The sequence below is a fragment of the Oncorhynchus clarkii genome, unplaced genomic scaffold (genome assembly GCF_045791955.1).
Source record: "Oncorhynchus clarkii lewisi isolate Uvic-CL-2024 unplaced genomic scaffold, UVic_Ocla_1.0 unplaced_contig_2987_pilon_pilon, whole genome shotgun sequence".
Taxonomy (NCBI): Eukaryota; Metazoa; Chordata; class Actinopteri; order Salmoniformes; family Salmonidae; genus Oncorhynchus; species Oncorhynchus clarkii.
Window position 1 is genome coordinate 1 of NW_027260830.1, and position 144179 is coordinate 144179.

Consider the following 144179-nt stretch of genomic DNA (forward strand, 5'->3'; position numbering starts at 1 on the left):
GTTGAGAGAACACCAAGAGTGTGCAAACCAGTCATCAAGGCAAAGGGTGGATACTTTGAAAAATCAAAAAAATATTTTAATTAGTTTGACACTTTGTTTTGGTTACTACGTGATTCCATATGTGTTATTTCATAGTTGTGTTGTAGAATGGAGAAAAAAATAATAATAATAAAAACCCTTGAATGAATAGGTGTGTCCAAACTTTTGACTAGTACTTAAGACATGATGTTCATGTGACGTAAACAATACTACAATATCAAAAATGGAACCGCTAAGAGTGTCAAGAGAGACTACACCATGCCAGCTAGCTGTTATCCCCTTGGCTTACCCCCAGTCAGGCCTGTATGTGTCGGGGGCACGGGGGCTCTTCAGGACCAGCAGCAGAAACTCGTGCATCTCCAGCAGGAACGAGTCAGCGCTGCTCTTGGTGAAGAACGTAGTGAGTAGCCTCCGGTCTTCATCTCCCAGGGGATTCCTGTATTCCTCTGAGACCCCCACAAACGGGTCCTGAGGATGGGGAGGGTTAGAGAAGCTTTAATATACACTAGGGTGTAACATGACATTATGATCATTTTCTATTTATCACATTATGTAAGTTAGTGTAACTAAGGTTAGTTTCAATTAATGTTGTAAGTTAGTACAACTTAAGTCACAATGTTATAACTTATGTTGTAAGTAATACAAGCACATCTCACCCATACAAACAGTAATCCAGACAAAACTTCATAACCAGTATAAAAAAACATGACCCTAACAAAGTCATGTGAAGACTTGTCTGGGTGAATGTGTGGTGTCTCGTCGTCTTACCCTCTTGAGGCGCAGCATGTTCTCCGACTTGAGTGAGGTGAGGAGCTGCCACAGGGCCACACAGTGTTTCAGACTACACCTGCTCAGGGCCTGCATGAGGACAACAGGACAACACAGTGTTTCAGGCTACACCTGCTCAGGGCTTGCATGAGGACAACAGGACAACACAGTGACTCAGACTACACCTGCTCAGGGCCTGCATGAGGACAACAGGACAACACAGTGATTCAGACTACACCTGCTCAGGGCCTGCATGAGGACAACAGGACAACACAGTGACTCAGACTACACCTGCTCAGGGCCTGCATGAGGACAACAGGACAACACAGTGATTCAGACTACACCTGCTCAGGGCCTGCATGAGGACAACAGGACAACACAGTGACTCAGACTACACCTGCTCAGGGCAACATTGCACTGGATTTGTGCTAAAAAGGTTAGCATTTGAAACAGTGGCCAGGTAAACAAAACCAAATAATGCATTCCTGTCTTACCTTGTCAATAGACTGCGTTATAATAGACAGGGTCAGGAAACCAACATGTCCTTTTGTAATTTGGGTGAACTATACCTTAGTTTAATATAACCTCTAATCACATCAGAAAACATGAAATCACTGCTAATGGATTCTCTTGAAAGAGCTCACCTTACCGAGGGATGTGTTGTATTAACTTTCGGCTACAATTAATACCAAATTAGGCAAGACTGACTGATAATATGCTAGCTACAGTTGAAGTCGGAAGGTTACATACACATAGGTTGGAGTCATTAAATCTCGTTTTTCAACCACTCCACAAATGTCTTGTTAACAAACTATAGTTTTGGCAAGTTGGTTAGGACATCTACTTTGTGCATGACACAAGTCATTTTACCAACAATTGTTTCCTGACAGATTATTTCACTTATAATTCACTGTATCACAATTCCAGTGGGTCAGAAGTTTACATACACTAAGTTGACTGTGCCTTGAAACAGCTTGGACAATTCCAGAAAATTATGTCATGGCTTTAGAAGCTTCTGATAGCCGACTTGACATCATTTGAGTCAATTAGAGGTGTACCTATGGATGTATTTCAAGGCCTACCTTCAAACTCAATGCCAAGACCTGGAGAAAAAAATTGTGGACCTCCACAAGTCTAGTTCATCCTTGGGAGACATTTCCAAATGCCTGAAGGTACCACGTTCATCTGTACAAACAATAGTACGCAAGTGTAAACACCATGGAACCATGCAGCCGTCATACCGCTCAGGAAGGAGACTCATTCTGTCTGCTAGAGATGAGCGTACTTTGGTGCGAAAAGTGCAAATCAATCCCAGAACAGCAGCAAAGGACCTTGTGAAGATGCTGGAGGAAACAGGTACAGAAGTATCTATATCCACAGTAAAACGAGTCCTATATCGACATAACCGGAAGGGCTGCTCAGCAAGGAAGAAGCCACTGCTCCAAAACCGCCATAAAAAAGCCAGACTACGGTTTGAAACTGCACATGGAAACAAATATCTTAAATTTTGGAGAAATGTCCTCTGGTCTGATGAAACAAAAATAGTACTGTTTGGCCATAATGACCAACTTTATGTTTGGAGGAAAAAGGGGGAGGCATGCAAGCCAAAGAACACCATCCCAATGGTGAAGCACGGTTTTGTGCACTTCACAAAATAAATGGCATGATGAGATAGGAAAATTATATGGATATATTGAAGCAACATCTCAAGACATCAGTCAACAAGTTAAAGCTTGGTCGCAAATGGGTCTTCCAAATGGACAATGACCTCAAGCATACTTCCAAAGGACAACAAAGTCAGTGTATTGGAGTGGCCATCACACAACCCTGACCTCAATCCCATAGAAAATTTGTGGGCAGAACTGAAAAAAGCGTGTGCGAGCAAAGAGGCCTACAAACCTGACTCGGTTACACCAGCTCTGTCAGGAGGAATGGGCAAAAATGCACCCAACTTACTGTGGGAAGCTTGTGGAAAGCTACCCGAAACGTTTGACCCAAGTTAAACTATTTAAAGGCAATGCTACGAAATACTAATTGAGTGTATGTAAACTTCTGACCCACTGGCAATGTGATGAATTAAATAAAAGCTGAAATAAATCATTCTCTACTATTATTCTGACATTTCACATCCTTAAAATAAAGTGGTGATCCTAACTGACCTAAAACAGGGAATTTTTACTGTGACTAAATGTCAGGAATTGTGAAAAACGGAGTTTAAATGTATTTGGCTAAGGTGTATGTAAACTTCCGACTTCAACTATACAACAAAATGCTGACGACAACAAGACATCAAATTAAGTCACTATGTTTCTCTTAAGGGTATCCATCTGTTTACTGGTTCCTGTAAGGAAGCCAATGAGGAGCCAGCTAGATGGAGAGAGCAGTGAAACAATCAGGCTTTAGGCTCTCAGCTAGCTGAGGTATGTTACTGCTGCACCCGGACAGTCTGTGGGCTCCTGACGGAGGAAGGGGACTGACCTTTAGGATGTGTGGGCCAGTCTGGTCTCCCATCTGCAGAACCTCCTCCAGGTAGCGCTCCAACTGCAGCTGGGGCTCGCCTCCCGTCATGGCCAGGAAGCCCAGAGCCACCTCCACGGTGGAGAGCGCCTCACACACCTCGCTGTATGACTGCAGCTCCCCGGCCAGCGCCGACAGGGTCAGGATGGGCAGGGGCTCCTGGGGACACAAAGGGAAATGACAGAGACGTGGACAAGGCATAGAACAGGGTCAACTCAACCTCATGCCAGGGTTGTGTTCCAAAATTGGATGTAGTGTATCAATACCAGATTTCCCCGTTCATATCATACTGTACCATGTGACAACATGTCACCAGAGTTATTGTGACTTACCTGTTGAACCTTTCCTTTCACATCCTTGAGGATGTTTTCATAATTGCGGTCGTGTCTGTTCACCAGGGTTGGGATTCCCTGTATGAGGTGGTAAGCAACACATCAAAACCTGTCTAATACACAGTCATATAGTAACTCTTGTCTTTACCTCAATTTGGCTGCATTTTACTCTAATTCGTCTTTTGACCAATCACATGAGATCTTTTTCAGAGCTGATATGACTGGTCAAAAGAACAATTAGTGAAAAAAAGATCAGAATGTGAAAACGCAGCTTGTGACAGTGTTTCTGTAAAAAGGGAAATCTAGACAGTTCTGGTCTAACCTCTACCCCACACTAACTTCAGTAAAACATATGTTTATACGTGAACGTAGTTGCACCATTTAAGAGAATATTTCAAAAATGTATTTCATTGCATTTGTTATTGTTAGACGATTGCTAATGAACTTGGCGTTACCCTACGAGAGAGTTTGTCACATTAACAATGTACCCTGTGTGAATTTAAGTATACTCCTTCTAATTCTCTCTCTCGGAGGAGGACCTGAGCCCTAGGACCATGCCTCAGGACTACCTGGGCTGATGACTCCTTGCGTGTCCCTAGTCCACCTGGTCATGCTGCTGCTCCAGTTTTAACTGTTCTGCCTGCGGCTATGGAACCCTGACACTGGACGTGTTACCTTGTCCAGGACCTGCTGTTTTGGACTCTCTCTCTCTCTACCGCACCTGTTGTCTCTAACTGAATGATCGGCTATGAAAAGCCAACAGATATTTACTCAGAGGTGCTGACCTGTTGCACCCTCTACAACCACTGTGATTATTATTATTTGACCCTGCTGGTCATTTATGAACGTTTGAACATTTTGGCCATGTTCTGTTATAATCTCCACCCGATAAAACCAGAAGAGGACTGGCCACCCCTCATAGCCTGGTTCCTCTCTAGGTTTCTTCCTAGGTTCCGGCCTTTCTAGGGAGTTTTTCCTAGCCACAGTGCTTCTACATCTGCATTGCTTGCTGTTTGGGGTTTTAGGCTGGGTTTCTGTATAGCACTTTGACATCGGCTGATGTAAAAAGTGCTTTATAAATACATTTGAATGATTGATTGACCTTGCTGCAGCACAGGCATTTAGTAACTTTGTCGATGCCGAGAACTGTACATTTGACTGACCGAGTGCTGACAGACAGACTCACGTTGAGAGTGATGAGAGGCTTTCCCTGCAGGAAGCGGGCCAGGATCTGCTGCTGGATCTTGGGCAGGTCGTACTCGTGCAGGGCCTCCTGGCCACGCTCCACACTGTACTGGCAGTTGGACAGAACCAAGGGTAGCAGATCCCTCTCCGGCTCGTAGCGGATCACGTGCAGGTCGCTCAGGTCCGCCGGGCTCACCGTGTAGCTGGGGGAGAGAAAGGGGAGGAGTGAACTAATCTGATGATATCAACCATGTCTGCTTCTGCTTTCTATCAGTTCAGCAGGGGTTCAGGGGTTCCCCAACCAGGGGTACTTGGGAAGACTCAAGAGAAAATGCACGAGGGGGTACTCTGGGCAGAGTAAAATTCAGTTGGTGGTATAGTAACCGAAAAAGGTTGGGAACCACTGGCCTTGCAGTTAAAAATGTCGCTGGTTTGAATCCCCGAGCCGGCAAGGTGGAAAAATCTGCAGTTTTGCCCTTGAGCAAGGCAGTTAACCCCTAACAACAACTGCTCCCCGGGCGCCGATGACTTGGACGTTGATTAAGGCAGCCCCCCACACATCTCTCGGTTAAATGCAGAAGATACGTTTCAGTTGAATGCATTAAGTTGTACAACTGACTAGGTATCCCTTCTCAGACCTACAATGCATACAGCATTTTTTCTAACAAGCCTAATGAGACCAGGGGCCATATGTATCAGAGTAGGAGCGCTGGTCCCGGATCAGCCCCCCTCCCATCCACGTGATCTTATTGTGATCCTAAAGGAAAAATGATCCTGAATCAGCACTCCTACTCTGAGATAGGACAACAGCACCCTCACCTGGTCTCCTCTCCAGTGTGCTTGTCCACGCAGTAGACCAGTTCGTTGTGCAGGGCGATGAGGTAGCTGACCAGCGCCGTGGAACACAGGCCGGGACCCTGTCGCCGTGGCAACAGAACCAGGAAGTCACTGGTCAGGTCCAGGTCCTCCAGGCAGAACTCGCCAGGGATTTTAATCTCACCTGGAGCAGAGCCAAAACACACAGATTATAAATCACAAAAGAGCAGATTAAGAAATCATGCATGAATGCCCCTCCAAAGAGCATATTTAAAAAATATTGTATATATTTCTATTATTCATTTATTAATAGAGCCCTAGAGTTGTGCTACGATCATCTGTGCTCATACCGTTGGTTGCCAGGGAGACCCGGAGCTGATTCCATGTTGTCAGGAAGATTTTGACCCGTTTCTCGTACCAGGCTGTGAGGGAGGCTGTGACAACAAACATAATAATCCACATGGAAGCCTATATTGTAAACCAACTGGAATATCCTTTTGACACTAGTGTTCTGGCCTGAACTGTACTGAGCCGACTCTTCTATTTTATTTTCCAGCCTGTATGGTGGAAACATCACCAGGCCACTACACTACAGTACACTACAGCTTAGCTCGGCTGGCCTCAGTAGAGTGAAACTAATGATATATCTGCTCGCTGTACCATGCCAATAACACAAACAATACCACTGATTGTTTTCAGTTGGACATACAGTACTGCGACTAACCCAGAAGTATAGTTTAAACTAGTACCTGCTTTCTGGCTGTGAAGGAAGTCAGCGATGGTATGGCAGGTGAGGTCAGTCACGTTCTGGAACCTCTTCACCAAATCTCTCTGCAGTGCCAGGATGTCAGGAAGGAACTTCACCAACCGCAGCTCTGCCTCCTGTCACCAGACCAATCAGAGGGGTGGGTGATGTTACCGCGACCAATCACAGGGTACGGTAAAACAAACAAACTGCCAATCACACCACATAGAACGAAGGTCTGACCAACATTGTGACTGTCAATGAGACTGTAAACATGTTTATTATTAACATTATAATGATTATTTTGGTTGTGTTTCAGATTATTCTGTTCCCAATAGAAATCAAATGGTAAATAATGTATTGTGTCATTTTGGAGTCACTTTTATTATAAATAAGAATAGAATATGTTTCTAAACATTTTTACATTAATGTGGATGCTACCATGATTACCGGAAACAAGGAGAGACTACAAGAACCTGTCAAATAAGAATCGCTCGCTTCCATCGCAAAATATTTTGCTACGCTGTGCACTAATGAATAAGACCAAGGTTTCCGTTCAGCGATGCCTCAGCTCATACCCTCTGCAGGAACCGCCAGAGCATGGGCAGGGTGTCCCTGCCGTTGTGCTGCTCCACGATGTGGGTGAGGCTGAGTAGAGACACCCGCTCCCTGCAGCTCCACACAGCCGAACTGTGGATCAGAGACTCCCGGGGCAGAGAGGCAAGGAAGAGGCGCGGGTCCCCGAACACCAGCCTCATCACAGGGTTGGAGGAGACCCGCAAGTCGGCCCGGACAAAGGCGTTCACTTCCTTCAGCCGCCTGTCCAGGTGCTGGAGACGGGATGGGACGAGGGGAGAGAGAGACAGAGGGGAAGAAAGGGTATCATTCAGATCATGTTTCTGTTGTTCAGGGCGGTGTTCATTAAACACTAAACAGAAGAAAACAAATTCAAAAGAGAGAGGGACTACCTAGACTTGTCCAATAAGAAAACGCAAAATGTTTTTATTTTCCATTGCAAACATTTTAAAACGTTTTCCATTGGGTGCTCTAATGAACACGACAGTTATAGATGGACTACCGAACAAATACAAATGTTGTTGACTGTATTAAAAAAGGTACTAAAGTCATTTATTCATCTAGAGATGATGAACTGAGTCAAATGGTGACTGATGTAATCAGTTGGTACCTTCAGCTGAGGTGTGATGATGTCATTGCTGACGGTGGTCTCCCAGCCGTTTCGGGCCTCCTTGGTGGAGAGCAGGTTGTCATAGGGAACAGGCCCTGGAGAGAGAAGCAGACAAGAGTCAAGGAAACGTTCAGTGTCTGATATCATTCACAGACAATGATTCAATAACAATAATGGTAAAGAATGTACATATGATTCTAAAACTTCAATAAGGAATGGCTAATTTAATAGCACCATTAGCATGCTTAGTTGGCTTGTAATCAGACAACATTAGTGGCCTAAGGTGATGCTTGTTTTTAGTGATTGAAAACCTATTGAGGACATGGAGGTGTTTCTGGTCCCTTACACTGGCCAGGCTGGTGGGGCCCCAGAAGGCTGCTGATGACCAGGTGGACGGTGTTGACCGTGTCGTCAGACCCCTTCCCCAGCGACCTGGTCACCTGCTCCATGTCCTTCAACAGATGGGCCCACAGGAACGCACCGGGGTCGGGCACTGGGGGCTTGATGATGGCACCGATGACCTACAGAGAAAGAAAGAGGGGGAGGGTAGAGGGAGTGAGAAAGGGAGGTAGTGGGGGTGAAAGAGAGCGAGAGTGAGCAGAGAGAGAGACGGAGACAGAGAGAGAAAGAGGGGGAGGGTAGAGGGAGTGAGAAAGGGAGGTAGTGGGGGTGAAAGAGAGCGAGAGTGAGCAGAGAGAGAGACGGAGACAGAGAGAGAAAGAGGGGGAGGGTAGAGGGAGTGGGGGTGAAAGAGAGCGAGAGTGAGCAGAGAGAGAGCCGGAGACAGAGAGAAAGAGGGGGAGGGTAGAGGGAGTGGGGGTGAAAGAGAGCGAGAGTGAGCAGAGAGAGAGCCAGAGACAGAGAGAAAGAGGGGGAGGGTAGAGGGAGTGGGGGTGAAAGAGAGCGAGAGTGAGCAGAGAGAGAGAGACGGAGACAGAGAGAAAGAGGGGGAGGGTAGAGGGAGTGGGGGTGAAAGAGAGCGAGAGTGAGCAGAGAGAGAGACGGAGACAGAGAGAAAGAGGGGGAGGGTAGAGGGAGTGGGGTGAAAGAGAGCGAGAGTGAGCAGAGAGAGAGACGGAGACAGAGAGAAAGAGGGGGAGGGTAGAGGGAGTGGGGTGAAAGAGAGCGAGAGTGAGCAGAGAGAGAGACGGAGACAGAGAGAAAGAGGGGGAGGGTAGAGGGAGTGGGGGTGAAAGAGAGCGAGAGTGAGCAGAGAGAGAGACGGACAGAGAGAAAAAGAGGGAGATCAAGAGACTCCGTTGAGGCAAGTGTCCTTCAAGAGATGTAACGGTCACCACTGGACAACAGTCAAACCAATAACCCCATCCATCCATGTACAGCAGGTACCTCTAGTGCAGTGCTTTTCAACCTCCTCAGACATTTCACACTTTAGTTGTTGTGGCCCTGAACTAATTCTAATTCACCTTATCAAAAAAAGTAAAAGTAAGTAAAACATTTAACCTTTATTTAACTAGGCAAGTCAGTTAAGAACAAATTGTTATTTACAATGACGGCCTACCCCAGACAAACCCACGCCGCTGGGCCAATTGTGCGCACGGTTAGATGTGATACAGCCTGGATTCGAACCAGGGACGGTAGTGATGCCTCTTGCACTGAGATGCAGTGCCTTAGAACGCTGTGCCACTCGAGAGCCCTAAATGCTTGATGATTCGTTGATCAGTTGAATCAGGTGTGTTAACTCTGGAATAGTTCCAACACATAGAACAGCTGTGTGATCACGAGGAGATGTTTGAAAACCTTTGCTCTAGTGTACTTACCTGGGGGTGACTGCTAGCCCCTAGCAGCATGGCCATGTGTGTGATCACGAGGAGATGTTTGAAAACCCCTGCTCTAGTGTACTTACCTGGGGGTGACTGCTGGCCCCTAGCAGCATGGCCATGTGTGTGACCAGGCGCAGCAGGTTAAAGGGCACTGGGGACATGTTCTTGGTGTCCTGCATGTCCAGGTTGTCTCTCCGTCTGGGCTCTCCCAGGATGTGGCCGGTCTGGGTACGGTCACCCCTGTGAAGAAGGGAAAAACAACATGTGTTTTTTTCTCCATTCTCCGGTGCCGACATGATACCAGACCTGGGTTCAAATAGTATGAGCCTGCTTGGATGGCCAGATGGCCAGGGTTTGTACTTTGGGGGCTATTCCATTGGTTCCATTGTGCCAGGTCAGCTCAATCAAGCACAGCTAAACAATTTGAAATCAAATAAAATTTGGTTTGAACCGAAGTCTGCACAGTGCAGCACCTGCTCAAGTCATTATCAACGGTCTTAGAAATTCCATAAAAATCCCACTCACTGAATCTGAACGGCTTGGAAGCCAGGGACAGCTATGTGGTTGTCCCCTCCAATCTCAAGGCCACAGTCCAGGCAGCGACTCCTCTCCATGGGCTGGCCACACTGTGGTTAGAGGGGTCAGACAGAGGGGTAGGAGAGTGAGAGATTCTGAGAAACAGTACTTAACTGAAAGTTAGGGCCAAAGATAAGATTATTCAGAATAAACTCAAACGTTACGTACCTCACCGATGGTGCACGGGTGATTGTTGGGACAAACTGTGTAAGAGCAGAAGAAAAGCTTGGATGACTTCACATTTTAGACAGTTAAATCTGCTAAATCTTTCAAAATTCACACATCCTTTTGTTGTGGCTGTTACTATACTTACAGTACCACTGCAGCTGCCCCATAGCTTTGTGAGCCACTGCTAGCATGTCCTCTGGCATGGTGGGGAGGAAGGCTCTCTATAGATGCACAAGAACAAACATCAACGTTAGCTGGACTATACATGAACAGAACGGGATACTAGGACCACCCTGGAGATAAGTCACTGGCTTTAATGTGTTGAACGCTGTTGTTTTCCATGGACTGTACTGACTGATACTTCACTGATGTGGTGGATATGCCTTTTCAAGTATTTCAATAATGAATCAACCAACCATTTTCAGACTACAGGGCAGAGCCAAACCATACTGCACTGGCATTGATATTTATTTTCACAGGTTACCTTTTCAGCATTCTATTAAATGTTGAATGCATACCAGGCCAGCCCAGTACAGCTTGGCTCGGCTTTGTTGTGTGAAAAGGGTTTAGCCTGGATTCCTTCCAGACCAGGGGTGTCAAACTAAATTCCTGGAGGGCCGTGTGGAAGATGGTTTTTGTGATTTCCTTTCTATTCATGTCAAATGAAGACCTAGGTAACCAGGTGAGGGGAGTTCTTAACTAGTCCTTACCCTATGGGCCATGGTCAAAACTAAAGTAGTGCACTACGTAGGAAACAGTGTGCCATTGGGCACGCAGCTACATTGTTCCCACCTGCATGTTGGCAGGCAGTAGGGCCAGCTGCTGGAGGGGCGTCAGTACACCCTGGTTCCCACAGAGCAGCACTGCAGCCAGGTGGATGCTCAGCTCCACCACCACACACTGGGCCCCAGAGGCCCCGGGACGGACTTCCAGGGGCCCCAGCCGGTTGGCCACCAGGGCCTGGGCGAAGGCCCTCACCTCTGGGCTGACCAACACCTTGGAGGCCTGGATGAACGCCAACAGGGCCTGGCATTGCTGGGGGGATACAGTGTTAGCTTTAGGTGTAAAGACACTGTTAAAGAGACAGGTGAAGTATGGAAGCTGAGGAGACAGTTGATACAGTGTTAGCTTTAGGTGTAAAGACAGGTGAAGTATGGAAGCTGAGGAGACAGTTGATACAGTGTTAGCTTTAGGTGTAAAGACAGGTGAAGTATGGAAGCTGAGGAGACAGTTGATACAGTGTTAGCTTTAGGTGTAAAGACACTGTTAAAGAGACAGGTGAAGTATGGAAGCTGAGGAGACAGTTGATACACAGTGTTAGCTTTAGGTGTAAAGACAGGTGAAGTATGGAAGCTGAGGAGACAGTTGATACACAGTCTTAGCTTTAGGTGTAAAGACAGGTGAAGTATGGAAGCTGAGGAGACAGTTGATACACAGTGTTAGCTTTAGGTGTAAAGACAGGCGAAGTATGGAAGCTGAGGAGACAGTTGATACAGTGTTAGCTTTAGGTGCAAAGACAGGCGAAGTATGGAAGCTGAGGAGACAGTTGATACAGTGTTAGCTTTAGGTGTAAAGACAGGTGAAGTATGGAAGCTGAGGAGACAGTTGATACAGTGTTAGCTTTAGGTGTAAAGACAGGTGAAGTATGGAAGCTGAGGAGACAGTTGATACAGTGTTAGCTTTAGGTGTAAAGACAGGTGAAGTATGGAAGCTGAGGAGACAGTTGATACACAGTCTTAGCTTTAGGTGTAAAGACAGGTGAAGTATGGAAGCTGAGGAGACAGTTGATACACAGTGTTAACTTTAGGTGTAAAGACAGGTGAAGTATGGAAGCTGAGGAGACAGTTGATACACAGTGTTAGCTTTAGGTGTAAAGACAGGTGAAGTATGGAAGCTGAGGAGACAGTTGATACACAGTGTTAGCTTTAGGTGTAAAGACAGGTGAAGTATGGAAGCTGAGGAGACAGTTGATACACAGTGTTAGCTTTAGGTGTAAAGACAGGTGAAGTATGGAAGCTGAGGAGACTGACAATAATATTCCTTTCTCTTGACATTTGCACTCATTCACTACTAAAAGCATTTGATTGGTGGTGACATGGACTAGTAGGAGTTTCCACCATATGTCTTATGTCAGTAATTTTCTTTCAAATCAGTGAAGGGTAGGAAGGAGAGAATTGGGACTACATCACAGTATCTTGTCTTTGTATAAGGACTCTTACCACAGGTTTAGGATGGAAGCTGTCATTGGCTGATCTGTAGAGAGAGGTGACTTCTCTGAACAGGGCCAGGAGCAGGTAGACTGCTTTCTTCTGTGGAGGACATTTACAGCCCTGCACACACACACACACACACACACACACCCAATGGAGTGTTTTTCCCCCAATATCGAAATCATTTATTGGTAATAATTAAGTACCTTACTATGATTGTTTTAAAAAGAAACAATAGCTTCTTAACAAAGAGCAATTTCTCAAGAAAGAGTTTTGCTAGGACTGTCTGGGAGTGGACTGTCTGGGAGTGGACTGTCTGGGAGTGGACTGTGTGGGAGTGGACTGTGTGGGAGTGGACTGTCTGGGAGTGGACTGTCTGGGAGTGGACTGTGTGGGGATGGAAAAACTGAAAACGTGCTGTTATTGGCAGAGATTTGGAACTCTTTCTTATTGGTCTATTAACTAATTTACTGCATGGTGATGTCACCATGGAAGGCCAAAACTCCATCCCACCAAAACAGGATGAAAAACAGCTCTCACACTAATAGGGCCTTATCATCACTTTCACAGTATTGTTCCAACCTCAGTGTGGAAATATACATACAACACAGGAAAAATCATGTTTTGACTGCACTGGGCCTTTAACACTTTAAAAACAGAATATCTGATAGAAAGAACATACACATGAACAAGCAAAATCAAATCACAAGCTTATGCAAAATGTTCTGCAGGTGTTTCAGTTATGAAGTAAAGTAGAACTACAACAATACCTCACAAGCGTTGTCCAATCCCTCGATTTTGCCTTCCATCATTGCCTTGGCAACAGCATCTCGGATTGTCTTGTAATCCTCTCCACACACAAGATATTGGTCTATCTGGCTGCCATCTTCATTCTGAAGGACAACAGAAGAGAGAAAGAGTGGTTAAAATGGTATGAAATATGGTTTATATCATCACATCAATACAGGAATACTTAGTAAAAATAAAAAAAAATCGCTACATCCTCCAAAAATGCTAGCCATGAGATTCTAGATATTAAATACCCATTTAACAAATACAAACTTAAAAACATTTTGTATGAAATAAGAACACCCGAAGCTAAAAGATTGACTATCCCTGTCCCATTTCCAGCTTGGTACGGACATCGTATTGCTCCCTACATTACTCTCCCATAAAGAAAGACAAAATGGCCACAATACCTGCTGCAGAACTTCAGCAGGGAACAACCACCGGATGTCAGCCACCTTCAGGAGTTTCTGAACAAACTCCACGCCGCGCTGGCTGCAGATCTTACGGATGAGGTAGACCCGGTACCAGTCGTTCCCGCTGCGTCTACACAGTTCTACCACGCTGGTCAGGAAGGCCGCAACGCCGTTAGGAGACTCCTCCTGCGATCCTATTGGACCATAATGGGAGAGGGAAGCGTCACATGAACACATACGATTGATTGAGAGGAGGACTAGGATAATTAGGCAAACGTATACTATTTTTTTTATTTTTAAATAGATAGGTTTTATAGTCACATACACCGGGTAGGTGAAGTTAGATATGTTGTTTTACAGAGTCAGCCATAGTAGTATGGTGCCCATTGAGCAAATGAAGGTTAAGTGCCTTGCTCAAGAGCACATCGACAGATTTTCCACCTTGTCGGCTCGGGTATTCAAACCAGCAAACTTTCAGTTACTGACCCAATAATCTAACCGCTAGGCTACCTGCCGTCCTACTGTATTAATTAAATCATTGAATAGTCTATCAAATCAATCATATATATTATACGACAGTTGACCTACACCCACAAGTATCATTTTGAAACACAAGGGTCGTGTTCAACAGGCACAAAATGGAAGAAAAAAACGTTATTAAATGGAGTGATACAGGCAGACTACTTGAAATGACCCAATGCTAGTTGTACCCAACTGAACAGGATCCAGGATGACGTACGTACCTGTGGCAGCAGCAGACAGCATGTGGACCAGCAGGTCTGCAGCCCTGTCCAGCCCCATGCGCACCCTGGCCACCTGCTGCAGGTACTCTACGGTGGCTGCGTGGCCGGCATCCAACTGCAGGAAGTCCCCCAGGAAGACCCTCTCATCCTGCATGCAGGCCTGCTGCTCCGCCACCGTGTGGCACTGCATCCGCTCAAACATGGAATCCTGGGATGGAGAGGAGGGTGTGACAATGATGTCACTGAAAAAGCATGTCACTGAAAGATGTTAAATGTAGAATGTGTCACCCATGTAGAAGCTTGGTGAACTGCAACTACACTTAGGCTCAATATAAACAATTCCCTCCCCTCCCCTGCATGCCATTTCCCCGCAACACGGTGGAGAGGTTAGTGCCATCTGTCTTCCCAAGGATCCTTGATAGCAAGACTATTTTACTTTCAGTTACGTCCATCAACTTCAAAACAGCCGTAAAAACAATATTTTTGGTCATTGAAAACCTATTTCACAGTGATTTAGATGCTACAATGATTCCCTACACTATTCAGTGCTTGTTTTCTCACACATACTGAAATTGAGCATGGAATTTCAGTAACCAGGAAATGACAAAGCGATTTCTACATTGGCCGCTTGTCTCAGTCTGCCATTGTCCGTTGTGCACGATGAGGAGATGACCACGCCTTTTAGTGACGTCGATGTAAGAGGGAGGGTGCAGTTTTCCCATCTGGCTTTCATTGTCAAATAGCAAGTCTGCATTTTAGAATGCTATTTTGTATTGGCCCAAAATAAATAAATATGTGTAAAACACTATCATTCCACTATTACTGCAGATAGATTATTATGGACATTTTCTGAAATTACAATGCAAACACTCTACATGTAGTTGCTTGAAATAGCATTATTCACTGAAATCGCACGAGTCACTGAAATAGCATTATTCACTGAAATCGCACGCGTCACTGAAATCGCACGCGTCACTGAAATAGCACGCGTCACTGAAATAGCACACTTCACTGAAATAGCACACTTCACTGAAATAGCACACTTCACTGAAATAGCACACTTCACTGAAATAGCACACTTCACTGAAATAGCACGTGTCACTGAAACAGCATTATTCACTGAAATAGCACATGCAGCCATTGACATAACTAAATCCACAGCAGTAAAGACTGAGTTTCAAGCATGACACTATGTATTACTTTTAAGGCTAGGATTTTGCATCAACTCCAAACAGTCAAATCAATGTACTTAGCCGATATCTCTTCACACCAACAATTACTGATGCATAACTCTTTATATACACCAACCACATAAATGCTACTGTAGATTTAAATGGGTCATACATACACCTACCTCCGTTCAATGGGCCATATGTACACCTACCTCCATTCAATGGGCCATATGTACACCTACCTCCAGACAGATGATTCAATGGGCCATATGTACACCTACCTCCAGACAGATGATTCAATGGGCCATATGTACACCTACCTCCAGACAGATGATTCAATGGGCCATATGTACATCTACCTCCATTCAATGGGCCATATGTACACCTACCTCCAGACAGTTGATATACAGAGAATACAGTTCATTCTTGTCTGATTCCTCCAAGATGTTGCTCTGTTCAACTGCTGTCAGGTGCTGCTGCAGGTAGTCTTTCACGTCATCAAAGCTTCAAAAACAAACATGAATTTAATCAAACAGTGAGGGGCATTTGAAAAATGTTGATATATTTAAAATCATGAATGAAAGAGTAGTCTAGCAGTACTAGTCACATAATCACCTGTATTTGAGCAGGAGTTTGAGAACAACCGACCGAACTACTGGGTTTTTGTCAACAGAATCGTCAAAGGGAGAGAGGGCCTTGGTCAGAATCTGACGATGAGCTAGCAAAGAGGAAGAGGATTGTGAGGACAACAACACACAACAAGACAAACACAGTGGCCCACACCCCCATCTCCACCCACTCACCACCTCTGATGATGGGCACAGAGTGGACCTCCACCATGAGGAAGGAGAGCAGGTGGAGGATGATGGCCCTGCAGGGGGGAGAGTTGTCCTTGAAGCACACTGTTGAGACCAGGTCTATGAAGAAGGCGTTGCACTGCTTCCTGAAGCGGGCGCTCTGGTTGATGAGAACTCTGTATAATAATATGATTGACACAATCGTGACCAACAATTAAATTCCGTTACAGTATTGATGGGTTCTGACTCTAAACTTGAAATGGTGTGAATTATCAGGTATCCTATTGAAATATTGAGTGCCATAGTCTGGTTTCTACACCAGAAGTTAATGGGTATATGTAGGAGGAATGTATATGGTGGAGGCAATTCAGTTTGGAATGTATTGAGTAAATGGAAGGCAATCACATGTTTGCATGACGGTGGAGAGATGTGGTTTAGTGAGGAAGGGGGTCGAGGTCAGGTCAGGTCACATTTAGGGAGAAGGAACAGTTTATGGCCCGCATAACCTAACTTCCTGCCTAGCAATAAAGAGAAAGAGGAGACTTCACCCAAACTGGGGTATATATACTACCACTGGTGGAAATATGTCTGTATTATGCAGCTGTAAACTTGGTTTGAGCTTTACTAATCTTCCATGAGTGTTTACAAGGTTCATTTAGAACCTAACAGTATGAAAGCACTTAAAACTGGTGAGCCTAAAATGCATTTCACAAAAACGGTATTAGGTAATTAATGAATGGCAGTGAAACTAATGAATGGCAGGGAAATGAATGAATGAATTGAAGCTTAAACAACAATAAAACATTCAAATAAGATTAAATCACAATAAAGTCAGAGTTATTTCCATGAGGTTATCTTCTTCAGATAACAGAGCCATCAGTATGTCTAATAACCTTAGTCATGTACTAATCAATATGAGAGGGTCCGCCCTCACCTTATGTCTTCAGAGGGCCTGAGAGCGAAGTCGTCTGGCACAGCCTGCATGCAGAGAGGACAGAACATCTGACCTGGGACCAGCCACTGTCTGATGCAGGCCAGGCAGTAGATATGGTCACACGGCAGGCTCAGGGGGTCATGGGGGTCGCTCATACACACAGGGCACGGCTGGAGGCCAAACCTGGACACGGACAAGATATCGGTATGCAAGTAAAGCATACAGCATGCAGGGCGTTAAGTTAGTTAAAATTATAGAGCTAGACACTAGTTATACACTATAATGAAGGCCCTGAGTTTTTCTTTGTTATGTGAATGTGACCAGGAAAAACTCCAGGTCCTTGTATATACCCACTATAAGTAAGGCCCTGAGGTTTTAGTGGTCAGAGTCTAATCATGATCCAGCCATATGCTTCCTTTGTGGTATAATACCAGCCAATCTCTGCTTTGCTGGATCAGGATTCTAATAGAAACATACTTCCAGACAGATGCGGAAGGAAAGGGAATCCGTACCTGAAAATGCGCTCCATTGCTCCGTCTTTGCAGGCTTTCAGTATACCGATCACCGCCTCAAACGGCTTCTTCATTTTCAGGTCAGAGTCCTTCTCCAGGATCTTGATAGAACAAAGACAACAAATGCCATTTTGAAAGGAAAGGAAAAATGACACTGAGCAAAAAGATAAACTCAACATGTAAAGTGTTGGTCCCATGTTTCATGAACTCAAATAAAAGATTGCAGACATATCCCATATGCACAAAAAGCGTATGTCTCTCAAATTTTGGGCACAAATTTGTTTGCATCCCTGTTAGTGAGCATTTATCCTTTACCAAGATAATCCATCCACCTGACAGATGTGGCATATCAAGAAGCTGATTAAACAGCATGATCATTACACAGGTACACCTTGTGCTGGGGACAATAAACCTGCACATTTTAGAGCGGCCTTTTGTCATACAACACAATGGCACATATGTCTACAATTTTGAGGGAGCGTGCAATTGGCATGCTGATTGCAGGAATGTCCACCAGAGCTGTTGCCAGAAAATGTCATGTTCATTTCTCTACCACAAGCCTCCTCCAAACTTGTTTTAGAGAATTTGGCAGTACATTCAAAAATCGGCCTCACAACTGCAGACCACATGTATGGTATCGTGTGGGTGAGCGGTTTACTGATGTCAACGTTGTGAATAGTGCTCAATTCGTTTGTGAAGCATCATAGCACAGTTGAAAAATATATGGCAAATAGAAATCCAAAAAGGATGACGTTGAGAGATAGATGGGAGAGGTTGAATGTTCAGGTTGAATTTTTTTATTTCACCTTTATTTCACCAGGTAGGCTAGTTAAGAACAAGTTCTCATTTACAACTGCGACCTGGCCAAGATAAAGCATAGCAGTGTTAACAGACAACAACACAAAGTTACACATGGAGTAAACAATAAACAAGTCAATAACACAGTAGGAAAAAAAAAAGAGTCTATATACATTGTGTGCAAAAGGCATGAGGAGGTAGGCGAATAATTACAATTTTGCAGATTAACACTGGAGTGATAAATGATCAAATGGTCATGTGCAGGTAGAGATACTGGTGTGCAAAAGAGCCGAATAGTAAATAAATGAAAACAGTATGGGGATGAGGTAGGTAAATTGGGTGGGCTATTTAACGATGGACTATGTACAGCTGCAGCAATCGGTTAGCTGCTCAGATAGCAGATGTTTGAAGTTGGTGAGGGAGATAAAAGTCTCCAACTTCAGCGAATTTTGCAATTCGTTCCAGTCACAGGCAGCAGAGAACTGGAAGGAAAGGCGGCCAAATTAGGTGTTGGCTTTAGGGATGGCTTTACTTAAAAATCAAACAATGTGATTTTCTGGATTTTTGTTTTAGATTCCGTCTGTCACAGTTGAAGTGTACCTATGAAAAAATTACAGACCTCTACATGCTTTGTAAGTTGGAAAACCTGCAAAATCGGCAGCGTATCAAATACTTGTTCTCCCCACTGTATATATTTACCCCAAAGATATATATATGGGGGATTGGAAATGATGCAGACAATTACATTGATGGAACCAATATTCTTTCCTCAATATTAAGCAGATCCACCCCTTTAAAAAGGCATAAGCTACGGACAATGTACACAATTGCATTTTATCAATGTACAGAGATACCGTGACGAGATCCTGAGGCACATTGTCATGCCATTCATCCGCCGCCTTCGCCTCATGTGTCAGCATGATAATGTATGGCCCCATGTCATAAGGATCTGCACACAATTCCTGGAAGCTGAAAATGTCCCATTTATTCCATGGCCTGCATAATCACCAGACATGTCACCCATTAAGCATGTTTGGGATGCCCTGGATCAATGGGTACGACAGCGTGTTCAAGTTCCCGCCAATATCCAGCAACTTCACACAGTCATTGAAGAGGACTGGGACAACATTCCACAATCAACAGCCTGATCAACTCTATGCAAATAAGTCTCGCCGCATGAGGCAAATGGTGGTCACACCAGATACTGACTGGTTTTCTGATCCCCACATTTTTTTACGGTGTCTGTGATCAAGAGATTCATATCTGTATTCCCAGTCATGTGAAATCCATAGATGAAATGAATTGAATTTCAATAGACAGATTTCCTTATGTGAACTGAAACTCAGTCAAATCTTTGAAATTGTTGCATATTGCGTTTATATTTTAGTTCAGTATATTATTCTGATATTAGCCCAGGCAAATCAGAGGACTGGTGTGGTTACCTGTTACACTGACTAAAATAGACCACTGAAGGGCACCATTTTATTTAACTAGGCAAGTCAGTTAAGAACAAATTCTTATTTACAATGACGGCCTACACTGGTCAAACCTGGGCCAATTGTGCGCCGCCCTATGGGACTTCCAATCACGGCTGGTTGTGATACAGCCTGGATTCGAACCAGGGTGTGTGAAGTGAAGCCTCTAGCACGGAGATGCAGTGCCTTTGACCGCTGTGCCACTATACAGTACAGACACAGATTAAGCCCAATCCTGGATTTAAATCATTTTTGATGGAGATTGTCAATTGACATCATTATTCCTATAGATATGACCCCAGACCACACTGACCTGGCACAACCCTCTGGTGTGCTCCAAGACCAGAGGGTTCAGCTTCTTCTCCACCGCCTCGATGCCCAGTAACATGTGCTCCACAAACAGAGACAGGGTGACGACGCGGTTCCACCCAGTCCTACAGAAACCACAGAAAAAACAAGTCACAAAAAAAATACAACTGGCATTCTGTTGTTCTAAAGTTTTAGCAGCTACCAAATAATACAAAACTGCCCTTCAGATGACTGGACAGCTTTACACTTCTTTTAAATCAAAATTAAATAAAGGGACAATGCAACAAACAGAAAATAACAGTTGATAAATAGAGTCAGTTTATATACTGGCCATGTCAATGTCACTGTGTCAACCTTGCCATTCAAGTTCCAGGTCATTGAGATTGAATCCCTGTTAACTCACTGAACTCTGTGGACCATGGCCACGCTCCTGTCCTTATAGTGTCTCAGATTCTCCTCGGAGCAGACCAGCTCGATGGGAACCTGGAGCCTCTTGACCTGTCTGAGCCAGACCAGCCGCTGGCCGTCCGTGTCCAGAGTCTGGGGCTCCAGGTACTCTACACAGGCCACGGCCGCATACACGTCCAGCACCTGGGGAGGTAACGCATGCTTTGAGGGGTAACGCAGTCTCATGTAGCTAGACATAGCATTATCACATTGGCTCTGCATCCTGGCAGAGGAGAACATAGATGCCAGGCACACAAGGCTATGGTCAATGCAAAATGACACAATGCAGAGGAATCTACTTAAGATATCCTTGTTCCTGAAAATGTTTTATATGAACACAAGTATTCGTGCCAATACAACACAAGCCACACCGCATAAAGGAGTGATATTACAGCAAGCATCTCCCCTACGCTTGAGCTAAAACACAAATATTTACCCTCCATTTCATCTCTACCAGCATTCAAAAGACTGGAAGAAAACAAATGTATCATTGCTTGAAATAAAATGAAGAATCCCTTTAACGCTGAACTGGCCTGCTATACTAGACTTCGGTGGAGGCTGCTGAGTGGAGGACGGCTCATTATAATGTGTGCTGCTCCTGGTTTTAATTTCAAGATCTTCACACCTAGAAGCCTCGCGCTCTGCTTGCGCTGGCCCACAGTTAGGACTCCAGTGCAGCTGGTATAGAACATAGTGTTTTCCCAACGCCCCAGTGGAGCTTCCCAGTAATACTGACCAGTTCATCCCCCTCTCTGGCATGTGTGTTCCCCCGGAGGACCTGGGCCAACTGGGGCTCCATGCTGATCATCCTGGACAGGTTCTGCAGGCGGTTCTTAAACTCATGGTAGGCAGCGTGGACCCAGGGCAGCGAGGTCACTTCCTTCCCCATGACGTCATCGTGACGCAGCCGCAGCTCGTTCACACAACAGGTCAAGGCACCGCAAAGGAGCTGGATGGTTGGTTAGGATGTATGGATGCGTACACACACACAAACTAATAATTAACACCTTGAAATAACAATTCAATTAATCTTTATTTAGGCAGGACTCTCCAGTCAGAAACAGACATCCATGTTTTCCAATGATTGCTGGGATCCATAAAAACAGACTAATGACATAATTTTATAAATGTTGAAAGTAAAATAATGAAACTCATTACCTGCAGATCCTCTTGACAGGTCACATTCATGGTCATGGAGATGAAATCCTGCAGGTACCTGTGGAAGAACTCAGCCTGCATCTCCGGGTCTGCCTCTGAGATGTAGCGGCCCAGTGGGGTCTTCCTAAAGAACTCCTCAAACTGGCCCTGAGTGTGACCTGAACATCCCAGAAACACCATAACTAGGTTAAATGAAGAGAAAATAACATCATTCCTAGATAGAGACCTAGTACTGAAGAATTATTGAACACAACACATAGACTACAACCAGGGATGTAGCAGTAAAACGATGCTGAACGTTGGTCAAAACGTAATGCCCTATTCACTAAATAAATTAACGATCCTCCAATACAACCCCTGGTTACAACATAACAGGGTTCCCAAACTAGCAGTAAAACAATGCTGAACGTTGGTCAAAACGTAATGCCCTATTCACTAAATAAATTAACGATCCTCCAATACAACCCCTGGTTACAACATAACAGGGTTCCCAAACTAGCAGTAAAACAATGCTGAACGTTGGTCAAAACGTAATGCCCTATTCACTAAATAAATTAACGATCCTCCAATACAACCCCTGGTTACAACATAACAGGGTTCCCAAACTAGCAGTAAAACAATGCTGAACGTTGGTCAAAACGTAATGCCCTATTCATTAAATAAATTAACGATCCTCCAATATCACCCCTGGTTACAACATAACAGGGTTCCCAAACTAGCAGTAAAACAATGCTGAACGTTGGTCAAAACGTAATGCCCTATTCATTAAATAAATTAACGATCCTCCAATATCACCCCTGGTTACAACATAACAGGGTTCCCAAACTAGCAGTAAAACAATGCTGAACGTTGGTCAAAACGTAATGCCCTATTCACTAAATAAATTAACGATCCTCCAATATCACCCCTGGTTACAACATTACAGGGTTCCCAAACTAGCAGTAAAACAATGCTGAACGTTGGTCAAAACGTAATGCCCTATTCATTAAATAAATTAACGATCCTCCAATACAACCCCTGGTTACAACATAACAGGGTTCCCAAACTGGAGGCCTTAAGATTTTCTGATAAAAAAATAGAATACTTTTTTATTTTCGTTGTTGGACATAAGACTGTAAAAACACCAGGAAATCAGCTCCAAGTGATTTAAATGTAAGAAATCTGTTCCAAAGTATTCCCACGCATAACAGAGAGAGACGTGATTGTATACCAATGTAAGCAAGGTTTGAAATGATTATGTTTTAGTTAAACATATCTGTTTGGGCTTCTTGCAGTCTACAAATAACTTGAAATTATGTTCCGGCCCCCCAACAAAAAAATAAAATGGGCCCTCGGCTGAATCTGATGATCCCTGACATATAAGTTAGACATATGAGGTATTGTCATAACCCACTACCTTCATGCTGGAGAGCATGGACCCAGAGTTCATCCAAGTAGTCCCTGATCCTCCAGCTGAAGGGCATGATACAGCCGATGTTCTTGTCCAGCCCAATGTAGTTCTGGACCAGGATGGTCTTTGACTCTGAACTGGGACAGGAAGGGAGGGGTTAATATAGAGATAGGGAGTTGTTGATTCACTGACATTCTAGAATCAGAGCTGACAGAAGACAGCATCTCTAGTCTTGAACACAGAAATATAATTACTAGAAGGGACAAAGCCCCTCAGACCATGGTAATTTGACTGTAATACTCAATATGGCCGCCGGTCCACCCATTGTAGAACAACAACTTGATTAGAAATGGCTGTTCTTGTCATTTTATTTCTATGCTCTCTAGTCCAACAACATAACCATTGCTGTGACAGTACAGTACTTACTTGCGGTCCAGTTTTGTGTAGGGAACCTCGAGTAGTTTGTCGTTCCCAAAGATGTCCAACCAGAGTTTCTTAACCGCCTCTCCAGAGTTGGAGTCCAGCAGAATGTCCAGGTTGCGGTCGCGGTCGATGACAGAGACCAGCTGGGCCAAGAAGGGAATAACCACAGCCTGCACCCTTTTCCATAGGGTGTGTCTGGTACAAAAAAGTAGAAAATCAGTTTAGCAGAGCCGTTTATGGGCAATATGGTACAAGGCAAAATGTATGGTTATTTGGCCAATCAAAAATATCTTATGTCCCTTTTAAAAAGTTAGTTAAAAAAAAGTTATCTTTAAAGTCCCTTTGAATTTACAATGAGAATTTGTACTGGCATAAGAGGTTTTGAAATCATAGTGGTCACTCACCTGAATGTCCCTCCTTCCTGCAGTGCGTCAATGTTGGACGCCTCCTTGATGACCCAGTTATTTGAGGACAGTTTGAGCGTGTTGTCATCATGGGTCGACAGCAACGAGTGAAGACGTCTCTTCACGGTCCTCAGAAATTCAGCTGTTCAAGAACATTCATAGTCTGAGTATTATCATTGAGAATGGAATGCATGTCAATGATGACCCAGTGTTGTGCTGTATCCATGCAAGCTTGGATATGGTAATGCCAGAGAAGTATGGAGGTCGCTTGTAGAGTCTCTCAGTTTTCAAACTTCTCCGGCGCTAGCACGCACTACTGCTTAGATTTAGCACGCCAATGGGTAAACAGTTATTAAGAATTGGCCTAAACAGCAATAATAACACATTTATTTTATATAGCACTTATTACTACAAGAAGAATCTCCAAGTCGCTTTAAAAATCTAAAAATAAACAATTAGTACTATAGTAGTTATCCTACCTCTTATTTGTTGGTTGTCAGTCAGGAGTGTGAGCAGGATCTCCACTCTCCTGGTACTACGGACTCCGCCCTCCAGCTGGTCTCTGAGCATGCCCACTGCGCTCTGCACACAGCTACGTACCAGCGCCGTGGTGTCCACAACACTCCCCCAGCTCTGCAGTAGGAACATGGTCAAGACACATGAAACACGAGGAAGGTGTTCCAAAACAACATGGGTTATGTACAGTAAAACAACATGGTTTATGTACAGTAAAACAACATGGGTTATGTACAGTAAAACAACATGGGTTATGTACAGTAAAACAACATGGGTTATGTACAGTAAAACAACATGGGTTATGTACAGTAAAACAACATGGGTTATGTACAGTTAAACAACATGGGTTATGTACAGTAAAACAACATGGGTTATGTACAGTAAAACAACATGGGTTATGTACAGTAAAACAACATGGGTTATGTACAGTAAAACAACATGGGTTATGTACAGTTAAACAACATGGGTTATGTACAGTAAAACAACATGGGTTATGTACAGTAAAACAACATGGTTTATGTACAGTAAAACAACATGGGTTATGTACAGTAAAACAACATGGTTTATGTACAGTAAAACAACATGGGTTATGTACACATGATATTTAAATGGTGCTACAAACAGGATTGTTTGAATTTTTGCAGTATTACTGTAATTTTTACAAGAGGAAGTTCATCATACAGAATGCCAAAACAATATTGTAGCAAATAATAACACCTAAATATTAAAATGTTAAAGTCTAACATCCAAAAGTGCATCCTCTTTTAAAGCATTAGATTGTATCTCAGTTTATAATGCTAAATAGTGTAGACGTGTCATATAGGACCTTTCAACCAAAACTCTGATGATTTCTACACTGTTTGTGCAATTTCAGTGCCTGTTTTGTCACAAACTGAAATTGAGTGTGGAATTTTAGCAACCAGGAAATTACATTTGCACTAAATAACACAGCCACGAAGTCAGAACGGCAATCCCATTTTGACAACGGATGCCCCTCTGGCGAAGAGAAATCAATAGACAAATATCACAGCCAATCACAACACTGGCGGGTAAGTAATGGTGTAAAACTCACTGTTTGGTCTTCATGTTCCAATTCCTGTTGCTCTGTCTCAGTGTACATGTCATCTACCTCCATCGCTGTGCATAAACATACAAGGCTCTTTTAACGATTTCAACAGGTCATTTTTTCTGAAGAAGTGTATCAGTACGAAGACATTTTGTCATGATCATCAATACGAGTCTTAAAGGTCATTCACCTTCAGGCTCATCCTTTTTCTCCTCAAACAGTTGACTGATGGTAAGGTTTCTCAAGGCTTTGATATCTGACACAATATCTTTCGATCTTCTGAGGTCATCAATATGAACCGACCTCCAGGGGTCTATATTGGATTTCGAAAAAAGAATAACTTCATAAATTGTTTTTTTACAAAAGTTTTCAATCTCAGATTATCTTTTGAGCACGTATCCCATTTCAACATATTCTAAAGTTGTAAAATGTTTGAACCAATGATAACTTCACCTCCATGAAATCCGACATAGGATGTCCCTCCTTCCATTCTTGGCAATTTAGTAATGAAGTAGACAAAGACCTTGCCTCCCATCTCCACTTGTCTTGATTTGTTGATTTCATTGATGGCAGAATATCTGAAATGAATTAGATAAATTAGATAAATCATAATCAGATTTCGTTTTTTAAAATGTATTTATTTAATGACATGTATTCCAGACTTCACTTACTTGGCGGAGGCAATGAGATTTGCACTGTGCGACGCTTCATCAAAATCTGACTGAATGATCAGGATTTTGTTGCCAGATGTATTCTCTCTCCCATTTCCAGATGTGAGGAAATGACTAAGAAGAGAGCAATGTTTTTAACCTGACCAAAAGGTTTCAACTCAACGGCTAATGGACAATCAGTTAATCATGATGAGGATGAACTAAAAGGTGTCAAACCTGATCTTCTTGAGGAAGGAGTGCTCAGTGTCAAACTGCTGAAGAGAGAGAAGCTCGACATTGTTCACGACCTCTTCCAGTGGCCCAACATCTGATGCTGTTAAAAGTCTGGAAAAGGTAGTCACCTTGGAAAGTAAAAAAAAAAAAAAAATAGGACTATATAAACAAACGTTTAATAAGAGTTATATAATGTCATGTCCTAAAGTTGCCAGAGTTTTCAGATATCCTGGTTGGAGAATTCCCTCCTGATAACAGGAATCCCCCAATCAAGATTTCTGAAAAAACTAAGAATTATTGGAATATTGAAAGCCTACATTTGATTGTGGTAATTTAAAAAAAAATATATATAACAAATTGTTACCTCTGTGAAGGAGGAATGGCACTGCTCGTCCTGTTGAGTGTGAGAGAAGATGAAGTCGGCCAAAGAGGTGTGCTTCTGGTCCTCAAAGTAGATCCTGGCCAGATGTTCACTCTCCACCCTGGGGAGAACAGTGCAGTCCAGCCGAACCACCGAGTCTGGAGTGGCACAGTTCAGAAGGATCAGTTTGGCCTCGTCCAGGACTCTTCTTTGGGGGTCGGAAATGTCTGTCTCTCCCCTTTGCTTCTCTGTCATTTGGAGGACCACCGAAGCACACGTGTCGGAATGGTAGCCAATGAAAACGTCAGGAGGTAGGTACTTGTATGTCTGGGGGGCCATGGTGTGTTGGTTATTGAGGGCCACAAACTGCCCAACCCATTTCTCCAACTCCACAACAACTTCTCTTTGTTCCTCCTTGAGAACTGTATGGATGTCCAGATAGTGCTTCTCAAGCCTGTTGATGAGAGGGATTGGAAACTGTTTGTAGACCACCTCTTTCTCCTCAATGACAATGAGCCTGAAGTCTTTGTGTACTCTGCATTTCACACGATGTGTCCCCAGTCCCAGGTCAACGTACTTCTGTCCTCCCAAGCAGACGTAGTACTGGTTTAGAGCATCGTAGAGACTTTCGTAGAGGTTCTGCAAGTTCAGGAGCACGACGGTTCGACCGGTTTCCATGCAGATCTTGACTCGGTTGATGTTGCGGCAGATCTGGGTGTACTCTTGGTCCTTGGGGAAGCTAGACCCGAAGATAATCTCTGGCTGGCAGCTCTCGGAGAAGAAAGTCTGCTGCAGGATCTGTAGTGCTGCATAGTTCTTGGTCAGAACTAGCAAGTAGCGGCACTCATCCTCCTGGCCAATCGCAGAAATGTTTTGTCTGACAAGATCGATGGTGCTGATGCTCTCCAGGTTCAGGTTGATCTGTATCTTCTGGAGCCTTTGGGTGAAGACTGTGACTGCATCCACGTCGTCCCTGCCACTGAAGTTCCTGAGGACCGCCTTCACAATCTTCTCTGCACTAGGCCTCTGTTCGGAAGCCTTGGTCACTGCGAAAACCATCTTGATCAAGCTGTAGTAGTCACGCAAACCAAAGAAACCTTTCCCTTGTTTACGGCAGATGTTTAGGTAGGCCCTGGCAAAGGGTTGGAAGAAATCCCTGACCTTCTCCAAAATCATTGTGTCAGACGAGCATATGCCTTTAGCGCTCTCAATCAGCTCTTTCTCGTCGGGGTCACAACGTGAGACGAAAATGCCTCTATTCATCTTCGCAGGATCCAAAGCCCAGTTGGAGATGCCGATGAATCCAACCTTTTTGTGCGGTAGCGGCTCATCATCGATGCATCCCTCTTCTAGCAGAGGATGGAGGGTTTTCAGGGGCATTTTGGGAGAATCCTCAGCCAAGCCAATCTCATCCAGCACCACCACAGATATATACTCGTTCAGGTTCTTCCCCTCCTGGAAGCGACCACATTGCTTGAATGTGTTGATGATACCCTCCGGTGTGGAGTGAGGGCTGCACTGGAAGGACACCAGGTGAATCTGCTTAAGCCTTTTGTAGAGGTCAGAGTGTGCGGCTTGGCCCTGCATGGCGTCTGCCACCAAGGTTTTAGACAGAGATTTTGAACTCCCAGGTTTCCCCACCAAGAAGAGGGGGATTCTCAGCTCTATACAGACCACCATCATGAAGACATTCTCTTTCAACGCGTTGTTTCGTGCAATAGTTTCGCCCAAGGGCACTCCGCTCAGAAGGAGATCCTGCATGAGGGAGATCTCTTGCATCACTTTGAATGGGGTGTAGGTTTCAGTGAGGTATTTGCAGATTCTCTGTCTGTACTTGTCCTTGTTTTCCAAACAGGCATGGTAGCATATTCCCAGAGCCATCACTACAGACCACAAGACTGGGTCTCTTGCTTCTGGCTCCCTCTGGTTCCTCTCACTCCTCTCTGCGTTTTGATTTCTCTGATACTGATTTAGCTCAGCAAGCAGCATCGCATGGTTTTTGTAGAACCACACAAAGGCTTGCATGCAACGTTCTACATCCCTCAGACTTACGAAGCTACATTCGTCTTTCCTTGTCCGCATGTACCTCTGCGAAGCAGACAGGACATCCGCGATCAACCTGGTGTATACTATATCAATTGTGTTGGTCTCAACCACCCTCTGGACAATCTGCTGGATGTACATTTTTTCAGTGTGATCATTGAGCTGGCCAAAGTCCCACACCAGAGGTATCATGCTGGGGGGCAAGGCCTGGACTCTGTACACCAACTGGCGGAGAGGGATGGAGCCCAGCTTCTCATCAGTCTCTTCAGCTCGGACTCGATATCCCAGTCCAGCAGATTCCAACCTCTGAATCATCTCATCAGTGTGTTTTCTGTAAGGGTTGCATGCGGCGATGATCTGCAAGCCGCAATGGGGCACCAAACACTCTCCCTCCACTGTATTATCACAGAGGACTTCCTTGATACTGCTGATGGCTTCCGTGGTGTTGGCTTCGTCAAAGAAGAGGACAGAGTCAAAGCTGTAGTCTTGTTTGTTGGTGAACGCAATGGCTTCTGCTTCCCGGATTTTGGTGTAGATCATGTCTGAGCTGGTCCCACCATGAACTTTGACTAGCTTCATGTTCTCCGTGGCCACTCCGCTCCTCCTAAGCTCACATAGGAATTTAATGAGCCTTGTCTTCCCACAGCCTGTCTCCCCCATGATGATGACTGGGATGCCACACCTGAAACGCATGTGGATGGCCAGCATCTTCAGTATATTGTCAGTGGTGAGCTCATATGTTTCATCAGGATCAAGAGGCCACTGGATTCCCAAAACATTGCAAAGGCGTTCAATCTTCTCCCCTCTGGGCAGTTGGTCAAAGTCGATATTGAAAGGGACTCTCTGTAGCTTTAGACCCTCATACAGCTCTCTGGTCATGATGTCTCTTTTGATCACCCTTCTTGTGGATGGATCGATGGCGTCAACAGAGTTCTGTTCGTTGGGCTGAAGATGGAAGCCAATGAAGGTCATGGACACATGGTCATCGTTGAAGAAGATGTATGGATGTGGTTCTGACTCCCATCTCTTCCTGATCCGGAAGGGTGCCAAGTCTTCATCGCTGACCCCAGTCAGGTCCATTTGCTGCCTCCCGGGGCTCTGGTCAGAGATGCTGAGGGACGGTGTGGCAAAGTCCTTGGCCATCAGTATCATGAAGTCCACCACAAAGTTCTTGAATCCCTGGAGGGTGTCCCCGGTGAAAGAGGCATCACAAAAGACTGACGTCTCACAGTCTCGTAGTTGAAGGTTTAGGAACCATGCGAAATTCCTTAACTCGGCCCACGATGGGTCCATTATGCCACAGAACATAAAGAGCATCTGTAGACATTCTACATAAGTGCCTTCCACCCCATTGTACATGAAGGTGTCCAGGTCGATTTGATTATGGAAACGGGTCAGATACTGGTAGGGTCGTTGGTATGCTTCACTCCTGAACTCTTTGTCATCCATGAATGGGTCTTCAAGCTTTACAAAGGAGGGGTCCTCCCGCATCCTCATTTCCAGATCTAGAACCTCTTTTGGTGGGCGGCAGAAGACATTTGGGAACACATCCAGGAATGTGGAGTTGGCACGTGCATTCTGTATATAAATAAAGTGTGAGGAACGAAAGTGTGAGTGTTCTTTTTCTCTTATCACAATGAAAATGTATGGGATTTAACACCAAGAGACTAAATATTTACCGTTCTTGGGCCATTTCTGGGCAAGTTTACTGTTGACTGTAGGATCTCAATGACATAAAGCTGTTTGTTGCTGCATTTCCACATCCTTCCCTCAGAATCCATCAAATATCCCAAGACCAACAGTTTAAAGAGAAACTCATAGAGGCCTTTCCGCACCTGTTGATAAAACATGTTTAAAAAATAATTTAATCAAAATATCACTAAATTAATCTAATTGGTAAACATTCTATCAAAAAATAGTTAAACTATCACTACACATATTATAATGACCAATAGGCTACAGTATATTTACCGAAGATGTGACATCGAAGTGGAAGATGATGAGCTCTTTCGACTTGGGGGTATTCAGCAGAGACTGAAGAATAACATTCTCATCAACCCTTGGCTCGATCAAGCGGATGCATTTCAGCAGTGACGGCTTCTTGGTGGAGTGTTTCAGTTTTTCATACAGCCTCTTGATGTAAAGGGACTTACCTGAAAGTGTGAAGATCATGTCATTATTTTAAGCATAAATCCAGCGGATAAGTAGGATATATCAAACCACCAATTCAATGATCAACACAGGAGTTTACATAAACTGAAGGCCAAATATACTCACCAACTCCAGCTCTACTGGACGACACAACTCCAACAAACATCCTGTCCTTGAACACAGCAGCAGCACTGCTCTGATCTGACGGGACCGTGTAGTGTTTGTTGAGGTACCTCTGGATGCTGCTCAGGGGTTCCTGGGGCACCATGTGTAACCTGTACTGGCTGAAGGCTGAGGGAAGGTAGGCATGCTCTCTGTCCGAGCTGCAGATGATCACGAGCCTGTAGTCCTTCCTGCTCTGCATTTTAATTCGCTGGAAAAAGCGCTCCACCTTGGAGCTGACTTCGTAGCTAAGCTGATCGCCGTAGAGCATGGTGTAAATCTTCTCTCCTCTGTAGCCGGCAGTGAGGCAGCGTCTGAGGAACAGCTCCACCTGCTCGTAAGGCGTGGAGGAGTTGCACAGTAGGACCTCATCGCATGTGGGCAGCGGCTCGTGTTTGCTGCTCATGTAAATGGAGATGCAAGACGTCAGGATCTCGTCGTGTGGGGAAACTATGAGGTTTGGACTTCCGATAGCCAGGCCCTTGGGCATCAATCTTTCAATGCTTTTGTATTTCTTCTCATCAGTCATGTCTCCTTCATTCTCATCACCTATGTTGGCCAGAATTTCTAGCAGTTTTCCTAAGCTTCGGACGTCGAGAGTGTCTGGGAGGAAAGAATTCATGTCTCTCATGTAGGCGTTCCACATCAAGTCCAACTTTCCTGAGCCGCTAATGTGCTCCACAAGACTTGGAAGATTGTCTGAAGAGAGATTCAACTCTCCAATGAAATCCAGACCTCCCTGTACACCGCTCGGCACCTCAACAAAAGTCTGGAAGTCAATGTCCTCATTTTGCACAGGTGGGTTAGTGAGGATCTCGTATTGCAGTGTGTGCCAGGTTTGCCTAAGATCAGAAGCTGTGCAGTTGGGTTTGACAAAGGAGAGCATCATGAGAACTTGGTCCTCCAAATTCGACACATTCTGCTGAGTCAGCTTACTGCACAGGTACACAATCTGCTCGGCGGTGTAGTAGTTCAGGTAGTAATTGTGGGATCTCTGTTTGTCCATGAAGTCGTTCCAGTACTTCAGACACTTCTCCATCTTCCTGCACAGCTCAGGAAGCTGCTCCACGATGCTGCCCTCCACCATAATCACACTGACAACGCTGCCAAGGTTGAAGTCCATGATGATGCCGGTGTCTTGGCTGAGGGAACTACAGTTGATGTTGGCCTCCCAGTGTCTGAACAGGGGGTTCCCTGCCGTGAACAGGGCAATGAATGCCACAGCTAGCCTCTGGACACTGGCGAAAACCTGAGGAAAAGAACACAAAGTGAATCCTTGTTTAGAACATCCCATACCAAATGCTCCTCTCTTCTATAACTATATGACTACCAAGCTCACCCTGAAGAAGAGGCTTCAACCTTAACTGACATGCATGGTTAAATAAAAGTTTAAATTAAAGAAAGAAAAAGACTACAGTACCTCTGCAAACTGGTCCACCTCACACTGGCCCTGGTCCCCTTTCCCAGACATGAGCATGAGTTTGTTCTGCAGTTCCCTCAGGTCCTCCAGGGAGTAACGGCGCATCTCATGGCCCTCGTCGTGCTCCTCTGGGATCTGCAGTTTCAGGGCCGTGTCCAGGCTCAACTGGAAGGACAAAAAGACAAAAATGATGCTGAAGCATGGCACTGTAGAACAAATATTCTACTCCACTGAAGTATCATTCTACACACTGGAGTGGTAAACGTTTTAACCGAACTTCAAAGTGTCGGTAAGCAGTTGGAACAAAGTTCTGGCTACAATGAACATGAGTAACAGATGATAATTCTAAAGATGGTTGAAAATAACAACTGTATATTCTATGGATTGATGTTCAGGCCTACCTTCTTTTGGTTCTGGGCACTGATGATGTAGATTCCTTTACTGTTGATGGCTGATGCTAAGGAGAGAGAGGATAGTTCCACAGATCCATGGCTGTCCTTCACAGTCTTCAACCACTCCAGGTGGCGTGCTGTGTCACGCTGCAATAAGGACATTCACAGTCAGGTAGTTTTCCACGTTTAAAGGGATAGTTATCTTTTTGAACTTTTGGCTTATTTAAGGTAGGTTGAAAGTAAGTTAAATATCCTAAAACGTCCTCACCAGCTTCTTTGGGAGGTTGTTGTCATTGTCCAATGCCCTCCACAGCTTCTTCAGCACCTCCTTGAAGGCCTGGAAACCGGAGTCTGGCTTCAATTCGTACAGCATCGGAGAGTAACCCAGGACAGCATCATGGAAGCAGGCCACACGGTCCACGTCGAGGTCATTCTCTCCAGCAGAGATGGAAGCCAGGTCAACAAACACTTTAAGCTCGTTGATATCTGGAATAGAGCACAACATACTGATTAATCCAATAGCACTACATTTATCCCACAATGGGTAATTGTGCAGACAAGCAGTTCAGATACAGTATAACAAATAACATGAGACCTCATGATAATCACATGAAATATAACTACACAAAACATGACTGTCTATTTTCAATAGATATAGTTAGTGACTGATTACTGACAGGTTACTCTCTTGAAGGTAAAGATGATCACCCCGTGTACCTTCAAGAGCCTCTTTAACCCAGATGACAAAGTTTTTCCTGAGGCCGAGCTCCTGGAGACACAGTCTGCGGGGCTCTGTGATGTCCACCAGAACCAGCTTTGTCTGCATCAGGTCATTGTCAATACGATCCAGGTGCTCCCTCTTAAAGTCCTCATGCGTCTGACAACAGAGATATACAGAATTTGTTTGAGTATTGTTTGACCTACCAGTACTTGGCTGAATACTTGTTTCTGATTGGCTGAAAGGTTTAATACACAGTTTAGTTCCATGCAGAAAAACGCCACGGGTGTCAGCTCAAATGTAAATTACCTTTTTAAATTCAAGTGTAGCGCGACATCCGCGCGATGCAGTTTGTTAGCTAGCTCGCATTCATTTGTAAAACCAACTTTTAACGAGCACTGTCATTTTCAGCAGTGGTGGCCAGGACAGTGGTGGCTAGAAAGCTGATACAATGTTGCCTAGTGGCAAAAGCAAACTTGCTAACATTTTCTATGTTTGAGCGGTAGCTTAGGACAGTTGGTTGGCTAGAATAAGTTTATTACCAAGGTAACTAGCTAGCTAGCAACGTCAGTGAATGTGCACAAAACAGGATGACATTTGTTTTAAACCTGTGATAAATAAATGAAATGGCAATTCACACCAACTCACAACTTCTAGCAGTGTCTGCAGGACTTGGAAGTTGCCTTGAAGGTTGAGCGTCTGCTTGACCAACATGATGACCTGAGCAGATTCCACAGCCAGGTGAAGCTCGTGGTACTGCTCAATCTGGTGCACCCTTCTCTGGATCCACTGTTTGTTATCCGACTTGTCGTTTCTGCACATGATATCCAAGTCCTGCGCCAGCTCTTCGTACTTGCCCCTGTAGGCCTTGAAGAGAGTATCGACCTCTTCGAGCCGAAGGCTGCCGTTCTTCAGGCATTTGTAGATCTTATCGTACTTCGCGTAGCAAGGAAGAAAAATATCGCTGTGTATCTCGACTGGTCCTACAAAGTAGTCAACCGATTCCTCAGGGTCATAGTCTTCATCATATGCATCTCTTCTGGCAAGGTCTCGGGCCTGTTTCTCCCAGCACAACTTGAAGATGTAGCTGTCTTTAAATATGTGCAGAACCTCTGCCATCTCTCTCACGTCGTCCTCAAGTTCGAAGAAGGTGACTACACCGGCCGTTGGAGAAGAGAGTTGGTCAAATGGATGGACCTCCATGAATTGGTCAAGGGTCATTGCTTCGATGTTGGTCTGTAGTCTTGCTTCCAAGCCTTCAAATTGAACTGCAACAGAGGGATAAAGCATGAAAACGATTAGGACCACTTATCAGACTGGCCAAACGCAACCTTCCCTGGAAAGATTTTACTTTCATTCACCCATTTGACTTCTCTGGGCCTTTGACTGAATACACACACACACAAACACACCTACCTACGACATGTTCCTGTAGTTTGCGGCTCATGGTAAGCAGGACTTCCACCAGCTCCTTCTCATGGTAGACAGCTTTCACCTCCTCCTGCCTACACATTAGCAGCCTTTTCATGGGGGCGCTGTCCTTGTAGCGCTCATTCTCCGAAAGACAGTCTGCATTTAGATCAAAAACACACATTTCATAAGCAAACAGCACTAAGACTAATAAAAGAAGACAGCCTTTATCAACATTATGAAATCCTTTCATATGAACAAAGAACTTGGGTTGCAAAATTATGGAAATGTTCCAAAAGTTTATTTTTTATTTATTTTTTAATCCCGGTTGAGGAATTCTCAGAGGAAAGAATCTTCCAACCAGGATTTCTGAAAAAGATGGACATGTAATGGACATTTTCCACCCTAAAAAAAACACAACCTTTCATTACCTATTTTCAGCAGCTCTGTGAAAGTATCCCTCTTCTCCAAGACGGAGTTGAGCAGTTTGATCCGGATGTTTCCGTGGACCAGCTGGTTGGAGATGGCAGTGAAGGATGAGATAGCTATGGCCATCCTGTCCCTGGCTTCTTCAGAGAGCTGCTCAATCAGCTTTTCATCTGCACCTAAAACCACATATGATTTACATTACAATACGGGGTAAAAGCAGCTGGATACTGAAACAAGATGGGTTAAATGCTTGAGACAGTTACAGGACTCTCAATGTGAAACCAGAAAAGTCTCATTGAGATCACAAAAACTATTAAACACCACATACAATTGAACTCCAAAAACATCACCAGAGTTGGAACACAGTGATGGCCAAAGACGGCCAGAAGAGAGTCTTTCAGGACCATACGGCAGCCAAAATCATCAAGAAATCAGACCATACACTAAAACAGGTAAATAGGCTGATTAAAGAACAGTAAATAGACAGATTAAAGAACAGTAAATAGACTGATGGAAGAACAGTAAATAGACTGATTAAAGAACAGTAAATAGACTGATGGAAGAACAGTAAATAGACTGATTAAAGAACAGTAAATAGACTGATGGAAGAACAGTAAATAGACTGATTAAAGAACAGTAAATAGACTGATGGAAGTACAGTAAATAGACTGATGGAAGAACAGTAAATAGACTGATGGAAGAACAGTAAATAGACTGATGGAAGTACAGTAAATAGACTGATGGAAGAACAGTAAATAGACTGATGGAAGAACAGTAAATAGACTGATGGAAGAACAGTAAATAGACTGATGGAAGAACAGTAAATAGACTGATTAAAGAACAGTAAATAGACTGATGGAAGAACAGTAAATAGACTGATGGAAGTACAGTAAATAGACTGATTAAAGAACAGTAAATAGACTGATTAAAGAACAGTAAATAGACAGATGGAAGAACAGTAAATAGACTGATGGAAGAACAGTAAATAGACTGATGGAAGAACAGTAAATAGACTGATGGAAGAACAGTAAATAGACTGATGGAAGAACAGTAAATAGACTGATGGAAGAACAGTAAATAGACTGATGGAAGAACAGTAAATAGACTGATAGAAGAACAGTAAATAGACTGATGGAAGAACAGTAAATAGACAGATTAAAGAACAGTAAATAGACAGATTAAAGAACAGTAAATAGACTGATGGAAGAACAGTAAATAGACTGATGGAAGAACAGTAAATAGACTGATTAAAGAACAGTAAATAGACTGATGGAAGAACAGTAAATAGACTGATTAAAGAACAGTAAATAGACTGATGGAAGAACAGTAAATAGACTGATGGAAGTACAGTAAATAGACTGATGGAAGTACAGTAAATAGACTGATTAAAGAACAGTAAATAGACTGATTAAAGAACAGTAAATAGACTGATGGAAGAACAGTAAATAGACTGATGGAAGAACAGTAAATAGACAGATTAAAGAACAGTAAATAGACTGATGGAAGAACAGTAAATAGACAGATTAAAGAACAGTAAATAGACTGATGGAAGAACAGTAAATAGACTGATTAAAGAACAGTAAATAGACTGATTAAAGAACAGTAAATAGACTGATGGAAGTACAGTAAATAGACTGATGGAAGAACAGTAAATAGACTGATGGAAGAACAGTAAATAGACAGATTAAAGAACAGTAAATAGACTGATGGAAGAACAGTAAATAGACTGATGGAAGTACAGTAAATAGACTGATGGAAGAACAGTAAATAGACTGATGGAAGAACAGTAAATAGACTGATGGAAGAACAGTAAATAGACAGATTAAAGAACAGTAAATAGACTGATGGAAGAACAGTAAATAGACTGATTAAAGAACAGTAAATAGACTGATTAAAGAACAGTAAATAGACTGATGGAAGAACAGTAAATAGACTGATGGAAGAACAGTAAATAGACTGATGGAAGAACAGTAAATAGACTGATGGAAGAACAGTAAATAGACTGATGGAAGAACAGTAAATAGACAGATTAAAGAACAGTAAATAGACTGATGGAAGAACAGTAAATAGACTGATGGAAGAACAGTAAATAGACTGATGGAAGAACAGTAAATAGACTGATGGAAGAACAGTAAATAGACTGATGGAAGAACAGTAAATAGACTGATTAAAGAACAGTAAATAGACTGATGGAAGAACAGTAAATAGACTGATGGAAGAACAGTAAATAGACTGATGGAAGAACAGTAAATAGACAGATTAAAGAACAGTAAATAGACTGATTAAAGAACAGTAAATAGACTGATGGAAGAACAGTAAATAGACTGATGGAAGCACAGTAAATAGACTGATGGAAGAACAGTAAATAGACTGATGGAAGTACAGTAAATAGACTGATGGAAGAACAGTAAATAGACTGATGGAAGAACAGTAAATAGACTGATGGAAGAACAGTAAATAGACTGATGGAAACACAGTAAATAGACTGATGGAAGAACAGTAAATAGACTGATTAAAGAACAGTAAATAGACTGATGGAAGAACAGTAAATAGACTGATTAAAGAACAGTAAATAGACTGATTAAAGAACAGTAAATAGACTGATTAAAGAACAGTAAATAGACTGATAGAAGAACAGTAAATAGACTGATAGAAGAACAGTAAATAGACTGATTAAAGAACAGTAAATAGACTGATGGAAGAACAGTAAATAGACTGATGGAAGAACAGTAAATAGACTGATGGAAGAACAGTAAATAGACTGATTAAAGAACAGTAAATAGACTGATGGAAGTACCGTGTAGCTGGAAGATGTTCTTGGCGGCTGTCCAGGAGAGCAGGTGTTGAAAGACCACGTCGTCGTCTTCGTGGTAATCACCACGCTCATCTCTCGGCCAGGACTTCTGGATGATGGTTGAGATGAGTTTGCCAAACTTATAGTTGATCTTCAACCGGTCAAAGAGTTTACCCTCGGACTTGCTCTGTGTGAGAAGAAAAAAAACATTGAAGAGATTGAGATTTGTACAGGATATGAATTACTAAAATAAGAGATTAGGTTTATGTCTTAGCCAACTTCTTCATCAAGGTTTATTTTCCATTTAATTCAGAAGCGGATGAGTTTAATATGGGCTCATACCTGCTTATAAAAGATAAAAAGTTTGGACACACCTACTCATTCATTTTTCTTACATTGTAAAATAATAGTGAAGACATCAAAACTATGAAATAACATATAGAATCATGTAGTAACCAAAAAAAGTGTTAAACAAATCAAAATATATTTTAAAGTAGAGATTCTTCAAAGTAGCCACCCTTTGCCTTGATGACAGCTTTGCACACTCTTGACATTCTCTCAACCAGCTTTTGAAACCAGCAGTTGAAAAACAAATGATCGCTGCAGAATGCTGTGGTAGCCATGCTGGTTAAGTGTGCCTTGAATTCTAAATAAATCACAGACATTGTCACCAGCAAAGCACCCCCACACCTCCACCTCCATGCTCATGGTGGTAACCACACATGCGGAGATCAAACATTCACCTACTCTGCGTCTCAAAAAGACACGGCGGTTGGAACCAAAAATCTCAAATTTGGACTCATCAGACCGAAGGACAGATTTCCACCAGTCTAATGTCCATTGCTCGTGTTTCTTGGACCAAGCAAGTCTGTTCTTCTTACTGGTGTCCTTTAGTAGTGGTTTCTTTGCAACAATTCTATCATGAAGGCCTGATTCCCGCAGTCTCCTCTGAACAGTTGGTGTTGAGATGTGTCTGTTACTGGAACTATGTGAAGCATTTATTTGGGTTGCAATCGGAGGTGCAGTTAACTGTAATGAACTTGTCCTCTGCAGCAGAGGTAACTCTGGGTCTTCCTTTCCTGTGGCGGTCCTCATGAGAGCCAGTTTCATCATAGCGCTTGATGGTTTTCCGGATTGACTGACCTTCGTGTCTTAAAGTAATGATGGACTGTCATTTCTCTTTGCTTATTTGAGCAGTTCTTGTCAAATATGGACTTGGAATTTGACCAAATAGGGCTATCTTCTATATACCCCCCTACCTTGTCACAACACAACTGATTGGCTTAAACGCATTAAGGAAAGAAATTCCACAAATGAACTTTTATCAAGGCACACCTGTTAATTGAAATGCATTCCAGGTGACTACCTCATGAAGCTGGTTGAGAGAATGCCAAGAGTGTGCAAAGCTGTCATCAAGGCAAAGGGTTGCTACTTTGAAGAATCCCCAAAATATTTTGATTTGTTTGACACGTTTATGGTTAATACATGATTCCATGTGTTATTTCATAGTTTTGATGTCTTCACTATTATTCTACACTGTAGAAAATATTGCAAATAAAGAAAGACCCTGGAATGAGTAGTTTTGTCCAAACTTGACTGGTACTGTATATTGAATCTGTATTTAAGTCAAGTGTAACCAGTCTACTTACCTGGCACAGTGAGGTGACAGCTTCTAGAGCACATTTCTCGATAGTCTTGGCTACGTGAGGGTGAGATTCATTCAGGACCTCAATCTTGGAACAGTAGATCTCTATCTGATCCAGAGGAGACTCCTAGAAGTGCAGAAAAGGTATTTCAGTCATTTCACCAATGGATATTTCAGTCTGGTCTCAATTCTACTGTATGTGTGGAAGTTTCATACCTGTTTCAGTTTGCCCTCCAAGTCCCTAGTGAACGTTTGTCTCCATTCTTTTGTGAAATCGTCATTGGCGAACTTGAGAGAGATTATGTTGTTCCACATCTGGCAAATAAAAAAAGAGCAGTCAGTAAAAAAACAAAACAATATAGAACTACACATGAAAAAATAAAAATCAAGGTCACGATTTGCACAACAAAAATGAATATTTTCTCACCTCTATCTCTGTGGTGACATTTACACTGAGGTACAAGGTGGTCACACTCCTGGCTAGCAACCGGTCTCTGAAGGTTGTGCCGATCCAGGATCTGACAATCACCATCGCCTCGGATAGCAGATCCAGCTCCTTGGCATGCATATGCTCTCTTTCCACATCCTTAGTTGCCTTGAAAGGAATGATAAGTTATTTCCATCCTTTTTCGGAAATGTCTCAACCATAGAAATACAACTACTAGAATGGACAAAGACCCTCAAACCACAGCAATTTGTCTGGACCACTCATGGGTACACTCAATATGGCCACCGGTCCACCCATGACAGAAAATTGACTTAAATGGGAATGTCCGTTCTAGTAAATATTTTTCTATGGTCTGAACTAGTCAGCTGTACCTGCACCAAAACTCTGGTATTTCTCCTTTTAGAGCTTGTTCTCCATCTTCTTTTTAAATAGTGAACCAACATGTTTTGAAACTATTATTTCCCCGACTTGATCAAAAGTCGTTTTTCTCATGCTCTCTCTTATCGCTCTGCAGCAGACATATAGTGAGCAATATGTTTGTAACATAGAATCGCAATAAAGAATCATGATACATATAGAATTCCAATACATATCGTATCGGCACCTATGTATTATGATAATATAGTATTGTGACATCCCTGAAAATTCCCTGAAATACAAGATAGTGGTCAGATTCAAATACGTCTTTCTTAATGTATTTTCTGTTTAATAAATAACCTTGTTATCTAGAGAGTCAGTACATACATACTGTTGGCCAACCGCTTATCTTGGGCAAAGTCTAAATGAGTCATCAGACACTTTCTACTTGAACTCCACATACCTGTGACTCGAAGGCCCGGGCAAACTCAGATATTGAGACAACCATGTTCATGCATGCCACAGGGATGTCTGTGAAGTTCTGCGTGTAGGTTGAAGTGGATCGGACTCCTTTGCAGATCTTCTCAAAAAGCTTCACTGCCGTTGCCAAGCACTCTCTGCCATACGCCTCACTAAAACAACTGCAACCACAAAAAACAGTGGACGTTGTACAATAACTATCATCAAAGATCAAATGGAAACGAGTGAACCAAATGAGTTACAGTAAGTCAATCACCTGTATTTCTCCTCGATGAGATTGCTTTGAATATGTGAGAGAGTGTCCGACACATACTGCAGGGCAGAAAAAAAACACATTGTTAAAAAACAAGTTGATTTGAAACTTTCAATGCTCTATAATATTTTTAAAACCATTCTGGGTTTATTGGATAGAGATAGAGGAGAGAGTATGCTGAAAAAGCTGTGGGCCGGATTCAAACCCATGCTGCAGGAGTATATGATATGTACTCCTATATATACACTCCTCTGTTCTGGAGGCAGCGGCTAAGACCGCTAAACTACCATAGCCCACTCCTACAGGGTATTACTTCTTCAACTAGTTATAAAAACAACTGATTGGATTTAGCTATATAGCACACTTACCAGTAGCTCAATGCGCTTTACATACTGTGCCTTAAGAAAGTATTCACACCTGACTTGACTTTTTCCACGTTTTGTTGTGTTAAAGCCTGAATTTAAATTATGATTACATTCAGATTGTCACTGGCCTAAACAGAATACCCCATAATATCAAAGTGAAATTATGTTTTTCAAATGTTTCACTAATTAATTAAAAATACAAAGCTGAAATATCTAGTCAATAAGTACAACCTTTTTGTTAAGGCAAGCCTAAAGTAATAATTTGCTTAACAAGACACATAACCAATCAGTTGAAATAATCCGCTGAAATGGAATGGAGGTAAGCATCCTAGATTACAAACTTGTTCAGTCTACTTTCCACCAGACACTGGTAGATTAAATCACCTTTCAGCAGGACAACAACCTAAAACACAAGGCCAAATCTACACTGGAGTTGCTTACCAAGAAGACAGTGAATGTTCCGGAGTGGCCAAGTTACAGTTTTGACTTAAATCTACTTTAAAATCAATGGCAAGACCAGCAAATGGTCGTCTAGCAATGATCAACAACACATTTGACAGAGCTTGAAGAGATTTGAAAATAATAAATGGGCAAATGTTGCACAATCCAGGTGTGAAAAACTCCCAGAAAGACTCACAGTTGTAATTGCTGCCAACATGTATTGACTCTTGGGGTTTAATACTTTAATATATTTTTTTATACAAAATGTTAGAATATTTTGTGTAGATCGTTAACAAGTAAAGTAAATCCATTTTAATCCCACTTCGCAACACAACAAAATGTGGAGTAAATCAAGGGGTGTGAATACTTTCTGTAGGCACTGTAGTCAGGGGGGAAACTAGTGTCCAGCTCACCTGCTTGTTGCTATAGGTGACATCTTGAGGGGCCTTCAGAGTGAAGACTTGGAGCAGGTCCAGCAGTTCCACGTTGATGAGTACGCTGCATTCCACCAAGTCCTCTATGGTCAGCAGACACATCCAGGACCGAGACACTAGTCTGTCCATCTCAACCAGATGGCCATTGTTTTTCATGAGATTCAACATCGCTCTAAAAAAAAAGGAGGGAAAAAAGATGGGATATCATCAATAAAAAATCTAAATGATACACAGTGTCTTCAGAAAGTATTCAGACCCTTTCACTAGTTCCACATTCTGTTACATTACAGCTTTATTCAAAAATTAAAACTACTCAGCAGTCAACACACAATAACCCATAATGACAAAGCGAAAACAGGTTTAGATTCTTTTTACAAATGTATTAAAAATAAAAAACAGAAATACCTTATTTATATAAGTATTCAGACCCTTTGCTATGAGACCAGAAAATTGAGCTCAGGTGCATCCTGTTTCTGTTGATCATCCTTGAGATGTTTCTACAACTTGATTGGAGTCCACATGTGGTAAATTAAATTGATTGGACATGATTTGGAAAGGCACACACTTGTCTATACAAGGTCCCACAGTTGACAGTGCATGTCAGAGCAAAAACCAAGCCATGAGTTTTTTTTAAATCCTCAGCAATCTACACACAATACCCCATAATGACAAAGCGAAAACATGTTTTTAGAATTTTTGCAAATGTACAACTAAAAAACACACTACTGTTCAAAAGTTTGGGGTCACTTAGAAATGTCCTTGTTTTTGAAAGAAAAGCACCATTTTTGTCCATTAAAATAACATCAAATTGATCAGAAATACAGTGTAGACATTGTTAATGTTGTAAATGACTATTGTAGCTGGAAACCGCAGATTTTTAATAGAATACCTACATACAGACGGACATTATCAGCAACCATCACTCCTGTGTTCTAATCCAAGTTTATCATTTTAAAAGGCTAATTGATCATTAGGAAACCATTTTGCAATTATGTTAGCACAGATGAAAATTAAATAGTACCTGACAAAAAAAAGTGTTTTTCTTTCAAAAACAAGGAAATGTCTAAGTGTCCCCAAACTTTTGAACAGTAGTGTGTTTTTTTGTTGTACATTTGCAAAATTCAAAAAGGCACTGGCACATCTGAGCAATCTAATTTGCAGGTGCATGGCAACAGTTGAACAACAGGAAGGAAAAGGGAAACACACTGCTCTTGATAGGATCACTGATATTTAATAAACGTACGTATCGGCCTCACGAGCTTTTGTAAAAAAATAAAAAATGTGCACCCTTATGTAGACCTGGCCCCACCCACATCCGTTCCACACATCGAATGGGGTTGGAGGCAAAGGAAAAACAAATAAGTGCTACCAAATATACCAATATGCATTTGTACATTTGCAAAAATTCTAAAAACCTGTTTTCGCTTTGCCATTATGGGGTATTGTGTGTAGATTTCTGAGGATTTTTAAAAACATTTTATCAATTTTAGAGTAAGGCTGTAACATAACAAAATGTGGAAAAAGTGAAGGGGTCTGAATACTTACCCGACGGCAATATGTATAATATATATATATAATTTTGGGGAATTTCTACAGGGTATTTAATTTCTTTGTTTGTTTACCAAAAAAGGAACAGGACATAGTTACGAAAGGCCAAACCTTTAGCGTAATCTAGTGAGACAATAAGAATGATTTTCTAATACCACCGGGAGAATAGAAGGACTGTACCTCCTGTCCTGGCTGTTGTGTGTCATGTAGTCTGCTTTGAGGCCTTGGAGGCCCGCCCAGGACTGCTCGTACTTGGGGGTGACTGTGGTAGATATGGGTGTGAACGGTTTGGAGGATCCCTTGAGGAGGTGGAGCAGGGGGAGCACCAAAATCCACCGGGGCCCTTCAGTCTTCACACTGTTGATCAGAGCCACCAACATGTCTGGCAGGCTAGTGCAGAGAAAAATACAACAGGTTGATTTCCACACAAAAAGAAATGCATCAGCATTAACTCATCCGTCAACTCATCCACTAACTCATCCATCAACTCATCCACTAACTCAGCATCAACTCATCCACTAACTCAGCATCAACTCATCCACTAACTCAGCATCAACTCATCCACTAACTCAGCATCAACTCATCCACTAACTCATCCATCAACTCATCCACTAACTCAGCATCAACTCATCCACTAACAAGCACTTTGTTAGAAACTGTTTTGAGAAGATGTGTATAAAATATATTACTCAGTTTGACTAATACAAATGATTACATCTTGTATAAAAATAAACAATAATCATAATGTCTGCAATAGGCACAAAATAATCAGAAATCCTGACGCCAAAACCCACTTTTTGAGACCGGAGACGGCTTGGGCGAAGTCGGTCCAGTACTGCAGAAACGAGTCTTTGGGCAGCTTGGGCAAGCACAGGGCGCTGCAGAGCCGGGTGGACTCTCCGTGGTCCAGCTTGAGGCCGAACTGCTTCCACACGTACAGCATGACCACAGCTGCCCTCATGGGGTCCTGGATGAAGCAGCTCTTCCCCTCACCCTCCTTCTGCAGCTGAGGAACAACGTTATCCAGCATGAACTGCTTCAGCAGCTTCCTGACCTTGGGGAGGCAGAACAAACAGTGAATGTTAACAGATTTGTTTTGGGGACGGTTGCACACTGCAACTCAACACTCATCCATTTGCTTTTCCTTTCCACATACAAAAGAAACGTACAATAAGACAACCAAATGAAAAATACGTGTGAAAAAACAACATCAATCATTATAGAAATGATCATTCCCACACACAATATTACCTCTATACATTTACAGCATTGTGCAGCGTCCGCACGTTTATTGGGCAGAGTTAAAATCATATGAGTGGTTGTCATCTTTTCTACAAGTCAAGCAAATAGACACAGTGAAATGCTTGCTCTCATTTCACTTCTAACAGCAACAAAATAACTGGGATAAATCAGAAGAGGGGAGGCAGGGCAGGAGACAGCAAAACAAGCAAAAGCCAAACAGCTAGGGGGCGGGGGGTAACATCAGTGCATGCATTAGCATTCAGGTAGGTGGGGGTGGGGGTACATCTAGGCCAGGGTGAAGCAGTGGGTCTTTAGGCAGCACTGGAAGATGGAGAGGGATTCGGAGTTTCGGATAGGTGGAAGGAGAGAGCTCCAGAGCCGGTGTGACATTAACAATTTCACTTACATCTTTTTCATCGTAGTCTAAGGAGTACCATTTCTTATGTGTCTCCTCATAGACAAACGGGTTCCCGTAGATCTGGTAAAACTGATTCAGCTGATTGAGGAAACTCTTGAAGTTAATGTCAGTCCAGCTCCTGAGGAGGTCAAATATACTCTCCAGCATAACTTTCCCTGCAATTTCTCGGCCTTCGATGACACTTTTCCTTTGTTCCGGCCATAAAGCGTCTTTTAGCCGCTTGAGCACGTTCTTGGATGGCTCCACACAGATGATGTCATCATACTGATGCCAGTCCCCTGAAACCAAACAAAATCATTGCTTAATATATTTGCGTACATTTTAAACAATTTCCTCACATGTAAGACAGTGTGAGCATAAATAGACGAGCAATACCAAATAGATGTATGATAAAAACCAACAAGGTTTTGAACTTCCATGAAGAAAATGGAACATTTTAAAATCAGTGACTTACAATAAAGAACTGCTATAGAAGTTGTTATAGCAACTGCACCCACCTTCTTCATTAAGCAGATGGGATTTGACAAAAAGACATCTGTTGGTGGTGGGGTAGTTAGAATCCAGTTTGTATATGTACTCATACTCGTACTTTTGCTTTTTAAGCTTGTAGACGAGGTACTTGTATGGTATGGACACAGTTGCATTAGATTTGCTTGTGATCAAGCTCCCTTCGACTAGGAACCCATGCTCTCCAAGATCCCTGTAGGAGGTAATGCATTGGTTTATCCTCTGTTACACATCATATACATTTAACCCCCCCCACGAGTCGGTTGTTTTCTATGTGAGATAGATGGGAACAACGTTGAACATTATAAGCAGGTTCCTAATGAATAAATATTCAACATATTTGGCTAAACTGTCTTGACGGCTGATACATGTATATAAAAACCTACTTAGACACAGTGAGCTCAACGGAATCGGTTTTCCAGTTCCCAATGTTCCCCCCAGCCCTGATGAAGATGCGATCCTCGTCCGGGTTCAGCTTGAAATCCTTCGAGAGGACAGCGTGGAAATAGATTGTGAGTCTCTCCCTTGCAGAGAGCTGTTTTTTCCCTGGAGGAATCCTGCAATTGGACCAAACAAAATGAATCAGAGTATAATCATGAGTATTGTATTAGCCAAGTGGCAGTGTGATCGGTACTGATAAAAGGGATTTAAAATGTGCTGATCCATGGTGGAATGTGTAACACTCCCGGGCACAAGCACCTCCCCCACCGGAGACTGGGGTTCAATCCCCATCTCCACCCTTCCTCATACAGGGCACTCAGAAAGTATTCACTACCTTTTCCACATTGGGTTGTGTTACAGCCCAAATTTAAAATGGATTCAATTGAGATTATGTCACTGATCCACACACACACACACACCACACACAATGTCAAAGTGGAATTTTGTTTGTAGAAAATAATAAAAAATATAAAGCTGAAATGTCTTGAGTCAGTAAGTATTCAAACCTTTTGTTATGGAAAGCCTAATTAAATTCAGGAGTAAAAAATATGCTTAAATTGCATGTACTCATTCCATGTTCAATAATAGTGGTGATCATGATTTCTGTACCACACAATTGAGTACTGAATTTCAAACACAGATTCAACCACAAAGACTTGGGAGGTTTTTCAATGCACAGTGGTGGAAGCATCATGTTATGGGTATGCTTGTCATCGGCAAGTACTAGGAAGTTTTTTGGGATAAAAATAAACAGTCCAAGGCACTGCATCGCAGTGCTAGCTGTGACACCAGAGACTCTGCGTTCGAGCACAGGCTCTGTCGCAGCCGACCGCGACCGGGAGGTCCATGGGTCCTTGGGTTGTGTTTCGGAGGACATGGCTCTCGACCTTTGCCTCTCCCAAGTCCGTATGGGAGTTGCAGCAATGAGACAAGACTGTAACTACTACCAATTGGATACCATGAAATTGGGGTGAAAAAAGGGGAATAACATTATATTTTTTTTAAAGGAACAGAATACAGCTATAAGTGCAGGCAAAATCCTAGAGGAAAATCTTTCAGAGACAAATTCACCTTTCAGCAAGACAATAACCTAAAACACAAGGCCAAATATACACTGGGAGTTGCTTCCCAAGACGCCATTGAATGTTCCTGAGTGACCTTGTTACAGTTCGCTAAAATCATCTTTAAAATGTATGGCAAGCCTTGAAAATGGCTGTCTAGCAAGTAACGATCAACTCGACAGAGCTTGACGAGTGAAATGCTCTTAGAGACTTACCCAAAAAGATTCACAGCTAAAATCGCCACCAACAGCGATTTCTACAAAGTATTAACTTAGGGGTGTGAATAATTATGTAAATGAAATATTTCTGTATTTACTTTTCAATCAATTTGCAAAAATTCTAAAAACATTATTACGTCATTATGGGTTTGTTTGTAGATTGTTGAGACAAATACATGTATTTAAACCATTTTGAATTCAGGCTGGAAGACAACAACATGTAGAATAAGTCAAGGAGTATGAATACTTACTTTGCTTCTGTACCTGCAGAGTGGATTTCCTCTCTCAGAAACGTGTTTGGAAATAAACACAACATTGTGTACACAGACAACAGTGGATAGTAGCGCTGTAGGCAAGTCAGAGAACAAATTCTTATTTTCTGTGGGTGTAACTGCCTGTTCAGGGGCAGAACGACAAAGTGCTTTTGTGCACCTATAGATGTTGATGCACCAATGATCAAGAAAAGTGTGCCTTTTAGGTTCTTTGTGTTATAATTGTGTGATTTCTGTTATGAACAACACAAGACTTGTAAATACCTTTTTGGCGGTGGAACATCCTGACCCTTGGCTTCAGAGTCATCGCTTTTGTTGTCTTTCTGTTTCTCTTTCTTGACGCCTGGGCTCTGTGGTGTAGGGGAGGAGGCATCTCCCCCCCCACGGGAAGGCTGCTGCTGGACCTCCATGTTCTCCACCTTCCCCTGTGGGTCCACACTGGAGCCTCTGCTCTCCACCTGGCATGAGGGGAAACAGATAGTTTGAGGATCAGTCTGCTCTCCACCTGGCCAGAGGTCAACCAAGGTGCTCTTTAAAGAGATGGTCTCTCAGTACCTTGGTTGACCTCCCTGGCACCCTACACCTAGGGCAAAAAACAGAACACCTTACTACTCTACTCATCTTTCTCGTGTGCATACTGGAACTTATATTTTCTTACTAGCACGGATTTCACTGATACCTGCTTTTATGAGGAAGGTTTCACTTGAAATGACTCTGATATGTGCTTGTTATACCAATCTTAATTGAATGTGCTGATTGTAAGTCAAATGTTAAAATGTAAATAGTGTGTTTGAGGGGATGAGTTTCAGCAGGGTGAAGCACAGAATATAATTACTCAAGACTAAAATTAAAGGTGATTTGTAGATCAGTGGTTCTGCGCAGTCTGACGACAATGTAGTTGATCTCAAACACACACCACGTCAGGGAAGGAAACAAGCTCCCCCCACACCCTTAGACAAAACAAACTCCATCAGCCATAATAACCTAGTCTAAGCAGTATTTTTGACAAATCTAGTTAATTAGCACACATGGTGGCAAATGTTGCCATAATACAGGTTTATAATACGGGCTATATTAATTTAGGGTTACCTTATGGAAATAAATACTAGCCCGTATCATAGCAACACAAATATATTTGATTGGAAAAGAAAACCTGCTTCTCCTGAGTGGCACAGCGGTCTAAGACACTGCATCGCAGACCCGGGTTCATATTCCGGGCTGCGCCACAACCAGCCGTGGCCTGGAGTCCCATAGGACGGCGCACAATTGGACCAGTGTACAAAACATTAGGAATACCTTATATTGTGCCCTTAGAACAGCCTCAATTTGTCAGGGCATGGACTCTACAAGGTGTTAAAATGTCCAGCAGCATTGCAGTTCTAGACACAGTCAAAACCGATGCTCCTGGCACCTACTACTATACCCAGTTCAAAGGCACTTCAATATTTTGTCTTGCCCATTCACCCTCTGAACGGCACACATACACACTCCATGTCTCAATTGTCTCAAGGCTTGAAGTGGATTTAACAAGTGAAGTCAATAAGGGATCATAGCTTTCACATGGATTCACCTGGTCAGTCTATGTCATGGAAAGAGCATGTTTTGTACCCTCAGTGTATTTTGTAATGTCAAGCAGCTACATTACCTCTGATTTCTTCTGAGTGCCAAACACCATCTTATTACCAGCGGTGGTTTGCTTCGAATCCTGGTTCTGCTGATCATCTGTCCCTTTCTGTTTGTCTTGTCTGGTCTGGTTCTGCTTAGCATTCTGGTTCACGTTCGCATTCTGGTTCAGGTTCGTCTGCTTTGAGTTGGCCACGTCTTTCTTGTTCTTAGTGCTCTTTGCGTCAGCATCCTTTGGAGATTTCTGTTCAGTGGTCTTTGAGTCAGCATCCTTTGGAGCTTTCTGGTCAGCGGTCTTTACGTCAGCATCCTTTGGAGCTTTCTGGTCAGCGATCTTTGAGTCAGCATCCTTTGGAGATTTCTGTTCAGTGGTCTTTGCGTCAGCATCCTTTGGAGCTTTCTGGTCAGTGGTCTTCGCCGATACCACTGAGGCTGACTGAAGAGGAGGGATGGTGGTGGTGGTGGATTTGCCAGCCGAGTCGGTGAGAGAGGCAGGAGTGTCATTCGGAGCCGACTTGGAGGTCTGTTTTGTAGGTGACTGAGATCGGTCTTTCTCTTCACTGCGCTGTTGATCTTTCCCTTCGGCAGAATGGCTCTCTGCGCTGGCCTCAGGCTGTGACGAGGTAGTGCTTGGAGGATCTTTATTGTCAGACGTGTTCTCAGATGGACTGATTGTACTGGGTGCTGCTGATGATGCACTGGCTGGTTTCTCCACTAAGGCAGAAGTGTCATGAAGTGAGTTGGGTGTCTCGTCCATGGCGCTAGCATCGCTGTCAGAGGACTCTGCAATGTCCTGTTTCCTGCTATTCCCATGGCTGTCCATAAGGGAGATGTCAGACAGGTCAGAGGTCAGCTGGTCAGAGTCCAATGACGCAGGGCCGCCGTCCTTCTTCTTCTTGGTCCTCTTCCTCTTTTTTCTCTGATTGAGCCAAAGGTTGAAAAAAGAGAACAAACCTTAGTATATCCACTCTTCCGTCAATCAACATTACTTACATTTTGTGTCTTATTAGGATTCCTATTAGCTGTTGCAGGAGCAGCAAGCTAGGTGATCAGTTTCTATACCTGGACAGTATTATTGACACAGTTTAGTTACTGATAAAACAACATCTTCAGATAAAAATATTTTCAAACACAGAATCATTTAAAAAATCAGAAATTAGAACGAGGAAGTTCTCAAAAACATGTTGGTTTTAATATCCACCTTTTTCTTAGGGTTGCTGTTGGGCTCTTCATTGGGCCGCTTCGGAGAAGTGTTAGTTTCCCGGTTATTCAGGGTTGACGCATCACTCTCCATTTTCGTCTTCTCATTCACACTCTCCAGTGATGGATCTAACGGTTTAGGTGAACTTCCAGAAGTGTTGTCTGCATTTGAAAAACAAAAAAAAATCATCAGTTGCATTAGTGCTTGTGAATTACATTGTCAACTTGATCAGAATTCCCTCGGTTGTTGTCTGGTGTAGGCCAATGTTCACTCAAAACATTTTCGGCACTGAGCAAATTTCAGGTCTAGTGAGCACAAACTTGAACATTGGTGCGCGTTTACTGTGAACACTGAGGCTTTACTGCTTTAAGTTACAGTTAACAATTGAGAAAAATGCATCCCATAACATTTTAACATGGAAATAGCTGTTCTATCATTCAGACTACAGAAGCAGCAAATGTGTGGTGTTCAATGTAGACCTACATTACATGAGACTGAAAAACAACATGCAGGGCTTGACATTAACCTGTTTATCCACGTTTCCTTCAGACAAGGAGGTGCCTGGGAATGTTGTGGTGTTTGATGCAAGAAACCACTTTAAAATAAAACTCATTATTATTCCCATGCCATTTATTACAGAGAATCAGACAAAATATGCTACACTCTGCCTACTTGACTTATTCAAGACCATTTCAAAATACAACACTGCCCCTTTAAGACATCAAAAAAAATATCTTTACATGACTTGATTTTCAAAGATGGCTAGAAATGCACACATTTTGTGCTCTTGTAGGAAGCAACCACTCCCCATTGTTGACTAGAAATTAGCTATAACTGGGCTAATAACTCACTAACTAGAAAAGAATATGAACAAATGTGTGCACATGCAGCTCTCGCTTTGATTTCAAAACAAGCATATCTACTCAAGATAGCGGATGTTGTCCAGTTCTAGGTGAATTGCACAGATCCATATATGTCAATGGCTATTTGCATTTAGGCCTACTACAGCGCTGATTGGTTATGACACACTGGTCTGTGTAGAGTAAGGGCCTAAGTTCTGCATGTCAATGTAATCAAATCCTTTTGCAATGTGCACTGCCTAAAATAAAATCTCTCGCACTAACAGTTCATTTTGCACATTGAAAGTTCATTTTGTTTGACACGGTATGTTACTAAAGAGGGAAATTGAAAGTGTGAAGTTCAATCTCATGCTTCTCTGTGCGCACTGGTATTTCATCTGCATGGCAGTAAGAGGGGAGCTGCGCACAGCTTAGAAGGAACATTGGTGTAGGCTATTGGGGCTCCCGAGTGGCGCAGAGGTTTAAGGCACTGCATGTCAGTGCTAGAGGCGTCACTACAGACACCCTGGTTCGAATGCAGGCTGTATCACATCCGGCTGTGATTGGGAGTCCCATAGTGCTAGCTAGCTAGCTAAATTGCCATAAATGTTTAATGCTTTTCAACCTGTCCCCAAATTAATATAGTTGGTTCAGAGTTTGTTTTGATATTTTAACCTGCATGTCGTGATCGCGTTTGGTGTAGGGGGACAAAATCAATTTATACAAGATAACAATGACGGCCTACCCCGGCCAAACCCAAATGATGCTGGGTCAATTGTGCAACACCCTATGGGACTCCCAATCACAGCCGGATGTGATACGGCTTGGAGTCGAACCAGGGACTGTAGTGACACTTGCGCCGAGATGCAGTTCCGTAGACCACTGCGCCACTTGGGAGACCTTAACTGACTAGCCTAGTTAAATAAAAGGTTCAATTTAAAATATATCCCCCTCTTTCTTCATTCACCATTACAGTTGTAAAATAAATCATATTTTGATGGAGGTGTGTATTATTTGTATACTGCATCCTGATTGGCCATATGTTAATGAGGGCCTGTGGGAATGTAGGGGTTCATGAGGAAAGCATCTCTCTCTCATGTGGCTTGCAAGTTAGCAATAAATGTGCCTTCATAAAGATACAGTTAGTAGTTATTTTACTCACGTACAGACAAGTTTGATTACATGACAGGAGGGTCGGAGTCAGATTATTATTTTTTTAAATATTTTATATATATATTTTTTTTAATGAGGACTGTATACAGGCAATTCCACGGTAACTGAGTGACAATGACAGATTTTTCAGTTTAAAATGTATGTCAAACAAAAAACCAAAGTAAAACAACCCACACAACTCTATGCACAAGGATTAGTTTTAACAATTTCCACAGACATTTTTACAAAACCCCATTTACTTTCTTCAAGTAAAACAGTAAGAACATTTATTTATATAACATAACATTACAGGGCAGTACTGACCAGGCTCCTTGGTGACTGGTGGTGCAGCTAGTTGATGGCCACACTGGCTGCAGAATCTAGCAGTTTTCTCAAACGCAACATGGCCACAACCTGTGCACTTCATCTTGAAGTTTCAATGGCGTCTGTATTTCAGAGGGAACACTGTATGACAGAGCTCGGGACAAAATATATCTTTCACTTAAACGTTCTTGAAGTTCAATGAAATATGAGAAACAACTAGCCAGCTAAAGGTATAGCCACTTCCTTAAACTAAAGCCAGTCAAATATATTCTACGATCTGTTTTGTGGCAGACTATAATAACTGCCCCAAAACCATACATACAGTAAGTTATCTTCAGTCCAGGCTATATCTTCTGTTAACGTTATGGCTCTACCCCCAAACACATTTTTTTCATGTAGCTAAGTGAACTAGAAATTGCTTTTCCTTCCTAAATATTTTTTCAAAGTAATTATAATATATAACATTGCAACCGAGCTAGCTCCTGTTTACCTTGGGAAAAGCGGAAAGTTGTCAGTACAGTGTTGGTGTTCCTGAATGCGCAACTCTGCCCACGCCCACCCAGCGATTGATACATTATCCAGTCCGAAACGAATCCTCTGCTACCCAGCCGATAGCCACTTCCTCTTTCGTTTCTAGAGAACTACACAACAGCCTAGTGCCTGGATAATTAACTAGCCAACTGTATTACAATTTGACGAATGCAAAAGCTCCTCGGAAATGACGATGAAATGCACTGACATTATCAATAGCAAGCTTTGTAGCTAGCCTGGCGCGGCTCTGTTCAGCTATTGCTACAATCCACTCGACAAAGAGTGGAATTCTAGCTGAAACGACTGGTACCCAGATAGCGGCTAACTAGCTAAACAAAAGCCCGGCCACAGATCAATTTTAACATATAGCTAGCTATCTCCCATATAACGTTAAACGATTGCAAATTAATGCCAAAACCCCGTCACCGACATGACAACGTACAGCAGTTTGTTCTGTATTGCTATCTGACATTTAGATCATTATTATGACATGACACCAACCCTTCACTGCCTCGATTCAAGCAGTTACCATCCAACTAGTTTGGAAAATAGCCTACACTGTTGTTAGCTACGTAGTACACCGTGACCTAGCTAGCTAGCTATATTGAGTTGCCCGGCAAAGCCGTCCACACCATCTGACCTCAGTGCTAGTCTCTTGGCTCCGGGAATGTGGACAGGTCTCTCGGAGCGAAAAGGCTACCTCAGTGCTAACGGTTGGTAATTGAAAATAGCTTTGCTACTGTATACATTTACCTGTGTTAATCACACGAGGATCTGTTGTTTTACCATTCCACGAAATGGGTGAAGTAGAATTACACTTTCGTTTTGTGAGAAATGGGCGTCAACAAGCTAATCCGTGTCCACTGTCCAACTATTTTATTCAGTGAGTTCCCAATTTATCACATGCATGGCAAGCGAGGGCAGCTACATGGTGGGGGTTTTCCGAATGACATGGCATGTTCTTGCCCTTAAACTGTCCAACTGTAAAGGTCATATAATGTTTTGCCATTCTTCTTTCCCCCAAGTGAATCAATAAAGGTTCATTGATTAATCAAGAACTGATAGCAGTTGCTGTATGTTTGGGTCCCGTGCCCATTAATTAAAGCAAACTTTTCTGGTTATTTGTCATCAACTTGCATGCCAAGTTAAATGTGCAATGCTTTAACCACCTTTGACATTTGCTTTTTTGTGCAATTATTTAATCATAGAATTTGAATGAGATTCAAAGTAATATGATATCTGACTTAATTGCATGAACATTATAATAACAATGTATTTTTTAGGCACAAGTCCTCCTCTACTGTAATGGTGAGGGTGAACACTGAGCAGCATCCACTTATGACAGTGGATCTCACAGATCAGGTTTCTAGCCCAGGGATTTCCCCATACACCCTGCGTGGATGGGGGTACTCTGTGTACAGCTCCCCCAGACGTTTTCTCTACAATCACTGTGACTCAGCTGTCTCTACACCACCCTAGTAGGCTACTACTACTGCTGTACCTCCAGCCAAGTGGCCAGAGCAGGCTCTAAAGTGAGAACTTTATACAATGCTGGCATCATATTACAGTAAGTCTAGAATACAGCTTGGCTGCTCGTCGACTGAGGGTTGGCAATGATGGGAAGTGAAGAGGAGTTTTTGCAACGAATAGACATTGATTTATTAATGTACCTATTACTAGTAAGGAAATCTGAAGGGTGACTGATCATTGCATCTTAATTGTGGGCAATTCCATGATAACAGAGTGACGCTGAGACTCCGATTTTTCCCCTTAAAATGTTTGTCAAGCAGAAACCAATGATTGAAAAGTTAAACAACCCGTACAACTCTATGCACAAGGACTACTTTTAACAATTTCCACTGAATATTTTACAAAAATACATTTACTTTAAGAACAGTGGAGATGCAAAGTTTGCTAACATAATTGCTGTTTGTGCTGTCATTCTTTTACTGTCATTCGAGTACAAGAATGATGAGGGTGGGGGACAAGGGGGAACTAATCTAGCTTTGTGTTCCTCTTATAAACCACATGATGAGTTATCGAAAGAAGAGGTTGACCAGGTTCTTTGCCCTGACATTCAGCTGGACAGCCGGGCCGTGGAGAAGATGGCGTCCAATCTGCTCGTCTTGAATGGAGGTTTGGTGGTCCAGCTAGACGCCATCCTGCAGTGTCACGAGGACACAGGTAAGCATGTGTTATTGACTGGGGTTCGAACTATATCCTAGGCATTCATCTTCAGGGCCGGTATTTATAAAGCATGTCAGAGTGCTAGTGCTGGTCTAGGATCAGTTTTATCTTGGATCATAATGAGTAAGACTATATGGACAGGGAGGGATCTGATTTCTAGATCAGCACTCCTCTGAGGCGCTTTATGAATACAGGTCCTGGTCTTAGGCAAGGTCATCACGAGTTCACCAAACGTAGTTCACCAAACCACCTCCATTACTCATGTATGCAAGGGGAAAACGGGCACAATCAACAGAGCACAACATTCAGAACGTGACAGACGGTAGTGTCTTGTACCCAATTGAAAATATCCTCTCTCCTTGGTTCAGCATGATGTCATGATTCATAATGTTGAGTCAAGTCCATTCCAAACATTTGCATTTTATATATTTTTTCAGAATGTGAGACTGGCAAATTTCTGTGAATTGGAATAGTAGACTACACAAGACTCAATTACAAAATGTGTTTGTGCATCAGCAGTTCTACTCTTATGTCAGTCACAGATAGTCGATTAGCCCATGTCAGCTAACATTCTTTACATTGCTAAGTTAGGGATTGGAAAGTTAGGGATTGGAAAGTTAGGGATTGGAACGTTAGGGATTGGAGCGTTAGGGATTGGAACGTTAGGTATTGGAAAGTGAGAGATTGGAACGTTAGGGATTGGAACGTTAGGGATTGGAAAGTGAGGGATTGGAAAGTGGGGGATTGGAAAGTGGGGGATTGGAAAGTGGGGGATTGGAAAGTGGGGGATTGGAAAGGCTTTTGCAGCAGCGTTCGCCAAGAGGAAGTAGGTGGACTGTAAGAGGCAGGAGGTACATTCGAGGCCCTCAGAAGGAATGGATAGAACAGCAGAGAGTGGGGAATGGTCTCTATGGACGCCAAAAGGAAGAGAGCAAGGTGGTTCAAAAAAAGAGTTGAAAAAGACAAGAGTAGGTCCAGAAAAGAGAGACATAGAGAAAGAAAAGAGGTATCAAAAAGTAAAGAGGGAGGTAGAACAAGAAAAAGGGGATGAGCCAGACACTCAGGAGAACACTACTGCAAGGCTGAGGAAAGGGAACTCAGGACTCTGCCACAATGGGAACATTCAGCCCTACCTCTCTCAGTAGCACCCTGGTAAGATTGGGCTGTAAGTAGACTGTGACCAGGGTCACCTCCTTCTTCTCTGTGTCCAGAGCCAGGGTCTTCCGCAGTTTCGAGAAGGTGCCTTCCTATCCCCTGCACCCGGCCGTCTCGCTCAGGGAGCCGGAGAGCAGGATGACCTTCAGATGATGAGGTCATGGGTCAAGGGGCTATGCCATGGTGATGCTTCAGCTCAGAAAATGGAGAGTAGTCCTGGAAGTGGAATTATTAGAAAGAACATTCCATTCAAGTCGTATGTTCTGTGATGGATCTAGATCTATTTCTATGAGGAAATCTGTCATTTACGAGGGTTTCAGAGGAGAGTTTCTATGTCATCCCCTGTAGGTCACAGAAGGAGTGCACATGGAGAGGTGATGGATTAATGTTTGGATTTGCATAAACAAATACAACCTAAATAAATTAGATTGATACGCTTCATGTATTTATTTACATTTTTACTTAAGACTGTAAAGTATAATGGCTAAGGATAGCTCTAAAGTACATACAATGAAATGAAAGTGCTTTTTTCTGCAGGGGCTAAATCAATGCCACAGTGTTTCTTGGTAATCTTAAACAAATCTACTTTAAAACAGAAGTATATACATCACACACATGGTTATGGGCTTAACAAAAGAAGACACCTGTACCATGTCACATAGAGTTTAAATTTATTCAATTTTGCATCCCAAGTTTACACTTTATATACATCATAGAAGACCGAAATATAACCAAATCGTCTTTAAATAGAACACCGGATATAATGTTTAAAATTAGGAAATTAGGAAAAATATTTACATTCTACCAATGAGGGTGCTTTTGGTCGTTTGACTGCAGGAAAGGGTTTTCAAAATACATGTCAAATGCATTGCCAGATGCATATGACTAGGTGAAATACATTGAAAAAGTAAACCAAAAGAAACAATGTCTCTAAATATTGGAGTCTTTATTCTTATGGAATATTTAAATGATTGGACTGCAGATATCCAAGGTGGCCATCTGCATTGTCTCAGGTATACTGCAGATATCATAATCTCTTCCTCTGTTCACAGCTGTGAGTTCATTCATCATGCAAAGGCTCTGTTCTGACCTCTAGTGGAGTCTAATAGATCCTCAGGGTCCATTGTGTGAGGTTCACCATCTCAACTTGCCTGACGACACAAGGTAACTGAAATCTTCAGCCGTTCTGTTTGCTACGTACTTCAGTCAGACAGACGCAGCTGAAGTCAGAATTAGGTCATCAGCAATTGGATAATCTCTAACCAATCAGAGTATCAAAGCCAATGAAGAATTTTAAAAGCGCCTTTGAGGGCTTCCACCATTTTAATGTAATCAACTGGATGGGACTTCCAACTTTTATTGGCTGATCCCTCCTGGTGGCCATGTTGGAGTCATGTCCAACCGGGTCATCAGGAGGGATCAGCCAACCTGAAGAAGAAAATTAACTACTTCAAAATGAAGATAGCCTAAATGGTGCTGCACATGCTGTCACAGACGCTATGTCACAGATAAAAAGATGAGTCCTCTATCAATGCGCTTTACCCACGTGTGTACTGGCTCTGGCCCAACCCATCAGTTTCTGGGACCAATCCGAGTGGTTAGAATGTGTCTGCATTCTAGAAATTGTCAGGAAGGTACTCCGATCCAGACTCGGAAGACACTAACATCTGTGGGCGTGGCATAGCGGTTGGCCGGAGCAAGGAGTTTGGTTAGCCAGGCAACATCTCAACTACTGCCTGAAACCAAAATAAAGTCTTAAACAAAGCTCAAAGAGAGTATGAATGGGTCAATGTACACTGTAAAACACAGATTAGATTTGTACTTCTGAAAATATCTGCCTTACGTTTATGGTAATAGAACTGCATGATCATAATGTTTTGTTTTATTTTAAAACACCAAGGCAATAAAGACTATGCTTACACAGGCAGCCCAATTCTGATCTTTTCACATCAGATCTTTTTCAGAGCTGATCAGATGCTTGGTAAAAAAAAAAAAAATTAGTGAAGAAATCAGAATTTCAGGCTGCCTGTCTAAACGCAGCCAAAGTGGCACAAAGTCTTAGTTGAGATGTGTTACCTGAACACAGTGCTGTAGATGACTGGGTCATCCTGGGCCTGTTTCCCCCTAGGAGTGGGTCTACAAACAGGAACACAGTCATTATCATGGTTGTGGAATTCTATTGTTGTTACCATTATCTTTTACATTCTAATTGTTATTATTCAAATCATTGTTGATAAAGACTGGTTTATACTAGGTCTAAAAACATGGCTGTAGACCGTTAGAATATGAAGAAGTGTCGTTGGTAAAACTACATTCCCTTTATACGCAGGCCTGTCATTGCGACGGTCATTGTCCTTGTTGCAGAGAGGATATAACTGGTTGGTACCTGGATACTACACTGTAGAGGTCCTCCTTGGCTTGTTGCTCCCTGAACATGTGGAAACAGAAACATATTGTTATTGGTTATCACAAAAAAATCAAAATAAAATGTTCATATTAAGTGTATTTCTTTAAAGTAGCTGTCTTACCATATAGAGCTGTAGATGGCCATAGTTTCCTCGTTCTGCTGTTCTCTAACAGAGGACGTGAACACAAACACAGTGCAGTTGGTTAAGGTAACATCACCCATTGATTTGTGCATTGTTTAATCAATTATCACTTTACTTACATGTTTGCCCTTTGCTTGGTGTTGGTGTGCACTGTTGTATAGCTGACATCTTCCTGTTGCGATGGTTCCTCCTCTCTCCACTCTTCTGTCAGACTACAGTCTGATGTGAGGCTGGTTACATGCGCTTCTGTGGTCTAGACACAGTGAGATAGAGACAGAGAAAATACTGGCAGTGAACAGCAGAACTTTCTGCACAATAGTTAAAAAATATCTGGGCAAAACAAAGTTCAGCTACGATATTTCCACTTCCTTATTGTAAATGATCACACTTTCACATCAATTTCCTCTGTGAATCTGCCAGTACACTTGCTCCTACCCACACACAGACATATACAATTACAGTCTATACTGGTTGCAGGATTTTCTGCTTGTGTCTCACCACGAACATTGTGGGTGTTTTTGTGGTGAAGACTGCATAAATAGTGACTGCCTGCATTTTGTTCTGTACATGTGATAGCTGTGGCACACTGTGCTGCAACTGCATTGGGTTCAAACATTGACCCTGCATGACTATCATCACAATTAGTTTGAGGATAAGGATGTAAGAATTATTGTTTGGTTGCAACACAAAAGCACAAATATGACATACGTGCATAGCCCAAAACAAATAGCTGGAACAAATAGCTGGGAACAAATAGCTGGGAACAAATAGCTGGGAACACATGGCTGGGAACACATAGTTGGTAACAAACGGTTTAAAACATATTGTCACCTGTGTGTTCTCTTCTGTGTGTGGTTTTGGTGCTGTAGTCTTTTTCCTGGGGACACACAAATAGGCAGCATGATTTTGACTCATTTAGAATGCATAGTAAATCAGCTAAAAATATTAGTTTGAGGAAATAGTGGGTAAAACGTACCTGTGAGCAACAAGATGCCAAGCAACCATAGGCACAATGATAATCATTGGCACAACAGCAAGAACTGCAATAAGTATCGTGAGTGTCACAGCTACCATCCCCTTTGCATGATCTGCATATGAACACAAAAGCATTATCATTTAAAATACATTTAAATAATTTAGCAGACGCTCTTGTCCAAAGTGACTTACAATCAGTGCATTCATCTTAAGATATCTAGGTGAGACAACCACATATCACAGTCATAGTAAACACATTTTTCCTCAATAAAGAAGTTATAAGAAAAGTCAGTGCTATTAGGAAAAGACAAGTGCATTTGTTTTTGCATTTAAGTTGTTCAGATTTCTGATTGTTGGAATTGTTACTCTTTGTAACCCGTTGTGGTTACAACATGTTATTGTACTTACCTTTGACTTTCAGTGATAGAATAGTGGAATTCTGTCTTCCATGCTTATTGCTGACGACACAGAAGTATTTCCCACTATTACCAGTGAGAGTAACATTAAACTGTAGCTCAGCCTGATATACCATTTCCAGACAACTGTCTCCATCTATTTTAAACCAAGTGTAGTTCAATGTTGGGTTAGCATTGCTGCTGCAGGTCAAAGTAACATCACTACCCTCCAAAACTTCAGACGACGGCCAGACTGAGACTGAGGTATTCCTAGGGCCATCTGAAAGAGATCAGACAGGTATTCCTCCATCAGTGACTTTTTAGAAAACAGTGTTACTTGTTGATAAAACCTTCCTTTACTCACATTCAACATTGACCCTGATAACCCCAGAAAGTGGTCTGTTGTAATGCTTTGGCGAACATGAGTAGTTTCCAGAGTCTTGAAAGGATATGTCACGGAGGTAAAGAGTTGAGGACTCCTCTTGCAGGGGTTTTCTGTTCGTGAACCACATAAGTGCAGATGAACAGTTGTACATACAGGTCAGATTCACACAATCCCCTTCTTTTATTGGTTCGCCTACTTTGGGTGTTGTCATCGAAATGAACAACTCTAAAAGTGGAGAAAAAACAACTGGAAATGTCCTAATCTATTGACAATGCAATGGTGACCTAAGAACATTTCACTTTTGAAGCAAAGGATGGAAAACAGACTTACCAGAAACATTCACGTTTGTAGCGTTCTTTCCCGTCCAGTTGCCGTTGTTAGTTTCAAATCTGAATGCATATTCTCCACTGTCTCTCTGCTCTACTTGGTGGATTTGCAAAGAACAATTATGAACTTTGTTACCAACGTACTCAAATTTGGTGCTGGAATGAGTTCTATTATTACTCTCAGTGATGAAAGGGCCATCAAAAAACTGTTTCCTCCCTTGACTCCACATGACTTTTTCCACTGTTAGGTTCTTGTTATCAAGCTTCTCAGGATAGTGAAATGTGCATGAAATGACAACAGAAGAGCCTCTTACTGCACAGATCTCTTTCGGTTGATATGCCACAAGCCAGTCGGTGCACAAAACCCCTGAAACAAAGATCTATGTTTTATTGATTTACACTCCCCTATGTATTTATGGCATCTTGCCAAATTATTCATACTCCTTGAATTGCTTCACTTTTTTTTGTGCTACAAAGTGGGATGAAAATTGATTTAATTGTCACTTTTTGGTCAACAATATACTCAAAGAAATGGAAGAAAAATTCAATCATTTTTTAAAGATGAATAAAAATGTCATAACTAAAATATAATTGTTGCATAAGTATTCCGGCCCTTTGTTTAAGTTCAGATTGAGTAAAATTTGGCTAAACAAATCACGTAATAAGTTACATGGACTCACTCTGAGTGAAAAAATAGGGGTTGACATGGTTTTTGAATGACTAACCCTTCCTCTGTCCCAATGCATACAACATCTGTAAGGTCAATCAGTCAAGTATTGAATTTCAAGCACAGATTCAGCTACAAAGACCAGGGAGCCTTTGGAAAGCCTCATAAAGAATGGCAGTGATTGGTAACAATAAATCAGACATTGAATATATCTTTAAGCATGGTCAAGTTAATCATTATGCTGTGGATGATGTTATAAACCACCCAGACACAACAAAGATAGAGTCGTCCTTCTGAACTGAGCTGCAGGACAGGAAGGAAACTTTTCAGGGATGTTACCATGAGGCCATTTTTTATTTATTTATTATTTTACCTTTATTTAACTAGGCAAGTCAGTTAAGAACAAGTTCTTATTTTCAATGACGGCCTAGGAACAGTGGGTTAACTGCCTGTTCAGGGCAGAACGACAGAACAACAGCTCGGAGATTTGAACTTCTGGTTACTAGTCCAACGCTCTAACCACTAGGCTACCCTGCCGCCCCATTGGTGACAGTTACAGAACTTGCAGAATTAGGAAAATAATAATTGGCTAATATTTCACAATCCAGGTGGCTAAAGCTCTGAGAGACTGACCCAAGAAGACACATAGTTGTAATTACTGTCAAACGTGTTTATAACATGTATTGACTCAAGGAGATGAACACTTATGCAACAACTATATTTGTTATTTAATTTATATGAATAAAATAAATTCCACTTTGACATTACATGTTATTTTGTTTAGATTGTTGACAAAAAAAGGTTCAATAAAATAAATGTAAATCCCGCTTTGTAATACCAATCCAAGGGGTATGAATACTTTTTCAAGGCACTGTATTTAGACAGTGAAGCTCTATACCAGCATTTGGGTTTGAGATCAAATGTTTTATGTTTTATGTGAGGTGACAATACAGAATGTCGCCTTTTATTTGAAGGTATTTTCCTATATATATTTTACCATTTAGAAATGAATGCACTTCATGTATCTAGTCCCCCCGTTTTAAGGTGTCAAGTATTTGGACAAATGAACTTATAGTGCAATATTGTATAATTTTGTAGTCACTTTTTCTTATCTAGACTTTTATTGTAAATAAGAATAGACTATGTTTCTGAACACTTCTACATAAATGTGGATACTACCATGATTATGGAGAGTCCTGAATGAATTGTGAATAATGATGAGTGAGAAAGTTACAAGTGCACAAATATCATACCCCCAAGACATGCTAACCCTTACAATAACCGGGAAGGTTAGCATTTTTGGAGTGGTATGATATTTGTGTCTGTAACTGTCTCACTCATCATTATTCACGATTCTTTCAGGACTATCCGTAATCCTGGTAGCATCCACATTAATGTAGACGTGGTTAGAAACATATTCTATTCTTATTTTACAATAAAAGTGACTCCAACATGACACAATACATTGTATACCACTAATTATACATGATACATATAATACATTACTTCCTAGTGTTTATTTTTTTATTTCCTTTGTCGTTCTTACCTGGCAAAATGAGTAGAGCCAGAGCTATTTCCATACAGATGAGTTGTGTCAGCCCAACACTCATCTCTGTAGCCAAACAGCAATCTCTCTAAGGTCCTTCACTTGAGTCGGAGTTCTTAATATAGCAGTCAGAAATGCAGAGTGAACCTCAGTCATCTAGTTTAAAACACAGACGTTTTGTGTCAATTCATTTTGGGGCTTGGAGTTACTCATCAGAAGCTGCCCTGCAAAAAGGCAAACTGTCTTTGCAAGTGTCATCAAAACGTCTGTGTGTATCAGCAAGCTAATGAGCTGAGTGAGAGTCCTGTTGACATCAGAGACACTCTCTGCAACCAAATCAGGTCATTTTACCACAGGCACAACGGAAAGTATTCATACCCCTTGACTTCTTACACATTTTGTTTTGTTACAGCTTGAATTCAAAATGGATTCAATTAGATTGTTTAGTCACCCATCTACACACAATAACCTATAATGACAAAGTGAAAACATTTATTTAGAAATTGTTGCTAATTTATTGTAAATTAAATACAGAAATGTCTAATTAACATAAGTATTCACACCCCATAGTCAATACATGTTAGAATCACCTACAGCTGTGAGTCTTTCTGGTAAGTCTCTAAGAGTTTGCACACCTGAATTGCACAACATTTGCACATTATTCTTTTAAAAATTATTCAAGCTCTGTCAAATTGGTTGTTGATCATTGCTAGACAGCAGTTTTCAAGTCTTGTCACAGATTTTCAAGCCGAGTTAAGTCAAAACTGTAGCTAGGCCACTCAGGAACATTCAATGTTGTCTTGGTAAGCAATAATGGTGTATCTTTGGCCTTGTGTTTAGGTTGTTGTCCTGCTGAAAGGTGAATTTGTCTCCCAGTGTCTGTTGGAAAGCAGACTCAACCAGGTTTTCCTCTAGGATTTTGCCTATTCTGGTTATTTTTATCCTAACAAAATCCCTAGTCCTTGCCGATGACAAACATATCCATAACATGATGCAGCTACCACCATGCTCGAATATGAAGAGTGTTACTCAGTGATGTGTTGTATTGGATTTGTCCCAAACATAACATTTTGTATGCAGGACATAACGTTAATTTCTTCGGCACATTTGTTGCAGTTGTACTTTAGTGCCGTGTTGCAAACGGGATGCATGTTTTGGAATATTTGTATTCTGTACAGACTTCCTTCTTTTCACTCTGTCATTTATGTGAGTATTGTGGAGGAAGTACAATGTTGTTGATCCATCCTCAGTTTTCTCCTATCGCAGTCATTGAACTCTGTAACTTTTATTTAGGAAGGATGCCTGTATCTTTGTAGTGACTGGGTGTATTGATACACCATCCAAAGTGTAATTAATAACTTCACCGTGCTCAAAGGGATATTCAATGTCTACTTATTTTTTGTGCCCTTATGTGCCCTTCTCTGGGAGGCATTGGAAAACCTTGCTGTTCTTTGTGGTTGAATCTGTTTTGAAATTCACTGCTCAACTAAGGGACCTTACAGATGTATGTATGTGTGGGGTAGTCATAAAATAAATAACGTTAAACATTATTATTGCAGAGTGAGTCCATGCAACAGAAGGCTTGCCATACAAAAGGAGTTGAATAATTATTGAAACAAGACATTTGAGCTTTTAATTTGTAATTCATTTGTAATTAACTTTGAGATGATGGGGTATTGTGTGTAGGCTAGTGACACAAAACCTCAGTCAATTTAACACAACAAGATGTGGAAAAAGTCAAGCGGTGTGAATACTTTCTGAAGGCACTGTAAGTCATTTCCACTTATACTATATGTTAGCCATGAACAGAGACCTGTGGAGGTTGAGGGCGTTGACCCAGATTGTACCCTCAGCTCAGTGCAAAAAAGTAGGCCTGCCAATCACAACTTCTGCTGCGGTCCAGACCAAATAAGGAGAATATTGTTACACTGAAGTGATTGTGTGTGGTGTTGTACATTGTCCACATGGTGGCAGACTACTGTGTTTGACTCACATTTCCAGAAGTAAATTATTCCCAAATATATGCGTTATTCCACACAGAAGATGTATAGAATAAACCAACTATATGAACATGCACCATACATTTGTGAAACCTAAAATTAATATTAGTCAAAACAGAGAATAGTTTATACTACAACTGAAAAAACTCAAACTGAGAAATCTATTTTTTTTTTAAGGTTTACTGTAGGCTAGGTAGGCTATATGCTAAACTTCACAGTGGGTTTCCAATAAAATAAAAACATAACATTAATAAAATCACAGCTCAAAAAAATAAAGGGAACACTTAAACAACACAACGTAACTCTAAGTCAATCACCCTTCTGTGAAATCAAACACTGATTGACAATAAATTTCACATGCTGTTGTGCAAATGGAATAGACAACAGGTGGAAATTATAGGCATTTAGCAAGACACCCCCAATAAAGGAGTGGTTCTGCAGGTGGGGACCACTGACCACTTCTTAGTTCCTATGCTTCCTGGCTGATGTTTTGGTCACTTTTGAATGCTGGCGGTGCTTTCACTCTAGTGGTAGCATGAGACATAGTCTACAACCCACACAAGTGGCTCAGGTAGTGCAGCTTATCCAGGATGGCACATCAATGCGAGATGTGGCAAGAAGGTTTGCTGTGTCTGTCAGCGTAGTGTCCAGAGCATGGAGGCTCTACCAGGAGACAGGCCAGTACATCAGGAGACGTGGAGGCGGCCGTAGGAGGGTAACAACCCAGCAGCAGGACCGCTACCTCCGCCTTTGTGCAAGGAGGAGCACTGCCAGAGCCCTGCAAAATGACCTCCAGCAGGCCACAAATGTGCATGTCTGCTCAAACGGTCAGAAACAGACTCCATGGGGGTGGTATGAGGGCCCGACGTCCACAGGTGGGGGTTGTGCTTACAGCCCAACACCGTGCAGGACATTTGGCATTTGCCAGAGAACACCAAGATTGGCAAATTCGCCACTGGCGCCCTGTGCTCTTCACAGATGAAAGCAGGTTCACACTGAGCACATGTGACAGTCTGGAGACGCTGTGGAGAACGTTCTGCTGCCTGCAACATCCTCCAGCATGACCGGTTTGGCGGTGGGTCAGTCATGGTGTGGGGTGGCATTTCTTTGGGGGGCCGCACAGCCTTCCATGTGCTCGCCAGAGGTAGCCTGACTGCATTAGGTACCGAGATGAGATCCTCAGACCCCTTGTGAGACCATATGCTGGTGCGGTTGGCCCTGGGTTCCTCCTAATGCGAGACTATGCTAGACCTCATGTGGCTGGAGTGTGTCAGCAGTTCCTGCAAGAGGAAGGCATTGATGAAATGGACTGGCCCGCCCGTTCCCCAGACCTGAATCCAATTGAGCACATCTGGGACATCATGTCTCGCTCCATCCACCAATGCCACGTTGCACCACAGACGGTCCACGAGTTGGCGGATGCTTTAGTCCAGGTCTGGGAGGAGATCCCTCAGGAGACTATACGCCACCTCATCAGGAGCATGCCCAGGCGTTGTAGGGAGGTCATACAGGCACGTGGAGGCCACACACACTACTGAGCCTCATTTTGACTTGTTTTAAGGACATTACATCAAAGTTGGATCAGCCTGTAGTGTGGTTTTCCACTTTAATTTTGAGTGTGACTCCAAATCCAGACCTCCATGGGTTGATACATTTGATTTCCATTGATCATTTTTGTGTGATTTTGTTGTCAGCACATTCAACTATGTAAAGAAAAACGTATTTAATAAGAATATTTCATTCATTCAGATCTAGGATGTGTTATTTTAGTGTTCCCTTTATTTTTTTGAGCAGTGTATATAGGAAACTTGAGCAGCATTGTGAATTGTAAACCTTGTAAATCGTCAGAAAATTAAAGTGGTTAAAGTGTTTTGATGTGTGCAGAACCTGACGTTACTACTCTTCAGCAGTTTTATAAACAAATAGATTCGCTTAATCTAAATTAAACGTCAGATCATGTCTGACACCATACCCCCCTTCAGACTCCACAAGCCTACGTCCCTGGCTCTCCAACGCGTAAAACGGATCAATCCACACAAGATTCTATCAAGCGGAATATGAATCACCCACTCTATCGTAGCCTAGTTGACGAAATGTAAATACGATCACGAGGTCACTATATAAGAGAGGACAGTAAGAAAAAAACATATACCAAGTTGTCATTGGGGTGAAGTTATAGGGAGAAAGGAGCGCAAGAACGAGAACTTCACACAGTGTTCGACATGGAGAGGTCCGTTAAACTTGCTTTAGTAATTGTAGCTATTTCCATGCTGGTTTCTTGCAACCCAACCGAAGCATGGTACAAGCAAGTTTCCGGCCCAAGCTACTACTCGGTGGGCAGAGCATCGGGTTTGCTGTCCGGGATCCGGAGATCACCATATGTTAGGAGGTCCGAGACCGATTCGGTGGCGGACAGCGGAGAGTCTACGGTGAACAGCCTCCTCTCGGAACCGAGCAGTCGACTGAATTCGGTCCTTAAATCTATGGTAAGAGGCTATATTTTACATTACTTATGTCCAATTGAGCAATGCGCACCAATGCGTAAAAGTGCTTAAAGGTTAAACATTGCTCAGGGCACAAGAATAAAAGTAGTGCAATTATGTTTTTTTTGGTAGACTACTTTTATATTTCAAACAGTTTTGACACCCTGAAACTGGGTCATCATGAAGGAGCTGTCCATTCAGAACCAGCGCACCACCAAGTAGCCTACAGCCTCATTATACAGTCAAGTTTGGACTAGATTAGAAAAGGACATATTATAATCAGTTTAAAGTCAAATTGTTATTTTCAAAATCCACATTTTGGGGATATGAATCTCAAACAGCCACAGGTCTTGAACATCAACGAACTTTCTCGTTAATGTTGCATTATGTTGATTAAAATGTATTGTTTTTTTCCAGGCTATTTGTATCAAAGATATCACACCGAATCTGCAGAGCTGCGAACTTGTTCAGGATGGCTCAAGGTTATTTCAATGTAAAGCAGACGTGTTCGTATCGCTCGACTCATTGGACTGTGTGGAAGCATGATCAGCACCGCGAACGTGGATGGACTGATAATGTTCGATGGAACCGAATGTTTCTTATTTTCACAAATATGGCACAAATGTTGTGAGAATGTCTGTTTTAGCATACTGCCATGCGCAGTCTGACTACTACTTCCCCTAACGGGTAATACCCGTCTGTTAAATCATATTATGTAATGCATAGCAATGTACATATGTATTAATTTCTTTGTTGAATGAATAAATACATCTTATATTGCACTCAAATGATTTTTCCTTATAGGTCTAAATTAATCCTGCTTCACACATTTGTACAATTCTCACCCAGACACCTATTTGTATGTAAATGTTTTAAGACATTTTAGTTAGGTCATAATGCAAACCACTCAAGCTTGGCATACATCTGCCACTATCTTAAAATAATTACCAAAGACAAGTAAGGCCTGTACATTATTTTATTGAATTAAAACACAATGTCAACACCAACATGATTATTGAAAAAAATTCAAAATGAGGAATGTCCATCCATATTAGTAAATATTACCTATATTAAATTATATAAAAACAAATATCCATCAATAAAATCTAGAAAGTGTCTTTAAGGCACTGATGCAGTCAAATGCACCCAGGTCAGGTCTTATAGCAACGAGACCGCCTCCAAGTTCTCCTTGACGATGGTGTCCATGACGACGTGGAAGACCACCCGTACGTTGTGTGTGTCCGTGGCGGTGGTGTAGTGGTGGAAGACAAGCTTGTTGGGGGTCCTGTTGCAGGCCACAAACATGGCAGTGATGTGACGCGAGGCAGCATCCACGTCCCTGTCGGCTCCTGTATAAGGGGACGTAGCAGAGAAGTCCCCTCAGTTGAGTGACATATACCCAATTGAGATAAGTATACAAGTTGAATTTCAAGTTCAATCTCCCACAACTGCCTGATGGGCTGGCACATGTTTAAGTGAATTTAGTTTTTTGTGCTGTGATCATTTGGCTAATGAAGGGGGCCTCAAAAAAATTAAAAGCTGGTGTTACAAATTCTCTGGCAAATATATTTTCTCAGTCCACCCCTGTCCATCTCCATAGGCTTGTAGCTTATTCCATATCATCATCAACTCCATCACACGATTACAAAGACTGACTCTGGTACAAGAGTGCTGTAAGGAAACATGTTTAGTAGCAATCATGCGTCAATGGGGTTTGCCGTCCTAAAAATAAAAAACGGAGCCTTGCTCCTAGATTATAAAAAATGTAAAGCACTGACAGTATTAGTTAGGTGTGTACATGTTTCAAAATCATGGACAAATTTAAAGGTTTGAAAAAATCCAGTGTCTGGAGATAAACGTCTCATTTAGGCATGATGAACTGAAACTCAGTGAACAAGTGAAATTATGTTCCGTGACAAGTTCACGCAAAACAACTTGGTTCTTATAGAGTGGAAAAACAGAGAGAGAACAACCCCTGCAGCTCAACTGAATCACCTCCATTTTAATTACCACACCTCCAGTTCTGAGGGATGAGAGTGAAATATATAAGACTGTTACTGAGCCCTGAGGACCAGAGAGGCTGTGTATAAGTGAGGTGTTATCGGTCTGCCATGATAACCACCCTGGCAAGACATTCTGGCTCCTGAGTGGCTGTGTCTGAAATGGTGCCGTATAGACCTCTGGTCAGAAGTAGTGCACCATGTAGAGAATAGGGTGCACTTTAAACCCCAGCCATTGTCTTGTACCTTGATACTCCCATTGGGAATGCTATGAGTAGGAGTCCCCTCATGCTGCAGGGGAAAGTGCAGTAGTTCCAGTCTAAAGAATGTGGCAGCGTAAACTGGAATGTGGATACTGGATGTATGTTGGAGGGGGATTCCCATAGAAAACACAGTAACGCATGCAAAGAAGGGATTCTCCATATGGAGAAACCAGTCCCAGCTTTAAAATGACATGCAGCTTATAGCCTTTCTAAACACTATATAAATGTAGAACGTATGTCATGCTCTATAAAGGGTTCATACAAGTGGCATAACTGTGTGACAACCACCAATGTCAAATATGCCATAACCCACTGTTAAATATTACAAACCTGTGCTTTATAAAAGGGTGGCATAAGCACAGCTTAATAAATCATTAAATTGAGGCTTCACAAAGCATTTATAACCTTGTCATGCATCTTGGTAGAGCATTGCAATGTCAGGATAGTGGGTTTGATTCCCAGGACCAGCCATATGTTCAAATGTATGCACGCATGACTAAGTCGCTTTGGATAAAAACGTCTCAATGGCAAAATTATTATATTTCACTAAAACACTTCTAGGACGGCCCAACCGTTTTCCCTCTTCGGTGCATAGCCGATATTGACCTCGACATTCCGCAAAATGACACAGGCTCTAAAGTCCTGTCATGCACAGAAAATGTTAGTAAAGCTTTTTAAAACCATTTCAAATTTGCCTAATTATGATTTTTTTTGTTTTTCCAAATTCCGCAATTTTTTCCAGGGTTTTCCCCTTGTTTTCTTCTCACACTTTAATACAAAACACTGAACTGCTTAAAACAATGCTTAAACCGAATCAGGGGGTACATTTTGAGCTCTAAAATATATAATCATTAAACCAGACATATACAGTGCCTTCGGAAAGTATTCAGACCCCTCGACTTTCCACATTTTGGTAGGTTACATCTTTATTCAAAAATGTATTCAAGTGTTTTTCCCCCCTGATCAATACACACAGACAAACCAAAACAGGATTTTAGAAATGTTTGCTAACACTCCCACTGTCTGCCAAATTCTTTTCTCTTGTTTTATTTAATAGGGTTTTGGCACCTCTCAACACTCCTCATTATCACCTTCTATGCAAGCATCCACTCACACACACACACACCCCATTGTTACTTAGATATATTACTTTATTTAATAAATATATGTTCGTTATTTCTGTCATGACGTTGGCCTGTTGGGGGAGATTTATGACCCCAATAAATACCTTTCCCCTTTTTCCCCTCTCTACCGATGTGACTATTGAAAATCCCTTTGTTAACAGAGTCTGGGAACATCAAATGGTGGGAAACGGAACCCTATTTGGGTAATCTAACCAGTTGAAAATATGCGTTGGTACTTAATGAATATGATGTCAGATCAGTTGGCGTCAGACATTATTACTGATGATAATCTGATAGGACGACAAACTCGCATGGAATTGTTGTGCAATTTAAATGTTTAAATATGAAATGTAATTTTAGCTCCTAAGTGAGAGAAATGGTTTTCATGAGTGAACTATGCTCAACTCAGTGGCCCATGTGAACAGACATCGGTTGTCAACTATGAAACACGGCCCTCTCCCCCAACCCTATATAAGCCCCTTTACGAAAATGTAACTTCCTGTTCCAAGGACGTGGACTTGTGGTCCCCGCGTTAAAAAGAAGGTCACCTACAGAACTAAGCCAACATCAGCGTGAGCTCTGGTTGAACGACAAGAACATAACGAAATTAGCATCGAATTTCAACGTGAAGATGACGGTCAACACACCGAAAGGATGAAATTCAACTATACCAGCCAGAATATAGCATGAGCTTAAAAGTATGGCAACTTGGTATGAACTTTGAACTCTTATTCACTAGAGAAGTGATACCCTCTCCGTCCGCTAAACGTGGGCTAGGAGAGGATGGACAGAGTATCCATTCACCACTAGACATTCTTCAGAGGATCAGAGAACCATGCTGGACAACCCCGCCTTCTATCTACGACCAATCTACCGAAGCACAGCTCAGAGTAAATATTGATTGCATTTTCCTTTTTCAAATGGGTGGTTATTTAGAATGCATAAGACACTGTATTTACGATAGCATAGCTGCCTACGGCCCGATAGAGACATAGCTTCTCCCTTTGTTCTTTAGTCTTCCCGCTCTTTCACTCAAACCCAACCCCCTTTCTTTGTGTAACCAGCCGTTGTATCCGTTCCTTCCGCTAGGGACGTTTTCCTTGATGACAATTTGCAATCAATGTATGATCAATTCTGTGTAGATGTAATTCTGTGTGATTTAGGTATTTAGTAAATAAATAATTAAACCAAATGTTGTATTGCTGATTCAACTTGTTAGCCAGGGTTCGTGAAGATAACCAATCATTTACAACTTTCAGATTAGACTAAATAAAGTGACAATTAAATTGACTGCTATTGAGGTAAAAGATTACCAGGTCTTTAAGAGTTTATTCGGAAGATAACAGCTCTAAACATTATTTCTTGGTGCCCCGATATTCTAGTTAATTACATTTACCTGATTAGCTTAATCAGGTAATATTAATTACAGAGAAATTATTTTATAGAATAGCATGTCAATATCACTTAATCCGGCATAGCCAAAGACACAACATTTTTTTATCTCCCCATCGTCTCCCTCTGTTACAGGGTACGAGCCAGTTCGTAACAGGTGTGACGCGACAAGCTTGGCACACCTGTATTTGGGATGTTGCTCCCACTCTTCTCTGCAGATCCTCTTCAGCTCTGTCGGGTTGGATGGGGAGCTTTGCTACACAGCTATTTTCAGATCTCTCCAGAGATGTTCGATGGGATTCAAGTCTGGGCTTTGGCTGTGCAACTCAAGGACATTGAGACTTGTCTCGAAGCCATTACTGCATTGTCTTGGCTGTGTGCTTAGGCTCGTTGGAAGGTGAACCTTGGCCCAAGTCTGAGGTCCTGAGCGCTCTGGAGAAGGATTTCACTAAGGATCTCTGTACTTTGCTCCATTCATCCATGCCTCGATCCTGACTAGTTTCCCAGTCCCTGCCGCTGATAAACAATCCCACAGTTATGACGCTGCCACCACCATGCTTCACCGTAGGGATAGTGCCAGGTTTCCTCCAGACGTGACGCTTGGCATTCAGGCCAAAGAGTTCAATATTTGTTTCAGAGAATCTTGTTTCTCATGCCTTTTGGCTAACTCCCAAGTGATTTTTACTGAGGAGTGGCTGCCACTGGTGGTTGGTGGTTGTCCTTCTGGAATCTTCTCCCATCTCCACAGAGTAACTCTGGAGCAACTCTGGAGCTCTGTCAGTGTGACCATCGGGTTCTTGGTCACCTCCCTGGCCAAGGCCCTTCTCCCGATTGCTCAGTTTGGCCGGGCAGTCAGTTTTAGAAAGAGTCTTGGTGGTTCAAAAAATGTTCCATTTAAAAAAAATGGAGACCACTGTGCTCTTGGGGACCTTTAAATGGTGCAGAAATGTTTTGGTTCCCTTCCCCAGATCTGTGCCGCGACGCAATCCTGTCTTAGAGCTCTACGAACAAGTCCTTCAACCTCATGGCTAGGATTTGCTCTGACATGAACTGTCAACTGTGGGACCTTATATAGACAGGTGTGTGCCTTTAACTCATGTCCAATGAATTTAATTTACTGGTCTACAATCAAGTTGTAGAAACATCAAGGATGATCAATGGAAACAGGATGGACCTGAGCTCAATTTCAAGTCTCATAGTAAAGGATCTGAACATTTGTGTAAATAGTTATATTCATTTTTAAAAGAATGTGCAAACATTTCTAAAAACCTGTTTTGCTTTGTCATTATGGGGTATTGTGTGTGGATTGATGAGGAATATATTTATTTTAATCCAGTTTAGAATAAGGCTGTAACATGGAATAAGTCTACTTTCAAATGCACTGAATAGCCACCAGGATCCATATTGACCATACAGTTGAAGTCGGAAGTTTACATACACTTAGGTTGAAGTCATTAAAACTCATTTTTCAACCACTCCACAAATTTCTTGTTAATTAACAAACTATAGTTTTGGCAAGTCGGTTAGGACATCTACTTCGTGCATGACAAGTAATTTTTGTATACAGACAGGTTATTTTGCTGTGTCACAATTAAAGTGGGTCACACTAGGTTGACTGTGCCTTTAAACAGCTTGGAAAATTCCCCGAAATGATGTCATGGCTTTAGAAGCTTCGGACAGGCTAATTGACATCATTTGAGTCAATTGGAGGTGTACCTGTGGATGTATTTCAAGGCCTACCTTCAAACTCAGTGCCTCTTTGCTTGACATCATGGGAAAATCAAAAGAAATCAGCCAAGACCTCAAAAATACCTGAAGGTACCACGTTCATTTGTACAAACAATAGTATGCAAGTATAATCACCATGGGACCACGCAGCCGTCATAACGCTCAGGAAGGCGACGCATTCTGTCTCCTAGAGATGAACGTTCTTTGGTGCGAAAAGTGCAAATTAATCCCAGAACAGCAAAGGACCTTGTGAAGATGCTGGAGGAAACAGGTACAAAAGTATCTATATCCACAGTAAAATGAGTCCTATATCACCATAACCTAAAAGGCCACTCAGCAAGGAAGAAGCCACTGCTCCAAAACCGCCATAAAAAAGCCAGACTACGGTTTGCAACTGCACACGAGAACAGAGATCGTACTTTTTGGAGAAATGTCCTCTGGTCTGATGAAACAAAAATAGAACTGTTTGGCCATAATGACCCTCGTTATGTTTGGAGGAAAAAGGGGGAGGCTTGCAAGCCGAAGAACACCATCCCAACCGTGAAGCATGGGGGTGGCAGCATCATGTTGTGGGAGTGCTTTGCTGCAGGAGGGACTCTTGCACTTCACAAAATAGATGGCATCATGACGAAGAAAAAATGTGGATATATTGAAGCAAGACATCAGTCAGGAAGTTAAAGCTTGGTCGCAAATGGGTCTTCCAAATGGACAATGACCCCAAGCATACTTCCAAAGTTGTGGCAAAATGGCTTAAGGACAACAAAGTCAAGGTATTGGAGAGGCCATCACAAAGCCCTGACCTCAATCCCATAGAAAATGTGTGGGCAGAACTGAAAAAGTGTGTGCGAGCAAGGAGGCCTACAAACCTGACTCAGTTACACCAGCTCTGTCAGGAGGAATGGGCCAAAATTCACCCAACTTATTATGGGAAGCTTGTGGAAGGCTACCCGAAACGTTTGACCCAAGTTAAACAATTTAAAGGCAATGCTACCAAATACTAATTGAGTGTATGTAATCTTCTGACCCACTGGGAATGTGATATAAGAAAAAAAGCTGAAATAAATAATTATATTGTTATTCTGACATTTCACATTCTTAAAATAAAGTGGTGATCCTAACTGACCTAAGACAGGGAATTTTTACCAGGATTAAATGTCAGGAATTGTGAAAACTGAGTTTAAATGTATTTGGCTAAGGTGTATGCAAACTTCAACTGTACCCGAAGAATACACACGTGAAGAGAGGTCATTTTATTCTCTTCACAGCTTATCTAAAAGCAATGGTGTTCGCTAAATCAGCATAGGAATAAAACAGATTTGCATTATTCCTAAAATAATCAGGCATAATTTTTGACAAGTACAATTCCACATGTTTTTGGATTGACTGACTTGGACAACAGCAAAAACTAACTAGAATTGATACCAATATTATTATTTTACCTTTGTAACTAGGGAAGTAGAGTCGCAAATGCCTTCCTGAGTTTAAGATCTTCTCCTGGAAGAGGTCACTTTTGTTCATTAACAGAATCTGAAAAAGATTTGATGACAATACAAAAACATATCATTCTGACAGACTAGAGCTTAATTGCACAAGCATAAATGGCTAAATCAATGTCAACATTTGAAAAATGTCTGAGGACAAAGATAGTAAAATCAATAAAGCTGCATTTCTAAAAGTAAACCTTTTAACACTATCCCATACATTCCTTCTACTGTGTCACTCCTGACCTATACCAACTCACACTATCCCATACATTCCTTCTACTGTGTCACTCCTGACCTATACCAACTCACACTATCCCATACATTCCTTCTACTGTGTCACTCCTGACCTATACCAACACATGACACACAATATCTTCCTAGAAGAGAACCAAAAACACTGATATAGTTTTTCAATTCAGGGTCCACAGCTGGTGCCAAACCTGTGAAAAGCACAGTAACAAATAAACAGTGCATTCAGAAAGTATTCAGACCTCTTCCCCTTTTCCACCGTTACGTTAAAGCCTTATTCTAAAAGGATTTGAAAAAGGTTTTATCCTCCATCTACACACTACCCCATAATGACAAACTGAACAGGTTTAGAAATGTTTACATATTTATTTAAAAAAAAACAAGATATATTAAAGTATTCAGAGCCTTTGCTATGAGACTCGAAATTGAGCTCAGGTGCATCCTGTTTCCATTGATCATCCTTGAGGTGTTTCTACAACTTGATTGGAGTCCACCTGTGGTAAATTCAATTGATTGGACATGATTTGGAAAGGCACACATCTGTCTTTATAAAAAGTCCCACAGTTGACAGTTCAAGTCAGAGCAAAAGCCAAGCCATGAGGTCGAAGACAGAATTGTGTTGAGGTACAGATCTAGGGAAGGGTACCAAAACATTTCTGCAGCATTGAAGGTCCCCAAGAACAGTGGCCTCCATCATTCTTAAATGGAAGAAGTTAGGAACCACCAAGACTGTTCCTAGAGCTGGCCGCCCGGCCAAACTGAGCAATCAGGCGAGGAGGGCCTTGGTCAGGGAGGTGACCGAGAACCCGTTGGTCATTCTGACAGAGCTCCAGAGTTCCTTTGTGGAGATGGGAGAACCTTCCAGAAGAGCAATCATCTCTGCACCACTCCGCAATCAGGCCTTTATGGTAGAGTGGCCAGCCGGAAGCCACTCCTCAGTGAAAGATCCTCTGGTCTGATGAACTAAGATTGAACTATTTGGCCTGAATACTAAGCATCATGTCTGGAGAAAACCTAGCACCATCCCTACGTGAAGCATGGTTGTGGCAGAATCATGCTGTGAGGATGTTTTTCAGTGGCAGGGACTGTGAGACTAGTCAGGATTGAGGGAAAGATGAACAGATCAAAGTACAGAGATCCTTGATCAAATCCTGAGCGCTCTGGAGCAGGTTCTCAGACTGGGGCCAAGGTTCACCTTTCAACAGGACAACGAGCCTAAGCACACAGCCAAGACAACGCATGAGTGGCTTCGGGACAAGTCTGAATGTTCTTGAGTGGCCCAGCCAGAGCCTGGACTTGAACCCGATCGAACATCTCTGGAAAGACCTGAAAATAGCTGTGCAGCGACGCTCCCCATCCAACCTGACAGCTTGAGAGGATCTGCAGAGAATAAAATGGGAGAAACTCCCCAAATACAGGTGTGCAAAGCTTGCAGAGTCATACACAAGAAGATTGGAGGCTGTGATCACTGCCAAAGGTGCTTAAACAAAGTCCTGAGTAAAGGGTCTGAATACTTATGTAAATGTGATTTCAGTTTATTTTTAATACATTTGAAAAAATGTATAAAAACAGTTTTTGCTTTCTCATTATGGGGTAGTGTGTGTTGATTGATGTGAGGGGAAAAACAACAATTGAATCAATTTTAGAGTAAGGCTGTAATGTAACAAAATGTGGAAAAAGGGGACTGAATACTTTCCAAATGCACATCATTAGCTTGTAAGAGAGAAAGAGAGACCAGTAACATAACCTAAAAAGGTGAAAGACAAGAGAAATTAGTTGGGAGGCTGTCTGTTGTAGGGCATGGCCAGACACCAAAAATAAGACTTTACTGAGTTACAGTTCATAAGGAAATCAGTCAATTGAAAAGCCTTCATTAGGCCCAAATCTATGGATTTCACATGTGCATCTGTTGGTCACAGATACCATAAACAAATGTGGGCGTGGATCAGAAAACCAGTCAGTATCTGGTGTGAGCACCATTTGCCTCAAGCAGAGTTACAAATCTCCTATACATAGAGTGGATCAGGCTGTTGATTGCAGCTTGTGGAATGTTGTCCCACTCCTCTTCAATGGCTGTGTAAAGTTGCTGGATATTGGCGGGAACTGGAACACGCTGATGTACACATCAATCCACAGCATCCCAAACATGCTTAATGGGTGACATGTTTGAGTATGCAGGCCATGGAAGAACTGGGACATTTTCAGCTTCCAGGAATTTTGTACAGATCCTTGCAACATGGGGCCGCGCATCATCATGCAAACATGAGGTGAAACATGAGTTGATGGCGGCAGATGAATGGCACGACAATGGGCCTCAGGATCTCGTCATGGTATCTGTGCATTCAAATTGCCATCGATAAAATGCAATTTTCTTTGTTGTCTATAGCTTTTGCCTGCTCATACCATAAACCCACCACCACCATAGGGCACTGTTCACAACATTGACATCAGCAAAACGCTCGCCCACACAATGCCATACACGTGGTTTGCAGTTGTGAGGCTGGTTGGACGCACTGCCAAATTCTCTATAACGTTGGCGTTGGCTTGTGGTAGAAAAATGAACATTCAATACTCTGGCAACAGCTCTGGTGGACATTCCTGCCGTCAGCATGCCAATTGCACACTTGATCAAAACTTGAGACATCTGTGGCATCACGTTGTGTGACAAAACTGCACTTTTTAGAGTGGCCTTTTATTGTCCACAGCACAAGATGCACCTGTATAAAGATCATGCTGTTTAATCAGCTTCTTGGATATGCCACACCCATAGATGGATTATCTTGGTAAAGGAGAAATACTCACTGTAAATACATTTGTACACAACATGAGAGAAAAGCTTTTTGTGCACATGGAACATTTCTGGGATTTTTTATTTCAGTTCATGAAACTTGGGACCAACACTTTACATGTTGCGTTTATATTTTTGTTGAGTGTAATTAACGACAGAAAACTGATTATGACTCACACATCCACAGTCCAAACGTCTTTTAAAACCTTTTACAGTCTAAACGAGACAAATTAAAACAAGCTCGTTACACGCTTTTTATAAACAGTCCTCCCGGCCTCAGAGCTGAACTGAGATCACCTCAATTATGACCCTTGTGTGGTAATTGCCTGTGTCTGAGGCAATTAGAGGCAGTTGTGCCGCCTGCGGCTGGCTGGGCAGAGGTGGTTAGCAGGAGGCACTCTGGGGACTCCATGGGCTTTAATTACATCCACTGGGTTGCCCTCAGCAGGTCACAGCGTTGTGCTTTTATTTAACCTTTATTTATACAGCTCAGTCAATTAAACACCATGATGCGATGGCGACATGTTTGAACGCTGTGGAAAGTTCAGAAGGAGCCGTGTCATGTGGAACAGAAAGGCCTCTCGGACGTGTAGAATAAGGAATCATGTCAGCTCCATATGTGATATGCCTGAACGTGGCCCTGGGCTCTGCCACACCGCATAGACAGCCCCAACATCAAGCACGTGACATTGGGAGTACAGGAAGAGGTTTCCTCTAAAACCACATCATTTCTCCCCATAATTGAAATAAGGTTAGAATTGGGTGGTAGGCTAATCTGATGCTAGATCTGTCAACAAGGGCAATTTCTACCTGCAGCTGAATGTGGGTAACTGGAAGTGGCCAGAGGAGAAACCATCACCTTGATTGAGTGTGTAATGGTTTTACTTAAGAGTGACAATGTTTGGGAAAGGCAATCTGTTCGGAGGACTGTGTTATGGCAGACATTTGTTAAGTAGGTGTTGTCAGACAATCTCCATGTGAAAACTTACCAATGAGGTACTTCTGAAAACTATGTTGGTGCAGATGGAGGTAAAGAGTTCAAGGCTCTCTTGTAGCCGGTTCTAAGAGGGAGAAAGAGAGAACAGAGAGAGATTTGAACAGAGCGAGCGAGACAGATAAAAGGGGGGGATGAAGAAAATCAATGATACTGGACATAAAAGATCTAAACAAAGTTTCACTCAATCTGTCAGCTTCAAATATTAGATGATACCATACACAGCTTTAGGCCATTCTACTGGTTTGATACATTGTTCTGACGTAGAGAAGGTACTGTAGGGTACACAACATCCCCCTCTACTTTTTAATCAAAGCTGAGACTGAACAGCTCCAACTCCCTTACCTTCTGCTAAATGGTATCTACTATCTATTACCATAGAGCGGTCCTCCGTCAAGGTCATGTCGTAGTCACTGAGCGCCACAACAAACAGCACGGCCCGGACACAGTCAAAGTAGCTGAGCCACTTCCTCCTCTTGGTCCGCTGGCCGCCCACATCATACATCCTGTAGGTAGGCAGACAGACAACTTTATTCACAACTTACAGACATGAGGTGACAACACAAATTAACAGGCTACAGCTTCTGGTGTCAATCATTTAATTTACAAAGACTTGTAAAATATGTACATCACCCTCCACGGGGGATATTGTAAGTTTGAGGTTGAAAAGGTTGAAAGCACTGAAGCAAAACACCATAAATAGTGTATGAACAATGGACAGACTTCATGTAACTGATGTAAAGCTGAAGAAAGATTTGACAGATTGGTACAGTCACTTGGGGAGAGAGTTATTGGCAGCAGTGGCCAGATGCAACATGTGGTAAGAAAAACAATATGTATTTAATGTCGTTAACAGAACTTCAATGTCACTAATTATATCCTGTGTCATCTTGAAATGTGATCAACATCAATGAAGCAAAATAACTTTTAGAGCCATTCAAATGCATGAAAATAGTTCAGAATGTTGAACATAATTGACTGGAAAAATAAACAATAACTTCACACCCGCCCATCACAAATGTTTCCAACTTCCACATTTCATTGATTTGTCCTTCTGTCCACACAAGGTGTCAGGCACAAGGGAAATTAGTTCCAAAATCAATGGGATTCTGGAAGACGCTGTCGTACACGTCAATCCAAAGCATCCCAAACATGCTCAATGGATGACATGTCTGGTGAGTATGCAGGCCATGGAAGAACTGGGACATTTCTCATCTTCCAGGAATTGTGTACAGATGCTTGTGACATGGGGCTGTGCATTATCATGGCGAAACATGAGGTGGAGTTATGGCAAGACAATATCAGGATCTCGTCACAGTATCTCTGTACATTCAAATTGCCATCAATAAAATGCAATTGTGTTCGTTATCCGTAGCTTATGTCTGCCCATACCATAAACCCACCACCACAGGGCACTATTCACAACGATGACATCAGCAAACCGCTCGCCCACATGACGCCATACATTTGGTCTGCGGTTGTGAGGCTGGCTGGACGTACTGCCAAATTCTCTAAAATGATGTTGGAGGCAGCTTATGGTAGAGAAATTAACATTGAATTATCTGACAACAGCTCTGGGTGGACATTCCTGCAGTGAGCATGCCAATTGCACCCTTCCTCAAATGTTGAGACATCAGTGCCATTGAATTGTGACAAAACTGTACATTTTAAAGTGGCCTTTTATTGTCCCCAGCACAAGGTGGACCTGTGTAATGATCATTCTGTTTAATCAGCTTCTTGATATACCACACCTGTCAGGTGGATGGATTCTTTTGGCAAAGGAGAAACACTCACTAACAGGGATGTAAACAAATATGTGCACTCAATGAGAAATAAGCTTTTTGTGCATATGGAACATTTCTGTGATCTATTTTTGTTCAGACTATATTACACCCAGCACCACCAGCAAACACTGAAGCACAGGAATAGGCCTACTGTACTCCAGTCTCTAGGGATTAACAAGATAGTAGCAGTCTGGTCCCTTATTGTACGTGCTGTAACCAACAACTGAGTATTGTCTAAAGCACATGGAGTAGGAGTAGAGCATTCTGGGTAAAACATTTAAACTCTCGAACTGGAAAAGTAGTATTCCATGTTGAATCCCTATGAAACTCAGGGTCTTGGTGACACAGGTCATTGTGATAGTGACCAACCTGCATCTGATGGTCGCCAGGAGTGTGATTACACTACCCTTGTCAGATACTTTGTGTCTTTGGGGTCACATTTTGTTTTAAAACCGGGCAGTGCAAAGATAGCCTGGTCCCATACGGCATACAACTCTTCCATTGGTGTCATGTCATACAATGAACAAACACACAACACAGAGAGGAGTTAGCTAATTACTAGACTACCAGGCTACAGCAGCAATCCCTGAGATAACAGTCATTGAGGTAGAGTATTTTTGGAACCATTACAAGACTGCTACATGACTGGGTCTCTGTCGTGATGAGAAAAAATAAAAGTTGACATTTAATGTTGCTGAAGTTCTGTTTCACAACCAACTGTATCCACGTCTAATACCTGGTAGTGTCATTGATCATGGTTCTACGTGGAATACACAAGAGTGGAGCTGAAGCATGATGCCATGACGTGTTCAGCAGGCTGGAGCACAATACAAGGAGAATCAGCACAATGAGAATCAGCACAATGAGAATCAGCACAATGAGAATCAGCACAATGAGAATCAGCACAAGGAGAATCAGCACAAGGAGAATCAGCACAAGGAGAATCAGCACAAGGAGAATCAGCACAAGGAGAATCAGCACAAGGAGAATCAGCACAAGGAGAATCAGCACAAGGAGAATCAGCACAAGGAGAATCAGTACAAGGAGAATCAGCACAAGGAGAATCAGCACAAGGAGAATCAGCACAAGGAGAATCAGCACAAGGAGAATCAGCACAAGGAGAATCAGCACAAGGAGAATCAGCACAAGGAGAATCAGCACAAGGAGAATCAGCAAGGAGAGAAGGGGTGTGGAGGGGATTTTGTGGCCATTAGGAGGAAACCTCTTGCTATTCCTTCTCTCTCAGAAGCACAGAGAGAGCGAGCGCATGAGCGAGGGACATCAATATCTCATAGGTCTGATTCATTCCTCAGTATGCCGCCTCCCTTGCAGCTGTGAGGGGGTGTCTGCTAGCACTCCTCAGGCACCCCTTGCTAAGTCGTGAGAAGGGCCAGATGGGGCCACCATGGGACATTAGAGCCCAGAGAGTAGGGAAATCAGCAGGGCTGGTTTATAACCCAACCCCTTCCCACCCTGGAGATCAGCATGCTCTTTTTGTGTACCAAGACACTTTGGGAAAAGTGCAGTCCAACAAATGATTTTGATAATCAGAAGGCATACTCAACTGTTTACTACACTGAAACACTACATTTGTTTTTCAGTCAAACAGAAGCCCTGCTCTTGGTTTGCTATAAAGCTGAAGGATAGAGCTGGTGAAATGTAACCACTCAAGTTCATAGATGGAACTTGAGCTGCACAAATCCATCCCCACGTTTTTGTGAAATTGTTTTTCAATGGGCACACTCATTTTGCAAGCGGGGAATAATATATTTCACCCCCGGCTCTACAGTACTCATTACAATGGCAAACTCCACCTTCACTGCCCACGTAGTTTGGCATCCCCTGGCTATTGTGAAACATTTGGCCACATTCATCATTCAATAAGACCAATTGAATAAGACAGAAAAACATTTGACTGTGAAGTTAGAGGCATTGATATTGCATGGAGATTTCAAGAAAAGTCATGCAGATGTAAGGGGATTTGATTTAAACGCATACATTTCATTATTGAAGAAATTAAACCGAGGGGGGTTTGGAAATTAGGGGTTTGGAAAAGTAAAAAGAAATACATGGTTCCATAGAAACACAAAACTAAAACTCTATTAGCATCATATAAACTAGAATATTACCAATAGAGTACAAAAATTCCTTAATTTTCTTAGCTGCCTTCATCCATTTATGCAATTTTGTGCCCTTTGTCCATGGCATCACATTGTGGGAACAAAGTTCTATGGCTGCGGTATGATTCACTAAGTTTCACCCACCCCTCCATGTCACAGCAAGCCGAGCCAAGCCAAGCCAAAAAAGAACAAAGATTAATTCATGGCTCTGAGGAAGGTGTCTGACAAGCCAAATATCTTCATTTCTGTTTGCCCCTGTAGTACATATTAAAATCACGGTAGACATCCGAGGGATCCTTTTATTTTTCTAGGAATAGTCACGTCGTGCCCAACGGTCATTTTTGTAGTCACGCTGGGGTGGAGCACGTCTGGGTACGCTTGCAGTTATGAATTCAAGCCTCTGGAAAACAATCCTGCATGTTGGGAAAGTGGTTCCCATCGGTTAGAACTAGAATACATGACATTCTCTTATGACGTGATAGTGATTCACCGACAATCTTCCTGCACAGTTCTCCTCTCTGCGCATCAGGAGACCAAGAAGCCAGAAAAACTGTGACAACTTGTCTGAAGCCATTTTTACAATCACACACAGCTGAAACACCAGACTTACACAGAGGCTTCTTATACACATATGTGAGGCGAAGAGGGGACATCGTCTTGATACTACAACAGTTTACTAGAATGAGTCAATACAGAATATTCTATTGGTTTGAGATGAAGCACTATGGACATTCATAATGCTCATTTGAAAATGGTCATACTCAAGGAACCATAAGATGACGATCACCAGAGGAAGTTGGCAAGCAGAATTATTTTTGAAATATCACCCCGTCGCCTGTAATCATGTAGTGTTGTCAGTATGACACCGACCCGCTCTAAACAGCCATACCACAAACCCCTTCACAACACCACCCACAGATATAACACTATGACACTGAACTGAGAATGTATGATCACACAGAATATTTTCTCAAGGTATCAATGGGTGTCATTGTCTTATGACATATGGCGTCATTATAACAGAGTTGTTAGTTATACTCTGAAGTAAGACAAAGGTGTACATTTGTTATAAAGAACATATGCAAAATAACATTTAGAAAGCACGATGAATGTATTGAACAAGATTCATGGGTAGATGAATTATGGACTGGTTTAGACAAGGCAATTCTCACATGAGCCAGTGAAAACCATTCCTTACCTGAAAACCATGTGATTGGCTGGAAACTGAGTCTCGATGATTCCGGAGGTTCGCACTCTCACCCGCAGGACGTCCGCCTCAGTGGGAATGTATCTGGGAGAGATGATCCGACTTATGTTCTCAAAGAAACTGGGAAAGGCAGATGGAGGAAACGACAGTCAAAAGAAACAAAAACAGCTTTAAGACTGTAAATGGTTTAACTGAAGAACATAAATCAGACAATGTTGATTTAAAAAAAAAAAAAACATGGTGAATTATGCATCAATAAAATATAATTTTGAACATTAATCAGTGCATAACGGAGTAAAAATAAAATAACTACATTGAGATTACACTCCACATGTTTGCAGTCACTTAGAAATGTCCTTGTTTATGATAGAAAAGCTCAACTGGCAGCTTCATTAAATAGTACCCGCAAAACACCGGTCTCAACATCAACAGTGAAGAGGCGACTCCAGGATGCTGGCCTTCTAGGCAAAGTTCCTTCTCAAACAAGACACTAATGTACTTGTCCTCTTGCTCAGTTGTGCACCGGTGCCTCCCACTCCTCTTTTGCTGTTCTGTGAAGGGAGTAGTACACAGCGTTGTACAATATCTTCAGTTTCTCGCATGGAATAGCCTTCATTTCTCAGAACAAGAATAGACTGACGAGTTCCCAAGTAAGTAAGTCTTTGTTTCTGGTCATTTTGAGCCTGTAATCATACCCACAAATGCTGATGCTCCAGATACTCTAGTGTAAAGGCGGCCAGTTTAATTGCTTCTTTAAAATCAGAACAGTTTTCACCTGTGCTAACATAATTGCAAAAGGGTTTTCTAATGATCAATTAGCCTTTAAAAATTAGAAACTCTGATTAATTAACACAACGTGCCATTGGAACACAGTGATGGTTGCTGATAATGGGCCTCTGTACGCCTATGTAGATATTCCATTAAAAAATCTGCCGCTTCCAGCTACAATAGTCATTTACATCATTAAAAAATGTCTACACTGTGTTTCTGATCAATTTGATGTTTTAAAATGGACAAAAAAAAAAAAAAAAGTACCTTTCTTTCAAAAACAAGGACATTTCTAAGTGACCCCAAGCCTTTGAACGGTAGTGTATGTAAAAGTGATGAGTTGTATGAGTATATGGTCTCCGAGGCAGTTTAATGAGTAACTTGTACTGAGCGACAGAGAGACAGAGATGGGAGAGATATAACTAAATTAAGCAGTCATTTGAGAGTGTGGGAGATCAGAGGACAGTCCAAGTGGCTAGCTAGGTGGGATCCACCACCAGAGGACAGTCCACCAAGTGGCTAGCTAGGTGGGATCCACCACCAGAGGACAGTCCAAGTGGCTAGCTAGGTGGGATCCACCACCAGAGGACAGTCCAAGTGGCTAACTAGGTGGGATCCACCACCAGAGGACAGTCCAAGTGGCTAACTAGGTGGGATCCACCACCAGAGGACAGTCCAAGTGGCTAGCTAGGTGGGATCCACCACCAGAGGACAGTCCAAATGGCTAGCTAGGTGGGATCCACCACCAGAGGACAGTCCACCAAGTGGCTAGCTAGGTGGGATCACCAAGTGGCTAGCTAGGTGGGATCCACCACCAGAGGACAGTCCACCAAGTGGCTAGCTAGGTGGGATCCACCACCAGAGGACCAGCATTCTAATCTAGGTGATCAGATAAACGTCCACACAAAAAATAATTCCGTGAGAGATGCTTTGTGTTGAATGTGTTCATAGAAAACTTACGTCATCCGTAGGATCCACAGGGACTTGAGTCAGAAGATGTCCATAGTGATAAGGGACAGTCAAAAACATCCAAAAACTGTGGATGGTGTTAAAACACACCAAGCCTTAGGGAAATGACCCGTCTTTACAATTTGTAATTATAAAGCATGTTCCGTGTCAACACACCTTCACTCATTGTATGCAAATCAGGTTCATGAGACATCATATCAACGCTAGCTTCTTACTGGAATACTTTGAAGGTATAACGTCATAGCTGTGTTACCATAGTCTGACTGTTTCAGCAGAGCTCTAAAAGCCAAGTCCATAAGAGAGAACTCATCATTAGAACACGTCAAAACAACAAGTCACTTCTCATGCCACAATAAAACAGGTACAGACAACCATTAGAAGAGAAAGGCCAAATGAGTAGTGTTGATCTAAGGGGGAGGAATAACATGACATATTGGAGCTGACCTTTTGATCACACAGCAATTAGCACTTTTCACAAAGCAACACACACAAGCTGGCGCAGTAGAGAATGTCACGAAGCGCTGTAAAGTGATACCTCCAGGGTGAGACGGAGAGGTTCCCGCCAACCACCTTCCTACCCACCCACGCTGCACTACACCGCCACGAGCCAGGCATTCCAGACATTCCGGTCCAGTCTCATTGTGTCATCCACCAAGGATGCACACCCCCTCCCTCCCTCCCTCCCTCCATTCCTCCATTCCTTCTGCCCTCACACCCACCCCCTCCCTCCCTTCTGCCCTCACACCCACCCCCTCCCTCCCTCCCTTCTGCCCTCACACCCACCCCCTCCCTCCCTCCATTCCTTCTGCCCTCACACCCACCCCCTCCCTCCCTCCATTCCTTCTGCCCTCACACCCACCCCCTCCCTTCTGCCCTCACACACCCACCCCCTCCCTCCCTCCTTCCCTCACACACACCCACCCCCTCCCTCCCTCCCTCCCTCCCTCACACACACCCACCCCCTCCCTCCCTTCTGCCCTCACACACACCCCCTCCCTCCCTCCCTCCTGCCCTCACACACACCCCCTCCCTTCTGCCCTCACACACACCCTCCCTTCTGCCCTCACACACGCCCACCCCCTCCCTCCCTTCTGCCCTCACACACGCCCACCCCCTCCCTCCCTTCTGCCCTCACACACGCCCACCCCCTCCCTCCCTTCTGCCCTCACACACGCCCACCCCCTCCCTCCCTTCTGCCCACACACGCCCACCCCCTCCCTCCCTTCTGCCCTCACACACACCCACCCCCTCCCTCCCTTCTGCCCTCACACACGCCCACCCCCTCCCTCCCTTCTGCCCTCACACACGCCCACCCCCTCCCTCCCTTCTGCCCTCACACACACCCACCCCCTCCCTCCCTTCTGCCCTCACACACACCCACCCCCTCCCTCCCTTCTGCCCTCACACACATCCACCCCCTCCCTCCCTCCCTCCCTCACACCCACCCCCTCCCTCCCTCCATTCCTTCTGCCCTCACACCCACCCCCTCCCTCCATTCCTTCTGCCCTCACACCCACCCCCTCCCTTCTGCCCTCACACACCCACCCCCTCCCTCCCTCCTTCCCTCACACACACCCACCCCCTCCCTCCCTCCCTCCCTCACACACACCCACCCCCTCCCTCCCTTCTGCCCTCACACACACCCCCTCCCTCCCTCCCTCCTGCCGTCACACACACCCCCTCCCTTCTGCCCTCACACACACCCTCCCTTCTGCCCTCACACACGCCCACCCCCTCCCTCCCTTCTGCCCTCACACACACCCACCCCCTCCCTCCCTTCTGCCCTCACACACACCCACCCCCTCCCTCCCTCCCTTCTGCCCTCACACACACCCACCCCCTCCCTCCCTTCTGCCCTCACACACACCCACCCCCTCCCTCCCTTCTGCCCTCACACACGCCCACCCCCTCCCTCCCTTCTGCCCTCACACACACCCACCCCCTCCCTCCCTTCTGCCCTCACACACACCCACCCCCTCCCTCCCTTCTGCCCTCACACACACCCACCCCCTCCCTCCCTTCTGCCCTCACACACACCCACCCCCTCCCTCCCTCCATTCCTTCTGCCCTCACACCCACCCCCTCCCTCCCTCCATTCCTTCTGCCCTCACACCCACCCCCTCCCTTCTGCCCTCACACACCCACCCCCTCCCTCCCTCCTTCCCTCACACACACCCACCCCCTCCCTCCCTCCCTCCCACACACCCACCCCCTCCCTCCCTTCTGCCCTCACACACACCCCCTCCCTCCCTCCCTCCTGCCGTCACACACACCCCCTCCCTTCTGCCCTCACACACACCCTCCCTTCTGCCCTCACACACGCCCACCCCCTCCCTCCCTTCTGCCCTCACACACACCCACCCCCTCCCTCCCTTCTGCCCTCACACACACCCACCCCCTCCCTCCCTCCCTTCTGCCCTCACACACACCCACCCCCTCCCTCCCTTCTGCCCTCACACACACCCACCCCCTCCCTCCCTTCTGCCCTCACACACGCCCACCCCCTCCCTCCCTTCTGCCCTCACACACACCCACCCCCTCCCTCCCTTCTGCCCTCACACACACCCACCCCCTCCCTCCCTTCTGCCCTCACACACACCCACCCCCTCCCTCCCTTCTGCCCTCACACACACCCACCCCTCCCTCCCTTCTGCCCTCACACACACCCACCCCCTCCCTCCCTTCTGCCCTCACACACATCCACCCCCTCCCTCCCTTTTGCCCTCACACACACCCACCCCCTCCCTCCCTCCCTGCTCATTTCTGTAACAAAAGTGTGTAGGCATGTAAGCTGTCATGTATAACCTCTTGGACAGTCTTAATACTTCAAATGGCTTCCTCTCCTCATCACCTTCCCTTCATGACTACCAGTGAGTGAAAGGACAGGAAAGGTTTCCATTATATTGCTTTCACCTGAAATGACCTGTGAGATCAGTGATCGGCAGAGGAGAGAAGACCAGAAAAAAAAACTGAGCCTTTGAGTCCATCAGTTCAGTCAATCATAATTTCCTCCCTTCACATCCAGAGGAAGTCAAAGTGTGTCACGACCGTCTGATCTGCCAATTCATGTGGAAGAGATCAATTAGAACAGGTGGTCTAACAGACAGAGGACGGACAGGGGAGAGAGCTGGGACAGAGGTAATCCTTAGTCATATCAAGGGTGTCTGAAATGGAACCCTAAACCCTAGTGACTACAGGGTTCTGATCTAAAAGTGGTGCACTCTAAAGGGAATAGGGTACTGTCATGACGTTGGCCTCTTTGGGTATAGCAACTCCATCCCCCTCTCCCTGCCTCCCCCTTGCCTCCTTAAACTAGGCTGCTGTGGTCAGAGGTCGTAAATTCCTGAGAAGACCTCATGGACAGTTAGAGAGTCGTTTTTCATGGAGAACAAAGGAAATCCTTCCACCTCACAGAACTTGAGGTACGAACAAATTTCATGTACCGGAGAAAGTATAAAAGATCGGTGAAGAATCCAGCTACGAACTGGTCCGTTTGTCACAACTTGGGAAGCTCATGGGAGACGGTGTGGCCACATTACCAAAACGCTGTTTATATAATAGTCTCAGATATGAGGTTTACATCTAATTGTTGTATAAGATGAATGAGTGAGTATGATACTGTTTGTATAATATGATTGTGGACTGTTTAATGAAGAAAAATACAATTCCCTTTTGATTTGAACTAAATCAGAGGACCGCCCCTGAGCCCAGTTAGGGTCAGACATCCTGGGACAGCCCTTTTCTGCCATTCCGAATAAAACCCAAATTTGATAAATTATCCGCAGTTTCTCTCAATCACAGGAGTACAAAGGTTGTAGACCATTGCTGAATCTTAACCATACCACGTGGTTAAACTCTTAGACTATCGATACCGACAGAATGAGAACAAGTCTTTGATATTAATTACTAGTCTGCAGCTAGGAATTCAGTATCATTGAACGCGAAGAACGACAACCGCCGAAACATCCACTCTATAACGAATGTCACTGTGAACTATCCCTTCTAAACAAGACAGAGAGAGAGAGAGCGAGAGACTGACAATTCAACGAAAGACGAACTTTATCGCGCAGTAACTAATTACAGAGACTCTTTGATAAAAACTATCAGTCTTCAGTTAATGATAGTAAAGACACGACAGTACCATTTCAGATGCAGACAGACTCTCTATTGACATGTGAGTCCATCAAGAACTGCAACACCACTGGGTTTTTCACGCACAACAGTTCCCTGTGTTTATCAAGAATGGTCCACCACAGATGGACATCAGCCAACTTGACAACTGTGGGAAACATTGGAGTCAACATGGGCCAGAATTCCTGCAGAACGCTTTTGACACCTTGTAGAGTCCATGCCCTGACAATTTGAGGCTGTTCTGTGGGCAAAAGGGGGTGCAACTCAAAATTAAGAAGGTGTTCCTAATGTTTTGTACACCCTGTGTGTGTGTGTGTGTCTGGTGTCTCAATTGTATAGTGTGAGGGCAGCGTACCACCCTGCATTCCTCTGCTGGCTTGCCTCTGAAGCTAAGCAAGGTTGGTCCCTGGATGGGAGACCAGTAGCCCTTTATCATGACTCAGTTCTATTACATTACACATAAGTCATTAGATGAAGGCATCTTCTGTAGGGGGGAGTTGTGTTAAGCTCTGCGACACTCGGTCTGAACATTAACATGTCGCTTGCAGTAAGGCTTTGGAAGCAAAATTAACTTCTTTCATGTTACCAATAAATCATTTTTCCAAAATCAAAAGGTTCAATTGATACACACCTTTATATGGTTAGGGTTCCCACACGGCCATATTTTCACGTTACAGTGCTTGTTTACAGAAAACAGACAAAAACAGAGTGGACTAACTGTGCTATTTAGCTATCTGTGTGTCCGAACACCTGTCTGTAAACAGAAGACCACAAGGATCCTGGGACCTGCAGTCACTTTAACGCTACCTACATGTACATACTACCTCAATAAGCCTAACAGGTCTAGTATAGTATATATATAGTATAGAGCCTTGCTACTCTTTTTTCAAATGTATTTTTACTGTTTTATTTCTTTACTTACCTACACACTTTTTTTGCTTTTTGGCACTATTGGTTAGAGCCTGTAAGTAAGCATTTCACTGTAAGGTCTACACCTGTTGTATTCGGCGCACATGACAAATAAACTTTGATTTGATTTGATTAACATGTCACAATTTTTTATTTTATTTTTAAATGTCCCCTGGAACTGTTCCCCCTACAGTAAGTGTTATTATTGTGATGTGAAAGTGGAAGCATTTATGTTTCTAGAACTGTGCCGCAACTGAGAATCAATTCACGTTTAGATGGAATATTTGGCTGTTTTGGCTTCTAGAGCCAATTGACCCTTTAAAACAGAACATGTAAGGTCCTTGGACTGAAGAGTAATGTTAGGCTCCTGTAATCCATTATTGGGCTAGGAGAACAGATGTTGGAGGGCCAGTAGGAGGCACTCTTACCTCTGGTCTAAAAAAGATCAATGCCCCAAGGCAGTGACCGAGACATTGCACTGAGTAGGGATCTGTCTTTTGAATGGAATATTAAAACGGGTGTCCTGACTCTGTCTTCCCTAAATATTCCCATGGCATTTATTGTTAAGAGTAGGGGGGAGGTTAACCCCGGTGTCCTGGCTAAATTTACAATCTGGCCCTCATTCTATCATGGTCACCTAATCATCCCAAGCTTCCAATTGACTAATTCATTTCCCCCCCTTCTCTCCCATGTAACTATTCCCCAGATCATTGCTGTAAATGCGAATGTTCAGTCAACTTACCTGGTAAAATAAGGGCACATTATATTAAATTGTTTTTTTATCAAATAAAACTCACAACATCAGTATGAAACATAACTAAAGAGAGCAGAATGCTACTGCCGTTAACCCAAACCCACATCATCATAATCCACACTTCACTTGAACAACACCCCATTCAGCAAAGGTAATGTCCCTGAAAACAAGGCATAAAGAGGCACTAAATTGAGATTTGATGACACTTGAAACAAAATGACGTAAAAACCCGACGCGCTTCACATGAAGCGCCTAATAGTGTCCTCCCCAAGGACGTGGTGCTATGTCCCATCACATCACTTAGAAACACTGCTGATCAACCCCCACAAGAAAGGATGTGTGTCTATGTCCCATCATTTCACATGCTTAGAAACACCGCTGATCAACCCCCACAAGAGAGGATGTGTGTCTATGTCCCATCACATCACATGCTTAGAAACACCGCTGATCAACCCCCACAAGAGAGGATGTGTGTCTATGTCCCATCACATCACATGCTTAGAAACACCGCTGATCAACCCCCATAAGAGAGGATGTGTGTCTATGTCCCATCATATCACATGCTTAGAAACACCGCTGATCAACCCCCACAAGAGAGGATGTGTGTCTATGTCCCATCATTTCACATGCTTAGAAACACCGCTGATCAACCCCCACAAGAGAGGATGTGTGTCTATGTCCCATCACATCACATGCTTAGAAACACCGCTGATCAACCCCCACAAGAGAGGATGTGTGTCTATGTCCCATCACATCACATGCTTAGAAACACCGCTGATCAACCCCCATAAGAGAGGATGTGTGTCTATGTCCCATCACATCACATGCTTAGAAACACCGCTGATCAACCCCCACAAGAGAGGATGTGTGTCTATGTCCCATCACATCACTTAGAAACACCGCTGATCAACCCCCACAAGAGAGGATGTGTGTCTATGTCCCATCACATCACATGCTTAGAAACACCGCTGATCAACCCCCACAAGAGAGGATGTGTGTCTATGTCCCATCACATCACATGCTTAGAAACACCGCTGATCAACCCCCATAGGAGAGGATGTGTGTCTATGTCCCATCACATCACATGCTTAGAAACACCGCTGATCAACCCCCACAAGAGAGGACGTGGTGCTATGTCCCATCATATCACATGCTTAGAAACACCGCTGATCAACCCCCACAAGAGAGGATGTGTGTCTATGTCCCATCATATCACATGCTTAGAAAGACCGCTGATCAACCCCCACAAGAGAGGATGTGTGTCTATGTCCCATCATATCACATGCTTAGAAACACCGCTGATCAACCCCCACAAGAGAGGATGTGTGTCTATGTCCCATCACATCACTTAGAAACACCGCTGATCAACCCCCACAAGAGGGGATGTGTGTCTATGTCCCATCATATCACTTAGAAACACAGCTGATCAACCCCCACAAGAGGGGATGTGTGTCTATGTCCCATCATATCACTTAGAAACACAGCTGATCAACCCCCACAAGAGGGGATGTGTGTCTATGTCCCATCACATCACTTAGAAACACAGCTAATCAACCCCCACAAGAGGGGATGTGTGTCTATGTCCCATCATATCACTTAGAAACACAGCTGATCAACCCCCACAAGAGGGGATGTGTGTCTATGTCCCATCATATCACTTAGAAACACAGCTGATCAACCCCCACAAGAGAGGATGTGTGTCTATGTCCCATCACATCACTTAGAAACACCGCTGATCAACCCCCACAAGAGAGGATGTGTGTCTATGTCCCATCACATCACATGCTTAGAAACACCGCTGATCAACCCCCACAAGAGAGGACGTGGTGCTATGTCCCATCATATCACATGCTTAGAAACACCGCTGATCAACCCCCACAAGAGAGGATGTGGTGCTATGTTCCATCATATCACATGCTTAGAAACACCGCTGATCAACCCCCACAAGAGAGGATGTGTGTCTATGTCCCATCACACCACATGCTTAGAAACACCGCTGATCAACCCCCACAAGAGAGGATGTGTGTCTATGTCCCATCACATCACATGCTTAGAAACACCGCTGATCAACCCCCATAAGAGAGGATGTGTGTCTATGTCCCATCACATCACATGCTTAGAAACACCGCTGATCAACCCCCATAAGAGAGGATGTGTGTCTATGTCCCATCACATCACATGCTTAGAAATACCGCTGATCAACCCCCACAAGAGAGGATGTGTGTCTATGTCCCATCACATCACATGCTTAGAAACACCGCTGATCAACCCCCACAAGATAGGATGTGTGTCTATGTCCCATCACATCACATGCTTAGAAACACCGCTGATCAACCCCCACAAGAGAGGATGTGTGTCTATGTCCCATCACATCACATGCTTAGAAACACCGCTGATCAACCCCCATAAGAGAGGATGTGTGTCTATGTCCCATCACATCACATGCTTAGAAACACCGCTGATCAACCCCCACAAGAGAGGACGTGGTGCTATGTCCCATCATATCACATGCTTAGAAACACCGCTGATCAACCCCCACAAGAGAGGATGTGTGTCTATGTCCCATCATATCACATGCTTAGAAAGACCGCTGATCAACCCCCACAAGAGAGGATGTGTGTCTATGTCCCATCATATCACATGCTTAGAAACACCGCTGATCAACCCCCACAAGAGAGGATGTGTGTCTATGTCCCATCACATCACTTAGAAACACCGCTGATCAACCCCCACAAGAGGGGATGTGTGTCTATGTCCCATCATATCACTTAGAAACACAGCTGATCAACCCCCACAAGAGGGGATGTGTGTCTATGTCCCATCATATCACTTAGAAACACAGCTGATCAACCCCCACAAGAGAGGATGTGTGTCTATGTCCCATCACATCACTTAGAAACACAGCTGATCAACCCCCACAAGAGGGGATGTGTGTCTATGTCCCATCATATCACTTAGAAACACAGCTGATCAACCCCCACAAGAGGGGATGTGTGTCTATGTCCCATCATATCACTTAGAAACACAGCTGATCAACCCCCACAAGAGAGGATGTGTGTCTATGTCCCATCACATCACTTAGAAACACCGCTGATCAACCCCCACAAGAGAGGATGTGTGTCTATGTCCCATCACATCACATGCTTAGAAACACCGCTGATCAACCCCCACAAGAGAGGACGTGGTGCTATGTCCCATCATATCACATGCTTAGAAACACCGCTGATCAACCCCCACAAGAGAGGATGTGGTGCTATGTCCCATCATATCACATGCTTAGAAACACCGCTGATCAACCCCCACAAGAGAGGATGTGTGTCTATGTCCCATCACATCACATGCTTAGAAACACCGCTGATCAACCCCCACAAGAGAGGATGTGTGTCTATGTCCCATCACATCACATGACACCAGAACAACAATAAAAAAAACTATTCTGAGCATGACCTCAGTTCAGGGCAGGGGCCTGTTTTAGGAACATGTAAAACGCACACATACCTCCAACTACAGAGAATGACGCCATGGTGTTTAAGTAGCCATCTACATAAGCAGTCTAATATACAGGAGTATATTCAAAAAGAGGACAAATCGAGAATAAACGGGTGCAGATTAAATTGGAGCTGGGTAACGCCGCAATATATGTGGATCCACTGCCAACCCCTCTGGCTGGCAAACCCACACATAGCGCGCCCCCCCCCGACGCCACCTTACCCACACATAGCCCCCCGACGCCACCTTACCCACACATAGCCCCCCGACGCCACCTTACCCACACATAGCCCCCCGACGCCACCTTACCCACACATAGCCCCCCCCGACGCCACCTTACCCACACATAGCCCCCCGACGCCACCTTACCCATACATAGCCCCCTGATGCCACCTTACCGACAACTGCCCCCTGATACCACCTTACCCATACATAGCCCCCTGATGCCACCTTACCCATACATAGCCCCCTGATGCCACCTTACCGACAACTGCCCCCTGATGCCACCTTACCCATACATAGCCCTCTGATGCCACCTTACTGACAACTGCCCCCCAGGTGGTGGGTAAAGTAAAGCTGAATAGCTGTGAAGCAGAACACTTGGCCGCTGCTTAGTTCATAACGCAGACAGTCAGGAGTCTTTTAACCAATTATCCCAATCACAACACGCCACTGTAAATAGTAGTATGTACATAATCCCCTGTTGTCATCCCCTCACTTGCTCACTAGACACACAAGCATTTCAAACTTAATTCTCATGTCTTTTTCCCCCATGTCCTTTTTTAACCAACCACCTTTACAAAGACATGACAGGCATGACATTATAATGAAGGACCAATTAAAAATGTCAATTCAGCAAAATGTCAGGAGAATCATTTCCTGTGACGGATGTATTTTTCGCTACAATCCCATTATGTGTATATCGACGAGGAAGTAAGCAAAGGCTTCCCTTGTAAGACCTGGGAGGATCCACACGGTCCAGTCAGTCTGAATGAGGTGGGACGGCGCAGATAGAACATGCGTCACGACACCAGTAGCACGATTCTTGATTTTCCATGGCAAAGAAGAAAAGCAGCCACGAGACTTAAACTCTTTGAGCCTTTAAGAACCTGCTTTATGTCATATGCTTTCTGCTATACCTTCAATTATAGGATGCGAGTGACGACAGTGAAAAAGACAACACTGCCCCTACCTCGCTCTCCAACAGAGGTTGATTAAAATATAAATTGATACCAAAACGCAGCATTATCAACTTCCACTGTTTCATCATGAAATTCAGTGCGCTCCGTATGTTGTTTCCTTGCCATGATCATACTTCAGAGAACTGTGATGCTGAGTACAGTGACAACACTACATGTAAGGTACTCACTAGAGCGCTGAGTCGTTGAGTTGGAACTCATAGCCCCTGGCAGCTGCAGCTTTCACACCCTGGTCGGCCCAGAGAGCACAGAAAGACAGGGCCACAAACGGCAGCAGCTCCCCGTCCTCCCCGAAACACTGGCCACAGGACAGCACAGAGCGGGCATGGGCCTGCATGGGGACAACAGGAAGAGGGCTTCATGATCACCGATACTCCAGGGCAGTGGTTCCCAAACTTTTTATAGTTCCGTACCCCTTCAAAACATTCATCTCCAGCTGCGTACACCCTCTAGCACCAGGGACAGCGCACCCTCAAATGTTTTTTTGCCATCATTGTAAGCCTGCCCCCCACAAACACAAAATTATACATTAAAACATAAGAATGAGTGGGAGTTGTCACAACCCGGCTCGTGGAAAGTGACAAACAGCTCTTATAGGACCAGGGCACAAATAATAATCAATAAATTTAACCATCTTACATTTAAAACCTTATTTGTTCATCAAAAATGTTGAATAACTCACAGGTTAATGAGAAGGGTGTGCTTGAAAGGATGCACATAACTCTGCACTGTTGGGTTATATTGGAGAGTCTCAGTCATAAATCATTTTCCACACACAGTCTGTGCCTGTATTTAGTTTTCATGCTAGTGAGGGCCGAGAATTCACTCTCATATATGGTTGCATGGTTGCAAAGGGCATCAGTGTCTTAACAGCGAGATTTGCCAAGGCAGGATACTCTGAGCTCAGCCCTATCCAAAAATCTGGCAGTGGCATGTGTTGTCCATCAATTTTCACAGAACTGCTTGTTGTAATTTCAATGAGGCTCTCTTGTTCAGTTTATCAGTAAGTGGACTGGAGGCTATATAACATTTGATAATGTCCGTAAGCTTGAGTTCATTTGCACACAAAAAATCATACAATAATGGAAAAGACCTGTGTGTTGTCCTTGTTAATGCAAACTGAGAAGAGCTCCAACTTCTTAATCATAGCCTCAATTTTGTCCCGCACCTTGAATATAGTTGCGAAGTGTCCCTTTAATCCTAGATTCAGATCATTCAGGCGAGAAAAAACATCACCCAGATAGGCCAGTCGTATAAGAAACTCATCATGCAAGCGGTCAGACAAGTGAAAATGATGGTCAGTAAAGAAACCTTTAAGCTCGTCTCTCAATTTAAAAAACAAGAGTGTCAATACTTTGCCTCTTGATAACCAGCGCACTTCTGAATGTTGTAAAAGCATTACATGGCCGTCGCCCATAGTGCAGAAAATACGGGAGTTCAGGGGCCTTGCTTTAACAAAATTAACCATTTTCACCTTTCAAGCTGTCAGGCATTCCCTTGGCAGCAAGAGCCTCTCGGTTGATGTTGCGGTGTACCCAAGTGGCGTCGGGAGCAACTGCTTGCACGAGCGTTACCACTCCACTATTTCTCCCTGTCATGGCTTTTGTGCCATCAGTACAGATGCCAACATGAGCAGCAGCTATGTTTGGCTACATACGACCGTTAATGGAATTCCCGCGAGAGAGTAACGGTTAATGTGATTGGATGTTAATTATTTGACTAGGCTACCTGTATTTGACATTGTGTTGTTATTTCGCTGAACACTAGATGGTTTAATTTTATTTTTGGCAGTGAAACGAGGCTAATCAGGCGAGAGAAGAAAAAAAAACTCACCCAAATGTATAGACCCCGTTGGAAAATATAAATGGACTGTTTGAAAAGGTGAAAAAAAAGTTTTAAAAAATAAATAAATGTAAATCATATTTTTATTTGGCATACCCCCGACGGCATTGCTCCAGTTTGGGAATATGATAAACATTTGCTGTCTCGGGTCTTGTTCATTAGGGAATGAAAGACATATGCTTTTTTTGTGTGTGTTTTGCTATGTAAAATTAGTGTTTCTTATTGGACTAGTCCAGGTAGTCCCTCTCGGTTTCAGTCTTTTCTTCCATTTGGTCCTAATGAAAAACCCAACTAAATCATAATGACAGATGTAGAAGATAAATGCCAGTCCCTGTGTCCACTTGTCGTTATTAGTGAGGTCAAGAAAGATGTGTGAGGCAAAGAGGCTTTTAAACTTCAAGATATGGCTTGTGATCGTGTTAGGGACGTAGCTAGGAGAATACCAGAGCAAGGCTGACATCTAACGTGACATCTGAGCTCTACAGTTTCAAAAGGAGGAAGCTATGACCATGGGAAGAGATGTAGGTCTAAAACTGGGCTGACTAGTTACACTGTATGATCCTGTTAGGTCAACATGTGTTAAATGGGGGTACAGAATGTGTTGCATAATTACCAGAGGGTGTGAATAGAGACCATATTTCATCATGTGTGCTGTATCTGTTTGATAGAAGACCACAAATGGTCTTCTGGCTAGTACCCTCTGCTAGTTGTGGTTTATGTATCGGTTGCCTGGAGTAACTACGTATTTTAAATTGTCAAATCAAAAGGTCCTAACAAGGTGGTCAGTCAGTATGACATGATGCTCCAAGACTAGCTACTAACTCTTCTCCCTCACCTTGTTCTTCTTGTTGGCCAGATTAATCCTCAGCAGTCCCATGCCGCGCAGCACAAACTTCATGGAGGTCAGGAGGTTATCCAGCACTGCAGCCTGTGAAGGGAGGGAGTTTGAGTTTTATTTCGGTATACATGGCAGCTAAAATATGAAGTGTGAATACATCAAGACAGACAAGTAAATCAATAAATGTTCGCTAATCGAGAAAGTTCAGTAGTCTGATGGAATCACTCATGGAGGGCTCAGTTTAAATACTTTGGATGGTGAGCCAGAGAGGGAGGGAGAGAGAGGGGTGACTATTGAACACTGGGACTGGGCTATTCTTCACAACACTGCAGATAGGGAATCATTATTTTTGTTCTATTCTACCAGACAGATATTCATGCCTGTTCTATGTGAATGTAAAATGTTCAATAATGTAACACCCACCTTTACAGACCTCTAGCCAAGGACTGTACACAGTAAAAAAAACATGGTTTGAACAGTATACAGCTACCATTAACCACACCTAAGCTCTTCTACCTCCATGGTCTGATTGGTAGGAGGTAGAATCACCTTTCCCAAACCCCAGCTCCCATACCATACATCCAGACGCAACAACTCCCTCCCTAATCTCCCAAGTGGAGTCACTATCAGCTACATCAGTGCCCTGTCCAGCCAAAACACTATTCGATTAAGCATCAGTAAGAGCATTTTCTTACAGAATGGAAGCACACAGTATTAATGGAGGGCAGTATGCATTGATCATGGTATCGTGACTGTTGAATACAGCCTTTTTAAGCCAACAACATAACAGGTTATGGACCTGTCTGGGTTCTTTAGAATAGTGAGAATGTAGTGTAACAAAGCCAAGAATCCCCTTTAAAGAAAAAAACATGTCACAACACATTCGAGAATCTCTGCCAAGGAGGGTAAAGTGTACAGCACCTTGAAGCTAATAAGCTCTGGCTTGGAGAAGCCATGACTGTGGATGACCTTCATCTGCTTGACCATGGTACTCTTACCACTCTCTGTAGCACCTGGAACAAAGTAGTCATCACATCAGTGCAATCTAATGGGAACTTAAATCACAAAACACATTAAATATATTCTGCAGTGACATGGTTGGCCATATTTGTGATTTGCAACCAACCTGGTCTCAGAGCATTTCGTATTTTTCTGTACATACATCCGAGACACCGCATTTAGTATGATATGTTGCGTTTCGTATGGTATGTATTCATTTGTGGATGCCTATCATACGAAATGGGTGATATGTTAAGAATGACAATTTCTATTACATGTTATGAATTCATAAAAAGCATGCATTATGTTAGGAATCTGCAAAACATTTGATATGTTATGAATTCCAAGTAGGTGGCTAAGGTTAGCTAGCTCGCTAACATTAGAGTTAAGTTTAGGAATTAGGTTAAAGGGTTAAGGGAAGTGTTAGGGGAAGGGTTAGCTAACATGCTAGTAGTTGCAAAGTATCAAGTAGTTCAAAAGTTGACAATTAGCTAAAATGCTAAAGTTGTACATGCTGAGATTCTAAATGATCTATCAACCGTTTGCATTATAAGGTTAGGGTTAAGTTTAGGAGTTCGGTTAAAGGCTTAAGGTTAGGCAAATGGGTAGCTAAAATGGTTAAGGTCAGGGTCAGTGGTGGAAAAATACCCAACGTTCATACTTGAGTAAAAGTAAAGATACCTTAATAGAAAATGACTCAAGAGTATTTGGTTTTAAATAGGCTTAATTATCAAAAAATAAATGTAATTGCTGTAACTATTTGGGTGACCTGGCCAAATTCACACTGTAGAAATATGAGTTATAGTTCTATTACTCTACTTGAACGCAAGTCTAAGAAGCGGTAGATCTGTTCTATGTGCGCAATTTCTTTTGCGTCTTCAAAAGATTATGGAAAATATATTTCACAAGGGTTTAGATGGTTGAATGATTCTCTACACTAGAGCAGCTTATTTTGTTACAAACTGAAATTAGGCAAACTACACAAATACAAAAAAACACAGTGTTGGTGCCATGTTTCATGAGCTGAAGTAAAAGACCCCAGAAATGTTCCATATACACAAAAAGCTTATTTCTATCGAATTTAGTACATCCCTGTTAATGAGCATGTCTCCTTTGCCAAGATAATCCATCCACCTGACAGATGTGGCATATCAAGAAGCTGATTAAACAGCATCATTACACAGGTTCCCCTTGTGCTGGGGACAATACAATGCCACTAAAAAAAAATTTGCAGTTTTGACACACAACAATGCCACAGATGTCACAAGTTGAGGGGAAAGGGGGGATATTTAGTCAGTTGTCCAACAATGTATTCAACTGAAATATGTCTTCCGCATTTAACCCAACCCCTCTGAATCAGAGAGGTGTGTCTTCCACATTTAACCCAACCCCTCTGAATCAGAGAGGTGTGGGGGGCTGCCATAACCGTCAACGTCTTTGGCACCCAGGGAACAGTGGGTTAACTGCCTTGCTCAGGGGCAGAACGACATATTTTTACCTTGACAGCTCGTGGACTCGATCCAGCAACCTTCCGGTTACTGGCCCAACGCTCTAACCACAAGCCATCCAATTGGGAGGGAGTGTGAAATTGGCATGCTGACTGCAGGAATGTCCACCAGAGCTGTTGCCAGAGAATGTAATGGTGATTTCTCTACCATAAGCCGCCTCCTACATTGTTTTAAGAGAATTTGGCAGTATGTCCACCTGGCCTCAACTGCAGACCACGTGTAACCACGCCAGGCCAGGACCTCCACATCCAGCATCTTCACCTGCGGGATCGTCTGAGACCAGACACCCGGACAACTGATTAATTTGTAGGTTTGCACAATCTATGAATTTCTGCACAAACTGCCAGAAACTGTCTCAGGGAAGCTCATCAGCATGCTCATCGCCCTCACCAGGGTCTTGACCTGACTGCAGTTCAGCACCGTAACCTACTTCAGTGGGCAAATGCTCACCTTCGATGGCCACTGGCACGATGGAATTGTGTGCTTTTCACAGATGAGTCCCAGTTTCAACTGTACCGGGCAGATGGTAGACAGTGTGTATGGCGTTGTGTGGGTGAGCGGTTTGCAGTTGTCAACGTTGGGAACAGAGTGCCCCGGTGGTGGGGTTATGGTATGGGCAGTAATAAGCTATGGACAACATACACGAGTGCAATATATCGATGGCAATTTGAATATGAAGAGATCCCGAGGCCCATTGTCATACCATTCATCCGCCGCCATCACCTCATGTTTCAACATGATACTGCACTCCAGTACTCCATGTAGCAAGGATCTTTACACAATTTCTGGAAGCTGAAAATGCCCCAGTTCTTCCATGGCCTGCATACTCACCAGACTTTACTCACCAGAAATGTCACCCATTGAGCTTGTTCGTGATGCTCTGGATCAACAGCATATCTGTATTCCCAGTCATGTGAAATCCATAGATTAGGGCCTAATGAATTTATTTAAATTGACTGATTTCCTTATATGAACTGTAACTCAGTAAGATCTTTGAAATGGTTGCATATCGCATTCATATTTTCGTTCAGTGTATTAGAGTTTTAGCAACCAATGGCAGGGCGATTTCTGCAATGTAACTAAGTATCAAAAGTATAAATAATTTTAAATTCCTCATATTAAGCAAACACAGCACCAACACTTATACATTTACAAATAAAGCATGTGTGTTTAGTGCGTCCACCAGATCTGAGGCAGGAGATGACCAGGGATGTTCTCTTGATAATTGTGTGAATTGGACACTTTTCTTGTCCTGCTAAACATTCGAAACGTAACGAGTACTTTTGGGTGTCAGGGAACATGTACGGAGTAAAAAGTACATTATTTCCTTTAGGAATGTAGTGGAGTAAAAGTAGTCAAAAATATAAATAGTAAAGTACAGATACCACAAACTACAGCAGTAGGGCCTACTTGAAAGTATATCTTCTTAAGTACTTTACATAATTGGGAAGGGTTAGCTAACACGCTAAGTTGTTGCAAAGTGGATAAAAGTAGTTCAAAAGTAGCCTAAATTATAATTATCCACTGTGTTTCTAGAAATGTGTGTTATACCCACCCAGCCAAACTCCTTTCAATTTGGCATTAAGTAACCATCGGTCTCAAGTAACCATGCCAAAGATAACATATCATACTTAGGGGTCTCGGATTTCCATACATAATAATACGAAATTATGTGAGACATGGTTGTTGCAACACATACACCTCGCACGCACACAAACTTACCAAGTAGCAATATTTTGATCACGTTCACCTCAAGCTTGGCTTGTTCAAACAAATCTCGTTCTATATTAGAGCTTTGAATTTTCGCCCTTTTCTCATCCTCAGTAACGTCGGGTACGGGGTGAAAGCAAATTGATCTCACGCACATCTAGGTTTGAAAAGTAAACTTTAGTCGAAGATACAGTATGTTCTATTAAAATGTCGCATAACGACTGTCCGGAGATGTTTGCTTGAAAAACAAATGAGGGGTACACGTTAACACAAACAAAAACAACATTTTGATATACCTGCAGAGGGGCTGGCAGAATATTGAAAAAGCGGAACATCTTTGCGGTAACGTTTGCTACAAACTGGGGCTGAAAATTCAACACGCGATAAAGATAAATTAGGTAAACCTCAAGAACATTGAATATGTCCAATCATTTTCTATAGATTATACTACTCACTGGTCAAATCTTGCCGCTAACTGACCTAACAGATAACACCTGTGGATTATTAGTGGAGAAGACCCGTGCTCATATCATGAAGATACAAATCACGAGCGCGAGACTGAAGCAGAATTTATTTAAAGCCTACAAATATCTATTACAGTGTTCTATAACTAAATGGATCGCTTTATTTGAACAAACACGTGCATAGTGCTTTATAATATTACGTGCTCTTGTAAACAAACACTATATAGCCTCATCATGGTTAAAACTAGAATGTTTACATCATAGATGGTCAGTCCTTGCATCCATAGCTGTCTATGAATTTGAGTGGTAACATTTCTCCAGTCCCATTCCTCAGCTTTTTACGAAAACAGGGGCGGGGATGTGTTTTGTTATGGTTTTAACTGCTGATTGCCACTGTAACGCCTCGACCACACGGAAATAATATTTGTGTTTTGGGACACCATAAGTACATTCATTTACAATGGAACTGTGTGTTTACCTTGCAGCATTGCGTTGCAGTGTCTTCTGTGTGGTGCATACATTGGATTTGTCGAACATATGCATCAAATTGTATGCGTAGACGGTTTGAAATGGTAGCAGATGATGCTGCGTACCATTTTGCGCAAAACCGATGTAGGTGTGATCGAGGTGTTTAAAAACGTTTCACAGTAGGTGTGATCCAGGCGTAAAGGCAAACACTCTACGCATTGTGCCAATAGAAACGGTGTAAATTGTAACCTGACTCATATAGCGAGGATCGCTACTCCAACCCCTCACATGTCCAGGCCCGTGAGCTCCGATGACCTCACAGCCGCCATCCCACTTCTGACACCAGTGTAGCAAACATTGGTCTCAGACTGGCGTGAAACCCTATGCATTGCGTCAATAGGGTTAACTGAATTGGTGGGAATTGTAAAGTGGCTCATATAGCAGGATCGCTACAGTGTAACAAGGCCTAATGTGTCTAAAAACTATATTGTCTGTGTTTCCAAACAAGTATGGCTATAATAATACATTATAGCCTTATAACTCATTATAGTTCATTATCAATAAAACATCATACAGAGTTTATCACCACTTCTGAGTTATTCCCTTTCCCTTCCCTACTATAGATGCTTACACTGAGTGTACAAAACATTAGGAACACCTGCTCTTTCCATGACACACACTAACCAGGTGAATCCAGGTGAAAGCTATGATCCCTTATTGATGTCACTTGTTAAATCCACTTCAGTCAGTGTAGCTGAAGGTGAGGAGACGGGTTAAAGAATGATTTGTACGCCTTGAGACAATGGAGACATGGATGGTGTATATGTGCCATTCAGAGGGTGAATGGGCAAGACAACATATTTAAGTGACTTGGAACGGGGTATGGTAGTAGGTGCCAGGCACACCGGTTTGAGTGGGTCAAGAACTGCAATGCTGCTGGGTTTTTCACACTCAAGTTTTCCGTGTGCATCAAGAATGGTCCACCACCCAAAGGACATCCAGCCAACTTGACACAACTGTGGGAAGCGTTGGAGTCAACATGGGCCAGCATCCCTGTGGAACGCTTTCAACACCTAGAGTCCATGCCCCAACGAATTGAGGCTGTTCTGAGGGCAAAAGGGGTTGCAACAAGATATTAGGGTAGGTAATATTAGAGGGTAATGTTTTGTACACTCAGTGTATAGTCAGTGTCATAACACATTATAAAGGATATTATAATATAAAGCATTGTACAAATGTTGACCTACTTCATAGAAAGTGTTAATTCTCCACTGTATATTCAATATATCACTTTTCTGTATGAGGATATACTGCACACTAATTAGGCTCTGGCTAATAAAAAATGGTCACAGTAATGAACTGACATTTCCTGACTTTGTAGTGTGAAGTGATTGACAGATGCAATTTGACCCTAATTTAGGCGGATCAAAGGTTCACTTATCTGTCCAACACATGACCTCATACTCTTTAATGAATGATGATGATTACCTTTATAATTCCTGTGCCTATAAAGATCGCTTTACTCAAACTATCTTCAAGTATTTTGCTCATTAGTCCACTGTAGATATGGTGCAAGACCCTAAATTGTCAAGATAGAGCACCTTTTAGTAAAATGCTAAAAGTGTGATGATGTAAATCACACCATCATCACACTTTTATTTTTATCTAAAGTTCTCTATCTTGAAAACGTATGGCTCTATTCAATCTGTATTGCAGAAGCGTTACAGATTGCCTGATCGAAATTCACAGGTAATTTCCGATTGAGCCAACATATGCAGCTTTTACCGTGAATGCAGTCTCTGCTAACGCGTGAACTTTGCCTTTAAATTTCAACCACGCTGTAACACTGAATTTCAGTGATACTGATTGAATAGAGACCTTAACTGCTAACATGCATGGTCTAATTAACAAAATACAAAATATATATATTTCTTTGTGGTAAATTGATCCTTTAAGAACAACTAGGCAGCGAAAATTATTGCCCTAACACACCTTCTATTAGTAAAATCGTTTTTAAAATAAGGAGACAAGGTCAAGATGACCAACACAGTTTTTTAGATGGAGTTGTTATTATTGACAATGATAATATACTGTACCAAATTCCACAGCGTTTGTCATTTAGGAGATCAGAGTTGTCAATAACATACATAGGAGATCACTGTAGCCTATACAGTACATTGAATACATTCCAACTTTATAGACAAACAATATTTTATATGCTTTTGAAACATATGAAACCAACCAGAGTTTATGTCGAGGTGGTCTGACTGAAAAATATACATTTATGAAAAATATAGTATTTCATCAGATTAACGTTTTGAAATGGTGATTTCTTCTCCAGAGGTTTGATTAAGACTTTTGATCATATGACAGTAAAAGGTCATTAGTTTATCTAAGTTAACAGCACCGTACATATTTCATAATCTCCTATCGTTTAAAATAACTTGCCATTAAAAGCATCTGGTTAAAACTCAGTTCAGTGCTCTACCAGAATGTACAAGGATAAGTTGTGTCTTTTACAGAGGAAGAGTGACCTGCTGTGGTTAAAACTCAGTTCAGTGCTCTACCAGAATGTACAAGGATAAGTTGTGTCTTTTACAGAGGAAGAGGGACCTGCTGTGGTTAAAACTCAGTTCAGTGCTCTACCAGAATGTACAAGGATAAGTCGTGTCTTTTACAGAGGAAGAGGGACCTGCTGTGGTTAAAACTCAGTTCAGTGCTCTACCAGAATGTACAAGGATAAGTCGTGTCTTTTACAGAGGAAGAGTGACCTGCTGTGGTTAAAACTCAGTTCAGTGCTCTACCAGAATGTACAAGGATAAGTTGTGTCTTTTACAGAGGAAGAGGGACCTGCTGTGGTTAAAACTAGAACTGCGCTCAAAGGTTGGACAATGGGTCCTGGAATAATAGTTTGCATTTGTTGTAGTGGAGAACCGTTCTATCTATATTATAGATTAATTCTATAACATAGAACAGTTCCAGTCAGTATGTTCTGGTAGTATTATCTACATGAGGTCCCATAGGTTGGCCCATCTACACAAAAGGTGCTATATAGAACCGAAAAGGGTTCTTCAGCTGTCCCCATAGGATAACCCTTTGAAGTACCCTTTTTGGTTCCAGGTAGAAACTTTTTGGGTTGCCAAAACGGTTCTACCTGGATTCAAAATGGAACCAAAAAGGGTTCTACCTGGAACCCAAAAGGGTTCTCCTATGGGCACAGCCAAATAAGCCTTTTGGAACCCTTTTTTCTAAGAGTGTAATATTCAATTACGTTTCTCTTCTAGAAACTGATTAAAACTGTCCGAAAGTTGAGGGTAGTCTCCGATAGAAAGCTTGAATCATTAATGACCTCAGCTTTTCCCAAGGTAAAATCGACCAATAGGCTCTCACAGAGATGGTACATTTTCAAACCCACCCCTGAACACTTCTAGTGGTTTCAACATCTTCCAGAGAGTTCTCCTGGTTAATATTAATTTATAATACATACATACAGTACATATATACAGAGATAGGTAAGATAGGACTGTAAGTTGTGAGGGGATCAGCCTATTGCCATGATGACAGCAGCAACAGTCCCTTGGAGAATGACAACGGCTGCATCTGAAATTAAGCCCTATTCCCTATTTAATGCATTACTGTTGACCATCAGGTCCGTGTTAAACATAGTGCACTATATAGGAAAAACAGTGCCATGTTGGATGCATCCAATGTGTTGGTTGTTCAATAATCGCTGTGCGAGGAGCAGCAGTGGTTTGATGGGTCTCCAAAGCAACAAGCCCAAGCCTCGCCTGACAGACTTCAACCTAACCACACTATTTCTCCCAGAAATGAATCATTCATAATTCTCCTGTTTAAATAAAGCTCAATCAACCCCAAGAAAAATAACTTGCGTTATGATAATTATTTAGAAAACAAATATTAGTCTGGCGTTAACTTGCACAGACAGATTTATTTAGAGACACACCTGTCTGGTTCCACAAGACAAGGCTGGGACTTCTGGTTCCCTGTCTGGCTGGCTATAACCCAGTGACTTCTGGTTCCTTGTCTGGTTATAACTCAGTGACTATGTTGGGCCTTCTGGTTCCCTGTCTGGTTATAACTCAGTGACTATGTTGGGCCTTCTGGTTCCCTGTCTGGTTATAACTCAGTGACTATGTTGGGCCTTCTGGTGCCCTGTCTGGTTATAACTCAGTGACTATGTTGGGCCTTCTGGTTCCCTGTCTGGTTATAACTCAGTGACTATGTTGGGCCTTCTGGTTCCCTGTCTGGTTATAACTCAGTGACTATGTTGGGCCTTCTGGTTCCCTGTCTTGTTATAACTCAGTGACTATGTTGGGCCTTCTGGTTCCTTGTCTGGTTATAACTCAGTGACTATGTTGGCCCTTCTGGTTCCCTGTCTGGTTATAACTCAGTAACCATGTTGGGCCTTCTGGTTCCCTGACTGGTTATAACTCAGTAACCATGTTGGGCCTTCTGGTTCCTTGTCTGGTTATAACTCAGTGACTATGTTGGGCCTTCTGGTTCCTTGTCTGGTTATAACTCAGTAACCATGTTGGGCCTTCTGGTTCCCTGACTGGTTATAACTCAGTAACCATGTTGGGCCTTCTGGTTCCTTGTCTGGTTATAACTCAGTAACCATGTTGGGCCTTCTGGTTCCTTGTCTGGTTATAACTCAGTGACTATGTTGGGCCTTCTGGTTCCTTGTCTGGTTATAACTCAGTAACTATGTTGGGCCTTCTGGTTCCTTGTCTGGTTATAACTCAGTAACCATGTTGGGCCTTCTGGTTCCTTGTCTGGTTATAACTCAGTAACCATGTTGGGCCTTCTGGTTCCTTGTCTGGTTATAACTCAGTAACCATGTTGGGCCTTCTGGTTCCTTGTCTGGTTATAACTCAGTGACTATGTTGGCCCTTCTGGTTCCTTGTCTGGTTATAACTCAGTAACCATGTTGGGCCTTCTGGTTCCTTGTCTGGTTATAACTCAGTGACTATGTTGGCCCTTCTGGTTCCTTGTCTGGTTATAACTCAGTAACCATATTGGGCCTTCTGGTTCCTTGTCTGGTTATAACTCAGTGACTATGTTGGGCCTTCTGGTTCCCTGTCTGGTTATAACTCAGTAACTATGTTGGGCCTTCTGGTTCCCTGTCTGGTTATAACTCAGTGACTATGTTGGGCCTTCTGGTTCCTTGTCTGGTTATAACTCAGTGACCATGTTGGGCCTTCTGGTTCCTTGTCTGGTTATAACTCAGTAACCATGTTGGGCCTTCTGGTTCCTTGTCTGGTTATAACTCAGTGACTATGTTGGCCCTTCTGGTTCCTTGTCTGGTTATAACTCAGTGACCATGTTGGGCCTTCTGGTTCCTTGTCTGGTTATAACTCAGTAACTATGTTGGGCCTTCTGGTTCCTTGTCTGGTTATAACTCAGTGACTATGTTGGGCCTTCTGGTTCCCTGTCTGGTTATAACTCAGTGAGGGAAGGGGAGACAGTGAAAGGTCTATACTGTTAAGGTGGTTAATCAAACCATAATAAATTAAATACATGTAAATGCATACAGCCTGTGTAAAAATAAAAAGTTAAAGATTTTTAAAATGTTATGCTTTTTAGATTAAACTATACTAAATATATTCACATCAACAAATAATTGATTAAGACACTATTTCATTGAAGGTCTACAGTAGCCTCAACTCTGGGGTAGCACCGTGGTTTAGCCGGAGGACAGCTAGTTTCCGTCCTTTGGGTACATTGACTTTAATACAAAATGTAGGAGGCTCATGGTTCTCACCCCCTTCCATAGACATATACAGTCAGAGATATGGATCCTAGAATGAATATAGTAGTAAAGTGCTTAAAAAGGTGAGTTGGTCTAGTTGACTCAAAGAGAAACACAAAATACATTTCTTCAAAAATGAAGAAAAATCAATAGAGAGAGCTAGTTATATTTCTTCGTATTTTTTTCTCACTTACTTTGCTAGCGAATGCTAGCTAGTTTAGCATACTCAAAACACACGGCTCAAACAGAGAGGGATGTTATGTTAGCTAACTGGCTATGGCTATCCAACACTGGATCTCTTCCAAGTCAAGGTTTATTCATTTATTGCCACAGTGTAAGTTTCTAAACTGCTTGCTTACTGTACTGCATGACTGTAGTGCGTTTACTCATGCGTTAGTTCTAGTAGCTATATTGACTATGATGATAGCTAAAATGGTGACAAGGATGTAGGCTGTGTGCAACGGTTATGGTATGCATGTTTAAAAAATGTTTTTGCCTGGTACCAGACAGCTGATATGTTGAGCACTGAAGCGAAGGGAAAAGGTGAGAAGAGAGTGCGTAGATGCGAGAAGGAATTATACAAAGCAAAGTGACTAATGTTGGACTAATGATTACACCCTAGATCAGCTTTGACCAGGCAAGAGGGTACAATCCGGTATTGAATGTGTCACTGTCTGTCAACTCGATTACAAAAATGTATCTCGACCTATGCACATACGTTGTAAACTTTCACTCATGATGGGTATAGGGAATATAATATCATGTAGTAGCCTAAACCTATCGATGTTACATTGAGCTGGGTGAATGGAATATGAATGAAAGTCATCCAATATGCTGTAATAGAAATAAGGCCATGCTCATTAAATATTTTAAATTGTCCTCCCTCATCTTAAAACGGCACCAACTACCACACACGGAAAGGACAGTGTATGGCCTCTATTAGATGCCGTAGGGTAGTAATGTGATTGTGAACTGTGAGCTCCCTATTGGTCCTTTTCAACTAATTGTTTGTGTAAATATATTGCAGGTGTGACTGACCAGCATTTCCACCTGTTAAAATGGCTGCATTTCCTGGAGCCAGGCTGAAGGGAAAGACAGGGACAGGACTGCTGTCTCCAAGACAAAATGTTAGATTAGCAACAAATTCCATGTGTATTTTAAACAGTGGTTTATTTGTTTTGCATTGATACATAGTACATATCCCATTGATTTAAAATAGACTAATATACAATTACACATTTGACAAAATGAAATTACATTTAAAAAAATACAACAGCAATTTAGCAATCATAACAAACAACAATTACTGACCACTAGGCAGGTAGCTTAGTGGACTAGTAACCGAAAGGTTGCAAGATCAAATCCCCAAGCTGATAGGGTAAAAATCTGTCATTCTTCCCCTGAACAAGGCAGTTAGCCTAGGAACAGTGGGTTATCATTGAAAATAAGAATTTGTTCTTAACTGACTTGCCTAGTTAAATAAAGGTATAAATAAAAAATACCTTCTGTTTAACGTCATTTGTCATAGATTATTTACTGTAATGACAAATTAGAACATCAAAAGAAATGGTGTGCAGGTGTGGTTGGAAATCTACTCATTTTAAATGTATAAATGAATTGATCAGTAATCAGGAAAAATATATATTTGTGTTGTTTAAATGTGTGTGTGAATGTGCACGTGTGTGTGTGAGAGTTAGGCTATATGGAGATGATTATGGAGTAGTTTGGTCCATCAGGCTGACCCCCACTCTCCGCTTGAATCTATTGAGGGAAGATGATATTTTGCCAATGTGGATTCTAGGAGTAAGTCAATTCTCTATCAGATATAGAGGTGCCAATGTGAGGTACGGCAGTGGGGAGGGTGAAGGTTATCACTGTGTCTTGTGTTATATAGATGGATTTCAGAGTTAACCTGGAAGAATCCATTGAAAGGTAAACTGTCTGGGAAGTATAAAAGTGTGGAGATGGAAGTGCATAAATGGCATACATTAATGCGGTACATAGACAAGATATTGAGTTTCTTAAACAAAGGTGCAGATGGAGCCAGGCAATTAGAGGAGGTAGCTAGTCTTTGTTAGGGAAGATTCAGAATTTGTTGGTAACATATGTAAGATGTTTTATATTCATCAAATATGTGTAAGTTAATTCTCATCAGAATGGTATTTTTGTGTAATTCTGTGGTGAGGTTGCGTCTGTTCTATGTCAAAACTAAGTTGCCTGGGCCGCTGAGAGGGGAGAGGTCAAAGTGTCATCATGTGTAAACATATCTTTCACTCTCTACCTTTCCCATAGTGGGGAAAGGAAGGTTGCAGTGTCTGGAATCATTCTATGCTCCCTCTTATGTTGTTTCTATCTTAACCTATAGCCTCACCCTCCTCTCCGTGAGTTTGTCCAGGAGTTTGTATTTAGAGTGGGTTGCATCTAAATGACAATTTGATATATGCCTGTTGATTTGGAGGATTGGTTTATGGTTCTGGGGTTTGGGAAAGGAGACAAAGCTGAACGATGAGTTATGTCTATGCTGTCTGACTATGTGTGTCTTTGCTATTAAAGGAACTCAGTTGCATTGTAAGGGGGCTCTCAGAGGATTCACTGGGAGACACTGAATCAATCTGAGAGTCACAGGGTTGTGATAGAGCTCATATAATTAAAGATGGACTTTTATAACTAACTCTGACTTGTGTGTGTGGTTTGCTCCCATGATTTGGTAAATAGAGGAAATTTCCACGACATCTTGCAAATGTCTTTTGTAGTATGACTAATTTGTGCAGGTAGGAGGCATAAGATATAGTAAAGAGCTAGGAAGCAAATCTGATGAAACAAAGCAGTAATCTTTCTAATGATACCAACACTTTGATCAGACAAATTGAATATGATATTTCCAGGATAACTTTTCATCAATTAGAACTCAGAGAAATCTAGTGGATATGACTGGTTTGATTTCATTCCTACCAATTGAGATTCTGTCTCTTTATTCAATATTTCTTATTCTTAATAGTGAATACAATATAGTCAGATGTTTACATTTAAAAATTAACAAATTATCTGGAACCATTCAGAAAATTTGACCATGCCCGAGTTGGCTTCATTAATTAGCGAGTCAAAATGATTTTGTGTTAAAATCAAATTGGTATCATCTGCAAAGAGAATGGAAATTACTGTAGAAGACACATCAGCAAGGTCATTGATATAGATTAGGAATAACAAAGGTCCAATTATCAAACCCTGTGGCACGCCACAGGATATCTTGGCCCAGGTAGATGCACAGCCGTTTGCATAAACAAATTGTTCTCTATCATAAACATGAAAACCATAATGCAATTTAGAAAGTCATATTTCATGATCAAACGCTTTGTATAAATCTAAAATGATGCCAAGCACGTATTCATTGTTGCTCAGGACTGTAAAGATTTTATCCACAAGTTGCAAAAAGGCCATATCTGTGGAGTAGTTTTTACGAAAACCATATTGGTGCTCATATAGAATACAGTGTTGATTTAATGTTTCAACATTTTTTTATACACCGATTTTTCTAGAAAAACATGGTAGTACAGATATTGAATGATAATTTGTCAAAGATCTGGGATACCAGATTTATAGAGGGGGATAAGTTTGGCAATTTTCTAATCTTTAGTAACAATACCAGTTTGCATAGATATTTGTTGAAGATATACGTTAGAGGCTCAGTGATCAAAGAAGACACTGACTTCACGAAAGAGGCACCAATCTCATAATGACCTGCTGCTGATATCTTTAAGTTACCAATTACCTCCATCATACCAGGAGGATCGAACTGAAGCAGAGAAGGGAAATAATGTAATCCATGGGATTTCGATCATTTTTCTCTAATGTGTTTGACAGGGAGGAAGCCATATTCACAAAAAAAGTAAAGTTGGCATGAAATAACATTTATCTCCATATTCCATGGAGTTTGCTTTATTTTTTATAAAAGATTACATTAGATTGTTCTTGAATAAGTTCCTCCAGTTCTTTGTTTTTTCTCTCTCTTGTATTGTACTTTTGTAGTACCGTTTCTAATGTAATCTACCTGTACTGTTAGTTCCTGTTAGTCTTGTCTCTAGGCAGAAACTGCTTTTTATAATGTGTCCATAATATTTGTGATCTTGTTAATGGCACAATGATAGTTTGTAGAGTGATTTTACCAGCTTCAGCTATAAAGCTAAAAGTACATTCTCCATTTTCAAGTTAATTCTACCGTGCCATCTAGAGCGCGACAGTCAGGATATTTTGTGTGTAGTAAATCTGAGTAGGTAGATGTGTGTGATGTTGGACGTGATTTAGTGATATCTGAATAAGAGTAAGACTAATGTGTTGTCTAAATAGATAATAATCCAGCCAATTAGCATGGCTGTGTGCCTATGTATAACTAGCTAACTTTGACAAACAACCATAAATAACTGTTTATTCAGCTAAACTGTAGGTTAAGCTGAATTTAGATATGTGTTTTTGTTGTTGTTGAGTCAATTAGACCATGCCAATTTCAAGCTTATCTTTCAAAAAATCTAAATGTATTTCAAAACATTTAGATAAGTTAGCTGGTTTACTCGTTAGTTCTGCTTTTTTTTAGTATACCACTCAGTTATGCCTTAATGAGTAGAGCCCTGTACTTTTGTTATTCATGTCACATGACCTGTATTTGAACCTTTCTTTTAAGTCTTTTCCAGGAATGAGAATTAGAACAAAAATGTCAGCACTCGTCTGAGGATGGTGCTAGAAGATCTGACGTAAAAAGAAAAGGGGACAGTTTGATTAAAAAAAAGCCTTAAATAAAAAAGATTAAATTCCAGGTCATGTGACATAAATAGCCAAAACACACAGCACTACTCATTAAGGCATAAATGATATGTAAGTTATATTTTAAGTTATAGGGCATGTTCCTCTGCCCAGGAGTTGCGGATACTGGCCAGGTCTTACGCCTGGATAGGTATTTTACATTATTAGCTAACAACACCATATGGTATAGCAATCTGTCAGTTGATGACAGTCAATAACGTGGCACGCAACCATTGGTTTAAGCATGCAATGTCTGAGCAGGGGAAATGGACCAAATTGTTGAGCTTTAGTTCAACTGTCTTACCCATCGGAGGGGTATATTACAAAGCATGTTTAATGAGTTAGCCAGCCAGCTAACTTGCCCAAATATTCTGAAAGAACTTATTTTTTATTTGGGAAGATAAGCTTGAAATGGGCACAGTTTAATGGACTCAACAACCAAAAACACATGTTTTTAGCTTTCTTAATGAACCAGAAAATCTAAAGTCATTTCAGTTTTTTGAAAATCAAAGTTAACTCATTGATCCTGCTTTATAGTTTATCCCTCTGAACCGAATGCTTCGTTAACAATGTAATTAATTGTTAAAGTTCCATTGAAACTTTCTCCACCTCACTGGGGATTATAAGAGGTGGAAAATTGACACTCCTATTGGCATCACAACACTGCCAGTTAGGTTTAAGAGGTGGGTTGTGCAGAGCCATCAAACTACCCAACCAGTAGCACTCTGCAAAAATGTGGTTTCGAATCCCTTTGACCTGAAGATCTGTGATGCGTAGACTGGAGAGTTGATCCTGTGGAAGAGAATTACATTTTTTAAATAATGCATTTTGGGCAACATTCTGTCCACAAAATACTGATCTATGAAATCATCTTAACACTTACAATATTATAGCAGAAATCATCTTGTGGCTTTCCTTTTACGATGTCCATGAGAAAGTGAATATTCATGCAGATGAATGTAAACAACGGTAAAATGTGTTTCACACTACTTGCTAGACGTAATATTCCAAAGTTGTGTCCAATGAATTTAAAAATGTTCCCATCATTTTGGGGTAACTTTGCACATGCAGAGAGCTGTTTTGTTGGCAGTGTGCCCAGGTTGATTTAATCAGAACTACAAATGTAAGCAGAATGATTCAATTGCATTAATTGTCTTAAATATTACCTTAACAACATCAGCTTTCTGGCTGTAGAACAATGCCATTTGAAGATTCCGGACTGCTGCTTGCATATATTCTGAGACCTTTGGGAAAGGGAAAACATCTTTCAAACCATAAATAAGGTACTGTTACAAAACTGATAACTAACCTGCTGAAATTGTTGCACTCACTATGTCTAGGGGGCCTAGGCCTAGCTACATGGTCTGTAACCTTGGTGTGTGCATTAACGTGGGAAGTAAGCACATGCGATCAGGTGTTGAATGATTGTACTCAGGAGACAGCAACCGTACCTTAGGTCCATGGCCAGCTCTGTTTGGACCCCTTGGTCGGCCAGCCCAAGTGGATTATTGATCAGTTTATGTGACGAAAATAAATATATACTAAAAAGGGGAAACTACAAACAGGCATACCCAAACGAAAGATTCACAATCACCTGATTTTCTCCACCTGTATGCTTATCAAGGCTTAATGTTGAATAACCGACTACCTTGCCTGCTAATATTTTTGCACTCGCTAAGTCTAGGGGTCGTAGGCCTAGTTACATGTTCTGTAACCTGAATGAAGTTGTGCATTTATGTGAGAAATCAGCATATGTGCCTAAGTATTGAATGTACATGTGCCCAGGGAGACAGCAACCTTACTTCTCTCTTGACCTCTTGGTCAGCCAGTTCAGTTCAATACACAAGCACAACAATGAAAAATATCAAAGGCAAGATTAAAAAAATGAACGGAAGGCCTCATGGCCACCAAACAAAACCTCCAGGCTTGCAAGCTGGAACACTGACTGATGAGAGAGAGAGCTTCAAGTTCCTTGGCGTCCAGGTCACCAACAAACTAACATGGTCACGACAAGAGCTATTCCCCCTCAGGAGACTGAAAAGATTTGGAATGGGTTCTCAGATCCTCAAAAGGTTTTACAGCTGCGCCATCGAGAGCATCCTGACGGGTTGTATCACTGCCTGGTATGGCAACTGCTTGGTCTTTCCGACCACAAGGCACTGCAGAAGGTAATGCGTACGGCCCAGTACAAAAGACTCCTGAACAGCTAATAAAATGGCTACCCAGACTATTTGCATTGCCCCCCCGGAACATTGCTGCTACTCTGTTACTCTGTTATTATCTATGCAAAGTTACTCTACCTACATGGACATATTACCTCAATTATCTCGACACCGGTGCCCCCGCACATTGACTCTGTACCGGTACCCCATGTACGCTATGGTCACAAGACGCAGGACACCTAATTGTCCCTAGAATTTCTAAGCTAGCAGTTGGAGGCAGGGCTTTCTCCTATAGAACTCCATTTTTATGGAATGGTCTGCCTTCCCATATGAGAGACGCAGACCCGGTCTCAACCTTTAGGTCTTTATTGAAGACTCATCTCTTCAGTGGGTTATATGATTGAGTGTAATCTGGCTAGGAGTGTGAAGGTGAACGGAAAGGCACTGGAGCAATGAACCGCCTTTGCTGTCTCTGCCTTGCCGGTTCCCCTCTCTCCACTGGGATTCTCTGCCTCTAACCCTATTACAGGGGCTGAGTCACTGGCTTACTGGTGCTCTTCCACGCTGTCCCTAGGAGTGGTGTATCACTTGAGTGGGTTGAGTCACTGACCGTAATCCTCCTGTCTGAGTTGGCGGCCTAGTGGTAAAGTGGTAAAACAGGGAAATGGTTTCAATCGTTTTTCCACCATTCATTTTTCCCATAGAGGATTTTAAAAACCCTTAAAATAAGGGCTGTGTTTCGTGCAGGCTTACCTTGGTGTGATGTTTTCAACTATGTAAATCTCTCTTGGACAAAGTGACTGTAATCAATATATTTGTCTCATTTACTAACAGATTCGAAAATGCTAATTAGCATCAAAGTAGACATGTAAAATTACATATCCCTGCAATCTCTAGCTGACACCTTTGTAAACAGGTATTGTGTAAATTTAAAACTTGCACAAGACTGTTCACAGAATTGTAAATGTATTTAAAGAAATGTATCCAATTTATTCATTACTACATTTAACTAACATTACATAGTTAATAAAGAGATTCTTACCTTTGCCTCGATTCAGCAGTCTCATCCAGATCCTCATGACATTTTTAGTTCTTTATGATAGCCACTTTAGCAGCTAATGCTTTCAACATTTCAAGCTCCTCTTACTAGTTGGCAGTTATTCCCTCTTTTACCACAGCAAATCTACTGTGGTAATTTACCCTACACATTTTATGAATGGAAAATGCATGTTCGTTTTTTATTTTGATGCATTCTATTAATACTAACTTGTCTTAATACAGTATGGTCATTACTTACCAAGAGAGATATCCCTGACCTGTCCACAAAATTGGTACACAAATACCACGTTCACATGCAATTGGAAACTCAAAACCTCAAACTAAAATTAACATACTATTTTTAATAGAGCTTCCTATTGGTTGATTCTGATACTTCAAGTTGGAAACTCGGGATCATCTTTCTACAATGATTTAGCAAGTCGGATATTTCCGAGTTTCGACTAGCATATGAACACGGCATAAATCAAGCCAATCGTGATTGAGTTTGAGTAACTGAAATCACTATTTCTTGAGTATAAAAGCTATTTCAAAGCCAATCAAATGTCACATGAATGTTACTTTTGACAATTTTTCCAATAAGTATTTATTGAAACAGCTTTTATGAATTGATCAAGTTCTCTGTGTTGACAACATTCATGAATTCAGGTTGACTGACAGCCCATTCCCTGTACAGCTGCTGCCCATGTTAGCTAAAGTTCAAGACGAGCAACTTTTCACCGGTCAACCCATAAACAGTTCAAAGTGGAAGTCTACACACCCTTTGCACAGTCTTCACATTTGCTGTTTAAAATTAAATATAAAAATATATTAAATTAGATTTTATTCCTACTGATGTACACAACCAACTCTGCACCTTCTCTTTTGAAAATTATCCGCCGCCATTGTTGCAACCCCTATTACCAGTCTGTTCAACCTCTCTTTCATATCGTCCGAGATCCCTAAAATTGGAAAGCTGCCGCGGTCATACCCCGCTTCCAAAGGGGTGACACTCTAGACCCAAACTATTATAGACCTATATCCATCCTGCCCCGCCTTTCTATAGTCTTTGAAACCAAGTTAATAAACAGATCACTGACCATTTCGAATCCCACCGTACCTTCTCCGCTGTGCAATCCGGTTTCCGAGCTGGTCATGGGTGCACCTCAGCCACACTCAAGGTACTAAACGATATCATAACCGCCATCGATAAAAGACAGTACTGTGCAGCCGTCTTCATCGACCTGGCCAAGGCTTTCTACTCTGTCAATCACCGTATTCTTATCGGCAGACTCAATAGCCTTGGTTTCTCAAATGACTGCCTCGCCTGGTTCACCAACTTCGCAGACAGAGTTCAGTGTGTCAAATCAAATCGCTCTTGCTGCGGGTGATTCCCTGATCCACCTCTATGCAGACAACACCATTCTGTATACATGCGGCCCTTTTTTGGACAATCTGTTAACAAACCTCCAAACGAGCTTCATTGCCGTACAACACTCCTTCCGTGGCCTCCAACTACTAAAATCAAATGCATGCTTTTCAACCGTTCGCTGCCCGCACCCGCCCGCCCGACTAGCATCACCACTCTGGACGGTTCTGACCTAGAATATGTGGACAACTACAAATACCTAGGTGTCTGGCTAGACTGTAAACTCTCCTTCCAGACTCATATCAAACATCTCCAATCCAAAATCAAATCTAGAATCGGCTTTCTATTTCGCAACAAGGCCTCCTTCACTCACGCCGCCAAACTTACCCTAGTAAAACTGACTTAGAGCTGCATTCAAAAGCATGGGAAACAGCAACCTTAGACAATCGAAAATAAGCTAAACTTAAGTGAATTACTATACATCACTCCAAGATGGTGTACCTTTTTTGTGCTTTGTTGTGTGGTGCTGTGCAATGAAAACAGTTGTTTCATGTCCTTTTTCTTCTTCTCCATATCACCCCATGCCACCTCGAACGTGTCCTATCACGATACCATAAAATGGTATCCACAAAATGCACAAACAAAAGCACAAATATTATTATATCTGAGCTTGAATAACGTTTGTGCTATAAAGATAAAGCAAGACTGAAGTCATTCAGCCAAAGTTGTTCTATCTCTGGCATGAACCACATTCAAATGAATGTAAAGCATTTTAAAATGTTACCAGATGTATTACCTTCACCAAGCGTTCTGCATTGGATGGGTCATAACCCAGTGACGTGACTGCTTCCTTGAACTTTGGCAATTCAACAAGTTGCAGTTGATCATACATCTTTCTGAGTTGTGTTTCTCTGCAGGGGTTGGTGATGTCTTCAGACAAATCTCCTCTGCTTTCTATCTCAGGGGACAATTCACTTGCCATTCTGGATTAAGTTGAAGTAAGAAGATAAAATATTTAGGCTTCATGAAAGAGTCAACCTAAAAAACAATCTCATTTACCTATAGCACTTAACTGTCACTTTATATTAATGAATTAACAATTATCTATACAGTATATTCATTTCTTGAACATCCATTGACTCTTACAGCTGCTTCAAATTCTTAATTTTAAAAATGTAATACTGAATTCATGTGCAGTAGCTACAATGCCCTCTGAATATCCATGAATTAGGCTAATGTTCCAAATGGTTGTATAGTTCTGAATACTATACCTCTGTTTAAAGGAATCATGTTTCTTTCGTTCTGCTTCAAGATCAGATCTGTGATTGGAAAATGTGAAGAACATTTGATCAACGGTATGCAGTGGTTTTGTGGTCAACATGTCATTGACCTGCCATCCATCCAGGTAACCACATCATATTCAGTCTGTAGAGTGTAGGCTACTGTAAAACCCCAAACAGACAAGTTCTAAAGATTAGGGATGGGCAATTGAAAGATGTCTTGTTTGATTACTCTCATAAATTATTTTGAGTACTTCAGTTAAAGAGAAATAGTTTGCGGTATGCTGTCGGCTGACAAACAACTGAAAGTGAAACTTAACATATTTTCTTTGCACTTGACATACTCCACAAAGGATAATCACATTTTAAAAGTTTGAGTACTCGATTATTAGTCAAAATACAAACCTTAGATCCAGTATTCGAGCAAAAATACTCCCTTAGAACACAGAGCCTGCATCCCAAACAGCATAGTATTACCTATTTAGTACATTACTTTTGACCAGGTCCCATAGGGCTCTGGTCGACAGTAGTGCACTAGGGAATAGTGTGCCATTGGGTTGCACAATAGATACTGTAGATACAAAAGCGGTTAGTATTATTTAGTGCCAGAGTAGTATTTACCTCACTTTGTCAAGCTCTGTTTTGTAAAAGTTTTCCATCTCGGCAATACTGTGTTAAGAGCAAAGTCAACAATCATTATAAGTATTTGATGAGCACAATAAATACATTTGTGGTGTTTGACACACTAATACTTGGTTAACACTCCTCCGAGCAGTCTATTTGGCAAAACCTTATTAAAGCACATGTTGGCATGCAGGCAATTCCATGATAGCAGAGTTACGCGGAGACTCAGATGTTTCAGCTAAAAATGTATTTCAAACAAAAAACAATGATTGCAAATATTTGTGCTGATTTGTGCTGTTTGTGCAGTCATTCTTTTACCAATCTTTGCATCTCCACTGTTCTTCAAGTAAATGTGTTTTTGTAAATATTTTCAGTGGAAATTGTTAAAAGTAGTATTGTGCATATAAGTGAATGGTTTGTTCAACTTTGCAATCATTGTTTTTTGTTTAATTAACGTACTTTTTAAAATGAAAAATCTGAGTCAGTGTCACCGTGGAATTGCACTGAATGCCACCCATGCAGTGTGGTGAAGTCACAAAGTGGCTGTGGAGCTTCTACAGAGTAATGAAGTATACTGTAAATCCAGCCTAACAGCTGCGTTAACTTAATGCATTATGTAACATTCAATTATTTTTTTAAAGTTCAATGAATTTCCAGTATATCTCTCTACATTTAGCCAAGTATGGTGTGGATAAATTACATAATCTAAGTTCAATTGAATAAATGTTAATAACACCTTTGTTTATGCTCTCGGTCCTTCTCAATCTCCGTGTCTTTCTTCTCATACCAACGGCATGGAAGCATTCTACAAAAAGAGCACATTAAATATGTAGAATGAAGTAACATTTTACAAAAATTATTGAAAAAAGTACAGTGTGTCATAACACCATTGTGTCCTCTACACCAACTGTTATCCAAGCATAGTTCAGTTTCTACACGGAGTTGGTTTCAGGCTGGAATGGGCCTGAAAGTTTATGAATACACTTGGGCCTGGTCAGGTTTGGGCTTAGAAATAACATTATGACAAAGAAAATTCAGTGGACGAAGGACTCTGTATTTGGAAAATAATGTCATTAGTACATTTTTTGTATGATCAAAATTTCAAAAGTACAGGTATATAAAATATTAACCGATAGCAAATTATATGGGATCGTTGTGGAGGTATTCTTTTGCAGTGACTTTTTTAGTTGGAAACGCTGCCTGCACATTCTGAAATATTACTTGCTGACTTAATGTCTTACTGAGGTGTGTGGAGAATCCAGTATCTTTCCTTGTAGGCGGTACAAATCACATTATTGTGGAAGCACTAAGTGCTAAGAGTATGAATGAGGCTGTTTGAGAAGGTTTGAATCCTAAGCAACTTGCCTACACATAGTTTGAAGTACAACACCAACATAGCTACTATAGTAGGTCAAAGCTATGTGCTGGAAAACCTTGGTAGAGCATGGGTGGAATAGGCATTGTGGTGCTCATGTGAATTTCCTTTATTTTTTGGCTTCAGACCACTGCCTATTGTTTTTAATGTCCAAGATTTTTACACTGGAAGGTGATTATGCAACATTACACAAAATTATAATTCCACAATAAGGCCCGAGGGGGTGTGGTACAGTGCATTCGGAAAGAATTCAAACGCCTTGACTTTTTCCACTTTGTTGCGTTACAGCCTTATCCTAAAATTGATCAATCTACACACAATACCCCATAATGACAGGTTTTTAGACATGTTTTGAATTAAACAAAGTGTCAGAATACATAAGTATTCAGACCCTTTGGTATAAGACTCGAAATTGAGCTCAGGTGCATCCTGTTTCCATTGATCATCTCGCAGGTTTCTACATTTTGATTGGAGTCCACCTGTGGTAAATTCAGTTGATTGGACATGATTTGGAAAGGCTTAAATAGTTACATTAGGTTAAATAAATAATAATATTAAGAATTGCTCACACCCCTCTTTACAAGGTGCCACAGTTGACAGTGCATGTCAGAGCAAAAACCAAGCCACGAGGTCGAAGGAATTGTCTGTGGAGGTCGCTGACAGGATTGTGTCGAGGCACCGATCTGGGGAAGGGTACCAAAAAATGTCTGCAGCATTGAAGGTCCCCAAGAACACAGTGACCTCCATCATTCTTAAATGGAAAAGTTTGGAACCACCAAGACTCTTCCTACAGCTGGCCACACTGAGCAATCAAGGGAGAAGGGCCTTGGTCAGGGAGATGTTCCTCTGTAGAGATGGGAAAACCTTCCAGAAGGACAACCATTTCTGCAGCACTTCACCAATCAGGCCTTTATTGTAGAGTGGCCAGACATAAGCCACTCCTCAGTAAAAGGCAAATGACAGCCCGCTTGGAGTTTGCCAAAAGGCACCGTAAGCACTCTGACATGAGAAACAAGATTCTCTGGTCTGATGAAACCAAGATTGAACTCTTTGGCCTGAATGCCAAGCATCACGTCGGAAGGAAACCTGGCACCATGGTGGTAGCAGCATCATGCTGTGCCGCAGTGCAGGCCTGCTGAAGAGAGTGTCATCAGTCCGGTGCCATCTGTCCCGGCTCCACGCACTAGGCCTCCAGTGCGCCTCCCCAGCCCGGTACGTCCTGTGCCGTCTCCCCGCATTCGCCCTGAAGAGCGTGTCATCAGTCCGGTGCCATTTGTGCCAGCTCCACGCACCAGGTCTCCAGTGCGCCTCCCCAGCCCGGTACGTCCTGTGCCAGCTCCCCGCACTCGCCCTGAAGAGCGTGTCATCAGTCCGGTGCCACCTGTGCCGGCTCCACGCACCAGGTCTCCAGTGCGCCTCCCCAGCCCGGTACGTCCAGTGCCAGCTCCCCGCACTCGCCTTGAAGAGCGTGTCATCAGTCCGGTGCCACCTGTGCCGGCTCCACGCACCAGGCCTCCAGTGCGCCTCCCCAGCCCGGTACGTCTTGTGTTGTCTCCCCGCACTCGCCCTGAAGATCGTGTCATCAGTCCGGTGCCACCTGTGCCGGCTCCACGCACCAAGCCTCCAGTGCGCCTCAGCCCGGTTCATCCTGTGCCGGCTCCCCGCACTCGCCCTGAAGAGCATGTCATCAGTCTGGTGCCACCTGTGCTGGCTCCACGCACCAGGTCTCCAATGCGCCTCCCCAGCCCGGTACGACCTGTTCCGGCTCCCCGCACTCGCTCCCAGGGCCAGAGCCTTCCTCTGCCCAGTCCAAGCACAGTGTTCAGCCCGGCTCCATGGCCGGATCCGTGGTTTGGGCGGGTGCTAAGACCCGCACCGGAGCCGCCACCGACGCTAGTCAACCTCCCCTAACCCTCCCCATTTTGGTTTCAGGTTTTGCGTCCGGAGTCCGCACCTTTAGGTCAGGGCGTGACTAGGGGGGGTATCTAGTATTTTGTATGTGTATGTTGATTGGTGAGTGTGGTTCCCAATTAGAGGCAGCTGTTTATCGTTGTCTCTAATTGGGGATCATATTTAAGTTGCCCATTGTTCCCAACTGTGTTGTGGGATATTGTTTTCAGTTAGTGCCTAAGTGCGCTCTGTACTGGACGTTCGTTTATTCTTTGTTGTTTTTGTTAAGTTTCACTTTGAAATAAACTATGTGGAACTATACGCACGTTGCGCCTTGGTCCGCTCCTTTCGACGATCGTGACACCGTCTTCTCACTCTCTCCGTCTTTCTTCGCACACGATGGACAGCTCGAACCCTTACTACAAAAAGAGGACAATAAATATTTAGAATGAAATATGCTATGGTAGATGTTTCATCTCATCACTTATCACTATACAGGTACAGTTTGTCATACACCATTGTGTCCTCTACACCAACTGTCATTATCCAAGTTCAGTGTTTATACTGAGTTGGTTTCAGGCTGGAACGGGCTTTGGGTTTAGCAATGATGTTATGACAAATAAATTGGGGGGGGGGGGGGGGGGGGGTCACAATGGCCGAAAGACTGTATTTGGCAAATAACGTCATTGGTTTATTTTTTGTATGATCAAAATCTCAAAAGTAGAGGTATATAAAATAAACAATAGCACATATGGGGTTGTTGTGGAGGTATTGGCTGAACGTTTTCATTCAACAATATTTTGCAGTGACTTTTTTAGTGGGAAACGTTGCTTGCACATTCTAACATATTACCTACCGACTTGAGAAAGAGAGGACCGTAGCCTTTGCAGATGTACAGTAGCCCACACTTGATGAACGGTCAATGAAAATTCTACTGGCTGACAGATTGTATTTCTCCGTCTTATTGTGGTATGGCGCTGAGATTAAATATGGTTATACTTATGTACCGCATCCCATAGGCTACTAATAGTGACTAGTATTTACTGACAAATTAAATAAAAGTTTATTGGTCGCTTACAAAGTTTTAGGTTATAGCGGGTGCAGCAAAATGCTTGGATTACTAGTTCCTAACAGTGCGGCAAAAATGTCAAAAAAATACACAAATAATAATCAAAAACTAGAAACAACAAAACAATCATAAAGGGCAATTTAATGAGATATGGATGAATTGTGTTAAATTGTTTTGAAGACAGAGCAACGTTGGGAAAATATAGTTGGTATAATAAATATTCATCCATGTGGATGTTTTGCTCTGTTACAACCTGGAACTAAAATGGATTTAATAGGGATTTTATTCTCACTGATCTAGACAAATTTATGGAAGCCTGTCCCCCCCCCAAAAAAACAAAAGTCTGACTACTAGTTATAAAATAGTAAGTCATAATTATGATATATAATAATAGGTCGTTGTTATGAGGTAGAAAGTCATAACTAGAAAAGTACATTTCCTGAAGGAAATATGGTGTGCTTGCTAGTATTTATGGTTGTGAAATACATTATTAAAGTGGTAGTGACTGCAGTAGTAATGGTATTGAATGGTTGTAGTTAAATGTAGGTAGATGGAAAGATTGAATAATTGATTGCAGGAATAGGATAAGATAAGTTAGGAAAGCCTGAACATGTGAAAGTTGGATTGGTATCTCTAGCTTGAACGGTTTATGAGTTACTGATGGTGAGTTATTTTATGCTAATTTATACAGTTATAGTTGATCTAAGAATGTAAAATGAGGATAGCTTGAACATATAAAAGTTGGTTTGGTATTTCTAGCTTGAACGGTTTAAGAGTTACTGTTGATGAGTTACACTATATATACAAAAGTTTGTGGACAACCTTTTAAATTAGTGGATTTGGCTATTCCAACCACACCCATAGCTGACAGGTGTATAAAATCGATCACGCATCCGTGCAATCTCAATAGACAAACACTGGCAGTAGAATGGCCTTACTAAAGAGCTTAGTGACTTTCAATGTGGCACCGTCATAGGATACAACCTTTCCAACAAGTCATATTTTTACCCTGCTAGAGCTACCTCGGTCAACTGTAAGTGTTGTTATTGTGAAGTGGAAACATCTAGGAGCAACAACGGTGGCCAAGAAAGTGGACAATGAGACCGTCGAGTGCTGAAGCATGTAGCTCATAAAAATTGTCTGTGCTCGGTTGCAACACTCACTACCGAGTTCCAAACTGCCTCTGGAAGCAACGGAGCAATTAGGACTTACAGGAGCAATTATGGTTAAGTGCCTTGTTTAATGGCATAGACAGATTTTTCACCTAGTCGGCTCGGGGATGCGAAGCAGCGACCTTTTGGTTACTGACCCAACGCTTTTAACCGCTAGGATACCTGCCGCCCTTCATGAAATGGGTTTCCATGGGCAAGCAGCCGCACACAAGCCTAAGATCACCATGCGCAATGCCACGCATCGACTGGAGAGCTGTAAAACTCGCCGCAATTGGACTCTGGAGCAGTGGAAATGTGTTCTCTGGAGTGATGAATCACGCTTCACCATCTGGCAGTCCGACGGACAAATATAGTTTTGGTGGGTGCCAGGAGAACGCTACCTGCCAGCATGCATAGTGCCAACTGTAAACTTTGGTGGAGGAGGACTAATGGTCTGGGGCTGTTTTTCATGGTTCGGGATAGACCCCTTAGTTCCAGTGAAGGGATATCTTAACGTTACAGCCTACAATGACATTCTAGATGATTCTGTGGAGTTATTTTATGCACATTTTTATAGTTATAGTTAATAGATTTTAAAGAATTACCAATAAAAAGTTGCATAAAATAACTCACCAACAGTAACTGTTGAACAGTTCAAGCTAGAGACACCAAACCGACGTTCACATGTTCAGGTTATCTTAACTTCAAATTCTCTAAAGTCTGTATAACTACACTGAACAAAAATATAAACACAGAGCTGTTGCCAGATAATTTAATGTTCATTTCTCTACCATAAGCCGCCTCAAGTCATTTTAGAGAATTTGGCAGTATGTCCAACCAGTCTCACAACCGCAGACCACGTGCAACCACGCTAGCCCAGGACCTCCACATCCGGCTTCTTCACCTGCGGGATCGTTTGAGACCAGCCACCCGAACAGCTGATGAAACTGTGTTTGCACAACCAAAGAATTTTTGCACAAACTGTCAGAAACCGTCTCAGGGAAGCTCATCTGCGTGCTTGTCGTCCTCACCAGGGTCTTGACCTGACTGCAGTTTGGTGTCATAACCGACATCAGTGGTAAAATGCTCACCTCCAATGGCCCCTGGCATGCTGGAGAAGTGTGCTCTTCACAGATGAATCCCGGTTTCAACTGTAGTGGGCAGATAGCAGACAGCGTATATGGTGTGTGGGTGAGTGGTTTGCAGATGTCAACGTTGTGAACAGAGTGCCCCATGGTGGTAGTGAGGTTATGGTATGGGCAGGCATAACCTACGGACAATGAACACCATAGCATTTTATTGATGGCAATTTGAATGCTCGCGTCGAGGCAAGCAACACCGAAGCATGCATGAGAGCACCAGCTGTTTCAGACGACTGTGTGATCACGCTCTCTGTAGCCGATGTGAGCAGGACATATAAACAGGTCAACATTCACAAGGCCGCAGGACCAGACGGATTACCAGGACATGTTCTCAGAGCATGCACAGACCAACTGGCAAGTGAATGTTGACCTTTTCAGACATTTTCAACCTCTCCCTGACCGAGTCTGTAATACCTACATGTTTCAAGCAGACCACCATTGTCCCTGTGCCCAAGAAAGTGAAGGTAACCTACCTAAATTACTAAAGCCTTTAGCACTCACGTTGGAAGTCATGTAGTGCTTTGAAAGGCTGGTCATGGCTCACATCAACATCAACACCATCAGTGTTCAACAGCATAGTGCCCACAAAGCTCATCACTAAGCTAAGGACCCTGGGACTAAACACCTCCCTTTGCAACTGGATCTTGGACTTCCTGACGGGCTGGCCACAGGTGGTAAGGGTAGGCAACAACACATCTGACACACTGATCCTCAACACAGGGGCCCTTCAGGGGTGTGTGCTTAGTCCCCTCCTGTTGTCCCTGTTCACCCACGACTGCATGGCCAAGCACGACTCCAACACCATCATTAAGTTTACTGACAGCACAACAGTGGTAGGCCTGATCTCCAACAACGATGAGACAGCCTATAGCAGTGTTACTCATAATATTTTGTAAAGGGGCCACTTTGGGTTGAGACAATCATTCAGAGGGCTATCTTTAATTGATTGTACTTTTTGTTCCAAAATAATCAATGATCAATTGAGAGCAAATTCAGAGCAATAAAGCATGTGCAACTGATTTGATGTACAGCACATCACAAATATATACATACACACATCAAATAGGCTATATCACATGTATAAGACCCATATTAAGGGTTACCTCAGTTGGATGAGTGAAGATGTCCCTTCTGCTCCTTGACTGAATTCATTCTAAATTTGTAGTCTGTTGTTGCTATCCTTGTTCATTGGTCAGTCTGTTTTTCTGAGATGATTGTGAACTACAGGAAAAGGAGGACCGAGCAAGGCCCCATTCTCATCGTTGGGGCTGTAGTGGAGCAGGTTGAGAGTTAAGTTCCTTGGCGTCCACATTACCAACAAACTAACATGGTCCCAGCACAACAAGACAGTTGTGAAGAGGGCACGACAAAACCTATTCCCCCTCAGGAGACTGAAAAGATTTGGCATGGGTCCTCAGATCCTCAAAATGTTCTACAGCTGCACCATCGAGAGCATCCTGATGGGTTTCATCACTGCCTGATATGGCAACTGCTCAGCCTCCGACTGCAAGGCACTGCAGAGGGTAGTGCGTACGGCTTCCTGCTATCCAGTATCTCTATACCAGGCGGTGTCAGAGGAAGGCCCTAAAAATTGTCAGACTCCAGCCACCCTAGTCATAGATGGTTCTCTCTGCTACTGCACGGCAAGCGGTACTAGAGCGCCAAGTCTAGGTCCAAGAGGCTCCTAAATAGCTTCTACCCCCAAGCCACAAGACTCCTGAACAGCTAATCAAATGGCTACCCACTCACAAATGCATCATAGCTAAAATGTTGTATTATGTCTGGGTTGGATGTGGTGACTGCTCTGAGTTTTAGGAAATGAACAAACTGTCAAGTATGAACAGTGTGGTGATTTTATTTTGAAATGCTGTGACCACACACAGCATTTTGCCAGGAGTTTTTAGCTTTCCCTGGAGATTCACCATGTTCAGGTGGCAGGTGAAAAAAAAGCCACCTTTAATATCCACTGTGGATCATCCAGTTCTGGCTCCTCTCTCCCCTTGCTTCCAACACATTTATGGATTTGGGAGGAGAGAGAGAGAAATCTTTCCAAAACTCTTTCACAAGACAGCCATCTCACCTCATTGTGATATATCAGAATTCAGTCTGGTATTCCTTCAGCAACTTGCGGAATTGCCGGTGATTCAGTGCCCTCGCAATAATAATGTTCACCACGCACACGACTTGCTGCATTACATCCTGTAAATCACAGTCTTTGAGTTTAGCCACAAGTGCTTCCTGATGAATGATACAAAGAAACATAACAAATTGGGGAACATTCTCTCTCTCTCATCAGGCCCTTCTCCTTCCCTCGCATGTTTGGGGCGCCGTCAGTGCACACGGATGCCAGATTTGACCCAATATTATCAGCAAAAAAATGTAACAAGAGCTTTCAGAATATCCTCACCTAGTGTTTGTCCCTGAAGGGGCAGTAAACATAAAAGTTTCTCTCTGAACGACTCATTTTGAGGGAAGCGGACACAAACACATAATTGGGAAATGTCCCTTACATCAGTGATTTCGTCAAGCGCAATACCAAAACACAGCGCTACGGATATGTCAGTAATCAGTTGCTTACCGATGATGTCTTCTATGCTTCTTGTTATGGTCAAGTCTGAGAGTTGCAGTCTCTTAATTGACTTTAAAATAGCTTCCTTGTTTGTGAAATCAGCATACAATATTTCTAGCTAGCTGAATTTCCCCGCCACCATCTTCCTGATTTTCCGGTGGTGTCACGTTCTGACCTTAGTTCTTTTATTATGTCTTTGTTTAGTATGGTCGGGGCGTGAGTTGGGTGGGTTGTCTATGTTCCTTTTTCTATGTTTTGGGATTTCTGTGTTTGGCCTGGTATGGTTCTGAATCAGAGGCAGCTGTTTATCGTTGTCCCTGATTGAGAACCATATGTAGGTAGCCTGATTTCACTTTTGAGTTGTGGGTGATTATTTTCCATGTTAGTGTTTGTTTCACTTTGTTATTTTGTATTTGTATAGTGTTCAGTTTGTCTTATTAAAATGGACACATGCCACGCATCATCAGAGGAAGACGACGAACCTTACAGGTGGATGTTTATTCATAGCTGTCACGTTCTAAAGCTCTTGCCCATCATTTTCATTGTCAATAAATTTACGTTTCTTTTTTACAATAAATCGATCCATGTCGACCTGACTGCAAAATTAGCTAGTAGCAAACTGATGTGTAGGTCGCTGTAACTGAGCAGTTGCGTTCTATTTCGGCCTTTCTGTTCAACAGCTGCGCAATACTGTTATCTGCTTTCCAGGGAACAATAGAGTGATTCAGTGAAGTGATTCAGTTTAATGATGATCACTTCAAGTCATCAGGCTGGGTTTCATAATTGTTCTCAATATAACAGATGTGCATTTGGGGTACTTGACACACTTTTTAACAGTTGCATGAATTTAATTACATTTGTAATTACTTACTCTTCCTTTTTCTTCTCGCACATCAGACACTGTAGGTTATAGCTATCACTATCAAAATAGAAATGTTCATATTCGTAATTAGAATTAGTTGAACACGTCTGTCTACTATGCATCTTCTGCACTTCATTGATTCTGAAACTATTTGTGATGAATTTAGTCACCCAATGGACTGTTTTCTCTGCTACCGCATGGCAAGCGGTACCGGCGCGCCAAGTCTAGGACCAAAAGGCTCCTCAACAGCTTCTACCCCCAAGACTGTTGAACAATTCATAAAAATCGCCACCAGACAATTTACATTTTACATAATTGCCAATAATTGGGAAAAATATCAGAATTGGGCACAATGAGGTCGTATGTGGAGTATCAGAATTGTATCAAAATTGAGATTCACATTTGTGGTATAAATTGGAACTCTAAGGCAGGCAGACCAGTTCTGATATTTTGCACAATTATTGGCAAAATTGATTGGTCTGATTGGTCAAAAGACCAATTATTGAAAAAAATATCTGAAATGGGCTGCCTTTGTAAACGCAGCATAAATATCACATTCCATTATTTTTTTAATATATTTTTTTTGCTGTTTACTAATCATGGATGATACATGCCAAATATTTGGAAAAGGAAAAGGATCGGAAGTATAAAGCCTGCATAAACAGCCAAAGTACCACCATTTTAAATTCGTTTATGGTGTAGTGTACAGTGCACTGCTAAAATACCTAGCTTGTATTTGACAGAAATATTCCACTTATTATCAGAATTTCTTTGATTCATTTTGTCAAGCAAAGACACCGTTGATTCTGTAGCACTTGAAGTCATATTACAAAACGTGATCTTCAACAAAAGGGGCAGAAATGGAATACAGACAGACGGTGCTACACTAATACTTTTTCTGTACTCCTTTACAATACACCTACAATATATCTCATGATTTATTCTAAGGATACTAAAACTACAGTGTGACACCTTTCTCATCTTTTTCAAAGAAAATCTATACAGAATGAACGGTTTTAGACATAAGAACATTGTGTTAAAACATTCCCTGGCAACCCAAAAACATGAACCTTAGGGGAATGTTCTGGAAGTTGTTTTACTTGAATGTCAGCAGTGTTTGTTTTGTGTGAAGAGTTTTCAAAATAGACCACAGACATGTGAAATTAGTAAAAAAGCAATTAAAATGTTTTGACATATTTACTACTTGAATGTAAATAAATGTATTGAGAAAAAAAAATTGTGGGTAGATGGAGATACTACTTACATGTTGGCAATCAAGGTCTCAAACTGATTTTTAATTCCCTCCAAGTCCTTTTTTGTCGATTCCAAACATGGACACTGCTGATAGCTCATGTTTGGCACGTTTTCACTGTCCACCTTGCTGTGTTTAGTAGTGATACTGTTGTGTTCCTGCTAATATACCCCTTCACACAAGGGTTGGGCTTCTCAAGCGTTGAAAGTGAAAGCCAAACTTTTACCTATAAATACAACCGCTTGTCAAACTAAGGTTTAGAGAAGCTGGAAATAAGTCATTGTTTAAAACATAAGGCTTGGTTCTAAAATGGGTGGATGGTTTCTTATCGCCATTGACTTTGGCACAGCATACAGTGGCTATGCCTTCTGTGTGTCATCTGAAAATTCAGAACCAAGACCCAGGGTTCCGAAGTGGGGACAGGAACATGGATTCAACTCCCCAAAGACTCCCACCTGCATTTTGTTTGATGAACATGAAGAATTTAAAAAGTTTGGCTATGACGCTAAAATGGCGTACACAAAAATGCATGGAGCTGACGCACAGAAACATTATCTTTTTGAAAACTTCAAAATGGAACTTTATGGCAAAGTAAGTACTTAGTAGGTTACTTACTAATGAAATGACAAACAACCTAATGATTGAACTGCCATTGTATTAATACAAAATGTGGCCTAGGTGGATGGTACTAGTAGAGGGGCCTACTAAAGGCATCGGTTATGTAATTAGTACCCCATCATGTGCGTTATTCCTGAGGGTGATTCATAGGGGATACGTTTTTGTAATTATTATGACGGAAGCCTGTACATTTTTATTCTAGGCGTGAAAATATTTTAACATCATGGCTAGACGATCATAATCTATACAGGTAATCCATACTCATTATTTTAGCGATCCACAGTAGACGTCTGTCCCATCCTAATGGAAATCCCCCAATCCTGTTGATGTGAGCTAAACAGTACACTTGCACATGAAATGCGTTTATAGATGAGAAAGTGAACTTGCCATTTCCAAAAAGTTTAGCTCAGTGGGGAATCGAGGATGCCCTGCTTTGCGATCTATTTCTTACAGCCAGCGTTGAATTATATAGGCCTGTGAACAATACTTTTTTGCACATTTAATTAAACTGATTAATTCTAAAAATGTTCAACTTTAATTCAATGGCACAACATGTAAACACAAGTATTCACTGTGAACGTTGATACATGTAGACCATTCATACGAAATACATGTGCTGCACTTTGTTTTAAGAGTCAACTCTAATGTCGCGCAAAACATACGGATGCCAGAATATGTGCACGGAAATAGTATCAGAGGACGGTGGAGTTATCCGAAAAAACTTTTTCTGGTGTTAAATGTTAAACCCTATTCAATGGGATTAGTTTATTTAAACGGACGCATTTTGTTTTGCTTTGGGAGTTCGGGTAATTAAATGAATGTCATCAATGTGCAATACAAAATAATTGTTCCTATAGGCTTATTTAATGAAACCCTGGCTGTTGGTGTAGTAGTCAATATATTTAAAGAAGGGAATCCCAGATTCCATCACTGAGCCAAACTTTTTGGAAATGGCACGTTCACTTTCTCATCCATAAATGCTTCTCAGGTGTAACTACTGTCCAGCAGCTTAAATCAGCAGGATGGCTGGCACGTACAGTATATTAGGATGGACATATCGCTAAAATAATTATACTTCCTCAATTTAAATATCATGGTACACCTATACATTTGGTAGCCAAATAAGAGTAATCAGTGTAGCCTATTATCGTCTTGACATTATGTTTAAATATCTTCAAGCCTAGAATAAAAACGTCCAGGCTTCCTTCATGAGTCAATTGAATAAAATCAATTATAATAATTAAGGGGCAGTTTCACACTAAACCTGTACAAATTGTCTGGAGCACATGCTGGAATAATAATGGCATAACCAACATCTCAAGTAACACTAGTTCCATCCGAACAGAGCTCTACTCTCCAGCCGTTAAAAAATGACCGAAATGGCAGATTCGCATGGGACAAAATGTACTTGGATGTGGTGGTGCACATCATTACAATACCCGACCTGCTGTAAAAAGTAATGTAAAAGGTGTCACTTGTTTCAATATGTTATTTTGGATTTATGTTGTATACTCTTTTTCAGACAATCAATAAGAACTTGATGATTAAAGCACACAATGGGAAATCGATGAGTGCTTTGAAGATAATCGCAGAAACCCTGCGGTATCTGAAGGACCATGCACTGAAAACGATTGGTGATCACACAAGTGGCAGGCAGTTCATTGCCTCAGATGTTACCTGGGTCCTGACTGTGCCAGCCATATGGGATGCTGCAGCCAAGCAGTTCATGAGAGAGGCAGCAACAGCGGTGAGCTCTGGGACATTTATGTGTTGTGATTGTCTTATTTTACATGTAAACATTTAGCCATCATTTGGAAGTATGATTTTATTGAGTTCAGTACATTTGTCAGCTTTACCAATACAGTTGTTCCTTCCAATAACTACATATAATTGTGTTTTAACTCATTTCCAGGCTGGTCTTGTGACAGATCTAAACTCAGACAGCTTGATACTGGCTTTGGAACCAGAGGCAGCATCAGTCTGGTGTAAGAAGCTTCCATCCGATGGTTTTATAGCAGAAGAGATTAACGAAGACACATTGGAGCAAACCCCTGGAACCAAGTACATGGTTGTGGACTGTGGCGGTATGGTGATAAGAGAATCCCAAACAATTCACAATTTTTATTTATTTATTTCAAACAAGTGTTTACTATATGCATGGTCATTCCAATCCCAAATGGACTGTCAGCCTCAGTAGGTCATCAACCTAGCAGCCATAGAGCAGGGAAAGGCAATAGGTGGCCTTCAGACCAAATCCAAATCTGCTGGTTTTATTTGGCTCTGCAAACTCGTCTGTTTTTAGAATATTCATTGTTAATTAAGGAATAAAAACACAAACAATACCAGGAATTTACTTCAAAATAACTTGACTTTGGGAATTCTGTTCCCAATTATTCCCACAAATAAATGTCATATGATCATGGCTCAATGTAACGAAGGTATGAAATGATTGTAGAACTGTATTGACTATAGAACAAAATAAGTTGATGCTGGATACTCAAATTCAGAAAAAGCATATGTGCACAAATAACTTCCAGAAGTAATTAAGGCAGTCAGTTTTTTTTCGGCATTGTTTACTATACAGCATCAACTTATTTTTATTGTATAGTATTTAATCCAATGATCAAAGACCATCTCATGGTTTACATTTATAACCAAAGAAACGCTCCTCTCCTGTGTCTTTGAAATGTTGGCTACTTGTCAGTCTGGGCTTAGTTGTCAGTTTGCAGTGTATAAATAGTTATAAACTGTATTTCAAATTATTATTTTGGTATACTTTACAAAAAGAGCTGCATTACAGGAAGAACATATGGCTTGTAGTATATTTAACAGGTCTGATATTGTGCTTTTTCAGGTGGAACTATTGACATAACAGTGCATGAGGTGCTACAAGGTGGAACACTGAAGGAGCTGCACAAGGCCTCTGGAAATGACATGGGAGGGGGGACTGTTGACAAGAATTTGAAAATGTTCCTAAGAGAAATATTTTCTGATGAACTATGGGATGACTATGAGAAATATTATGCCCCTGAGCTGCAAAAGCTGATGTATGCCTTTTCTCTACTTAAGGGTACAGATGATGACATAGACATATCCTGCCCTTACAACTTCAGAGAATTAGCAAAGAAATACCACTCAGAAATGTCAGACTTCTTCAAGACAAGTCAGGGAGCTTCCTGGGAGGAGGGGTCAATCAAAATCACAAAAGAAAGAATGCGGTCCTTCTTTGATGATAGTTTTAAAGGGATTACTGAGAGCATCAGACAAATCTTGAACAGTGAAAGTAAAGACAATCCTGAAGGCCTCAGCATTGACTTCATTCTCTTAGTGGGAGGTTATGCCTCATGTAACACACTGCGGAGTCACATTAAACAGCAGTTTAGTGGTCAATGCAAAGTGCTCTTTCCAACTGATCCCCAGGAGGTCATTATCAAGGGGGCTGTTCTGTTTGGGAAAAACCCCAAGGTAGTGTCGTCACGAGTCAGTGCCCTGACTTATGGAATCACTGTATATCAGAGGTTTGATGAGTCAAAGCACAAACCTGAGAAGAAATTCACAACTCATGAGGGAATTGAGTACTGCAGTGATGTTTTCAATAAACTGGTGCAGAAGGGTGAGTCAGTGGGTTGTGATGAAGTCAGGAAACACACCTTCTTTCCCATATCAAGTGATCAGACGGAAATATCTTTCCGTTTTTTCAGCACAGAGAGACTGAATGCCAAATATGTTGATGAGTGGGGAATGGATCAGATTGGGTCTTTCACTGTTCAAAGTCCTGACACCACAAAGGGTCTGGACCGCAGCATCAGGTTAGAAATCAAGTTTGGTTTCACAGAAATGCAAGCCACGGCTACTGACATAGAATCAAAACAAACTCAATCAATCAAACTGGACTTTTTGAGGAATTAAAAACACACGATGCAAAACGTTTTGCAAATTGAGCTATACATTACAGCAATGCATTACAGAAATACATCAAGAGACTAGATGCATAGTCAATACAATACAGACACTTCAAAAACAGGAAACTGGAATGTGAGTTATTGTTATATTCAGCTCTTATTATTAGTAATGTTCTTGTTATGCCAGTGTCTCCTATCCACAGGAATCAACCCATTGTAATGTGTCATACAAGTTCAGTATAGACAAGAAGAAATCTTCACTTTTTCATTATTATACAAACACTGTATATGTGTTAACTATGGACAAAATATGTTACAGAAGTCATTTGCATACAGGAAACATATAATGTAGTAATTATTTTTGTATTTAGACCTCTCACGTGAATGAATGCTGTGTTGGTCCTGTACTCTAAAAAGATGTAAGTTACTTACACTGAGATGTATTTGGCATGTCAAAAGATAAATAAACAGTTGTGTTCTGTGCTTGAAATTAAAAGTGTTTTGTACTTGCTTCCATGCCCTATACTGTATGTGGTTTCTGACCAATACATTTATAAACATGTAAATATAATAATAATAATAATAAGATGTTAAATGAGGATTACTAACTAGCTGTATTTTGTATCTAGAAATACTGAATCTAGTAGGTGAATATCAGTGGCGTATTTTTAAGCAATGTATATCAAGTTGCAAAGTAACTCGCAGCAACAGCTAGCAAGCTTACTTAAGCTCTGATGAAGGACATTGATGAAGTCCAATATCATGTTTTTAGAAGTTGATTTTAACACCTAAACTGCATGTGACTTTGTATGAAGATTGGAAAAAGTCTATTTTTGGTGCTCCAGGGAAAAAATGTCCCTCTTAAATACTGCTTATAACTCAAATTATGTTAATGATATTGAAAATCTAACAACGTAAGTGTGTTAAATAGACTTATTTAGGAAAAGTCAAGGACGGAGGGCTGTTTGACTTAAAAAATGTCAGAGATGTTACAATTTTAAAGTCATATGCAGTCAAAATGACTGCCTCTGTGCTTCTAGTGTTAATAGTTGCACCTTGTCTCACATTGGTTGAGCTCCTTCCATTTCTTTACTAACATAATCATGTTTTACAGGAATTCTCTCAACACGGAGAAGCCTTTGGATGGCCTTGGGTACATTCTGAAAAGGTGACCAAACCAAACCAAATTACATTATACCTGGCTGTAAATCTTAAAACTGAGAATGGCAGTTGCCTAACCTTGGAGTTTAACCCTGTATGCAGAGACAGCTGACTCAGTGCTGTACAGAAACCCAGCCTAAAATCCCAAACAGCAAGCAATGCAGGTGTAGAAGCACGGTGTCTAGGAAAAACTATGTGGGATGGCCAGTCCTCTTCTGGCTGTGCCGGGTGGAGATTGTAACAGAACATGGCCCAGATGTTCAAATGTTCATAAATGACCAGCATGGTCAAATAATAATAATCACAGGAAGAACAGTTGAAACTGGAGCAGCAGCACGGCCAGGTGGATTGGGGACAGCAAGGAGTCATCATGTCAGGTAGTCCTGAGGCATGGTCCTAGGGCTCAGGTCCTCCGTGAGAGAGAAAGAAAGAGAGAAAGAGAGAATTAGAGAGAGCATACTTAAATTCACACAGGACACTGGATAGGACAGGAGAAGTACTCCAGATATAACAAACTGACCCTAGCCCCCCGACACATAAACTACTGCAGCATAAATACTGGAGGCTGAGACAGGAAGGGTCAGGAGACACTGTGGCTCCATCCGAGGACACCCCCGGACAGGGCCAAACAGGAAGGATATAACCCCACCCACTTTGCCAAAGCACAGCCCCCACACCACTAGAGGGATATCTTCAACCACCAACTTACCATCCTGAGACAAGGCCGAGTATAGCCCACAAAGATCTCCGCTACTGCACAACCCAAGGGGGGGCACCAACCCAGACAGGAAGATCACATCAGTAACTCAACCCACTCAAGTGACGCTTATAGATGAGGGGATACATATAGCTGGAGTATAGAATATTCAAAAAGTCAGATGTCAGTGAGTGGTTCTCACTTTTAAATATGTTTGTTGTAATCACCCAATAGAAAACAAATTGTATCTTCATTATTAATCAAATCCAAGGTTGATGCAAGGATATCAATAAAACTACCAATGTCAGAATCGGGTGGTTGATAGATGCATCCAATTACCACTTTTTACCACCAAAACATTAACAGGAGGGATTTCTATGAAAAGAGATTCAATGTCAGATGTAAGTGCGAGGTCCTCTCTTACAAAGAATTGAAAATGTTTATGAACAAATATGGACAAACCTCCCACTCTTGAGGTTCCACAGTGGTGATCAGCATTATAAGGAGACATGTCATAAAGCATGGTTGTCTCTCCAGTCAACAACGTTTCTCAAGGGGCAACAATGGAAAATTCATGATGGAGAGAAGACAATGAACAAGGTGGTCATGATTTTTAGGAAGATTTTGAACATTCAAATGAAAAGGTAGAAAATAAGCTTATCCTGAAATTAACAATTTAACAACCTGTATATCAGTTTAACATCACAGTAATCCCAAGTGATACTCAGCCATGGTAAATCTCAGGAAATTTGAATATGGATCTACACAATCATTATATATATTGATTCATTAATGGGTTAAATACCATGATATCAGGGTTGACATCCTGCTCAACTAAGAGAGATACACAGTCAAAATCATTCAGAGAATAGAACGGAAACATGCCTCACATGCCCAATACAACCACAGTTTTATCAATAGGGGTGCACTTCCTATGGAATGCACATTGCCACAGTCCACAAAACACCACTGCAACCTTCACAGGGTTATCTTATAATTTGGAGAATCATGGATGACCCTGTCTTTAGTAACACGTTTCTGCAAATAATTTTTGGTTGAGTTCTTGTATTGACGATTCAGGAAGAATTTTATGCATTTTTCTCCATATTCTATCCAGTTTGCTTTATTTTTTATAATAGATTATATTAGATTGTTCTTGAATAAGTACTGTTAGTTCCTGTTAGTCTTGTCTCTTTAGACAGAAACTGCTTCTTTCGAATGTGTTTATAATATTTGTGATCTCCTTAAGGGCACGAGGATGATAGTTTGTAGAGTAATTTCCTTTAGTTCATTGAGGTACGTAACACAGTTGTAGTCTCTCACCATAATGATTTGATTGTTTGTTGCCTGTAAATTCAATACATTTGTATAAATATTTTCTAAAAGGTGTGGATCATCTTTTAGCAACGTAATAACTGACCGTCTTTTCTTATCTGCTAAACCGTTACAATTATAACTGGCTATACTTATTATACCCCTTACCATAACTAGATTCTATTCACAGTCTAAATGTACCATAATTAGTGCTTGTAAAGTTACTGCCATAAGAGATATCATGATGGTCAACAACAGATTTAAAATGTCTGATGTTTAGAACTCAACAAACAGGTTCTAGAAATATGCACAAAGCAACGGGTGTTTTCACATTATTTTTGTTCATTTTGTTTTTTTATTCCATTGCCTTTTTGCCTGTGAGAGAAGGCCAGAACCCCACAATGTTCTGTTAGGTCTTTAAATACTGGTTAAATAACAAGAGAGAAGGAGATTCCCACAGTACCTGTTAGGCTGCATTCCATGTGGTTGAAACCAGAGTAGAAGTTGACAAGCCAGCAGGGTTTGTCAATGATATGCTCTGAAAAATACGCTTTTGAATGATATAAATCAAATCAAATTTTATTTGTCACATACACATGGTTAGCAGATGTTAAGGTGAGTGTAGCGAAATGTTTGTGCTTCTAGTTCCGACAATGCAGTAATAACCAACAAGTAATCTAACTAACAATTCCAAAACTACTACCTTATAGACACAAGTGTAAGGGGATAAAGAATATGTATATAAAGATATATGAATGAGTGATGGTACAGAGCGGCATAGGCAAGATACAGTAGATGGTATTGAGTACAGTATATACATATGAGATGAGTTTGTAAACAAAGTGGCATAGTTAAAGTGGCTAGTGATACATGTATTACATAAAGATGCAGTAGATGATATAGAGTACAGTATATACGTATACATATGAAATTAATAATGTAGGGTATGTAAACATTATATTGGGTAGCATTGTTTAAAGTGGCTAGTGATATATTTTACATCATTTCCCATCAATTCCCATTATTAAAGTGGCTGGAGTTGAGTCAGTGTGTTGGCAGCAGCCACTCAATGTTAGTGGTGGCTGTTTAACAGTCTGATGGCCTTGAGATAGAAGCTGTTTTTCAGTCTCTCGGTCCCAGCTTTGATGCACCTGTACTGACCTCGCCTTCTGGATGATAGCGGGGTGAACAGGCAGTGGCTCAGGTGGTTGTTGTCCTTGATGATCTTTATGGCCTTCCTGTGACATCGGGTGGTGTAGGTGTCCTGGAGGGCAGGTAGTTTGCCCCCGGTGATGCGTTGTGCAGCGCCTTCTTCACGATGCTGTCTGTGTGGGTGGACCAATTCAGTTTGTCTGTGATGTGTACGCCGAGGAACTTAAAACTTACTACCCTCTCCACTACTGTTCCATCGATGTGGATAGGGGGGTGTTCCCTCTGTTGTTTCCTGAAGTCCACAATCATCTCCTTAGTTTTGTTGACGTTGAGTGTGAGGTTATTTTCCTGACACCACACTCCGAGGGCCCTCACCTCCTCCCTGTAGGCCGTCTCGTCGTTGTTGGTAATCAAGCCTACCACTGTTGTTTCGTCCGCAAACTTGATGATTGAGTTGGAGGCGTGCGTGGCCACACAGTCGTGGGTGAACAGGGAGTACAGGAGAGGGCTCAGAACGCACCCTTGTGGGGCCCCAGTGTTGAGGATCAGCGGGGTGGAGATGTTGTTGCCTACCCTCACCACCTGGGGTGACTTCCGTCAGGAAGTCCAGTACCCAGTTGCACAGGGCGGGATCGAGACCCAGGGTCTCGAGCTTGATGACGAGCTTGGAGGGCACTATGGTGTTAAATGCCGAGCTGTAGTCGATGAACAACATTCTCACATAGGTATTCCTCTTGTCCAGATGGGTTAGGGCAGTGTGCAGTGTGGTTGAGATTGCATCGTCTGTGGACCTATTTGGGCGGTAAGCAAATTGGAGTGGGTCTAGGGTGTCAGGTAGGGTGGAGGTGATATGGTCCTTGACTAGTCTCTCAAAGCACTTCATGATGACGGAAGTGAGTGCTACGGGGC

At 42.2% G+C, this 144179-nt stretch overlaps 5 protein-coding genes across 5 annotated transcripts; 2 read left to right on the forward strand and 3 right to left on the reverse strand.

Moving 5' to 3' along the window:
* Positions 1-190: 190 nt before the first annotated feature.
* Positions 191-55090, reverse strand: LOC139401844 (E3 ubiquitin-protein ligase rnf213-alpha-like). Its single transcript, XM_071145828.1, has 66 exons — positions 54987-55090; positions 53703-53824; positions 51388-51548; positions 50209-51105; positions 48828-49021; positions 46958-47128; positions 46562-46764; positions 46053-46342; positions 45199-45458; positions 44585-44794; positions 42836-43028; positions 41620-41675; positions 41347-41524; positions 40506-40673; positions 40295-40393; positions 40083-40205; positions 38437-38620; positions 35642-35815; positions 35217-35369; positions 34449-35068; positions 33800-33959; positions 33351-33568; positions 33092-33229; positions 32691-32855; positions 31235-32519; positions 30929-31110; positions 30637-30792; positions 26918-30535; positions 26557-26681; positions 26341-26454; positions 26123-26247; positions 25860-25982; positions 25676-25740; positions 24567-24720; positions 24088-24229; positions 23687-23878; positions 23267-23397; positions 21871-22028; positions 21449-21661; positions 20669-20856; positions 20270-20390; positions 17684-17784; positions 17172-17354; positions 16244-16413; positions 16056-16158; positions 15830-15944; positions 14269-14476; positions 13523-13719; positions 13094-13216; positions 12333-12443; positions 10906-11148; positions 10259-10334; positions 10114-10148; positions 9895-9995; positions 9453-9609; positions 7935-8109; positions 7589-7683; positions 6981-7232; positions 6407-6539; positions 6008-6091; positions 5661-5841; positions 4843-5044; positions 3657-3734; positions 3286-3483; positions 808-897; positions 191-507 (listed from the first exon to the last, which is right to left on the reverse strand). The coding sequence occupies exons 2-66, from the start codon at positions 53803-53805 to the stop codon at positions 325-327; spliced, it is 15804 nt and encodes a 5267-aa protein (XP_071001929.1). The 5' UTR covers positions 53806-53824; positions 54987-55090; the 3' UTR covers positions 191-324.
* A 1220-nt stretch (positions 55091-56310) lies between these two features.
* LOC139401845 (B-cell receptor CD22-like) lies at positions 56311-64591 on the reverse strand. The gene is made up of 11 exons (XM_071145829.1): positions 64419-64591; positions 62210-62572; positions 61859-62104; positions 61508-61774; positions 61101-61212; positions 60956-61001; positions 60244-60377; positions 60104-60148; positions 59962-60003; positions 59652-59711; positions 56311-56395 (listed from the first exon to the last, which is right to left on the reverse strand). The coding sequence occupies exons 1-11, from the start codon at positions 64480-64482 to the stop codon at positions 56311-56313; spliced, it is 1464 nt and encodes a 487-aa protein (XP_071001930.1). The 5' UTR covers positions 64483-64591.
* Positions 64592-68640: 4049 nt separating this feature from the next.
* On the forward strand, positions 68641-69447 carry LOC139401848 (neuropeptide B-like). The gene is made up of 2 exons (XM_071145831.1): positions 68641-68904; positions 69319-69447. Exons 1-2 carry the CDS (start codon positions 68641-68643, stop codon positions 69445-69447), a joined length of 393 nt encoding a protein of 130 aa, XP_071001932.1.
* Positions 69448-70059: 612 nt separating this feature from the next.
* On the reverse strand, positions 70060-105485 carry LOC139401849 (guanine nucleotide-binding protein G(o) subunit alpha-like). Its single transcript, XM_071145832.1, has 10 exons — positions 105447-105485; positions 105163-105307; positions 101855-101946; positions 100931-101023; positions 98424-98584; positions 86026-86154; positions 81300-81429; positions 80919-80990; positions 76848-76935; positions 70060-70250 (listed from the first exon to the last, which is right to left on the reverse strand). Exons 1-10 carry the CDS (start codon positions 105483-105485, stop codon positions 70060-70062), a joined length of 1140 nt encoding a protein of 379 aa, XP_071001933.1.
* A 29200-nt stretch (positions 105486-134685) lies between these two features.
* LOC139401846 (heat shock 70 kDa protein 12A-like) lies at positions 134686-139442 on the forward strand. The gene is made up of 4 exons (XM_071145830.1): positions 134686-135017; positions 136567-136791; positions 136957-137128; positions 137899-139442. The coding sequence occupies exons 1-4, from the start codon at positions 134736-134738 to the stop codon at positions 138951-138953; spliced, it is 1734 nt and encodes a 577-aa protein (XP_071001931.1). The 5' UTR covers positions 134686-134735; the 3' UTR covers positions 138954-139442.
* The last annotated feature ends 4737 nt before the right edge of the window (positions 139443-144179 follow it).

Bases quoted from the DNA above. Each gene is read 5' to 3' on its own strand.
- LOC139401844 (XM_071145828.1), bottom strand. From the start codon at position 53,805: ATGAAGTGCACAGGTTGTGGCCATGTTGCGTTTGAGAAAACTGCTAGA. The intron at 35,816-38,436 runs GTACTTCCATCA...ATGTGGTTTTAG, and splicing joins GAACATCTTCCAGCTACACG to GTGCAGATGAAAAGCTGATT. The intron at 10,335-10,905 runs GTGGGAACAATG...GTGCATCTATAG, and splicing joins TACTGCCTGCCAACATGCAG to AGAGCCTTCCTCCCCACCAT.
- LOC139401845 (XM_071145829.1), bottom strand. From the start codon at position 64,482: ATGAGTGTTGGGCTGACACAACTCATCTGTATGGAAATAGCTCTGGCT. The intron at 62,105-62,209 runs GTAAGTCTGTTT...CTCCACTTTTAG, and splicing joins TACAAACGTGAATGTTTCTG to AGTTGTTCATTTCGATGACA. The intron at 56,396-59,651 runs GTAACACATCTC...GTGACACTGCAG, and splicing joins ATCTACAGCACTGTGTTCAG to GATGGCGTCTAGCTGGACCA.
- LOC139401848 (XM_071145831.1), top strand. From the start codon at position 68,641: ATGGAGAGGTCCGTTAAACTTGCTTTAGTAATTGTAGCTATTTCCATG. The intron at 68,905-69,318 runs GTAAGAGGCTAT...GTTTTTTTCCAG, and splicing joins ATTCGGTCCTTAAATCTATG to GCTATTTGTATCAAAGATAT.
- LOC139401849 (XM_071145832.1), bottom strand. From the start codon at position 105,485: ATGTTCCGCTTTTTCAATATTCTGCCAGCCCCTCTGCAG. The intron at 98,585-100,930 runs GTGAGGGAGAAG...GTCCCCATGCAG, and splicing joins TGGCCAACAAGAAGAACAAG to GCCCATGCCCGCTCTGTGCT. The intron at 81,430-86,025 runs GTAAGGAATGGT...GCCTACCTACAG, and splicing joins GCCAATCACATGGTTTTCAG to GATGTATGATGTGGGCGGCC.
- LOC139401846 (XM_071145830.1), top strand. From the start codon at position 134,736: ATGGGTGGATGGTTTCTTATCGCCATTGACTTTGGCACAGCATACAGT. The intron at 135,018-136,566 runs GTAAGTACTTAG...ACTCTTTTTCAG, and splicing joins AAATGGAACTTTATGGCAAA to ACAATCAATAAGAACTTGAT. The intron at 137,129-137,898 runs GTATGGTGATAA...GTGCTTTTTCAG, and splicing joins CATGGTTGTGGACTGTGGCG to GTGGAACTATTGACATAACA.